The sequence below is a fragment of the Tachypleus tridentatus genome, chromosome 13 (genome assembly GCF_004210375.1).
Source record: "Tachypleus tridentatus isolate NWPU-2018 chromosome 13, ASM421037v1, whole genome shotgun sequence".
In the NCBI taxonomy this organism is placed as follows: Eukaryota; Metazoa; Arthropoda; class Merostomata; order Xiphosura; family Limulidae; genus Tachypleus; species Tachypleus tridentatus.
Genome location: NC_134837.1, coordinates 36,354,123 through 36,498,301, shown reverse-complemented (window position 1 = coordinate 36,498,301; position 144,179 = coordinate 36,354,123). Strand labels below are relative to the sequence as shown.

General features: G+C 33.2%; 6 protein-coding genes across 20 annotated transcripts in view; 3 read left to right on the top strand and 3 right to left on the bottom strand.

Annotated features, from left to right (window-relative positions):
- The window catches only part of LOC143237750 (sarcosine dehydrogenase, mitochondrial-like), a 20,739-nt gene extending 7,731 nt beyond the window's left edge, over positions 1-13,008 (top strand). The window contains exons 1-4 of one of the 5 annotated variants that reach the window (XR_013020233.1): positions 2,724-2,966; positions 4,795-4,989; positions 5,620-5,718; positions 10,379-13,007. Coding sequence is in view for 2 of the 5 variants with exons in the window: in XM_076477310.1 (XP_076333425.1) it covers positions 4,795-4,989; positions 5,620-5,692 (268 nt within the window). In the remaining 3 variants the exon portion in view is untranslated. Of the gene's footprint in view, positions 1-2,723; positions 2,967-4,794; positions 4,990-5,619; positions 5,719-10,378 lie in introns of those variants that run through there. The other 4 variants (XR_013020231.1, XR_013020232.1, XM_076477310.1 and 1 more) reach the window with 4 other exon arrangements.
- Positions 13,009-30,593: 17,585 nt separating this feature from the next.
- LOC143237747 (betaine--homocysteine S-methyltransferase 1-like) lies at positions 30,594-42,482 on the bottom strand. 2 transcript variants are annotated; one of them, XM_076477306.1, is made up of 8 exons: positions 41,339-42,462; positions 37,097-37,229; positions 36,720-36,838; positions 35,194-35,385; positions 34,384-34,531; positions 33,830-34,012; positions 30,997-31,225; positions 30,594-30,848 (listed from the first exon to the last, which is right to left on the bottom strand). In XM_076477306.1, exons 1-8 carry the CDS (start codon positions 41,360-41,362, stop codon positions 30,767-30,769), a joined length of 1,110 nt encoding a protein of 369 aa, XP_076333421.1. In that variant the 5' UTR covers positions 41,363-42,462; the 3' UTR covers positions 30,594-30,766. The 2 variants fall into 2 exon arrangements, with proteins under 2 accessions (XP_076333421.1, XP_076333422.1); XM_076477307.1 differs by lacking the exon at positions 33,830-34,012 and having other exon boundaries at positions 41,339-42,482.
- Positions 42,483-44,229: 1,747 nt separating this feature from the next.
- Positions 44,230-47,287, bottom strand: LOC143237748 (betaine--homocysteine S-methyltransferase 1-like). The gene is made up of 3 exons (XM_076477308.1): positions 47,107-47,287; positions 46,580-46,762; positions 44,230-45,308 (listed from the first exon to the last, which is right to left on the bottom strand). The coding sequence occupies exons 1-3, from the start codon at positions 47,117-47,119 to the stop codon at positions 45,085-45,087; spliced, it is 420 nt and encodes a 139-aa protein (XP_076333423.1). The 5' UTR covers positions 47,120-47,287; the 3' UTR covers positions 44,230-45,084.
- A 14,253-nt stretch (positions 47,288-61,540) lies between these two features.
- Positions 61,541-66,650, bottom strand: LOC143237746 (betaine--homocysteine S-methyltransferase 1-like). Its single transcript, XM_076477305.1, has 8 exons — positions 66,511-66,650; positions 65,145-65,277; positions 64,787-64,905; positions 64,113-64,304; positions 63,361-63,508; positions 62,948-63,130; positions 62,079-62,307; positions 61,541-61,932 (listed from the first exon to the last, which is right to left on the bottom strand). Exons 1-8 carry the CDS (start codon positions 66,532-66,534, stop codon positions 61,758-61,760), a joined length of 1,203 nt encoding a protein of 400 aa, XP_076333420.1. The 5' UTR covers positions 66,535-66,650; the 3' UTR covers positions 61,541-61,757.
- Positions 66,605-110,452, top strand: LOC143237744 (dimethylglycine dehydrogenase, mitochondrial-like). 8 transcript variants are annotated; one of them, XM_076477297.1, is made up of 17 exons: positions 67,841-68,350; positions 75,295-75,464; positions 81,805-81,988; positions 82,641-82,739; positions 85,581-85,745; positions 86,518-86,719; positions 91,668-91,777; positions 93,012-93,150; positions 94,052-94,250; positions 97,346-97,465; positions 98,047-98,201; positions 98,761-98,978; positions 99,774-99,904; positions 101,132-101,349; positions 105,210-105,367; positions 106,960-107,154; positions 109,662-110,452. In XM_076477297.1, exons 2-17 carry the CDS (start codon positions 75,460-75,462, stop codon positions 109,872-109,874), a joined length of 2,511 nt encoding a protein of 836 aa, XP_076333412.1. In that variant the 5' UTR covers positions 67,841-68,350; positions 75,295-75,459; the 3' UTR covers positions 109,875-110,452. The 8 variants fall into 8 exon arrangements, with proteins under 8 accessions (XP_076333414.1, XP_076333411.1, XP_076333412.1 ...); XM_076477300.1 differs by lacking the exon at positions 75,295-75,464 and adding an exon at positions 70,129-70,150 and having other exon boundaries at positions 67,847-68,350; XM_076477299.1 differs by lacking the exons at positions 67,841-68,350; positions 75,295-75,464 and adding an exon at positions 66,605-66,988.
- Positions 110,453-116,506: 6,054 nt separating this feature from the next.
- Positions 116,507-141,443, top strand: Ctr9 (RNA polymerase-associated protein Ctr9). Of its 3 annotated transcripts, XR_013021765.1 has the most exons (3): positions 116,507-120,559; positions 121,124-121,206; positions 126,993-129,728. XR_013021765.1 is itself a non-coding variant. In XM_076482886.1 (2 exons), the coding sequence occupies exon 1, from the start codon at positions 116,699-116,701 to the stop codon at positions 120,518-120,520; it is 3,822 nt and encodes a 1,273-aa protein (XP_076339001.1). In that variant the 5' UTR covers positions 116,507-116,698; the 3' UTR covers positions 120,521-120,559; positions 141,223-141,443. The 3 variants fall into 3 exon arrangements, 2 of the variants coding, with proteins under 2 accessions (XP_076339001.1, XP_076339000.1); XM_076482886.1 differs by lacking the exons at positions 121,124-121,206; positions 126,993-129,728 and adding an exon at positions 141,223-141,443; XM_076482885.1 differs by lacking the exon at positions 121,124-121,206.
- The last annotated feature ends 2,736 nt before the right edge of the window (positions 141,444-144,179 follow it).

Here is a 144,179-nt window from a genome sequence, read left to right as displayed (position 1 = left end):
TATCAGTATCTGACTGTATTATACAAGCAGCTGCTCAATGTATTCCTAAAACCTCGACACGTTTTTTACTATATCTTCTTTTATGGTGAAATCCTGTGTGTCACATGGCAAGGAAGGCTCAAAAACGGGCCTGAGATACTTTCTGTAGATATCTCACACTCTCGAACCGCATCAATTTCCAGCAGGCACGTGCACATGCTCTGTGGGTAAGATGTCAAAGCCAGAACCAATCTTGGATTATGTTGACAACCAGCATATATTCTACCACCAGTTATAAAGTCATACGGGCAAGATTGAAAAGGTCAGTGGGCAGAATAAATCTGTTCCTCTCTCGATCTTGCTTTCTGATAACCATGAAGAAGCTGATACCCGGAGCATCATCAGTACTGTAGGTGAAGGATTTTGCCAGGTATGGAGCACTTCTGCCTCTTTTTCCATCTTCTCAGCCATCAAGACTCGAGCAGAGTATTTACCTCTTTCCTTTCGAACTAATTGTGCCTATGACTATAATCATCCCTTTACACTAGCGGAACACAAATTGGCCCTTCATCAGTCTGGCAGTACATCAATTGGACCTGATGATATACACTATGACAAGCTGCGCCATCTATTTCCTGCTTCTCTTGCTATTCTTCTGATTGTTTTTAACCGAATCTGGCAGAAGAATGTTTTTCCTGATGTCTGGCGCCAGACTATTGTCCCACCTTTCTCTAAGCCTGGGAAAGATCTCAACATTCTTTCGAAATACCGTCCCGTTGCTTTGACGACCTGTTTCTGTAAGGCCCTTGAGAAGATGATTGATATTCGTCTGTTTGGCTCGTCGAATTAAACAACCTTCTCTTGCCCACCCAATGTGGGTTCTGATGACAGCACTCCACTATGGACCACCTGATTCGACTTGATACGTCAACCAGAGAAACCTTTATCAAATGACATCTTGTATCAATATTCTTTGACATCAGGAAGGCTTATGATACAACATTGGAGGTATGACATTTTGTAAGTCCTCCATATATATGGGTTACGTAACCACATCCCCATTTTTATTAAAACATTTTAATGGACAGGAGATTCCAAGCCTGTGTTGGTTCGACACTTTCCCTTTCTTTTCTATAGAAACTTGGAGTCCCTCAAGGCTTTGTTCTGAGTGTCACACTTTTCAGTATAAAAATTAATGCCATCTCTGAACAACTTTTTTCTCTCTCTCTAAAACCGTTCACATGCACTTTTGCCGCCAATAGGGTATTCATCCCAATTCTGAACTTTGTATTGATGAAGTTGTACTGCCTGTGGTCCCTGAGACAAAGTTCATGGGACTTATCTTTGACCGTAAGCTGACCTTTATACCACCATCAAGCAGCTACTGGTCAAATATACAAGAACATTGAACATCCTCCATGTCCTCTCTTCCACCAATTGGGAAGCGTATCGACGTTCTATGCTAAAGATATATCATGAAACTAGAGTATGGATCACTGGTCTATGGCTCTACCGGATCGTCGGCCTTAAAGATGCTAGACCCTATTCATCATCAAGGACTTCAGCTCTTCACTGGGGCTTTCCACACTTCCTTAGTTCAGAGCTTATACCTAGAGTCTCGTGAACCTTCTTTGCACCTCCGCCATTTCCAATTGTCTTTACTATATGCTTCAAAACTTTGTTCTTTACCAAAGCAACTCACTGGGGTTGTGTTTTCCTTCCTCAGTGGGCCATGCTTTTTCAGACTAGATGGTCTGCCAATGATCCTTTTGGCCTTCATATCCTGGCGCAGTTAGATGAATTGGGTTTGTTCTTGGATAATACTGCTGTATCCACTGGTCACCCCATCTCTACATGGCTCTTACAGTCCCCAATTGTGACCTGTCTTTAAGTCATCTGAGAAAAGTAGACACTCCTGATTAGAAATTCTGTCTGGTATTTGCTGAACACCTTTCAAACCATCCTTCTATTCCTATTTATACAGATGGTTCAAATCAGGTTACTGTGTGGGCTTTGCCACGTTTTGTTATGGTTCAATTGTTGCATGTAGAATCCCCTCTATAGCTTCTACTGAATATTCACTACTGAACTGTCTGCCATTTCTCTTGTTCTGTATCACAGAGAAGTTAAGTAGTACTCAAACTGCACTATTTAAACTGATTCGCTTAGTTCTCTACTGGATCTGGAATCGCTTCACGTTGGTTCACACCCTGTTCTCGCCGATATTCAATACCGACTGGCCCATTTCTCTTTAGCATCTAATTCTATTCAGTTTTTCTGAATGTCGGGCCACGTTTGTATTCGCGGGAACGAGCTTGCAGACACGACAGCTAAGTCTATCTGCTCTGGTACTGTCACCACTGTGCCTGTTCCATACATGGACTATGGTCCTGTATTTATGGCTCTGCTACATGCCAAGTGGCAGTCGACTTGGAGTGAGCAACGCAAAAACGAGCTTTTCCAAATAAAACCCTATATTGGACTTTGACCATCTTGCTTCCGTAAGGATCGGAAAGAGGAAGTTGTTCTAGCTAGCTACGCATTTTGTCACAATTTTTTTAACTCGTCGTTTTCTTTTATCTGGAACTGATGCACTAGTGTGTAGTTTGTGTAGCACTCAGATCACTATGAGCTACATTTTTTCTTCTTTTCGTCGTTACGACTCTCAAAACGACTACACCGTTTTAAACATTTTCTGTCCCAAGGTTTGTCCATAACGTTAAATAGTGTTATTGGTGATGGTGACACTGTCTACTTTGGTAATGCTTTTAGTTTTTTAAAGGCAATTAATCTTTTTAATGCCATATAACTTTTTTAATTTATACACTACACCTTTCTAATGTGGCTCCCTTATAAAAATCATAGTTCTTCTAGCTCGATATAAAATTATAAACTGGTCGTGACATTAAATACCTTGAAACTAGGACTGGAAAGGCTAACTTCAGGTGGCTGACGTTGTTTTTTGTACTTAGCTGTTAGTCTTCCGGGTGAGTTATGATTATTACAGTTACGCTATAGAAAACCCTTTACAACTTGAGTAACTGTAGTTTTTTCTCTTAACGTTGTAGACTAGATGTAAACATTGGTTTTATGCTATTTATGATTGTGTTTTTTTGTTTTACCTTAATTTCCTTCTATAAATTTTACTAAATTTACGTTTAACTCTTTGTTGGATGCTTGGCTCAGATAGCCGAGCTGCTTTGTGCCATAAGACGCCAAATTAACCAACCAGTTGTTGGTAAAAGAGTAGCCCCAGAGTTGGCGGTGGGTGTTGATGACCAGCTGCCTTCCCTCTGGTCTTACACTGTTAAATTAAAGGAAGCTTGCGCAGATAACCCTAATGTAGCTTTATGCGAAATTCAAGAAACAAATAAACATAACAATATTAAGGAGTTGTGAAGAAAAATACATGTTAATTATTAATATTAATACTATTGTTTCTTTATCCATAAATATGTTTGAATGGAATGAATAAAATTTAATTTATTATTATTGTTCCTTCATCACTAAATGAAACTCAATGGATACTATAATTGTTTCTTCTTTAATTTTCATAAATGAAAATTTTAACAAATTTACTCAAATATTTAAGAGGTATCTTATCAGAGATAGCCAATCAAATCGGGAAGTAGCCCATTTTCTATATTGAGACTAAGTTTGCAAAGCACAGTATCCTACAATTATTAAGTAATGTACTTTAACCACTTTTCTTTACAGATGTGTGAAGTCAGTTTTTACGTATTTATGTATTATCTTTTTCAACAGGCTGCTTTTCTAAAAGTTGTATCCTTTACTGTGTAAAAGAATTAATACACATTTACAAACTTGCAACATCTACTCAAGGTATTTGTAATAACAAAAATTACACCATGACCTCAATTCCTTTTTTCACAAAAAAAATTAATGATAAAAATTAGTAAACTAACCTCCCAGCAGAATTATTATTTTAATGGTTAATATTAATAGAATTATCTAAACGGATTAAGGAATTTTTTAGACACAACATAGAATAATGACAATTTTTCTTAGACATGTAATATGTCTTTCTATTCTAAAAGCAATGATAATTGAACTCCCAAAATTCTTTATTGTTGTCAGTTATGCTTTTGATATGTTATTCATTGGATATATTTTTATATTTCACAACTTGACAATCTTATAGAGCAACACAGTCAAATGTAACTTTTTCATTGAAGAATACATAAAATAAAAGATATGTAGTACATTCATATTAGATTGCTTTGATTGTTCCTCTTTAGGTCTTTTTTGTGGTTGGAAAAATTTTATCATCTTACAATTCACTATAGTTTGTAAAAATTAAATAATTAAAATAATAAATGCTGATAAAAAAATACAGGAATATACATTACTTTGAAGCCTTTTCAAGAGGAAACAACAATTCCAAAGTGAGTTAAACCTATACAAAAAGCGTTATGTATTAGTGTTTAATAGAATTTTTATTTAGGTTACGTTGTTATAGTAAGGCAATGTTTTATTCCATTGTTATATGTTCAATCCATTAACTTTTTACACAGTAACAAGAAAATTTTATGAATGATTCTGTAGTAGTTTGAATTATTAAAAATGTCTTACTAGCAAGTTGTAGGAGACTAATCCTTTACTTCATTTGCAGAGCACTGTTGTAACAAGCAGTTCTCAGGTTTAAATCTGAGGTGAGGGAAACATATATTGTGAAAAAATAAAAATACCACTCTTCTTGTATTCCTTCTTTTGCTAATTTATTTGTTATATGTATGAAAGTTTATTTACTACCTTCCCTAAAATTAAGGATTGAATCTTTGCTAATCTTTTTAGACCCAGTAAAGCTAATAGAAATCAGACTACTTTGACCAAATCATGGAAGGACAGAGCAGAAACTGTAGTAATTGGTGCAGGAGTAGGAGTGAGCATAGCATATCACTTAGCCAGACTAGGTATGAAAGATGTTGTTCTACTGGAGAAATCAGATTTAACAGCTGGTTCTACATGGCATGCTATAAGTAGAAAATGGTTTGTAAATTTAAGTTTGTAACAGTAACACTTTTATCTGATAACTGTAGTTGAGCGCTTTAAGAAATAAAAAGATAAACAAAACTATTTTACCAATTTAGATCTTCCCTCACTCACAAATCTAAACAAATACATCATTTAAATTAAGTATCACCCTTCACATCCATATTCCTATATAATGAAAGTGTAAAATAATTTAAACTAATTGTGCATTTCACATAATATGTTAAACTTTTACATAAGTTTAAGACTGTAAATGAAAAATAGAAGCCCTTTTACTCTATGATTGAAATTATTGACAGAAAGAATGATCTTTCAAACCACTAATAGTTTTCAAACCTGAAACAAGGTTTTCACCTATTATTCTATATTTTACAATGACATAATGTAATAGTTATTAATTATTGGAATGTCACTCACAACTGTTTTGATCTTGTGAACTTGTAAATCTTTACATCATAGGATATTTTCATAATATATAAAATATAAAAAAACAACAGAATTTACAGTCTACTATAATTGAGGTTCTCAAATGATTGACATTGATTTATAAAGTAAGAGAGGTTGTGCAACTTGTGGTTTATTGTTAGGTTTTTTTAAGAATTGTTTGTTTCACTTTATTTCTTAAAGGCAGGACTTACAACTCTCTATCATGGAGGAATTAATATGGAAAAGATACACTACTACAGTATTGGATTTTTAGCACAGCTTGAACAAGAAACTAAGAAGGTTTGTTGATAATATTTTAATGATGAGATACTTGATAACAAACTTTTTTTTCTCTTGGCATCAAGCCAGTTTCTCTCAGGCGTTAAATTAAAAACAAATATCAAGCTGTTTTTTTATGAAAATAAACTTTTTCTAAATCTTCTAAATATTCTGTATAAAACTCAGATGTTTTCCATAATTGGTTAACAGGTATGGTTATATTGGTTTGTTTTTTTTGTCATATATGGAGACAATATATGTTAAATATGTGACATTAAAGTTGAGCATTGTAAACATGCAATACACATGACCTATTAAATTTACTTATCAAGGCAACACTAAACTTTGTTTTGCTTTAGTTTCTTATACTGATGTTAGTAGTGTTTTTTATTATCTCAAATATTAGTATGTGCAACTAAATAGCTGCTGAACTGAATTATTACCACTTTCTTTAATCATAATATTTAGTAAACATGTACTTTGCTTTAGATTTTTATTTATGTCTGGATTGCTCAACAGAATGACTCTCAGTTGAATTTTAAGTTTGATTTTTTTTTTCAAACAACCCTCAGGCTATGATTCTTTCCTTACTTGAAAAATGAATATAGATTTACCCAGATATTAGATAATATTTCACCATCTTATTCTGTACTGATCTGTAGGGAGACAGTATATAAATCATAGATATTGCTTCTAGGAAGCAAAATAAATCATGACCAGGATACTGCATAGCAAAGTAAAGAACATACATTAAATATATATTTTCATATAATGCACATAATGACTTACAGATCCGATATTGTGGTTGTTTATGTTTTGGGCTGTAATTAAACTACCTCGACATAGGGATTGCTACCATGTTTCCTGATTATTGTTTAATTAATTTAAATAAACATTAATTACAGTCTCTTTAGCAACAAAACTGGAATGTAATATTATGAGAGTATAAGAGTGTTTTTCTCAAATGAATTTTGTTTTAAAGTCATTCCAAGTTAGATTTCTGGTTTTGTATCACAGTTAGTTTTTACTTCACAGTTTTTATGGTTATGATACAGTATTTGATCTTTTCTATGGAGTTCTTTTTTACTGTTTATTTTTCGTTTAACTATAATATGTCTACTGATCAGAAAAAGATGTTTCATTTCTTTTTACATTTGAGTTATGAGCAAGGGCAATATACTTCAAAACAAAGATTTTAGTAGACCCAAAACAATGTGGCACAATAATGATTGACAGTCTTGTTAAACAAGCAACATATTTTTACAGATGTGGATCAGTGTAAGATCTCAGGTGTTTCATATTTGTTCTTTTAACACATGGTCAAAATAACATTTCAAGTAACTGTATTTTGTTCTTCTGATAAGTGATGGTAAACATTTTGTCTTAACAGATGGATGTTTGTAAAAACATGGATAACAGAGTGAAATCTATCATGTAATTTTTATTCAGACTCAAACAAAAATGTATGGTAACAGATTCAACAAAATGACCTTCTCATGCTTGCTATTCATATTTTTCTCAAGTTGCACTTTTCAAGAAGTCAATGAAATAAAACTTTCTGAACCTGCAGAAAGTTCTTAATAGTAAATGCTTAATATAAACATAAAACTTGCACATTTCAAAATATGTCAAAACTGATAGTATTAGCTTTACAGGTTGCACCATCTGTTGACTGACTCTCATATTGGGCAGTATTAAACAATTTTTATCATTGCCTATATTTTGGGCTGTAAGTAATCTGTTGGGCTCTAGGTATGAAAGGCACATCTTATAGAAGAATGAAGTGTGTGCAGGCTGGAAATATGCACCCTGTAATTTACGAGTTACAGCCAATGGATAGACTGAAAGAAAATAACAAAAATTGATAGTTTTGCAGCCCTTTTTCTAGACATCAAGGAAGATTAGCTGATCTTTAGATGCAGTTTTGTAATAATATTTTTCCTTTTTATCTGTCTATTATAAAATGTAGTGTGCTATTTCATTTTTATTGGGAAAAGTAAAACATAATTGAGTGAACCAATCCTCAAACTTCTTTACATTAGTTGCTTCCATATTTCATTTGCACATATAGAGTAGGCCCTTATCCTACCATTACAGGATGTTGGTTTCCTGCAAAGGAGATTTTAAATTTGAGTGAACCAATACACCACATACGCAGTTCACCCCTTTGATTGGATGTACTCGTTCTGTCCTTGTTGGATGTCATTTTCTGCAAGTGAGTAGAAATATCCTGGTATTTGTGCAGATTGTAATCCTAATCCCTGTGTTAGAGGTGAAATAACCATGGTCCTCATCCTTTCCTTGCATGAAGTTGGTTCCACATAGAGAAGGTATGGGATGCTGGGTATTTGCCATGCATGTATGTCCTTGCTACATTACACTCTGTATTTTTTGCCCTTGTGTTTCCTGAATTATATATATAAAAGCAAAGAGTTTTCCTGGTTCAGAAGTGGTGTGGTGCTCTCCATTTTTTCTCATGACCAGAGGTATTGTACAGATGAATTTGGGGATTTTTCTATTTTTCTTTTTCACTGGTCCCTCTTTCATTTCAATATGGGATTCTAGCTGATCTTCTGAAGGTATTCAAGTACCGTAATGGAAGCTATTCCTTTTCCACATTGAAAATGTATTTCCGATAAGTACTTACCTCTTCTCCCACCTCCCATCCTTCCTGGTTCTGCTAAACTTAGAAGTGAGGGTAGGGGCCAAATGAATGGTCATGTTCCTATTGGTTAACAAGTGACACAGGACAATTTGCACAAGAGACTTGTTGGGATCTTCAACAAGGGGAGAGTGTAAGGTGTATGGCATGCATTAGTAAAAACGTTCACAGTTAGAGGGCAGCATTATAAAAGAAGAGCTAATCTTGTGAGAGGAGATAAGTACCTTTCAGAAAAACATTTTCAATGTAAGAAAATTATAACATCCAGAGACAATGTAGATGAAGAAATGTCCAATAACTTATTTAAATCTGTTGACAGTATTAAGCTTTTGAGTGGTGCTAGTTATGAAGAAAATGCTTCTGTTTTACAAAAGAATTTGGATCATTTATTGATGTGGGCACATAAAAAGCAGATTGGTTTTAATTATAATAAATTTAAGATCATGCATGTGGGTTTTTATAATTAGAAGTACAAGTATAATAAGTATAAATACAATAAGTATATAAATGGATAGGAACATCTTTAAGAGTATTGTGAAAGAAAGGATTATTGCTGTAAAAGTTAATCAGTCTCTAAAACCATCCAAGTGTGTCTTTGTGAGTGATCGGGTAAATAGAATTTTACCAAAAGAAATAATGAATACCAATAAAAATATGTAAAAGGAATAGTTTCATTGTTGTCTTCACTGGTTATGTCGTATTTGTGTATTATGTTCAGTCTTGAGCTCCTTATCTTAGGAAGGACATTGAATTCTTGGAAAGGGTGCAGAGAAGGGTTACCAGAATGGTACCAGAGATTGAGGGGTTGTTATATGAGGAATGGTTAAAACTTGTGAAATTGTTTTATTTTGAAAAAAAGAAGAGGTAGAAGAGATGCAATTAAGGTGTTTAAGGTTCTAAAGGGAATTGATAGTGTTGATACACAATTTTTTTTTTCATATTTAATGGCAAAAATAGGAGGACTAGGGGACACAAATATAAATTTTGGCAAAATAGGAGTCATCTTCAGCTAAGACAGTTGCATTTTTCTAACAGGATGGTTGGCTTTAGGAATGGTTTGCCCAAGGATGCTGTGGAATTTAAATTTAAATGAGTTTAAGAAACCGCTTGATAAGTATATGAGTGATAGGGGCTGACTTTAATATTTTTGAAAAATTTATTTATTAATAGGTTTAGTTCAGTTCACAGATTCGGACAACCAAGATAGTCTACTAGATCACTTGCTGTCCTTAAATATTATGTTATTTTTAAATGTTAGAGAAAATTTCTCATTTTGAACTTCAAATTTCCAAAATTATACTTTATCGAAGATAAATTTCTGAGGTTTTTGTGCATTAAAGAGTATATACGACCATATCAACATGAACACATAACATGACAAGTTTATTCATCACATTTATAATTAACACATACCTAGTTACAAAATATTTTTTTCAAAATGTATTGGAAACTGCTTACAACAGAAGTAATTCAATGTAATATTTATTCTTTGATGTGTTACATAAGCTTTATGTAGAGCATGCTATAGCTATGGTCCAGGAACCAGAAGAGCAGTTCTCCTCACCACCTCAATAGATTTGTGTAGAGGAAGAAATTAGAGTGGCAGTAGTCACTTTTTAATAGAGGAATTGTTATTAGGACCAAAACAAAAAGAATTTTAATTTAATATGTCATCAAAATTTGCAATAAAATGTGAATATTGATAAGGGTTAATAGTTACTCAGTAACAATACCCTTAATGTGTAATTAAGCCCCCTAGTGGCACAGTGGTATCTCTGTGGACCCACACCACTAGAAACAAGGTTTTGATACCCTAGGTAAACAGAGCACAGATAGCCCATTGTTCAGCATTGTGCTTAATTTAAATCAATCAATCAATGTGTAATTAAATAATATTTGATGATAATAATATAATTCAAAAATACACATTTGTTATAAGTCTTTCCTCCCACCAAAAATAAAGAAAAAAGATTCTATACCATTATGGTATAATGTAATTGTCATTGATCTTTTATCTAGATTTTTGGGCTCATGAGATAGGAAGAATGGTTGGTGTAGAATTTCTGCTTGTTCCAATTCATCATCAGTATTTAATGACATCAACTATACCTGAAGTAAAGGAACTAAAGGTCTGTTTTGTTTGGTAATCTTACACAATGTGTGCATTTCTACATTGTTTGTAGTATTAGCTTTAGTGTGATTAATAGTTACAGAATTGTATTTTATGAGCAACATCGCAAAGGACTTTATTCCTTTATTACGTACTGCTAATATCGAGACTACAGTTGTAGGACCAACAACATATGCTCCAGAGCTACTGCCTCTTATTGGTCCTTACCATGGATTACCCTACTTCTGGATGGCTGCTGGTTTTGGGTAACTTCAGAAAAGTTATTTAATATTTATATTTATATATAAAATACACAAAACTTTGGTTATTTATGTACTTTTTAAAATAATACAAGGCATATGTGATTTGAATATGAATTTAAAATTTGCATTTATATATGTATTTTTATTCATGAGGTTCAATCTTTTTAATATCCATTAAACAATTAATTTCTGTTATGTATGATTTAAACTCATCAGATAAACAAATATTTCATAGACATTATATACATGTTTCACAAATACATCATTTATTACATTCATGCTTTCACAAGTAAAGGCATCATCAGGTGTAGTTGTCTTGGTTTTCCTCAATTCTGAAAATAGGATTGAAAGAAAAAGAAGAAATAACTAAATTACAAAAATTTATTTTCTTCATGTAAAAAGTGCTGTACAATTAGTTCTGACATCAACATTTGCATCTGTGAGATTTATAAGTTTTATCTCCAGTGAAAAAGATAATGGTGAGAATGTCACTGCTTTATCATCAACTGATGCTGCAGATCATTATGAACACAACATAATACTAGAGGCACCTCACTGGACAACTGCAACAACAGTTTATACTGAAAGAAATCCAACAACTTATTGTGCATTGTGGCATCCTATTAGTAAGGAGCTACATTCTTTTCAGGTTATTAATGATCCTCCATTCTGTAAGAGCCATTACTGTGATTTCAAGAATTTTAAATGCACATATAAAGTGCAGAAAAGGTATTTTTTAGATTCTGCTTTTAAAATTGAATTGCATAGTGATGAATATGTTCATCGTGAATGGTTATTATACTCACCATTATTTGTTTTAATCTACTGCTTTGTGTGTGGGGGTTATTTTCTGATACAAAGTCAACTTTTTCTGCAACAAGTTTTCAAAACTGGATGCATGCAGGCAGTCAAATTTTTGAACATGAAATTGGTTTCAAACATTAAAACTGTATGCTCTTTTACTACAGTTGTCAAAACAAGAATTGGTCAAATGGACTTGGCATTAATAAACTGGTTCAACGAAAAGCAACTTTATTGGCAAAATGTTCTAAAAAGAGTTGTTGCTCTTGTGAAATTCTTTGCAACAAGAGATTTGTCACCAATGGAAGTAATAAAATTGTAGGTTCACAGTATAATGGCAATTATTTGGGAGCATTAGGGTTGCTGATCAAGTATGATTCACTTTTCAAAGAGCTCATTGAAAAACGTGGGAATGCTGGTAAGGGAAAGTCCTCACATCTTTCTGCAAATATTTGTGAAGAATTTATGAACCTCGTTTGTGATAAAGTGTTAGTTGAAATCATTTTGCAAGTAGAAAGAGTGAATTAGCATTAACTTTGTATTGATCCAACTCCATATGTATCCCATGTTGATCATTTAACCTTTACATGTTCCCTAACATGCTTCGAAAAAAATCTGAAAATTAAAATTGTCTTGTGAATGTATTTCAATAGTGTATTGAAGGAAGTTTCATAGTTTTCTTTACACTGGTATCTTATTTGTCGAAATTTAAGCGACAAAGCTAAGCTAGGGTAAATTGTTTTTATATAAGTTTTAACTCCAAGTAAATCACTTATTTACTCTTGATTCATAATGAAATACAATATCAATCTCGGATTTACAAGGTGTATTAAAACGGATGAAGAAAAATGGTTATATAAAGGAACTATATTTGAAAATTATTATAATCATAATATCGTTGGAACACTGTTCATGTGTTAGGCTTGTTCTTTAAAAAATCAATTGGTGAAAGTAATTTATGATCCTGTCCACTTAACAACAAAACGTTAGTATATTTTTTTCCACTCAGGGTTTCAAAAGGTTTGTACATTGTTGTAGTCTTCTAATTATAAATGACATTTAGGCCGTAAGATAAAAAATCACGCTAAATGTACTATAACTAATGAAAAATAAACTTATTTGTACAACTTCCAAAGTGATCGATCAAATAAGAAAACATACGTGTTAGCTAACGGTGATCAAAGTACTTTACTGAAACTGGTGTTCTACCAACAGCAACAAAGAGCAGGCTGATTCGCTCTAAACTTACAGCAAAACACACACTCAGTACATTACTGACTTTTGTATTTATAATGTACTTTTGCCTTTAGATAATCATTGGATTGAATAGATTTACGTGACGTCAAATTTAGAACTTCCATAGATATTCTAGGCCTAATTTAACGTCAAATGTTCTTTAGATAAATCCTAAATTGAAATGTTAAAAATATACCTTTCAATAGTACTAATAGCTTGAAGTTTGTTCAATAAAGGAAATAAACGAAAATGTTCAATTGTATTTTTTCCGACCTTCGAAGTGCAACGGTCGCGCTAACTCGTCTGATCAACCACAATCAAAACATGTAATTGTATAATCACATTTATATTTCACTATTTTAATGTTCCAATCCACAAGTTAAATTTTAGTCTGCACAAATTGTAGTTTATCGGGTTTTTTTTTAGCTACAGCTGAAGTGAAAATTAACAGAACATTTGCTACACTAGGGCTATCTGCGCTAGCTGTCCCGAATTGGTATTATTACTTGGTAAGGGAGATTCAGCCAGAAATGGGAGGATATGAAATAGGGGTGTATACTATTTGCTACCCTGGAGGTTGTGATAAGAGTCGGTGAAGATGTGAGAAGGCAATAGAAGGAGGAAGGGGAGAAGTCGTAAGTGTCGCCGTCTAGTTTGATGTACATTCTAAGCTTATTTTGGAGCACAACTTTTATAGACATTTCTACGTCAACCACTTACGCATTCTAGCTAAATTCTGAATTAAAACATTAGAAATAGAAATATATCTTTCCCCAACATACAGTGAGTTCTTGTGAGAGTATTGTTTTCAGCTGTAATTTTAATGTTATATCATTTTTGATCATTTGTTTATTAGTTTCAGAGAGCCGTGGGTCGTAAACGATAGCGTCAAGATGGGCTTAGAAAATTGTATTTTTTATGTATGTTGGCCCCGCGTGGCCAAGTGGTTAAGACACTCGACTCGTAATCTGAGGGTCGCGGGTTCGAATCCCCGTCACACCAAACATCCTCGTCCTTTCAACCGTGGGGGCGTTATAATGTGACGGTCAATCCCACTATTCGTTGGTAAAAGAGTAACCCAAGAGTTGGCGGTGGGTGGTGGTGACTAGCTGCCTTCCCTCTAGTCTTACACTGCTAAATTAGGGACGGCTAGCGCAGATAGCCCTCGAGTAGCTGTGTGCGAAATTCAAAAGAAACAACAAAATCAGATAAATTAAAGAAGCCACTACCGAAAGTAGAATCTTACAACAGTGCTAAAACCGCATTTTAATTTTGGACAGCGATTAACGATAGCAACAGATTCAAGTCCAATACCTCAAAAATTTACGAAGGAAGTTACGTTAAATGAACTTTTGTTTGTTTGGTTAAACTTAAACACAAAGCTACACAAGGGACTGTCTGTGTTCTGCCCACCACTGGTATCGAAGTCCGGTTTCTAGCAATGTAAGTCCACAGATATACCGCTGTTTTACTGTAGGGGGGCGACTATTACGGACAGGATTAACCGAAAAAACAGGATTTCAACTCGTACATGCAAGCATTGTTATTAGCAGCCGAAATTAAAGAAACTTAAACAACTTTATAAACTATTTTAAATGATCGAGAGTTATTACTGAAGTCATTCATTATAATCAAAGTTAGGCGTTATTCGCTAGCTTCAGTTTTTGAAGTAAAAGTGCGAAGTGCAAGTAAGTTCGCATCAAGTGTAACCACATCTGGGTTCACATTCCTGAACATTTCGTGTTCGTTGCGATAACAGTTGCATTTCCCGTTCATTTGCGCGTAATTCTATATCTACCGGTTTTATTATTATTATAAAAAAAACTAATTTTCGAAACGAAATGGTATGAGTAAACTTTTTGATTTTAGCATATTGTAGTTATTTGTTGGTTGCTGGTTAACCATAAAGCTTCACAATGGGATATCTGTGTTGTGTCCATCACGATAACTTAGAGTTATTATTCGAGAGAGACCTACTGTTGAGTCACTGTTTTTGAAAAGGCGAGTACGTTTACAACGGACGTTAAAATAAGTCGAATAATCTAGCACTATCTGTCTTACGATAGATTTAGGAGTTAATGTTGTAACCGGAGATGGATGGAACATAAAATAATATTATTTCCTGCAGAGTTCTTTCGTGTATTGTAATAATCTACATTTAAAGAATACTGCATCATAAACACTGTATTTGTTACCCAAGATACACAAACCCAGTGTATCAGTTATGCTAATTGTGATCTAAATTGATAGTCCGACATTATACACGGCTAGGTGGTTAGGGCGTTCGACTCGAAATCTGAAGGTCGAGGGTTTAAATCTCCGTCCCACCAAACATGCTCGCCTTTTCATCCGTGAGAGTGTTATAATGTAACGTTCAATTCATTATTCGTGAATAGTACTAGCACAGATAGTCCTCGTGTAGCTTTGCGCAAAGTTGAAAACAAACCATCCAGTTCACACGTGAATTTAACATAATAAAAAAAACCTCAGTTCTTTCGTAGATTGACAAATAAATGATAAATTGATACTAATGACAAGATATGTAGAAATCTAACACACAAAGATCACTATTTTAAGCTCAATTCTGAGCATTCTACATAGGATCACTTCTACTTCTCATGAGCATTCCGTCTTTGTAATATTAAAATCTCACGACAGTTACCCTATATTTCACATTGTTTTTATTAAAATTATTACTATTTTCGTTAATTAACTACTAATTAATAACTGATAAGAAACAAACTCGTAATGTGGAAAAATAAAAAATAAACAAACCACTATTTTGCATAATGCATTTCCACCGGAACTTTGTTCTAAATTTTAATGAATTTACAGAAAATGGTATTTAAGTCATTAGCAAAATATTTTTTAAGTATGAATAAAGGTCCGATTCCTAAATATGAATAGGGGAGAGTTATTCATGTTATAAATTGTAACTATAGAAAGAATAACACTGGGAGAAACCACTCTTTAACGTTCGCTTTATTTAACACAAAAGACAACCTAATGTTTTCATATAAAGAGCCAGAAACTGGTAGTTGTTTAGGGTTGATTTAGTCCCACAGACTTAGATCCATTGGAATTACACTGAGGTGAGAGAAAATGAACGAAATATCAGAAGAATAGAAAAGCTATTTACCTTAAAATAAAATAAAAATTCTTTATTCTATATGTATACACTATTAAAAAACATATGTCATCTGATATTAACATACACGTGTTTTCATAAACTTTTTATATAAATTTGGGATATATATTTTTTAAGTATTACACTTAACATCTCCTGTAACAACTGTGCCAGAATTAGAATTTGAGTTTTTTATTCACTGTCGATTTTGAAAGTCGCTTCAGTATTCTTTGATTCAGCTGTCATTTGTTAATTATCGGGTTTTGAATAAGAAGCAGAATACGGACGTCCAAAAAAAGGGTTGATCTTCTCCCAGTAATTACGACAAGCTCTGGAATAGTAGGGACAGAAATAAAAGTAAAATACAATTCTGTGGTTAAAGATATAAGAAGAAAATGAAAGTCACTTAGAAAACATGCAGTATGTTAAACGGAACAACTGTTCCCTTACGTTATTTATCCATTAATCAAATATATACACATTATATTACCTTGCTCTTACCTAAGGCTAGATATGCAATCGCAGCTTACCACCCCACATGTCGTGTTTCTCCGATGCATTGGGTATTTTTCCCCTTTCTGCAATAGCACGGTTGTGATATGGTTCAAAACCATAACATCCACCAATGCAACGGACTCCAAGATTACAGGCTTCCCTACCAAAACGATGTATGTCCCATCTTGAACAAGCCCTAGGTTACAATGCTATACATAGAATCCAACAACAAATAATTTATTTTTATTTGTGTAATCTATGACTTGTTTACTCGTTCTCGTCAGTAACGAGGTGGTTTTAATTATTTAACTTTATCTCACATTGCATTTTTATTTTGAAGAATAAATTACCATTGAAAACATTGAATTATACGACAAAAAACGTAACAACAAAATGTATTACGAATAATTTTATTTTGGCAAAAGTCAAAAAGAGATACCAAGATTTGAAAATGAAAAATAGTACTGGTGTGATAACCCATTTTACTACCTGGTTATATAGCTGTGTTACATGTAAAACATTCTGTGCAATTTTGACATAAATACTTTATCAAGGAAAAAACATTGAATTTTTGTCTTGCTTTAGTCGGTGTTGTGTTACTGTTGTCTTTAACAGATGGCATCTCCACTGCTCTTCAAGAGTTTGCAGGAATTTTACTAAGTGCTAGAAGGGTCGGTAACTCCAACGACTAATGTTAAGAGAAAACATCATCACAAGATGACGTTGTCACTGGACAAATAAAATAATATTATTGTCTGTTATATGTCTTTGTAATTACTTTGCAGAGTGTGGATGGATCTTCACCTGTGTTTCAGTTTTGCATTTGACGTTTTACTGTTTTTATGGACGTTTTCGGGTTCTTTTTTACAATTATATATAAGGAAAGCAAATTTTCATGGTATAAAATAAAATTATGTTAACAATCATTGAAAAAATAAAGTAAGTATGAAGAAAAGTTATTCCGACTTTTATTTATTTGTTATTTAGTACAAAGTAACTCAATGTGTTATTGTGTTATACTCTCTTCGGATATAGAACGTTATAAGTCCACAAATCCCTGTGGTACTGGGGACGGTGGATGAGTTCTGACTTTTAATAGATAACTAATTAGAGGCCCCCCAGTGGCTCAGCGGCATGTCTGCGGACTTACAACGCTAGAAACCGGGTTTGGATACCCGTGGTAGGCAGAGATTACGGGTCAAAGCCTGTGTCATCGCGTTTGTTGACATGCATTAAAGAATCTTATTGTACTTTGATTTCATGATTTATGTCAATACGCTTGGTATCAAATTGTATATTATAATTCAAATTTTAGTATTATGCATAAGTTAATTGAAAAATAAATTATAAGAGAACACACTAAAATATCGACTTTTGTTTCTTGTGTAGTATGTTGAACGCGGCACTGGTTCAAAGAACTTGTTTGTGATGTCTAATTTCTCAGTCTACAGTGTCATACGAATTAGGAACTCATATTAACAATATTGACAAGCTAACATATAAAATAACTTCATGTCCTTTCTATTTGTTGAAGTACGGATTATGTGCTGAATAGTGACCCCCTCTTTACACTTTTAGAAATAGTCCCATATGTACCCTTACGTCAATATATGACATATCAATAACAAATTGAAAGCTTAGAATGTCTCTCTAGTCATTTTTTAAGCCATTAAAATAAGTGCTTGGAAGATCTCTGTTCTTTCGATCCAAGATTTCAAGCAGGTAGTTCGTGTCTTTGGCCTGCTCGAAATTAGATATTTTCAGACAAAATACAGCGTAGTTTCTAAGCTCATTAATTTATCAGGTAATGACGTGGTATCGATATGGTTATTTATGATTTTTATGGTCATTATAAATATCCATATATAACGAAAGTTTTGGGACGAATAGCAGTTTTTAATATGTAAACCACTTCGCACTCGGACTAGTGACATAAAAGATTCGATATTTTCACAAACAAATCTTTGGTAAAAATGCTTCATTAAAAATCTGATTTTCTGTGTAAAAAATGAAACTTGTAAACTTTAGTAACTTGTTTAATTTAAAAGTAAATGTCAAAAGAACACACTGAAACATCGTCTTTTGTATGTCATATAGTATGTTTGATGCAGCACTGGTTCAAATTAAATGTTTGATGCCAAAATACTATGTCTACTGTGCCATAAGAATTGGGAACTCATATGATTGATATGTGTTACCAATACGTTCTCCCTGAAGTACCTTTTGACACGTTAATTAAATCATTTTTTTAATATTTTGCTTTTGCTACTTTGTGCCATTTTCTGCTATTGTAATAATCCTAATTTTGAGAGATTGTGTTGGGAAAGTATTCATAATAAGCACACTGAAATGGTAGCCATTCCAATATATTCAACATCCCTACTGTTCGACAGTTCATGTCAATGGTCATAAGTCATGAAATACAAACGGGATGAAGCTTCACTGCACAGGATGAAATCAATTTTACATGTTACAAAAGATCACATGGCACTTCTTGGTGTTTCTGTAGATATATGTGATACGTAGACATGGCCTTGCCGTATGCGTCCGTCATTACAAAGTTGCATCAAATTACATTCCGTTTTATCTCTGTAACATATGATTTGCAAGATACGTGGTTGCTTATGCAGTGAAACTCGCATAAAAAAAGACTGTATTATATACAGTTACTTGGAGACCTTGGCAAATGTAAACTCTTGTCACACTTACAACAAAAAATAGAAATGGTTTCTAAAAAGCATCAATATGTCCGATAAAAGTATGCAAGATAACAGAAAGTTGTTTATAGAACCATTATGTTGTATAAAATACGAATGTATCATCTTGCTAAACAACATTCTGTAAAATTTGCAGGTTAAAAAGTGGAAAAAAATCCTTTGTAATTTGAGTTTATTGAACATTGGTAATTCTAAATTGAACGGTGTATTGAAATGTTTGTACAACATTTAAAGTGAATATAGTGTTGTTTTACAAAATTGCAAATACATGTAACAAATTTATAGACTAATTGTTTAATAATTGGTGACACAAAGTGTGAAGGGAACCACATAAATATAAACCTAATTCAGTAGTACATGTAAATTATTAACTTACTCTTTGTGTAACATGTTTATAGGGTTCACGGTAACACTTATGATGTATTGGCAAAGTTTGTTTGTTTGTTTTTGGAATTTCGCACAAAGAGACTGGAGGGCTATGTGTACTAGCCGTCCCTAATTTAGCAGTGTAAGACTAGAGGGAAGACAGCTAGTCATCACCACCCACCTCCAACTCTTGAGCTACTCTTTTACCAACGAATAGGGGGATTGACCGTCACATTATAACGCCCCCATGGCTGGGAGGGCGAGCATGTTTGGCGCGACGCGGATGCGAACCCGCGACCCTCAGATAACGAGTTGCACACCTTAACGCGCTTGGCCATGTCGGGCCGCATTGACAAAGCGTGAACTATAACAGTTGACAGTTTTATGCTGTTTCATTATTAATATATGTATAAGCTTCTACCAAAAGCGCACTCGACTCGTAATCCGAGAGTTTCGTGTTCGAATCCCCGTCACACCAAACATGCTCGCTCTTTCAACCGTAGGAGCGTTATAATGTTACGTTCAATCCCACTATTCTTTAGTAAGATAGTAACCCAAGAGTTGGCAATGAGTGGCGGTGACTAGTTGCTTTCTCTCTAGTTTTACACTGCTAAATTAGGGACGGCTAGCGCAGATAGCCCTCGAGTAGCTTTGCGCGAAATTCAAAATGAACAATCTACCAAAAGCTATCACTTTATTACAAACGATAAAATAAAATCGATTTAGACCATTTCAATATTTACAGTTACTGTTTTCTGTAATCCTACAATACCAGTTTTAAATAAATATATTTCTACTTTATTCAACTATTTTTTTTCTTTTCAGAGTCACTATGGAAATTAAAAATTATAATGAAGATGAATTAGAATATCCATAGCAGAGTTACAAAAACTGATAATCAAAACTAAAGGAATGAAATAATTACAAAGTACTTATCCACCACTTAGGCCCTCGATAGAGTCAGCAGATAGTTTGATGTGGCTTTGTTATAAGAATACACACGCATACACCCCTTGGATACTCTTGCCATTAACACAGTTACATTCGATAATTTAGAGACCAGCCGTATAACTGACGCTTGGCGTCTTCTGTCAATATCTGATTCACTATATATGTCAGTGGAATTTGTAAAGAATAATACAAGATAAATATTTACCCCCCAGTGGCTCAGCGGTGTGTCTGCGGACTTACACGCGAAAATCCGGCTTTCGATACCCGTGGTGGGCAGAGGACATATAGCCCATTATGTAGCTTTGTGCTTAATTCAAAACAACAATATAAACATTTAGAAACTTTAAATTTGATATTTTTTTATTTGTTTCATTTCCTCGAATGAAGTTTTGAACACTAATATTATATATTATTTCCTGACTGTTCTGACTGCAAACTGGTCAAAAATTACTTCGCAATTCATATGTTGTAGCTCCTCATTTTCTATGTTCAGAAGTAAAACAGAAGATAAGCAATTTTGCGATATTATGTTCTGTAAATAGATTCTTTTAAAACCAGAAAATTATTTTCCACCTGTAGCATTGGTAACAGGAAACATTACAAACTTTGAGCACAGTTTAATTGTTTGGAAACGTCTAATGCAATTCATTCGACAGTAAATTATACTTGTCACTCCGACATTTCCTTCTCCTTAAACTTTTTTTATGAAAAACTTATGTTTTTTTTAAAATAACTCCGTGTCCATATCACTGTTATTTATGTAATTTATTTGTTTTTCAAAAAAATACTGGTTTTTAACTTAAAAATCATCACTAAATTCTCACGTTTGCTAAATTTCTTTCCGTAAAATGTTTGTACAGGTTATTCGCAGTTGTTGATGCTATTTAACTGAACGTCGCTTCTCAGCGAGAAATCTACTACACGGCAGGAAAATAAATAAATAAATATACATACATATATGTATATATATTTAATACTATCACCATTTATTATTTGTGCTTTTCATATACCGTACAGACGACGACTATGATTGTATATTTGAACATGTTTTTCATACACTGTATAAACAATGACTAAGTGTAAAGAACGATCTGAACAATATGAAATCTTAGTTAAGAGTCGATTATTGTTTTTGAGTCTGTGAAAGTAGAAGATTTACCACTGGGTTAGAAAGTTTATTTATAGTTTTTGTTGTAGCTTCAGTTTTGTTCACATAATATTTGTTTCAACGAAACAGAAGAAACAAGAGAAAGCATCTTACGTTATCAACTAACTGTTTAGCTTCGCTTGTTTGTGAACGTTAAACTTACATAAACTGAGATCATGATAGATAAACAAACTGTACTTTGCAATTGTTTTGGCTGGATAACCCAGAAGAACCCGCCGAACAATGGAAACTGTTCTGATAATATACTTGAAATATTCTTAACGGCGAAAAGGATTGTAATGAAAGATTTTTTTTACCCTAGCCAAGTACCTGTGACGGTATTGAACGGCGTGGAAATATTAACATTTTAGAAGTGATGCAACCTGTGGTCGCAAACTGAAATATGATACCCTTCCCGCACAGAACGATGGTATTCACGTGTGTTGTATGGGCTTGCCAGTTTTTTGAAATACAATTCCAGGAGATAAATGTCTGAATATGCACACACACACACATGCATATATTTACATTTTTATATTCGATATCAGTAATTACAAATTGGAGGCATGTAAAGGCTGATTATATGCAAGGGATAGGTTGATAAATATATATGTATTTAAATAAAACGACTTCCAAAATTATAGCAAACTTTTGTTTGTATATGAAAATATATTTGTGTTAAGAAAATTGTGTGTATCAATTTTGTTGGCAAATGTCATATATTTCATAAATATTAATATTCAATTAACTTCTAAATTCAAGTGAAAATTTCAGATCATTTGAAATAGTATTGCGTAACTGACGTAGCATAATAAATAGGAGACTCGTCCGAGATAAATAATTATAGTAACAGAGTTACTTAAATGTTGAACGTTAAAAGTACAAAATGCCGTCCTTTTTTAGGATATTTAATTTTTAATTGCTCGAAGATTGCTCTTAAGTTCGGTATATGAAAAGTACACAGTACAAATTGTTTCAATGAATAACAAGTCTTTTTTTTTAGAAGTGAACGAGTTAATATACTGATAGAAACTACTTTTAGACATAATCTAAATCACATAATTTGTTGTGAAAGTACATACATTGGTCTTCGTTTAATAAATGAAAAATAAAAAAGAATAAAATAAGTCATAAAAAATATGAACATTCTAAATTTAATTTGGGGGGCCTCTAATCGGGTGTTCTTGAAGCGCGCTTTCTCTTCTAGTGATAAATCACTTCAGGATGGACTTGTTCAAAGGCGGAGCTTAAACCGTACGTTATGGGTTTACCTTGGACTTTCAGCGTAAGTGCTGATTACAATAAAAAGAAATGTCATTAAAAAAATTTAAACATGATACAAGATAGAAAGTCAAATTCACTGATGTAGTTGAAAAAAACTAAAACCTAAAAAGCATGTTGCGGGTGTGTTTCAACAGTATTTTGAAGGACGTTTCCTGTTCGTCGTTTCACATATATCTTATTTGTCTATTTCCCTTTTATGGAACGTATCGAAATATAAGCAACGAAGCTTACTTGGTTATATATTTATGTTATTTAAAAGTCGGAATAAGTATATTAATAAATGCATGACACTTTCATAATTAAAATAAAAAATGCAATGTCAACCTAATATATACAAGCATCATTAATAATCTCTGAGAAGAAAAATAGACATACGAATGGAACATACTTGAAGACGGTTGTAGATAAAATCCAATAATAGTGTTATTTGGTTGAACTGGTTCGTTTATATTATTGAGTGAAAATAATATCAAGTCCTTTCCTCTTAACAATAACTAATCAGGGGTTCGATTCTCCTCAGTGGGCTCAGCAGATGGCCCGATGTGGTTTTGGTATAAGAAAACACGCACACACACACTTAACGATAACTAATTAGTTTATTTCTATGACGTTTCCAGACGTATGTACATTGTTGAAATTGTAGTACTACATTTACAAATTACGTTCAAATAGAAATACCAGGCTAACTGCACCATAACTCCCGTAAAATTAATTTTAGTTGTACAATTTCATAGATGATAGACTAAGTTACATATCATACATAGTAACTGACATTGACCTAAATGTTTCACTAAACCATCCTTTCATGAACAGAACATTCACTGTTAATAAATTGAAAGTAAAATACTTTCACTCAAACCTTCATTGATTAGTGTATGTATAACCGACTCTATCTTTCGACAATCGACCACTTTAGTAAATTTTCGTGACGTCTAATTTATTATTTTGTAGATATTTTACGTTTGTTTCAATATCATGCACTTACTATGTAACGAATAAATTTAAACGTTAAAAATATGTCAGCTGTTAAAAAAGCAGTAAATCTATGGACTAAAAACTAAAACCCAGGGGTCAATTCCACGCAGTGGATACAGCCCTTAGCCCAGCGTAGCTCTCTGCTGAAAACAAACGTTAAAAATATAGCTTAAAACGATACTAATATCGTAAAACTTATGCAATAAAAGAAACACATGAAAAAATTAAAGATTATTTTACCAATCTTTAAATTTCAATGATCACTAACATATACTCTCAACTACAACCAGCACAGTTTTTTTCTTTTTCTGTTTTAAAAATAATGGTGTTTATGAGCTACAATTGTTTAAACTATATTTCATGCACTATTGCTTCCAGATTTGATGTCTTATTACCAATTTACTTCAAATAATCTTTTTTATATATATATTCAACACAGGATCCTTCCTCAACTAGACACGAAGGGGTGTTTTGGGGATAACAAGGCACCAAACAAGACACACTGATTAGTGTTTCTTGAAGTTATTTCTTATCTCTTGCAAAATCCTGAATCTGCTGTATCCAAACAAGCAATCCACCTGATTGAAACGTATTTTAGCTGAAAGTTATTTCAGTTAAAACGTTACAGTACTTCGGAATGGCTTCATAACCTTATCAGCAAACGTCACACACTCTTACTATGTATATGATTTTCAATCTCAAATCAAATTATGCGATCTGTTGTCTGTTTAAGACAGTACAATTTGCTCTTTATCTTCTGATCTAACAGAAGGCTACCGCAGCTATCAACATTGTACGTGTCAGCATAAAACATATTCGAAACCATAGCATTTATAGGATTGACAGATACATTTGCCCCAACAAGTATTGGCAAAAGCTCTGTTATGATCGCATCCATAACGGTTTCACAGGATGAACGTCGAACACCTCGAAACCTTGCACAGTGAATAGTTGTCATTGCTGATGACATGCCAAAGAGTAACAAAGTTACAGTCGCTCTTAGAGGCGCTCGAAGTTATTCTTTAAATACTTCTTGGGTTCTAGCCTGAAAAAAACACAGTTGCAATGAGGGGCGAAGAAGTCGACTCACATAGCGGGCCCATCGGTTACACAAGAAGAAGTGTAGTAATTAAACATGCGGTTTCTGTTGATTATATGACCATTCATAATTTGATCAATTGCTGTCCCTATTCGAAACTATAAACTGCAAACGTCATCATATGCTACATCCTCTGTATGTTCTATCAAAATCAGATAAATCACGGATTTTTTATCTCCTATTCCTGGCACCGAGACGCCTCTAGCGGAGAGAAAGTTCATGCGTTGAATTTATGTTTTGAAAAAAGAAAATTTAAGTAATTCATCGATGAACACCTTGTATAGGTACTATCATGTTATGAGGGAGTGTATTGCAGCTTAGATACTTCACTTTCCTTTATAAAGAAAATACTAAGAATGAGAAAGACAATCTCATCATCAGGAAATCTACAACATGCATAAAAAATTGTTGACCTGAAGATGACTTAAGAAGGTCGAAACGTTGTTCTGTACTTTATGTTAATTAAAGATTTAATACCTCAACCAGCCGTTTTAGGAATATATTAATAAAAGTTTCTTTTTAATAGTCTTTGATTGTTTGAAACAATTATTAAAAATGACCACAAACAATGTTGATTAAAGAAGCACTTGAAAATAAAAACTTCATTAACTGGACTTATTATGAATTTTACAAAGTTTAAAAACTACACAGTCATTGGTGTTACGAATTTGTAATATGTTGAGGTTAAAGTAATATGTTTTTTATCTTCTGATCAAGACGAATCTACTGTCAGTATGTATAGGACTACCCACGAAGACTAGAATCTCAAAATATTTGGCAGAATATGTATCACATCCTTTGAAAACAGTAACCATTTTGATAATTCTTAGGTATTCAGTTTTTTGTTTAGGAATCAGTTTTAATAAAATGTTATAGATATTTAGCACAGTAAGTAAGGTTTTGGTGAATCTTATAGTATTTTTAGTGAGACAGTCAAGAGTCCAGTAACAGACAAAGAACTTGGCTATACAGCTAAAAAACTGAGTAATTGGGTCTGAGTTCAAAATAAGAACAAAAAAAATAGTTTGATTGCGTAACCAAAATCTTATGCTGTTAAGCCTGAATCCTGTACAATTTGAGAAAGTTAAATAATTTGATGAAATCAAAATACAGACTGTTCATCTTTGTTTTAATTAAACCAGCCTAACATTACGGTATAAAAATAAGCAAATGACGATTCTTAAATTCTAAACTGAATTAGATAGGTTTATGCTCATAATCCAAAATCTTTTGATTTAAAACGCTAAAATCTTGGGTTCGATTCCCCGGTATAGCCCAATGTAGCTTTACTATAAGAAAACAAACATAATCCAAAATTCATTGTCTAAAGACTCACAGGCAGTGTTGTAAGTGATTTTCACTTATCATTGATTGAAATTGAATAATGTTTGAAAATATATAACGTATTTTGAGTTTATTTTTCGTATAACAAGTGAAATTCCTATGTTTATTTGTTTAAAAACATCATATAAATGGCTTACCTGAGTGAGAAGTAAAGATCTAGGGGCCCGGCATGGCCAGGTGGTTAAGGCACTCGACTCGTAATCCGACGGTCGCGGTGGGTGGTGATGACTAGCTGCCTTCCCTCTAGTCTTACACTGCTAAATTTGGGACGGTTAGCGCATATAGCCCTCGTGTAGCTTTGTTCGAAATTCAAAACAAACAAACCAAACTACATATTATGTAATTGGCAGAGTTTTAAAGCGATTTTCTCTTGTAAATTCACCTTTATTTTTTGAAGAGTTTAATAACTCTACAGTTCACTTGATTTTATATTTATTCACATAACAATATAGCTCTTCGCATAGAATAAAATGTATTCATTTACGGAAAATTTAGGTAAAATGTTAAAAAAAAAAAGAATCTTGCCGCATATTTCTCCTATACTTGGTTATAATATACATTCAAACAATTGTAGATTATAAAATAGTTACGTACTATCCAAGTTTTACAAATTCATTCTATAAACTACATTAATTACTGAGCTGATTTGACAGTCCTAAATATAACACAAATTAATTAATATGTTCGTGTGTGTCTATAGCAAAGCCTCATATCTGCTGAGCCCACCGTGGGGAATCGAACCCCTGATTTTAGCGTTGTAAATCCGTAGGTTTACCGCTGTACTGCGGGGAGCAATTACAACGCTCCTGATTTACTCTCTTTATGGACTTATTACAGATACTCTTATCTTAAACACTTTTCTGATCTCATACAAACATTGCATCATGTATAGATTACCCAAAACATTCATGTTGATGTCTGTACTCTCTACACCAAAGATGTTGTCGAAATTACTCATACCCACAATCGAGATTGATATAACTGAAACTTCAGTAAGAAAAATAGTTTTAGTTTTATCTAAATCTACTTTTATAGTTAATACGTTTAGAAATATGTTTCTTTTCGTGTTTAATTCGGAAAAACGAGTTTTAAAACCTACCAAATGACCAACCTGGTCTCTTATTGAAGGATATAGTAAAGCTATTACCACATCTCTTTTGAAAGTTTTTTATAGTTACAATACGTAGACATCTTCGCGGTTTTAAACCAAAGTTTTCTGTGAACAACTTGAAACAGTCTGTGCAATTCATAACTGAAGTTGACCTTGATAATAAACATACTTTCATTGAAATCTAGTTACAAAATTCTATAGATCAGTATTTAAAGTTCTATTTTTGTAATTTCATGTATTTTAGAAAGTGTTATATATTCTGTTCTCATAACCTTTCATTGGGATATTAAACATTTAGAATAATTACATTTCTCATTGATTTTGTCCATCCAGTTCTGGTTAGAGTCGTGGGTTAAGCTTCCCATCTAATCATACATGGTCGGTCTTTCTGCCGTGGGAACGTTATAATGTGACAGTCAATCTCTCTATTCGTTGGGAAAAGAGTAGCCCAAGAGTTGGCAGTGAACAGTGGTGACTAGATACCTTGCCTCTAGTACAGTGGACCCCCTCTAAAGCAGCCACCTTCGGGACTGAGACAAACTGGCCTGATTAGAGGGGTTCCACTGTACATCATTAGGGATTATGTAAAAAAACAAACGGACTGTGATTGAATTACCGCTTCCTAGGGGTGACCGAATCTGATGGGTGGTCGCTTAGAGGCGTTCCACTGTATTTCACTCTTAGTTCAGGTAGCTCTCATGTAGCTTTGCGCGAAATTCAAAACAAACCAAATCATCCAGTTCATACCTGAACTGAACAAAATAATAAACCTCAGTTCTTTGATAGATTGGCAACTAAAAGACAAATTGATACCGATAACAAGATATGTAGAAATCTAACACACTTAGATCACTATCTTAAGTTCAATTCTGAGCATCCTACATAAAATCACTTTTACTTCTCATGAGCTTTTCGACTTTGTGATCTTAAAATCTCTCGACAATCACCCTATATTTCACTTTTTTTTTTAACTACTTCCCAGTTTTATTTTATTTTATACTTTCAGTACACAGGCTAACAACAATATTAGGTTATACTTTTGTTGGTAAACAACATGATATGTAAGCTATCATTGGAATCCAGTGTTACCAGAACACATTGGCTTTTCTGTATACTATAAGCTGTTAATCTAAAAGATATTTTACCAATAAGTATTCTCTGAATTCACCAAAAATTCATTTTATCTGATGAGCTCAGAAAGGAATCTACCAATGTTTGACTAATTAGATTTAAATTTCTTTTCCGCTTTGTTGGTCAAGCTTGATTTTACAATATTTATTTCAATTAGCTATGAAATATGAGGTTATAGCAGTGGTTCCTAAACTGTGCGCCGCCGGATATTTAAAACTTTCAAGAGAAACACAGCGATATTAACACCTGTCGGACACCGCACGAACTACTACCTTAAGATAGTTCACAGTTTTAATATCAGATCGCCCTACATTCCTTTCTATAACGTTCTCGAAAGTTTGAGGTATGTTTTTGTTTTCTTGTATTTTCGGCTACGCCAGTAACTTCTCAAACTTTCTCGTTTCTTAAATTTTGTATATAAATAATTGTCGACTGTTCGGGTCCATCAGTGATTGAAATAAGTGAAGGGTGTTGTAATCAAGTTTCAGTGAAGTTCAGTAAATTATTTTGTTGATTTTTAGTCCTTGAGCATTAAAATGGAAAAAAGTTTTGAACAATAACAAGAAGTGTGGGAGTAAAGAAAAGGACGGCGAGCCACAGACCAGTGGCAAAGTTGTGAAGGAACAGAAATATTGGAAATATGACGATAGTTATCTAGATTATGGTTTTACTTCGGTAGATGTCAATCATGAAGAGTGTCCACAGTGTGTATTATGTCTAAAAGTTTTGGCTCCAGAGTGCATGATTCCAAGTAAACTAAAACACCACTTAGAAACCAGTCAGCCTGACATGGCTGGTAAATCTCGTGATTATTTCAACAGAAAATTCAAAGAATTGAACGAGCAAAAAAGATACATTTTTGAAACAACGTTTGGTTTGGTTTTTGGAATTTCGCACAAAGCTACTCGAGGGCTATCTGTGCTAGCCGTCCCTAATTTAGCAGTGTAAGACTAGAGGAAAGGCAGCTAGTCATCACCACCCACCGCCAACTCTTGAGCTACTCTTTTACCAACGAAAAGTGGGATTGACTGTCACATTATAACGCTCCCACGGCTGGGAGGGCGAGCATGTTTGGCGCGACTGGGCGCGAACCCGCGATCCTCAGATTACGAAGCGCACGCCTTAACGCGCTAGGCCATGCCAGGCCCTTTTTGAAACAAGCATCAATGCCAAGCAATGCTTTGCTAGCATTCCACAAGGTGGCGTATAGAGTCGCGAAATGTTAAACGTTTTACACCATCGCAGAAGAAATGATTTTACCGGTTGCAGTGGATATGGTGAACATTATGGTTGGTTAATCTGTAGGAAGACTGCTTTTAAAGGTGTCTTTATCCCACAATACTGTCAGTCGTAGACAATACATGACTGGAGACCTCAACGAACAAGTAATTGAAAATAAATAAATAGAAGGGATTCGGGTTACAGCTAGATGAGGCGACGGATAGTAACTAGGATGTTCATTTGATTTTCCATGCACGGTTTGTGGATGGTGACAAAATTGTGTGACCTTCTCTTTTGTAAAAGTAGGACTGCAGGTACAAAAGCTCAAGACTTGTTAGAGATCCTTGACCCTTCTCCCGTGGGAACGTACTGCCCCGTGTGCTCGAATTACGACAGGAACTCCACTCTTATCTCGAAGAAAAGAACACGAATGTGCTAAAAACTTCTTGGATACTGATTAATTTTTGTCAAAATTAGCATACCTGTGTGATATCTATGAAAAACGCATTAGTAATTGTGGTAATTTAAAATTGAAATAAAAATGTGGTTTTTACTTTGAATTTAAATGCATTATTCTTCAACGGCTACTAAGTTGTTAGGACATAAATACTTATTAAGTATTAAGTTGTTTGGACCTAACTACTGAATAAATGGAATTGTTAGGTTTTTCTTTTTCCTCAGGAGCGCCGCGAAAAAATTCCAAGACATCAAGAGCGCCGTGAATCGAGTAAGTATGGGATACGCTGGGTTAGGGTATACTATGGGTAAGGTGGTAGTACTTGCCCCGTCATTTCTGACAGATTATACGCTAGTCATATATTAACATACAGTTGTTTCTATATAAAATAAATATAAATCATTTTTAGCAGTAGTATTTTATACATTGTTGAATGTTCTTACAGTTGGGTTTGTTTTACAAATTTTGACACTGAATATGCACGTAACAGTTGTACTAAATGTAATATTTAAATTCTTTAGTCGTCGTATCCTTCAAGTTGCTTCAATATTCTTTGATTGAGCTGTGATTCGTTAATTGTCGGGTTTTGAATAAGAAGCAGAATACGGACGTCCAGAAGAAGGGTTGATCTTCTCCCAGTAACTACGACAAGCTCTGGAATAGTAGGAACAGAATTACAAGTAAAATATAATTTTGTGGTTAAAGGTATAAGAAGAAAAAGGAAGTCACTTGGAAAACCTGCAGTTAGTTAAACGGAAAAACTGTTTCCTTACGTTATGTATCCCTTGATCAAATATATTACCTTGCTCTAACCCAAGGTTTGGTATGCATCCGCAGCCCTCCACCCCACATGTCGTGTTTCTCCGATGCTTTGGGTTTCTTTCCCCTTTCTTCTGCAAGCTCTTCTGCAATAGCACGGATATGATATGGTTCAAAACCACAACATCCACCAATGTAACGGACTCCAAGGTCATAGGCTTCCCTAGCAAAACGGTGTATGTCCCATCTTGAACAAGTCCTAGGTTCCATTGCTAAATATGGAATCCAAGAGCAAATAACTTGTGTCATTTGTAAAAGGTACTCATTTCAGTCAGTGACAAACTGATTTTAATAATTAAACCTCATGTTATATTGCATTTACCTTTTGTAAAATAATTTACAATTACTAAACAAATTGTATTATACGACAGTAAATTAATAATGTATTGCATTATGAATATTTTTCAACTGACAGAGGTTAAACAGGCATAGCTAGATAGTAGAATGAAAAATAGTAATGATGTTACATGCATACATATCCTATTTTCATATCTGCTTCTAGATATATAGGGGTTTGTCTTCTTTTAAAATATTTATTTGCAGTTTTGGCATAAACACAGTTTCTCAGAAAGCCATTATTTTTCTCGCTTTTGTTGGTGTTGTGTTAATGTTCTACTTAACAGATATCATGCACTATGTTCTCCAGGACCAAAATGTATCTTACAACCTTAAGAGCAACTGATGATCATTCAAGCTTATATGACGGGCCATCCCAGGTGTGTCGTTGTATGAAAAACATTTTCACCTTGCATCCAGTAAGAGAGAAACTTGTGAGTGAAATCAAATTGATCACACCACAATGTTTAAGAAGACTTACACCTATTCCTGAAATATTTCAGAGAGATTACCGCTTATATGAGGTGGACTTACGAACACATTGTTTGATGTTACTTCTTGAGATTAGATGATCTTGCTCTCAATTCTGATGACCATCTGGGCAAGTAGCAAAAGGACGATTGGAAATTGTGTTGCTGAGTTGATCCAGAGGAAAATCATGCTAAATTGTGCTGATTCCAAGTCTATTAAAAAACTGCCTAATAAATTTGTAGAACAGAACTTGGAAGTGAGAGATATTTATGATTTCAAAATCTGTATCTGTCATGACAAGATTTTATGTATTTCCTCAGAACTGGCCGTTGAAGAGATATAAACCTAGAACAACAGATGTAGTACCAATATTGCCAATGAATAGTGCTACCCAGCTGACTCCAGCATGTTGGTCTAAACCCAAATAAAAGACTCTAAACCATTTCTCCACAAGTTCCAGCACATTGATAAACTTCACTGGTTTCTACTGATTACGTACGGCTATTAATGTTTTCCACAGAAGATTTATATATGAGACACACACCTCAGCAAATGCTCATGCCTCTGCTTGAGTATCCTACAGGACTGGATGAGCAAAGTAACTGCTTTGCTAATGGACTTGTTAGGAAACAGAATAGGAATAACCAGTATATGATTCTGAACAGGAAGGAAGACAGATCCAGGGTAACTTTTCAGCCTACAGCTTACGAGATGAAAGCCAACATACAAAATGAGCATTTTGTCTAACAGTGAGGTATGAAAGGTCATCCTTAATGGTCTCTGGATCAGTAAGTCCATAATGACTAGAAATGAGTGTTGGATGCTGTGGAAAGTATTTCAAAAAATGATTGATCCCAAGTGAAGCTTGGTTTGTTTATTTTTTTGAATTTCGCGCAAAGCTACTCGAGGGCTATCTGCGCTAACCGTCCCTAATTTAGCAGTGTAAGACTAGAGAGAAGGCAGCTAGTCATCACCACCCACCGCCAACTCTTGGGCTACTCTTTTACCAACGAATAGTGGGATTGACCGTCACATAATAACGCCCCATAGCTGAAAAGGCGAGCATGTTTGGTGTGACGGGGATTCGAACCCGCGACCCTCGAATTACTAGTCAGGTACCTTAATCATCTGGCCATTCTGGGTCCCCAAATAAAATACTATACACTATTTATCCACAAATTCCAGCGCATTGATAAACCACACTGTTTTTACAGATTGTGCAAGGCTATTCAGGTTGTCCGTTACAGGAAGATTTATCGATGAGATATACACCTCAGCAAATTTTGAGGTTTTTGTTTTGGTATCATTGAGGACTGGATGAGCAAAGTAACTTTTTTGCTAGTGGACTGGTTAGGAGTAGCTTATATGATTGTGAACAGGAAGGAAGGCAGACCTTGGGTAACTTGTTTCAGCCTACAGCTTAGCAGATGAAAGGCAACACAGAAAATAACCATTTCGTCCAACAACGAGGTATCAAAAACCATCTATAATGGTCTCTTGATCAGGAGATCCATAATGATCAGCAATGAGTTTTGGATGCTGTAGATGATTTATCATCCAGCTGAATGCTAATGGGGTTATAGTCGTGGTGAGCTAATTCGAAGTATCCATTTCTAGCAGAAATTCCAGGGTTGAGTTCATTACACCATGGTCGAAAGCAATGGTTGTCAATACATCTCAGGTCATTGGCTTGATGATTCATTATATAATTCATTGGTTAACATAACTCTGTCATACTGGGTGAAGCATAATATTTTGAAGAGGACACAAAGGTGAGAGTTTGAGTTCCTGGTAGACACAAGAGTGGTCAGAACCCTAATGGATCTTATGATCTCTGAAGTACTCCAAATGATGCCACTGCTGCAGATAGTGGTTATAACTTAATTTCACGAATTGTAATAAAATAATAGAATAAATAGTTCAGAGAAGACATATATGAAATTACAATTCATGTATGACGAAACAACCACTGGGACCAATTCCTAGAAAAATACAACAAATCGAATTACCAAATGGAAACTCTGGAAGATCACTATAGCCTCCTCTTCCTGCATCAGGCACATGAAATACTGAAGGTTGACACATAAGGTGAGCTTTGAGTCCTTCAACATCCAGAGCTTTCTTCATAAGTCTCATAGCTTCCAAAGATTCAACGGGGCCAAAACGGCAATTCACACCTACTACATCAGCACCTTCACGAGATAAAAATCATGTTGAGAAATCAATGATACATTTCTGATTTTGTTGGAATTAAAACTTATTATTCTATGATATTAAATATATTAGAACGTGTACCTTTCTTATCAAAAGAGCATGGCTATGTTTGATAAGAGTAACAACTTCAGGCTGTTAAAAATACGTTATTACATCATACTAAACAAAATCAGCCTCAACAAGATTTACAAAGCGTTTAACCTCTTCAAATCACAACTAAATACTTCAACCATTCTTTAATATTATAAAACTTTGGAATAAGTATGGTAAACTTAACAAGTAAATAGGGGAAAAAATTAATGTTAAATCCAACGTTACAAGAGTAAGTAAACGTATAACAGACAAGTACCTGCTTTAACCATCTTTACTGCACACTCTCCACATGATATGTGGTTTACGTCACCCTCGGGACCAATACACATGTTGGCTGCCACAGGTAACTTTGTCTCTTTGCAGACTTCAATAGCCCATATTATCTCTTCAACATGTTGAAAATACTGTGAGAAAAATTTTTATGAAATTTAAAAGTAGATTTACAACTGTAACTAACCTAGTCTTAAATTAATAATTTGTTTGTTTGTTTTTTAATTTCGCGCAAAGGTACTCAAGAGCTATCTGCGCTAGCCGTCCCTAATCTAGCCGAGTAAGACTAGAGGGAAGGCAGCTAGTCATCACCACCCACCGCCAACACTTGAGCTACTCTTTTACCAACGAATAGTGGGATTAACCGTCACATTATAACACCCCCCACGGCTGAAAGGACGGGTATGTTTGATGCGACCGGGATTCGAACCCGCGACCCTCGGATTTCGAGTCGAATGCCTGAACACGCTTGGCCATGCCGGGCCTTTCACTTAATAAACTGCCTTTATTTGGTTCATGTGGAATCAGTCTATAAACATATCAACTAACAGGACAAATCTTTTCTGCACTTGGGTTCAAGAGTGCCGTCTGAAGAAATAAAATACAGTAGATATAATGAAATATAAAACTACACTTACATGTTATTTAGTATTTATCTACAATTTATAAATTAGTTGTAGCAACTTATTAGACCTAATAGCAGATAGTAAATAAAACACATATTTAATAATATTCTTCCTATTTACAAAACAGTTCAGTAAGAAATACAGTGGTGAATAACTGTACAATATTATACCTCACAAATGAGAAAATCCACCTCGTTTTCGACGAAGACGTCGACCTGTTTTCTGAAGACTTCTTGCACTTTCTCTTTGTTTGTACCTGGTTGGTAATTTGGATGTTGTGAAAATCCACCAGCAACAAAACAGTCACCTTCTCCTGCTACCTCTCGAGCTAGTTTACACGCTTCATTGTTTATTTCATGCCCCTAAAAAGTCGTACCAGAAGAAAGTTATTTATCGTTTTTCATCTCCTGTAGTTTTCCCCATATAGCTGAGTTAGAGCTTTTGTTATTTACTTTTAATAAACACTTACAGTAAATTATGTCAATGTAAAGATAACCCTAAGCAATTTTAGTACACATATTTATTATTCACTGCTAACAACTTTTGTCAGGACTAGTTGTCACACGTACAGGAAGTTTTTATTGAGGGTCATTGCTTGAAACTTAAGTGGAAAACTATAATTAAAATGTAGGCGACCACACCCTTCTAAAACAGGGAAAAAGAACAACTAACCATTCAAGGATAATTAGAACTCTACTCTTGTAAAATAAAGGAAATATAAAGTATGTAGATATAGATATAATATTTATAAATAAATATATAAAATATAGAAAATTTCTCTCTTAAGTGAACGAGAACAAAACAAGTTAACATCCATAGATACTTAGGAGTGTAAAGCTGGTAAAGTAAACTAAGTAATAAGCTTGAAAGCACCAGATACATAAGTCATCATCCATACTTGCTGTAAGTTTTGTCACCAAATACGTAAGTCATCATCCATACTTGCTGCAAGTTTTGTCACCAGATACGTAAGTCATCATCCATACTTGCTGTAAGATTTGTCACCAAATACGTATGTCATCATCCATACTTGCTGTAAGTTTTGTCACCAGATACGTAAGTCATCATCCATACTTGCTGTAAGATTTGTCACCAAATACGTATGTCATCATCCATACTTGCTGTAAGTTTTGTCACCAAATACGTAACTCATCATCCATACTTGCTGTAAGTTTTGTCACCAAATACATAAGTCATCATCCATACTTGCTGTAAGTTTTGTCACCAAATACGTAAGTCATCATCCATACTTGCTGTAATTTTTATCACCAAATACATAAGTCATCATCCATACTTGGTGTAAGTTTTGTCACCAAATACATAAGTCATCATCCATACTTGCTGCAAGTTTTGTCACCAGATACGTAAGTCATCATCCATACTTGCTGTAAGATTTGTCACCAAATACGTATGTCATCATCCATACTTGCTGTAAGTTTTGTCACCAAATACGTAAGTCATCATCCATACTTGCTGTAAGTTTTGTCACCAAATACATAAGTCATCATCCATACTTGCTGTAAGTTTTGTCACCAAATACGTAAGTCATCATCCATACTTGCTGTAATTTTTATCACCAAATACGTAAGTCATCATCCATACTTGCTGTAAGTTTTGTCACCAAATACGTAAGTCAAGATCCAAATTTGCTATAAATTTTATCACCAAATACAAAAGTCATGACCCACACACTTACTGTAAATGTTTTTCCAGCTTCATTTCTCCTATTTGCTAGTTTATCATCATTGGCATAAAATGTAAAAGTTTGCATTACATCTGAACCAGCTCTGAGAAATTCTCTATGAAGTTGACGTACTAAAGAAATAAAAACACAACTAAAGGACAAAAACTTATAAGCAAAAACAAGCAAAGCAAAATCTTTAATAGTCACTATAATGCAAATAAAGTGTGGATAACTAAACATTTATTGACTACGAATGCAATTAATCGTCATTTTTGAAAAAAAAGGTGAGCAAACTCTGACAAAAATCGGTAAAATTAATTTTTCATAAGATTTAAAGTTTAAAAGATTAAATTGTTACTTTATATATATATACCCTAACATTTTCTTACCAGCATCTGGATTCTCGACACAAGCTTCCGGTGTCCAAGTTCCTGCTTTCACATAACCTCGTTTCTCCAAAGCAAAAACAAATCCTCCATCACCTATGACCACTCCCTCATCCAAACATTGCAGTAGTCCCTTCTTTATTAACAGAAAAAAGCGAGTTTTTTTACTAAGTTGAAATTCGGTTTAAAATCTTTTAAAAAAACAAGATTTTAGTTTGTGATAAAAGCAAACAATCTATTAATTAGATCAGAACTAAAAATTAACTAATGAATTTCATATGCCACTGTAACTTGAAACATGCTATAATAAAACAAATGTATAGAGATTAAAATTTACAGATTCATAGGTTTTTGTACCCCTGACAGATGGCCAAAAGTATGTGGGCACCCCTTGTAATTAGTGGGTTCGGCTATTTCTGCCACGCCCATTGCTAACAGATGCATAAAATCAAGAATACAGCCATGCAATCTCCATGTACAAACATTCGCAGTAAAATAGGTCATACTGAAGAGCTCAGTGACTTTCAATGTGGCAATGTATGGGATGCCACCTCTCTAACAAGTCAGTTCGTTAAATTTCTGCCCTGCTAGAGCTCGGTCAACTGTGAGTGCTGTTATTGTGAAGTGGAAACGTTTAGGTGCAACAATAGCTCAGCCACAATCGGTAGGCCACACAAGATCACAGAACGGGACTGCCGAGTATTGAAACTCGTAAAAATCATCTGTACACAGTTGCAACACTCATTACCGAATTTCAAACTGCTTCTGGAAGCAACGTCAGCACAATAACTGTTCGTCGGGAGGTTCATGAAATGGGTTTTCATGGCCGAGAGCAGCACACAAGCCTAAGATTACCATGCTCAATGCCAAGCGTCGGCTGAAGTGGTGTAAAGCACACCGCCATTGCACTCTGGAGCAGTGGAAACGCATTCTCTGGAGTGATGAATCACACTTCACTATTTGGAAATCTGACGGACGAATCTGGGTTTGGCAGATGCCTGGAGAACGCTACCTGCCTGAATGCATAGTACCAACTGTAAGTTTTGTGGAGGAGGAATGATAGTCGGGGCTGTTTTTCATGATTTGGGCTAGGCTTCTTAGTTCTAGTGAAAGAAAATCTTACCGCTACAGCATACATATCTAGAGAATTGTGTGCTTCAAACTTTGTGGCAACCATTTGAGGAAGATCCTTTTTGTTTCAGCATGACAATGCCCCAAGCACAAAGTGAGGTCTATAAAACATGGTTTGCCGAGGTTGGTGTGGAAGAACTTGACTGGTCTCTACAGAGCCCTGACCTCAACCCCATCTAACACCTTTGGGATGAATTGGAACGCCGACTGCAGCCAGGCCTTCTCGGCCGGCCTCACTTAAGCTCGTGTGGCTGAATAGGAGCGAATCTCCGCAGCCATGTTTCAAAATCTAGTGAAAAGCCTTACAAGAAGAGTGGAGGCTGTTATAGCAGCAAAGGTGGGACCTACTCTGTATTAATGCCCAAGGTTTGGAATGAGATGTTCAATAAGCACATGTGGGTGTGATGGTCGGCTGTCCACCTACTTTTGGCTATGTAGTGTGTTATCTTTAACTAATTCTCATAACAATCACTAATTAATTGATGGCGAGAAGCCTACAGTTATTATTGTTTTTAAATAACTTTCTCATATAATACCTACAATGGTACAGCGGAATGTCTCGGGACTTATTCGCTATAAATTGTGTTTTAATACCCGTGTGGGCAAAGCACAGATGGCCCATTATGTAGCTTTGTAATTAACTTTAAAGAAACAAAAAACAGTTTTCTTATAATATTAAAACTGGAAATTTTAGTATTTAAAAGAATTATGTTTATTAGTCCTCCAGTACATCAGTGGCATATCTAAGGGCTTACATAGTATTAAATGGGGTTTAATATTGGACACAAATATATTGTTTAAATGTCTGAAATCAAATGGCTCATTAGAAGGATCAAACAGTGCAAAATTAAACAAGGTAACTTAATGTTAAGTTCCAACAACTGTTGCGTAGTTTGAAATTAAGCACAAAGCTACACAATGGGCTGTATGTGCTCTGCCCACCCAGGATATCTAAACATTTATTTCAGCGTTTTAGGTCCGCAAACATATCGCTGTGCCACAGGGCAGAAACAACTGTTGTAAAGGTTTCAGGACTTGTCTGAAATTCTTCAGCTAAAATGAAAAAATAATTGTTTAGATTTTTTTTTAAATGATAATAGGGTAATTTATAAATAATTCCGAGTTAAAGGAAAAATTCAAAAACATGAACAGTCAGCTATGAGACAAAGTGAAAAATTAAACACTAAACATTGAGTTATAAACTCTAGCTATTCTTTAACAATATTTAAATTCACGAAAAATAAATCTTAGCAATATTCAAATACTGCAAAAATCAAAATACAACCTCTCTTAACCTCTTGGCCCGGCATGGCCAAGCGTGTTAAGGCATGCGACTCGTAATCTGAGGGTGTCGGGTTCGCATCCCGGTCGCGCCAAACATGCTCACCCTTTCAGCTGTGGGGGCGTTATAATGTGACGGTCAATCCCACTATTCGTTGGTAAAAGAGTAGCCCAAGAGTGGCGGTGGGTGGTGATGACTAGCTGCCTTCCCTTTAGTCCTACACTGTTAAATTAGCGACGGCCAGCGCAAAGAGTCCTCGTGTAACTTTGCGCGAAATTTAAAAAAAAACGAACAAAAAATCTATTTTACACTTTGAAAAATAATTCCTTCAAGCAGTAACTAACTGCTCTGTGAAAAGTATTTAAGGTTATTACACACACACATATATTTCTACAGGGTCCCTGAAAGTGTTCGATTTCAAGAACAAACGAAACCCAAATTAATAGTAACAAATATTTTCTTTTTTTTTTGCCTTGAAAATTCATGTGTCACATTGTGTTTTAGGTTACAGAGTGTATAATTCTAACCATAATTGCATGGCCGAGCGCGTAAGGCGTGCGACTCGTAATCCGAAGGTCGCGGGTTCGCGCCCGTGTCGCGCTAAACATGCTCGCCCTCCCAGCCGTGGGGTGTATAATGTGACGGTCAATCCCACTATTCGTTGGTAAAAGAGTAGCCCACGAGTTGGCAGTGGGTGGTGATGACTAGCTGCTTTCTCTTTAGTCTTACACTGCAAAATTAGGGACGGCTAGCACAAATAGCCCTCGAGTAGCTTTGTGCGAAATTCCAACAACAACAAACAACTAACCATAATTAATGGCATACGTATATTTCACTGACGTCACGACAGTACAAATTACAGCGTTAAACATCTCTATCGTCATGTAATTTATTAGCCTATTAGTGACTAACTGACACAAAACTACGGTGCGAGGAGTTAAGACAGGTGATTCCTTCAGGTGGCTTTCTGTTACCTTTCAAAAATTAATATCTTATTTCCTGTGCCGTATACTTCAAGATTTCGATATTCGTGTGGTATTTTCCAAAGTATTTGAGATGCTGATAATTTTATCCAGTTCTTAAATATTGAAAGCAATACTTTAAAAAAAAATTAGGGCCACTTTGTCACTCACTCTAGCAGTACCTAAAAATAACAATTACAATGTATGAAGAGGAAATCTTAGCAAAATTCAAATACTGCAAAAAGTTTCAAAATTCACCTAAATTAAGACTTTTCTAAACCTATTTTCCACTGTAAGACCATTTCCTCTTGTAAACAGTAATTCCATCAAGCAAAAACTGACTTCTCACTTAATTCTGGAATTATTAACCAAAGAGAAGAAAGTATATAATAATATGTTACTCAAACTGTATCTCTTGTACTTAGTACTTGTGCGTCAAAATTTCGTTATTATTATGAATTTTTCCAATGTATTTGCAAATCTACTAAATTTCTCAATTTGTTAAATATTGAAAGCAAAAATTAAAATATTATATATACCTACACTAATGTAACTGAAATATTCACTGAACTGATATATTAGCGCTACAATGAAAACTTTAAAAGTGTAATAAAATGTGTTTCTCTATTATAGGTTGCAACTGTGACAACTTTTAAAATCTAGCACCTAATGCTGAAATATGCTGAATACGAAATACTAAATGTATAATTAAGTATGTATACTTCTATTCAAATAATAAGTTATGACAACAATTATTTCTTATAAAATGAATAAAAAATCAAGGGCCTACGTGTGCTAAACTAAACTATAGTTTTTCTTCGAACGCTTGCAATGAACATACAATAATTATATAATATAATAGTTACTTACTCTCTTATTTTGAGCTGATCCCATAACTCAAATGTTTCAAGATATTTCCTCGTGTATTCCAGTTGTTGAAATTTAATTTTTACACTTCTTCTGCAAAGTATGGACAGAAAGTTCGTGTTAGATGGTATTTAAATTACTACCGCATGGAGTAGTATCTCATGTGATTAAACAGAGAGGATTGATTGTTGACCCTTTGTTGAGTGATGTCGCTAAATGTATACCCAATCACGCATCCAATTTAGACATCGTGCGGGGCTCGCTTTGAGGTCCCAGAAGGTATTGGATTCTAGATTGAATTATTTGCATTCTCCTGCGCTTTTTGAGAATAATTTCCTAATTTTGGTTCGTTTTTTGGTACAATTTAAAAAGTGGAAGCCCTCCCAACATTCTAAGCCACTGTGTACCTAATTTTAAAATGCCAAAATTTGATATAACATGGCTTTGTAAAACAAAAATCAAAAGTAGGCCTTGTGTCGTTTCATTGGTAAGTCACGTCCACCCTGTTCATAAGTTAATATGAATTAACTTTGAACGTATTACAGTTGCAGCGATTGTAATTTAATATTATTTAACTAAGACTAACTATGACTTTTGGGTTTCTGAAACATTTTATTTTAAGTTCGGAGTTTTTATTTAGTACAATACTGTAGTTGTCAACTCAATTGATTTCCCATATTACAAATTTCATAAAATCTTCTAAGGAGACCATCTGAGCTATTTAAAAAAGAGTATTTTAAATATTTAAGTAGACAAGTGGTATGAAACGAAAGCCTCTTGATTGTGCTTTGATCTGTTATATCAAAATGTTCGTCTAACAAGTAATGTTTTTCCCACTGTATGTGCATTTTCTGACTGCCTATAAGGGCTGTATTATCATAAGAAATCAGAAGAATTCTGTTATAAGTTGTTAAACATTTCTTTAGACTGTTGAAAATTGGTTTACGTGTTTACTCCAATAAAACTTATGTTTGTCTGTTATACTTTAGTTTGCATTTGTCATAACGTAATAGTTTTAATTGCTAGAATTTGTCGCTTGTTTATTTTTTGGAATTAAGTACAAAGCTGTTCAATGGGTTATCTATGCTCCGCACATCACGGGTATCGAAACCCGAATTCTAGCGATGTGAGTTCTCAGACATACCTTTGTGTCACTGGGAGGCGAAGTTTGTCGTGAACAAATTTTGTTATAACAAACATAACAAGGGTTCACAAATCTCCATCATGGTCGCATCCACAACGGTTTTACAAGATGAACACCTTGAATCGTTACTCAGTGAACAGTGGTCATTGCTGATGACATGCCAAAGAGTAGCAAAGTTCCAGTCATTGTCAGAAACACTGGTTTTATTTATTAGAGACGTCTTGGATCCTAGTCTAAAAAAACAATTGCTATAAGGAGCGAAGAAGTCGACTTACCTAGCGGGCCCATTGGTTACAGAACAAAAAGTGTAATAATTAAACGTGGGGTTTCTGCTGATTATATGACTATTCATAATTTGATCAATTGCTGTCCCTATTGGAAACTATAAACTGCAAACGTCATCATATGCTACATTCTCTGTATGTTCCATCAAAATCAGATAAATCACGGATTTTTTTACAACCTATTCTTACCATCGAGATGCCTCTGGTTGAGAGAATGTTCATGCGTTGAATTTATGTTTTGAAAAATGAAACTGTTAGTAAGGTACAATGAAGACTGAAGCTCTAAACACTTCAGTAATTTAACAATGAACTCCTCGTATATGTGCTGTCATGTTATGAGGGAGTGTATTGCAGCTCAGAGACCTAACTTTTCTTTATAGAGAAGATACTGAGAATGCAAAAGGTAATTTGACGAGCAACATAAAGAAACGTACAATCAACACAAACCGTTATTTATTAGTGAGACTAATAATAATATGTTACTTTTTAATTGTCTTTGATTGCTTGAAATAAACATAAAAATATCCACTAACAAACAAAATTGATTTTAAAAAAATGTGGTTAATGATATGTAAAATGTGTACATTTATGAGATTAAAACTTCATTAATTAACTGTATAATGAATTTTACAAACTTTAAAATATACGCAGTCATTGGTGTTACAAGTTTGTGATATATCTACAAACAAGTATCAGACAGGTCTGATAATAACTGTATGGATGACAAGTATCTGTAGAACTGTATTTAATTACTTGAGTGAAATAAGGTAATTGGTCTAAGGTTATGACGTAAATAGAATATTTCTTTCTAATTAAAGCACAGCGTGCATACTTGTTGCACAGATAGAAATTTGTGTTTTCTGTCGTACTCGTTAAATTTCTTTGCACAAGTGTATTGCACAAGTTTCGTTACGTAACTCTGTTTTTCTAGGCTTTACCAGTGTTGTTGACATCATGTTACTCGAACCTTCGCTATTTTTCTTGTTACTTTAATTAAGTTGTGATCTGTTATAACCTTGCCTAGGCTATAGAACTTTCGACGCCTCAATGAAGAAGCTTTATATATATATACATTTTTCAACACGTTAAAGAGTTGATAAGGAACAATCGTATGTTATCTATCACAACCGATTGTAAAGCAGCTGTTAGAGATAGTAGAGATTTCGCTTTTCTTCAATTAGTTGAGACTGAAAATCAGCTTAGAATAGCAAACAATATCACAAGAAATATCAGAAGACTTACAACCTGCACACAAAATCATATAAACAAACAGATAACTGTTAACAACATAGAAATGAGTTGGGATCTATTAATAGTGTTTACAAAGTTAGTTTCACTCTAATAGTCTTTCATTTCGTTTACTTTAATAAAACAAGTGTAATGAAATTAAACATTAACAAATAGCCTCCAAACTTCTTTTTTGTAGTTAAATAAAAAAGCACATAATCATACACTTGTGAATCATATTCGTTTATGAGAATAAAATTTTATTAGCAAAACGTAATGAATTTTAATATTTACATAATTCAGTATGTATTGCGAACATTTCAGACCTGTGATTGCCCTCCAGTGGTATAACGGTGTGTCTGCAGACATACATCGCTAACAACCGGGTTTCGATTTCGGTGGTGAGTAGAGCACATATAACCCATATTTTCAAAACAAAGAAGATCTGTGATTTTTTTACCCCAGCCCATGTGAGAGTAGTGGACGATGAACTTTCGATTAATTCACTTGGAACTGGTTAGTTTTATAAGGAGATTAGTGGTTACATGTATAATGTATATATTATACAATACATAGATATAAATATATGCATAAAACACTGACAACACGGTAATTGTTCAGAATAATTTTGTAAAAAACTATGTGGAGACTATGCATTAGTACCGTTTGGTGAACTTTTACGTATTGAGTTTTTTAATCAATTTTGATAAAGAGTTAGATATATAGCACAGTACGTGAAGATTTTGGGAATCTTGTAATCTCTTTAATGAGCCAATCAAGTGTCTCGCAACGGGTAAACACCTAGCTATGTAGTATATCAACTGGGTAATTGGGTTTGAGTCCAAAATTAGTGTAGCCTAATTTTTATGCAGTTTTGAATCCCGTAATGTTTGGGAAAATCAAATAATTTGTATAAGAGGTTAACAAAGCAGTTTCCAAATCAATTTACAAGCGATTCGTCGTTGTTTTAATTATACCAGCGTAGCATTGTGATATAAAACAACAAAAGCAAATGATTCTTAATGAATGTGACGTAACTAAACTGAATTACATAGGTTTAGGCTCATAATTTAAAATTCACTAGTTTACAAACTTCACTTGTTTGTTTTCAACTGCATTCGCAGCCCTCCACCCCACATTTCGTGTTTCTCAGATGCTTTGGGTTTCTTTCCCCTTTCTTCTGCAAGCTCTTCTGCAATAGCACGGATGTGATATGGTTCAAAACCACAACATCCACCAATGTAACAGACTCCAAGATCATAGGCTTCCCTAGCAAAACGGTGTATGTCCCATCTTGAACAAGTTCTAGGTTCCAATGCTGCATAGAGAATCCAACAACAAATATTTTTTTTTTATTTGTATCAGCTATGACTTGTTTACTTATTGTAGTCGGTAACGAGTTGGTTTTAATAATTAAATCTAATCTTATATTGCAGTTACCTTTTGTAAACTAATTTACAATTCAAAAAATTGTATTATACGACAATAAATTAATAAAAAGCTGATTACGGATAATTCTACGTTAACAAGAGTTTTACAGAAATATCAAAATTTGTCAATAAGGTACAGCATTGTATGATGTGCAGGCGTATCATATCTTGTACCTGCTTTCTGATTACATAGAAATTTTAAAATTTTCCTTTACCATGTTCGTAAGTCGTTTTAAGAAAACAGTCATTATCCATAAAACCATTGGATTTTGATTTGCTCTAGTCGATTTTGTGATAATGTTCTATTTAACAAATGACATCCATTCTGTTATTTAGTATGGTTGTAGTCACTTTACTTAAAAGCTATAATGGTCGACAGTATGTGAAAGAAGCCTTAGACCAATAGTAATATGTTTCCAATTTTTTCATATTATGTCATATTAATGAAGATTTGTAACAAAATTCTTGAACTGCCATATGGTCAGTTGTCATGTAAGCAAACTTTCAAGGGAGTGTGAAATGTAACAAAATATTTCAATCCCTACAGCTTTATTTAGTGGATGTCCCTATTATTCTACAATATTCTATATTATTCTATAAGCAACTGTTATAATATGACGGTCAATCTGACTATTCGTTTGTAAAAGAGTAGCCCAAGTGGTAAGTGATGATAATTAGCTGTGTTTTCTCTAGTCTTACATTGCTAAATGAAGGATTGCTAGCAAAAAAAGCCTTCTTATAACTTTGCGCGAAATTCAAAAATAAACAAACTAAAATTTTGTCCAATCTCATATCTCTTAGGATTCCTAATTAGAGATAAAGGTGTACTTATGTAATTTTGTAATAATTTCATATTGTTTATCTTAGGGAAAATCAATTTGCGTTATCCTACTGTTTTCACTATGGGGAATCGAACCCCGGATTCTTGTTACTGTACAGGTGGGGAACAGTGCGATAAATATTTGAACAACAATTGCTTTGCCGGGTTTTGAAATAAATTCTTTATCACAAGAAATACTAAACTACAAAAAATAAAGTTGGTGGTTAAAAACATTATTCATAAAATATTCTAAAATATGCATACTCTTTAGGATCCATAATTTTAGAACTTCTATAAGTTATAAATTTTTGTAAGAAAAATACATAAAAATCAAATTACCAAACGGGAATTCCGGAAGATGAATGAAGCCCAGTTTTCCTGCTTCAGGAGTAAAAAATGCTATAGGTTGACACATAAGGTGAGCTTTGAGTCCTTCAGCATCCAGCTCTTTCTTCATAATTCTCACAGCTTCCAAAGATACAAAGAAGTCAAAACGGCAATTCACACCTACTACATCAGCACCTTCATGAGATAAAAAGGAAGACACTAAGATTCCAGTTCTATAGAGAAATGAATCCATTATCCTATTACATTGAAGGAATTGTAATGTGTACCGTTATTATGAAAAGTGCTTGGCCACGTTTGATAACAATAATAACCAATAAACAAAATCAATGAAAATGATCTTGAGAAGATTTACAAAGTTCTAATTTCCTTGGTCATAGGTACAACAGTTCACCAATAGTTTAAATATTTAATAAGCATTACCATGCTTAGTATTATGCAGAGTCAACTAAACAGAGGGGAAATAAGGCATTAACGTGTTAAGTTTAAAAGAACAGACGGAAGATAAAATTGACGAGTACCTGCTTTAACCATCTTTACTGCACACTATCCACATGATATGTGGTTTACGTCACCCTCGGGACCAATACACATGTTAGCTACCACAGGTAACTTTGTCTCTTTGCAGACTTCAATAGCCCATATTATCTCCTCAATATTTTCAAAATACTGCGAGAAAGAGATTTTCTGACTAATTCTTATAAAGATAAAAGATTAAAACTGAAACTGCCAGTTCTTCGCGTAAAACTTTGGGTTTGTTTGAATCATTAAACACATTAAAATAATAATGAAATACGACAAATATCATCCGTAGAAGTAAAATATAGTAACATTTCTTTATTGTTAAAATAGATAAAGTGATTATACTTTCTTACCAGCTTCTGGGTTCTCGACACATGCTTCCGGTGTCCAAGGTCCTGCTTTCACATAACCTCGTTTCTCCAAAGCAATCAGAAATACTCCATCACCAATGACCACCCCTCGTCCAAACGTTGGAGTAAACCCTTCTTATTGACATAAGAAAAAATCTTTTTTCAATAAATAATATTAATTTCTAATGAAAGCGAGCTAATCATTTAGAGTTAAATATAACCTCGGTAATTTAATATACTAATATATAATGGTTAAACTTCACAAGATTATCAGTTTATACTCTTTGTAATTAGTAACTGCTGAAAACTTTAATAAGGTGTGCGAATTTTACATTGTAATGTTATTATGTTTTGTTTTTCCGTTTTTTTAACTGTTTCCATAAATTCTGGAATTATTAATACACGTGTAAACTATCAAATATTACAAACCTCGGAAAGGTGGCTAAGTATAGTACCATTAAGAAATAAGATGGGTATGATTTTTGTTAAATGAGGAAACTTCATATTATCGGGAAATAAATGGATAATTGTTGAGGATATACCATTTCCGAAGTATGTCCAGTAACTAGTTCGACTACGAGAAGAATTAATATCATTCGAGAAATCACATAACGCAAGACTCGTCGTAGTTTTGACAATAACAGAGATGCCAATTATTTCAACAAATGGCTGAGCATAATGATTGTAGACAGAGCCCGTACAGATATCGTACAACCACCACTGGAGTCATCCAGGTCTGTGGATCCATCTGTGGCTAAACTATAAACACTGTTAGTAAGTATGCTTGAAATCATTTTGTCATCTTCACAACCCAACATTTGTACAATAGCTGTAGATTTAGTTCTAGCACAGCCATATTTTTTTCGCTATATCAGAGTCTGGGAACATTTTTCTGAATAAATGTCCTCAATGATCGGCTACAGCTAGGGGTAAATTATGAGCAATGACGAATTGCGTGAACATCACTTCTGCATTTATGGTTTCATATTCTGAATTCTTACTCATAAATGTCGTTATCTCCATCGTTTTTGTCTTCGTTTGTTTGTTTTGAATCTCGCACAAAGCTACTCGAGGGCTATCTGTGCTAGCCGTCTCTAATTTAGCAGTGTAAGACTAGAGGGAAGGCAGCTAGTCATCACCACCTACCGCCAACTCTTGCGCTACTCTTTTACCAACGAAGAGTGGGATTGACCGTCACATTATAACGCCCCACAACTGAAAGGGCGAGCATGTTTAGTGCGACCGGGATTCGAACCCGCGACCCTCGGATTACTAGTCGAACGCCTTAATACACTTGGCCATGCCGGGCCTTTTGTCTTCGCCTCAGCCTTTTGTTGGTGAGATGCCGACTTTGTATGTCTGGAACAATCCCGCCATGTTCCCGCCACAGAAAAATCGAAGTGACAAACTGTACAAAACGCAGGACTGTCACTGACTTTTGATGCAAAGACCGGATATTTTACAGTATACTCTTTCCTAAATTTTTGATTCACAGTTTTAGTCCTTTTAGGTTTGCCAGAAACAAGACAATCTGGTGAACGAGGCCTCTTTTTGTTTCCATTTTGTGAACGATCGCATTGCCGCTTAGAAAACGAGAAATACCCATCTACGCGAGCGCTGATTGGCTGACAAGCACTGATGACGTAACTATGAATTCCCCTACGTACCCCCTATTGAGAAGCACCACGCTCAAACTATTGGTATACGTCGCAGATACAAATATTTTTTTATTATTTCAAGCACAAACATGATTATCGCAAGTAGCCACTTGGACTATGACTTTTATTTATTATCAAAATTTATTTGTATCTCACTACAAATTTTCTTTTCACTCCTTTCAAGATCTAGAGGAAGAATTTATCACTTTATTGTATGAGCCTATATCATATATAATAAGTTGAATTTGAAACAAGTCGTAATATTTGTCTGTATGAGTGTATAGGCATAATGTACACACCAAAATCGTAATGATTGCTCTCAAATCATAATGGTTGGCATCTCTGCAGCAATAGAGTGGTACCTCGGTTCTCGAACGACACCCTTTTCGAACAATTTGGTTTTCGGATATATTGCTTGAGAAAAAAATGTCTCGGTTGTGGAACATAAACTCGGTTCAAGCTGTCGTGGCCCGAACCCCCGAAATAACCCGACTGACGACCCTTCGACCATTTCCGGCCCACGCAAAGCTTGCCCAAAACATTTTATCCACACCTATCACTCAGTTCACACCCCCGCTAAAATCTGCTGTGAACGTTCTCGTTTTTTCTTTTTTGTTGTTGTTTTTCTAAATATTTTGATTAAATAAGCCACCATGGGGTCAAACAAGAATAATGAAAGCTGCAAACCAAAAAGAAAATTTGTTAAGAGCCACAACTGAGGTGAAAAAAGTTCTAATAGCGAAGTATGAGAGTGGTGTTCGCGTGTCTGGCCTTGCTATACAGTTTGGTATGGCGAAGTCTACAGTCTGCACCATACTGAAAAATAAAGAGGTCATCAAAGGAGCTGATGTTGCAAAAGGAGTGACAGTGCTTACGAAACAAAAGTCACAAACAATGGAAGAGGTAAGAAAACTGTTGTTCATTTGGGTGAAAGAAAAACAGTTAGCTGGTGACAGCATTTCTGAGACCATCATTTGTGAGAAAGCAAAGTAGTTGCGTGCTGACCTTCTGAAAAAACACCCTTGGAACGAGTGCTGATACAAGTGATGCCTTTAAGGCTAGTAGGGGTGGTTTGAAAAATTTAGGAAGAGAAGTGACATACATAGTGTGGTGAGACATGGGGAAGGTGCCAGGCAGAAACAAACCTCATTAGACAAGTTTTTAGTGAGAAATAGATGCAGTGAGTGTCAAGCAGGTTGTAGCGGTGCAAAGAGACAGTAAATAGGAAGAACCCCAGAAGGAGAGTTATCTGACGTTTTAATGGAAAGTGACTCCAATTCCAAACAATAATAACCCTCTTACTCTCCACGTTCCTCACTACCTTTCACTTACGCCTTCAGTTCTCCTCAGCACAGGTGCAGTTAAATTTTCATTTATTGTTTTTTTTATTGTATTTATAGTTTTTGTGGTTGACTTTATGCATGTAAGTATTATTATACAGGTATAAATAAGCAATATGTTTACTCAAAATGCTTCATAATAATAATAATAATAATAAATTTATTAAGCAATAAATTAGACACAAAAAAATCAAATATCAATATAAAACCATCATCAAAGAGTTAACTCGTCCTGTGATGGTTAAACACATAATAAAGTAAAATCAAAACTTACAAAATCAATATAAAGTTCCCAGAATATTATCATCAGTATTTAAGATCCATTGTTTTAAGTATTTCTTTTGATTAACACGATTAATAGAAGATCTTATACTATAAGGAATAAAATTATGAATACGAGGTGCCAAATAAAGATATTGATGAAGTGTAACTGTTTTACGTGGTGTGGGTACATTAATTGGAAAAAAAGATTGAAATCGTGTAAAATATGAAGTGACTTTAAAAGGCCTATTAAAAGAAACATGCAATGTAGATAAAGCTAAAAATATAAATAAAGTTTATCATATGAAAGAGGGAGTTAAATTTACTGAAATCGGTATCAAGCCTATGAGTAAAAATAAGAGAGAAAACACTTTTTGCAACTTGTGAATAGGAATTAAAAAGTCATATATGTGCCACCCCAAATTGAAATACAATATTGTAAGAAAGATTGAAAGAGAGCATAATATACACTTAACAAAATATGATAAGGAGCACAATGACTAAGTTCAAAAAATTAGCATAGAACTATATTTTAATTTATTAACTAAAGAATTAATATGAAATTGCCAATTTAATTTTCGATCTAAAATAATTCCTAAATATTTAACAGAGGAAACTTGAGTCAATTTGGGACATTTACAATTAGGGTAAGTATAACAATCACTAGAATGATAAAAAATAGAAGGAAAAGCTGGAATGACACCGTAAAGGTTAAACTGAAGAAGAAAAGATTTAGATATATTTAAGGATAAGTCATTACAGAAAAGCCAATTTTTAATTTTATTAAGATCACTAGAAATAATGGCTTCATTAATTAGATTTGGCTTACTATAAACAACAGCGCGTAATTTTTTGATGTCTGTAACGGATTAATTTAATTTACAGCATTTCTTATGGGAAAAATTGATTCGGTTTTCGAACAGCCTTCTGGGACGGATTAAGTTCGAGAACCAATGTACCACTGTAATTCGGAAGATGTGATTCCGTTCCTCATGACAAACGAAGGAACAGCTATTTTACGTTTGGTAAATAGTTTTCAAGGATTAATTAAAAATTACAAGACGTTAGTCAGACGATACCAGATTGAGATAGATGATTTATCACTTGAGTTGAAAGGCATTAAGGATAGCGTTTCGATTTTAGGTCGAACTCGACAAAACGAGGTTTAATAGACGCAGGTGGAAATGTTTTAATTTTTTTGTTCGGAACCACAACCACTGACGATTTACGTGAATTGAACAAAAAAATAGAACATCAGAGACAGGTATCTAAAGAAATAATTCATTTAATAAGTCAACAGGCGACTATAACGAACTCATTAAATCAAACACTTGAATCACATGAACAGAAAATTAGAAAAGTGTCTAAACCACTAGTAAATATTACTAACACTTTGATACATACTAGAATAAGACAGACTGACTTGTAGTTATACAATATTTGTAGAAATAAAGCATAGGATACCTGAACTGTGTAAAAAGAGAATAATTGTCCTGAAACCATCTTATTTCAACAAAACAAATACCCCTAGAACTTGTTTCATGTAAAAGACGAACTTACCTTATCGGTGGTATGCCCCAAATCTAAGGTAAACCAGTTCAATAATCGAATTTAGGTAATGAAATTTTAAAAAATAGTAGATATCTTAGATTGGCGAGAAATTATTCTGCTCATAGCCAAGGAATTACATAACCCTCTAATTTTAGAATTAACATTAAAATTACGTTAAATATAAGAGCGCCTGATTGACAAGAGCTGTTGACTATAAAACAGTCACAGTTAATTCAGAATATGACTGTAGATTCAGATATTAAAGGACTATCAAATATCTTAGACGAAATCCGAAACTTTCCCCGTTGAAAGCAGTGTTAAATGTCAAGGAATTTCAACAGAATGTAGACCACTTGAGAGCTACAGCAGAATAAAATATGTTACATAAATGGAAGCTGACAAATTCGGTGATGACGGCATTAAGCTTGGTGGTGATAGTAAGTATAGTATAATACACAGTGCGTGAAAGATTGGCTTGAATAACATCTTGGAGGTTAGATGAGCTGTGTAAATTAAAAAAGAAAAATAAACCAAGGCCGAACAATACTAGAGTGTTGTCTTGCTCAGAGGCCACTGGAGCGATTACATTAACCGATGATAACCCATATAATTAGGATATAAACTGATTTATTAATAGCTTGGTATCAAAATGAAATTAGTCTAACAAATCGACAAGGCTAGCTAATCATAAAATAAACACATAAATCAAAATTATCAAAAAACTGATATGATTTAAAGAAAAATCGGAAGAGTGAGGCATCGCTAGATATTTAGATGCTTCGTATAATTATTTTAATAAACAGAAAATAATGAAGTATAAAAAGTATGTTGTTAAAACAATGATATTTATAGAACAACGACAGCTCAAGGACAAACTTGTCGCGAATGATCAATCGATATATAGTTTAAGAAGAAGTGACACTATCAAGAACAACAGAAGGGTTATTTAAGACAGAGATTCATAGAAAGCCCCTGAAAAACACCCGCTATTAGTTTAGATTGGAACAAATACACACTATCAAGGTTAAAAGAAGTTACTCAAGCTATAAACTAAAGATGAGAAACTGTCCGTTGTATGTCTCAGTTGAAATGACTTGATGCTTTCGAGGTTAAAAGGAGTTAAGCAAACTTAGACGTTGAAACTAAGAATCTTGAATAGTGGGATGACGTGACAGTATGGAGTATGGTGATTGATTAATAAATATAACTCACGAGTATTGGATTAAGAAATTCTGACCGTGTGACGACATGTTAGTATAAGTTATTATTACGAAACGAGCTTAAGAAATCACAAACACTAAGTCAGCTGACACCATGGTATTATGAATAGAATGATAATCCTCCCCTTCAGCTTGTATAAAATGTCCCAGAAAAGACGCCAGAATATTCAAATTCTAATAATCAATTTGTGATATCGAGAAAACCCGCTTGTAGAGAAAAATATATATGTAAAAACGGCTCGTTTGGGTTCAGAATTTGTTTTTACGTTTCGGCCTTCTTCGGTCAACGTTGGGTTTGTGTGTTTGTGTGTTTTGAATTTCAGGCAATGCTACTCGATGGCTATCTGCACTAACCGTCCCTAATTTAGCAATGTATGACTAGAGGGAAGGCAACTAGTCATCACCACTCACCGCCAACTCTTGGGCTACGCTTTTAGCAACTGTCACATTATAACGCCCTCACGGCTGAAAATGCGAGTATGTTTGGTGCGGCGAGGGTGCGAACCCGCGACCCCCATATTACGAGTCGCACGCCTTAACCCACCTAGCTTTGACGGGCCATATATAAATGTTAAGTGCAACGACTTTTTACCCATCTTCAATCCAGCAGCACGATTAACCACGATCAAGCTACCTGTTCTTACAATAATGGACATAACTGTATATATACATAACAGCGTTTTTGGACAACAAATAAAACAGACTGTAAAACGTAGTGAGATATTTCTTTGAATTACTTTTGTTGTAAGCAGTCTTCTATTAATATTCAACAAAGAATTGCCTTTGAACATAAAAGCACTATATTTCGTAACTAGGTATTTGTTCATTATAAATGTGACAAATAGAATTATCATGTTATGCGTTCCTGTTCATATGAACGTTTATATCCTTAAAAGTACAATAACCTTACACACAAATTTATTTTTGACGAAGTACAATTTTGTAAACTTGAAGTTCAAAATGGGAAGTTTTTTAATGTTTGTTTTTAATAATATAATACTTAGGACATCAACGAACCTACTGGACTATCTTGGCTGTCCCAACCTGTAAACTAAAATTTATTTATTAATAGTTTTAGTTAATTAAAGCTTGTCAAGCTTTTTCTTAACACAACTTAAATTTATCCTCTCTACAAAATCCAAAGGCAACCCATTTCAAAGGCCAGAAATAAAACAGCTGAAGATGACTCCTATTTTGGCACAATTTATATTTATGTCCCCAAGTCCTACTATTTTCTCCATTAAATATGAAAAAATTGTGTATCAACATTATTAATTCTCTTTATAATCTTAAACACCTAAATTAGATCCCTTCTAATTCTTCTGTTTTTCAAAATAAAACAATTTCACAAATTTTAACCGCTCCTCGTATGACAACCTCTCAATCCCAGGCACCATTCTGGTAACCCTTCTCTGAACCCTTTCCAACAATTCAATGTCCTTCCTAAGGTGAGGAGCCCAAGACTGAACAAAATACACTAAATGTATGACCTAACCAATGACCTATACAATGAAATTATAACCTCTACAGACTTGGATTGAATATTTCTTTATCTATTCAATTTATCTAACCACACGAAAGTTACAATTCACTAGTTCAAGTTAAATCAAAACAAAACTGCAACTGACTGTTAAACTTTACTTTTTGTTTTAAAGTAACTAACGATATTAACAATGTTAGCCAGTTTTCTTAATTACATGAAACGTTTTACTTTTCTTTTATACCTTCCTTCACTATATTATATTTCATGCTTGCCTATAACTTAACTTTAAAAACCTATGTAAGAATTCTGTGCCTAATACTGTTTATTTGTTGTTGGTTTTTATGGCTCTTCTTAAACTTGAAAGAGTATTGTATATATTTATATTGCTTTGTTATTTTGTATTCCCCATATTTAATTAACGTAATAAACCTTCCTGAGTCAGAAATCGGCATGAAATTACTGGTGTAAGGGCAATAAATTACTGTTGAATGATAAAACAAACAAACATCTGTGTTCAAAGGTAACTGTACGATTTTTATTTCAAAATCAACATTGTAACATATAGCCATTTATTTTTAAACAATGTTTAATGTAGGTGGACGTTTATTGAGCACGGGAAATGTTTAATAAAAAGGTGATGCGTAATCTTTAAAAAGCGACACAATTCAACATGATTAAAGTGCCTCATCTAACATGATCAACGTATATTTCATTCTAAAAGTAGTTTTTAACAAAAAAAAAATTTCAACGTGAAGGACAAAATAACAAAACTGCAGAATGCAAAAGTGGAACACTCTTTCACCTGTATCTAGTGTTAAAATTTGTATAATGACACCACAACTACGTTTGGAAGAATTCGTTTCTGAACACTTCATTGAGCGATTCACTCGCAAGAGTGCTATCATGTCACATGTAATGTAATACAGCTATTCCAGATACTCGTTCCATATTTTCATCGTATAGCAGAGACTGAAAATGAACTTAAAATGAAAGACAAACTCGTTAGCAATATAAGGAAAAATATAAGACACACACACAAAATATATTAAAGTTAACTGTTCATGAGTAAATATTGTACATTGGTTCTGTTTAATATTCGCTTTAATGAAACAAGTTTAAAAAATAAGCTTTAATGAAAGTATCTAAATGTGTTATTTGGAGTTCATTCAATTAAAAAAAAACGTGATTATAGATTTGTGAATTATATGCATTTAAGAGATTAAAAGCTTACTAGCTAGACAGACGTATAATGAATTTTCATATCTACAAATAATCTTTGATACCTTACGATCTGTACAGGTACAATTTTTGGAGAAATATATGTATGCGTATGACAATATACCATTTGTTAATAAATGTATGTGCAAAGTCAGACACATTTACAGGACATTGTCCTGCAGTCGCAAGCTCAGATTTATATATATATATATATATTCACACATATGGAATATACTTATATTCATGAACATAAGCGCGGTCCCACCACATTTATGAAGCATTAATCTACGGTCACGATAATGGGAAAAGGAATGGATATTGACTGAAAATATTTTGCATAAAAGGCAGTTTGGGGCATCTAATGCCAAGTGAAGTGGTCTCTATAGGTCCCTTAGGGTTTTGCCAAACAGATAGATAAATAGAAGCTTACCTCAGAAATAAGAGAGAAGAACCATTGATGGAAAAGCTTTATCAACTTTCTGGCTATTTCCTTAGAATATAAGATAGCATATACCAAGATGACCATGTTCACCTGAGACCCAGAAACAAGGTGTGTCTGGTGGACACTATTCTCCAACACGAACTCTTCAGCAAATGAGAAGGTGGATCCTTGTGCATAAAGTAGATGACTAGTTAGGTAGCAGAGAACTTCTCTGAAGTACCATTGCTGCTGACCTCCACCGACGTTTGTTGTATCATTGTTCATGCTGATAGTGATCACGGAAGAGATGGATTAAATGAGGGCAGCACAAACACCCCACACTATCTGAAAAAGAAGGCTAGTGTTTAAGGCAATCATGATCTGTAGAGTTTGATGATCATGTGACCCCAGTGTGAGGAACTGTCGGTTTCTATATCCTGTTTACTTAAATGGACCCTCATTATACCACCATGGAATGATCTGCACCGAGATTACATTATATAAGTTGGGGATAAAGCATAACATTATTTCAATGTTTAAAACGGCAGCCGAAGAGGATATAAATAATTTATTGGTGAATTTGAAGTAATTCAATGCATGACATTGATGGTCTCCCGATGATACAATGTCTGATTCTGAGATTGGATAGTCTGTCTCTTTAGGCTGTAGTGTATCTGAAAGAGGCACAGATTGGAGACTGGAGCACAGCATAGCCAAGCTGTACTGGTTATTTGATTCGAGAGGGAAGTAGAATCAATAATCAATAAAGTTTTGGTCCTACTTTGTGATAATGGATGACCAGCTTCCCACTGGAATAATAATCAGGGTGACAAGTAAAGTGGTGGCAATTGATGTTACCTCTGGTACTAGTGTTTCCCCTGTCATACTGAGTCTAGAAAACAATATTCTGCTACCAGTGTATCTGAAACTGATTTTTGAGGATTGCAGCATCCATTTCATTTCGACACCACAGATAAATGACTTGCTGGATAAGTGTGCTGATGTATTTGTTGGACTGGAGATCTAACTGGGGAGAGTTATAATCAGTTACAGTTATATAGAAATAGACAATGTCAATAAGATACCTGCTACACAGGCTTCACTAAAGCACTGTTGGCGAAGCCAATCCTGAAATAAAATAGTTATTAATGAATGGGATCATACAACCTTTCAAGAGTGGTAACTTAAAGAAATGAGGAACGTGATAATAAATTTTGGGCTGATATGTACCAGGTGAATGCCATAACGGGTATTGATGTCTTTCTGTTACCATGAGTAGATGAATGTCTAGTCATATTGAAAGTGTCTAATGGCTTAGCACTCCATAGCCGGCCCTTTGATGATCGCAAGTCAAACTAGATAACAAAATAGAACCAAAATTACTTGTAGCACAATGGGCTATTTAATTGATTTGTAAGTTATGCCTTATGTACCATGTAATGCTCCTGCCAATTTCAAGAGACTAACAATTATTATGTTTGAAGGCTGTAATGTGGAAATATTCTGGTATTTATGTATTATATCTTGTTATTTTGTCAAATATTCAAGTCTACTGTTTGTCCATAATTAAACCAGTGTGTAGGAATGACACGATTAAAGTTATAATTCAGAAAGTGTGTGTTGTTGTGTACATAAGCTCAATTTCTTGGTCAAATCATAGATATAGAAAGTGTATTTGTTGACTCTGCAATGATCAAAGTGATTTAAGATTGCCTCCTAGCCTATGACATGACGAAGAATTTGAAGTTCTTTGGGTACACATCGTATTATTGATATTTTATGGTCAATTTATCTTGGATTATTTCACCAGTATTTACTCTCACAAAATCTTATGTGCATTTCAAAAAACATCAAAACTGCTCCTGTTCTTAAACCATGCTTTGATGGATATTATATTCTCAGCAGCGTTGTTAGTTCTTGTTTGACACGAATGCCATTGATTGTGGAATCATAGCAGACATGTAGAAGTTTCAGGATGGGGCTGAACAGGGCAGAGTGTATATAGGCTACACACTCATTCTGCAGAATTAAAGGAAAAGTGTATGTAGTTGTACTTAGGAAAGAATACATACGTGCTACACACTCACTCTGGAGAGGAAAGTGTGTGTAGTTATGGTATTCATCAAGCTTTATGAAGTCTACTTGCATGGTTGAAATCTCACATTCAAGATGGAGCATGCATGGCTGAAGAGGATTATGAACTTTAAAAAAACTGGAAGGATATTTGCATGTTGGACTACAGTGTTACACAAGTACGACATGGTAATAGCACGTTATTCGTAAGCGCAACACAGACTGTTTAACTCACCACATAGTAAGACCATGTTTGTTTTATTGAATGTCCTGTTACAGGACACCAAGCTAAGATAAAAACCATTTTAGCTGCCATAATACAGAGCCATATATTAACAGTTTTACTAGACACTCCATGTCAAATTTCACCTATCCACCTACCCTCAAGAACTTTGAAAAGATGAACTAATAGATCCAGAACTAACATGGACGTTCTTTGCTATAAAACAAGAGAACGTGAAGACAGCTGACATTGGAGTGTAGAGTGTTGAATCAGGTAGTATAAGACACTTATACAAACAAGTATAGGTGCACAATAGCGCATTATACCAATATTATTGACCACAGAGACATGGGAAGCCACTTCTGACTGAAAAGAACTGGCAACACGTACTTTCCCAGCTACTGAGTGAAGTTTACTTCATGCAAATTTTCATCGATTATCAGAGCGAGGAAAGTTGTTTGGCTGTTGTTGTCGTTTCTGCATAGCTACACAATAAACTATCTGTGCTCTGCCCACCACGAGTATCAAAATCCGGATTCTAGCGTTGTTAGTACGCGAGTTGTTTGGATTCGAATCCAACAGTTGAAAGGACTTTCGATCTCCAATCTGTGAAATAGAACTGTCTATATAAACAATTTCATATTCATGTGTGTGTGTAACTAAGCGATTTTCTACTGTAAAAGAGTAGTGTAGTTTCGTAAAAGTCACATTCCCTTAGAGTAGTGACAGCTGTTATGATCAAGAGGCGCAGATGTTATAAGGAAATATTATTGTGCACTTAATAACGTGTGACTGATCTGTGTATTATAGATACTAATTTTGAAGGTCTTGTGATCTCACGGGCAGAAAGCTCGTTCTGTGACGAATTTCAATTGAACATACTTTTTTTTGCATTGAGGTTGCTTATATTTGCTTTTTTTTTTACTAGTGACGTAGTATTCAAATTTAGAGGTTATTCTGATACAGTAGATGTTTTTTTATTGTGGACTATTGTGTTGAGACAAAGTTGAATTCAGAGTGGAGTCATGCACATGACAGTGAACATTGTTTTTGGCAGTGAGAATTTTGTCTGAATAGCCTGGATTGGCCAAGTTCCAACAGAAATAATTTATTTTAGAAACTGTGTCATGACTATTGATGGGTAATTTACAAAAGTAACCCATATAGGGTAGTGTAACGGCAAGCAAGTCTGAGGTTATTTATTGAAAACTACTAGTGCACAAATGTGTGGAGATGGAAACATACATACACATGTTAGTATATGTTAATGTCTGTACATTGTAAGAAACTCATGCATATTATACTTTATGTAAATTCAGTGAATAAATTGCCGAGAACAATTATAAGGCACCTCTTGAATGAGAATATGACTGGGGTACTGATTGAGTTATGAAGTTGGTTGTGGTCACTGGCTTGCCAGACATTAATTGAATAAACAACTGAAATGATGGTTTAATTAATCAGTTTTTATATGAAATGTCCAGCAGGTAATACTTTCTTTAACGAGGTGAAATTAACGAGCATTTGAACGCCTCGATTATAGAAAAACACAATTCGTTTACTGCAAAAATTTTGTCAATCAAAATGAAGTTTTGATTGAAATTCTGAGGAAGCGAGATGAAATTATCTATGGAAGGTGAACTTCATAAACGCCATCATTAAGGTTTGAATGTTTGGTATTAAGCACAAAGCTGCACAATAGCTTATCTGTACTCTGCCCACCACAGGTATCAAAACCCCCGTTTCCAGCGCCGCGAGTCAGTCAACAAATCGCTCTGCCACTGGGAGACCTATCATTAATAAAAATAAACCATTAACTTGTGTTATGCATTTTTGCTGGAACTTGGACGTAAATTTTAATATATAAATATTTTGAGATCACCTCTTTTATCTTGTCCATCCCAACTGACGAGCTTTGTCATTGAACAAGTGGATTGTTCAGGCAGTGACGTAAGATTTGAAAAATCTTATTGCTAATATAATGTTCACAATTCTTTCATGCTGAATTTTAAACTTGCAAATCAAGAGAAAAAGTCTATTGTTTTATAGTGTTGGCCGATTTGCTACATTTAAGCTAAACATTACGGATTAAAAGTTTCGTTGTTTCAGCATTGGTGTGTGTGCGTGCGCGTCCGTTGCGTTTACTGTCGGAGATGGAACTGCTAATCTTAGAGTTGTAAATCCGTAGATTAGCATTGACTCTCCATTACTTACAGTAAACTTATGAAATAATTATAAGTACTTGAAACATTTGTTCCCTTAATGATTGCAGTCTTACATTTATTTATATTCTTAGTTATATACAGTTATATGTACTTCTAACTAATACATGAATTTTTGTATGTTAGAAACAATGACGTATATCTGTGCAAGTACTTAATTGACATAATTTTAACGTAACTTACCACTGTTATATGCTTTGTACTTAAATACAGTAAACTGTTCCATTTTACAAAATGTTCTTCGTTGCTGCGTTTAAAAAAAGATTTACATCAAATTTAAATCACCTGACGAAATCTTTATAAATCGAATTTGAAAGCTTGCATTCAATAAATATGTTGGCAAGTAATTCCTGAAACTCTTCTTAATTTGTATAGTAGTTTTGTGATAATCAAACAAAGCACACATGAACCTGTTAAGACAAAAAATATATTTATTTGAAGTAATTAAAAAACAAATATATATATATATATATATATATAAAAATTGGGAAAAAAAGACGTCAAAATATATTTAAAATAAACTTAATTAAGCATTTCTTGGTATACATTTTTCATACCTTTTAGAGTATGCATTTAGATTGGAAACTTTTAAAGTTTAATATATTGCAACAATTATAACAAAATTCAAACTTATGACTTTATATACGAGAAGACCTCTTGAAGTTCTTCAATCGTTGTCCCTTCTGAATGTTGTTTCAATTCTTTTGATCCAGCTGTAATACCCCAGTTATCGGGTTTTGAACAAGAAGCAGAAAACGGGCGTCCAGAAGAAGGGTTAATCTTTTCCCAGTATGTACGACGAGCTCTGAAAAACAAAATGGGAGAAATAGTAACCACAGCATTATTTCCCAATTAAAGATAAGAAAAAAAAAAACTTCCTTAAAAATTCACAAATGGTTAAATAGAACAAGTTTCTTTTCATATTATCCATCTGTACACTAAAGACATTACCTCGCTCTAACCCAAGGTTTGGTATGCATTCTCAGCCCTTCACCCCACATGTCATGTTTCTCCGATGCTTTGGGTTTCTTCCCCCTTTCTTCTGCAAGCTCTTCTGCAATAGCACGGATGTGATATGGTTCAAAACCACAACATCCACCAATGTAACGGACTCCAAGATTATAAGCTTCCCTAGCAAAACGATGCATGTCCCATCTTGAACAAATCCTGGGTTCCAATGCTAAATATAAAAGCCAACAGTACATAACTTATTTTTTGAAATTTATCTACTCTTGCTTTTCTGAACTATGTAAATTTAATTATGAAACTTTCTCACATAGTCTTCCTCTTGGATAATAATTTACCATTTTAAAAGACATTTTACGACAATAACTTTAGATACTGCATCACAATACTTTCTATAAACAAGAGCTTTGATTTGAAAATACGAAGTATAGTTGTAGATCATGAAGCTCCATGTCTTGGAATTAGGAATATCCGAATCATTGTCTATCAATATGAATTTATGGCAAAAAGTCTTAATAACTAAACCAATGCAACAGTATTTTAACTAATGATATTACCGCAATCATCTGCCATGTTGCAAGATATCCTATTAGAGTTTGTTTTAATACAATGTATTACATTTGAAGAAGCTACAAATTATTTGCATTCTATAAGAGAAATATAATAAGAAAAAAGTTTCAAAAGTTCCTGCTTTTAGTAAGTAAATAATTAAAATTGCACTTTAAAATATGTGTTTCATTGTCTTACTTTTGGTATTAATATTGCAAATTTTCATACTCAGAACATACTCAGTATATTTTAAGAATATAGAATTTCTAGAAGATATGTTTCGAGTTCAGGTACAATTAAATTACCAAAGGGAAACTCTGGAAGGTCAATAAAGCCCTGTTTTCCTGCATCAGGAGTAAGAAATGCTATAGGCTGACACATAAGGTGGGCCTCGAGTCCTTCAACATCCAGAGCTTTCTTCATAAGTTTCATAGCTTCCAAGGATACAAATGGATCAAAGTGGCAATTTACTCCTATTACATCAGCACCTTCGTGATAAAAACAAGAGATTAGAAGCACATTTACATTGTAGTGAAACAAAAAACACAAAACATTGTGGTGAAAAGTACAAGGACATGTTTGATAACTATCCAAAGATTAATCAAAGTACATTATTTAACAAAACCTATAATGCTTAGGATTGTATAGAGCCAACTTCAGAAATGGGTTGAACATTATTTTACAAGAGAAGACAAAAAAGAAAAAAATTGACGAGTACCTGCTTTAACCATCTTTATTGCACACTCTCCACACGATGTATGATGGAGGTCACCTTCAGGACCAATACACATGTTTGCTGCCACAGGTAACCTTGTCTCCTTGCAGACTTCAATAGCCCACACTATCTCTTCAACATGTTCAAAATACTGTAAATGAGAGACTTGTGTTTTTTGTTTTGTTTTTTACAAGAAAGAAGTTTAGAACTGAAATTAATCAAAGCCCTTAATTTGTGTAAATGAATTTGTTTAAATTATATGGAACCAGTTTGTAAACACATTAAAATAGCAGTCGTGAAGGAAAATTTTATCACATTCATCTGACCACAAAAGTACATTTTCTAGAAACAAACCAAAGATCAAGTAGCATTTATTTTTGTGCATATTTATCTAAACTTTAAAAAAAAACTATTGTAACAATGTATTAATCCTTTGGAAACAGCATAGATAGAAGAAATTTAGTCATATTTATACCTTAAATGAGATTTTATCAAAATGTTGTGTATGTATACAACAATGTATCTAATAATATCCAATACGAAATACTAAGTTGGGTTTTTTATTTCAGTTTCCTTATTCTCTGTATGCTTAAGAAGTTTAAAAGTTTATCCGAATTTCAAAATCGTTACAATAATCCCAAAAAATAATGCAATGAAAATTTACAAGAAATGTTCGTTTCTGAATAACTCAACAGCTCAAGTTTTCTTATTAACGAAGTAATTCAGCACTAGAGAAATTCATAAGTGTACTATACCTCACAGATAAGAAAATCGACTCCATTTTCAGTGAACACTGCGACCTGTTTTCGAAATTCTTCCTGTACCTTCTCTTTATTCCTGCCTGATAGATAGGTTGGAGTTTGAGAAAGTCCACCAGCAACAAGGCAGTCACCTTCTTCTGCCACTTCTCGAGCAAGTTTGCATGCTGCATTATTTATGTCACGCCCCTGAATAGAAATACCAGAAGAATAGAGCTTTAAATTTTTTTTCATAACCAATATTTAATTCGAAACTTTTACCCTTTATTTTTTTTACTTACCCCATATCGCAAATTATGGGGATGCAAAATTGTTACTCACCAAAAATAACCCTAGTATACATCTTCTATCTTATTCATTGCTAACAACTTTTGTCAGGACAAGATGTGATATACACAGGAAAACATTCCCTAGGAAAGGCAGAGGTGAGAAGATACTAAAAAGTCTTTAGTGAGTTTCGTTCCTTTTTGGCCACACCCCACATGAACCTGTCCTTTAGAAACTTAAACCTAAAGAAGGAAAAAAGAAAATCATTCACTGGAGAAATCAAGTATACTGTTTGTTTGGAAGTTCTTGCACCTTCTCACTCTAACATAATTAGAACTGCGAAGCTGGCAAAGTAAGTGAACATTGTGAAAGCAAAAAATGTAAAAATCATGATCCACACTTACTGTGAATTTTGTTCCAGCTTCGTTTCCCCTGTTTGCTAGTTTATCATCACTGGCATAAAATGTAAAGGCTTGCATTACATCTGAACCAGCTCTTAGAAATTCTTTATGAAGTTGACGCACTACGAAACGTAAAATAAATATGAAATGTAAAAAAAGAATAAGAATTAGTATTTTAATGACAAGTATCCATAACGTTATAAATGTTCAAGATGCTAATGGTTGAGAATAAGGCATCGTTGTTTTAATTTTTAATTTATAGGGTTTTAAAATATTAACGTTAAAATTCTGAAAAAAAAATATACAATTCAAAAAAGTTAATGTTATTGGTATTATTATGAATATCCCCAAATTTCCTTACCAGCTTCTGGATTCTCGACACATGCTTCCGGTGTCCAAGGTCCTGCTTTCACATAACCTCGTTTCTCCAAAGCAAACACAAATCCTCCATCACCAATGACCACTCCCTCTTCCAAACGTTGCAGTAATCCCTTCTTTATTAGAAAAAAAGAAGAAACTTGATTCAGTTGAAATTCAATAACTTTAATACAAAAGCTTTTTTGTTAAAGTTAAAGATATTAATTTCTGATCAAAGAAAGTTCCTTATTAATTACATCAGAATTATCAGTCATGTCAGTAATTTGATATTCCAATAATCTGGAAGATAAATCAAAAAGTTATATAATAGCTAAAATTCACCGACTTACAAGTGTTGCCTCTAAACAGTTTTGTTTGGCAATAGATAAGTTTCTAAGCCACTGGAGAGATTTAAACAGTTTGGTAGGGATGGGGGTCTTGAGTGAAAGTGTTTTGAGGCTAATTTTTCTAATCGGTTAGTTTACATTTCTCGTAATCATGACAGTTGGTTTCAGCACCGTTAAATTTCAAGTATTATTACCCGTATGTTTTATTAGGTTAATCCACAAATAATTCCGATTTTAAAATAAAATTTAAAAATTAGGAATAAGCAGCGGAGATAATTAGATAATTGGAACGGTAAAACAAAAAATTATAAATTCAGACTGTTTACCATTGTTAATATTTACATGCGGAACTTTGATCGAGGTTAAAACTTTACAAACCACGCCCCTGTATACCTATTTCCCCCCTATAAGCGTACATCTCCTTATGATAAACAGTTATTTTGTTGAGTGTTATCTAACAATAACAGATCACTTTTTCCTGCTATTATTAATACCAATTCGTGAATGAAAGAAAGAAACTGTATAATACGTTAACCACACTATTTCTCCAATAGTGCAGTTCTGTTTAAACTTAGATATTACAAGAAAATTATAATATATTTTCTCCAAACGATTTGCAAACTTATAAATATTTCCTCTTCTTGAAACTTGGAAGCAGTACGTTTAACTATTTTTTCTCCTAGAATATGTTCGCGCACACTGTACTGTTAGTGAAAATACATGCAATGAAGTATATATTAGCACTACAATAAAAACTGCAAACGAAGAACTGAATTCATTTATTACAGGCTGCTATTCTGTTAGTTATAACTTATAATTGTGAAATACACATAAAACAGATGAAGTGAACATTTGAATACATGTCATTTTATAACAGTTCTTAGTTTCGACAGTAAATATCCTCAATTGTTAATAGCTTCATTAAAGTTCAAAGCTCTGCAATCTGCTAAACGCGTTGTTTCTCTCCAAATTAATTCTTATTGGTTATAAATAAGTTCTCAATAAACATTGGTGGTTACTTACTTTGTTATCTTGAACAGGTCCCATTATATAAACTTTCGGCGTCTATTCTTTTCTTTCTGTTTGTCTATTGGTTGTTGATATTTCACGAGAGCTCCAACTTTGACGAGAGCGATATGGTGATGCTACACGTTATTTATACCAGAGGAGGCAGTGATTGTCGTGTGATTAACTATTCCCATTTTCAAGAATAGGTAAGGAATAATATTAGATAACCGTTCTTAGATGGGTAAAAGAAGTTGAGATACCCTAAATTTCATCGTTGTTTTACTTAGATTACTGATGTCAAATACAGTTTATCTGTACAATCATCTCCCATAACAGATACTAATTTCGGAATTATTTTTACGTATACCTCTTTACCTTAACAAAATGGACTCGACCAAAGGCGGAGCATCAGCAACACGACTGTGTTTACTGTGGAGCTTGCAATGTAGGGGCTAATCACAGTCAAAGGAACTTTCAAGTTAAACATAATACAGTGAGTAGTAAATCATGTTCACTTATATATTTTGAAAAATCTATAAAAAAAATTAAAAATTATGTTACGATTGTGTTTTAGTCGTGTTTTGAAGGACTGTTCCAGCTCATTGTTACATCGATATCTCATATGGCCACTTTCTTTCCACGGAACATATCGATATATAAGTAAAGACGCTCAACTTGGGTATGTTTTCTTTATTTTAGTTGTAAATTAGTTTGTTTGATTTTTGAATTTCGCGAAACGTTACTCGAGGACTATCTGCGCTAGCCGTCCCTAATTTTGCAATGTAAGATTAGAGGGAAGGCAGCTTGTCGTTACCACCCACTGCTAATTCTTAGGCTACTCTTTTACCAACGAATAGTTAGATTCATTGTTACATTATAGCGTCCCAACGGCTGAAAGAGCGAGCATGTTTGGTTTGACGGAGATTCAAACGGCGACCCTCGGATGACGAGTCGAACGCCTTAACCCACCTGGCTATGCCAGGTCCAGTAAGTTAGAGTAGAGCGCTTAATAAATTTGTGTAAGCTTTCTGTTTGAATAAAGGAAATGGAGTATTAATCTCAAATTTATGAAATGTATTAAAACAGTAATAACACACATGCAAGTATAAAATATGAAAATAATTGCTACATAAAATTTTATAATATTAATAGTCTAAACTTGTACATGCAAAGAAACTATATTAAGTGGAATAAAATTATATTTTAAATTTTAAAATTACGGGTAGAAAATAAATTAAACAAAGTAGAAAAACTGGTGTTCATGAAAACCACAATATAAAGTTATTTTATAACAAGGAGGCTGTAGTAGATTTGAAAAAAAAAAAAAACACAAAACGTTGATAGCATTAGAGAACTGAAAAGGTACGTTAGCTTATAAAACTTAGGCCATGTACAAGCAGCTGTGTTTTTGGTTAATCAAACCATAAACTTATAACAATTATTATCAAACACTTTTGTTTTAGCTTCCTTCTTTGTTTATCAAAGTTTGCCCAGAAGTTTCTTTTAGCTAGATAAATAATGATGTTAATAAGGAGAGTCTTTATTTATAATGCCAGGTGGTTAAGGCACTCGACTCGTAATCTGATGGTCGCGGATTCGAATCTCCGTCGCACCAAACATGTTCGCTCTTTTAGCTGTGGGGGCGTTATAATGGTTCGGTCAATCCCACTATTCGTTGGTAAAAGAGTAGCACAAAAGCTGGCGGTGGGTGGTGATGATTAGCTGCCTTACCTCCAGTTTTACATTGCTAAATTAGGTACGGTTAACGTAGATAGTCCTAGTGTAGCTTTGCGCAAGTTCGACAAACAGCAACAATTCTCGTTATTCATCGTTGAAAGTTTCTGCAGAGTTGACGGTGAGTAGGTTTTACTAGTTGTTTTCCCCGTAGTCATTAGCTTGAATTGCGGAATTGCATTACCAATGACGTGATAGTTCACATTAGGGCTATTTGATGTCTATTTTCATGAGCATTCAGAGATAGTTTCTTCCGCATTACAACTGAAAATATCGCGAACAGCTAGGTTAGGTTATCAGATTAAACAATGCATTCTACGTTTTATAAGTAGAGACGTATGTTTAATTTATCATATTGAGTTCCATGTTGATTTTTAGTTTATTTCTAAGTATATAGATTGCTGTAATAGGAAGTAAAAAATCAGAAAGTGTGCATCTTTTAATACATTAAAAAGTTGATAAGGAACAATCGTATGTTTTGCTATCACAACCGATTGTGATGCAGGCTTTTAGAAACAGAAATTTCAATTAGTTGAAATTGAAAATCATGTTAGAATAGCAAACAATATCACAAGAAATATCAGAAGACTTACAACCTGCACACAAAATCATATAAAAAATAGATAACTGTTAACAGCATAGAAATAAGTTGGGATTTGTTAATAGTGTTTACAATATTAATTTCACTTTAATAGTCTTTAATTTTGTTTACTTTAATAAAACAAGTGTAATGAAATTAAACATTAACAAATAGCTTCCAAATTTCTTTTTTGGAGTTAATTTAGAAAGCACGTGATCATAAACTCGTGAATCATATTCGTTTATGAAAATAAAAGTCTTTTAGCAAGACATAATTAATTTTAATGTTTACATAATTCAGTATGTATTGCGAACATTTCAGATCTGTGATTGCCTCCCAGTGGCATAACGGTGTGTATGCGGACTACATCGCTAGAAACAGGGTTTCGATGTCCATGTTGGGCAGAGCACAGATAGCCCATCATATAGTTTTGTGCATAATTTCAAAACAAACAAGATATGCGATTTTTGTCCCCAGCCATGTGAGGGTGGTGGTCGATGAACTTTCTGTTAATCCAGTTGGAACTGGTTAGTCTTATAAGGAGATCAGTGGTTACGCAATATTCTATACTAGGAATCATTTTCGAACTAATGTAAGCTAAGGCATATCAGAATAATAGAAACATAGAATACTTTTCAAGGCATATCTGTACGTAAATAAGAAGAGAAGAGATAATTGGTAATTTACTGTTTATAATATATCCATATTATATAATGTAATAGAAATTGTCAGTGTGACCACTGTAATTTTGTGTTAGAGGAAACTACTTTATAATGTTAATTGGGCTGCATGCAACATTTGTGAAATTATAATAATTCAATTCCTGTTCGGTCGGAATTAAGTGATCTGACAAATCTTTAATAACTATGCAAATTACGCATTAAGAAATGTTATTGTAACATTATATTTATTTGGATGTTTGCCAACTGCAGTCACGAGACTTCGGTTACAAAGCAAGAGACAGCGAGAGACTTGAATAAGTTAAAAATCCAGTTCCAACCAGATAAACCCAAGGCCACAACAAGTTGAAAAATTTTGTAATGAAGGTTCTTGTCGAACAGGCTTAACGACAAACACAAGAACTGAGAGAAGAATGTTTGAATATGACCTTTGTTTAGCCTGAGATTAATAACTTCAGAAATATAAAACTTAAAAAGTGTAAAGGTAAATTTGATGTATTTTCAACATATCTTAAAATGTCCATCTAGTAAAGTGCTACTTACAATTCGTTGTTCATGTGTACATTTAAATTTAAAGATTTAACGACATATTTTTACCTTTTTATGGTAAAATTGATTGAAATGTGTGTTTTCTTATAGCAAAACCACATCAGGATACTTGGTGAGTCCATCGAAGGGAATCGAACCCCTGATTTTAGTGTTGTAAATCCATAGATTTACCGCTGTATCAGCGGGGACTTGCTTCTTCTTTGTGAGCATTTGGGTATGTTAATTTTCGAATACCCAGGAGGATCAGATGCACGAGACCTCTTCCTCCATCCCTAACTTTGATGTCGTCTAACTGGGTATAACTTTGGGCCAGAGTATTACACCGTTTCAGGCTCGTTTCAGGGCAATGTGAAAGTGTAGTCTTGAAAAGTTTTTTCTTATTCACTTGTATATTCATAATCTTTTTTTTCATATATATGAAATACTACTACTAATAATAATAAAAATAAATAAATAACACATATAAAAAAGAAAAATAAATAAATAGAAATAAAGTACAATAAAATAAAACTAGTTTCGAGCGTCTAGTGCGTGGTGGTCAGCTTGTTTTATATTTCTTAAATATATATTTATAGGAGAGAGGTATTTAGGACTATGTTCATCATGTACGTAGTATCTGTCGAGATCACACAATAAATCATTTTTATGCCAATCTTATTAAAATAATTGAGTGCATTATGCAAGAGTCTTACAGATATTGTTTCTATGTTTCTATACCTGTGCATGAATGTGGATGAAGTACTATGTAGTACTTTATAGGCTGAAGTTAAAACTGAATTTTGTACTTTTTGTAGTTTCTGCAACTGTTTTTGTTTTATGTTTATCCAGGCAGGAGATGTGTATTTTGTTATAGGTCTGATGTATGTTTTGTAGATTTTTATTATATTATCAGGTGATGTTCCTTGATTTTTACCTGAAAGACTTCTTGCATAATTTGCTCTTTCCCAGATTTTTATCTTGATATTGTTTGTATGCTTTTTCCACGTTAATTTGGTATCATAAGTTAATCCTAGAAATTTTGCAGAAGTAGCAGTCAGTAAAAGTGATTTATTCATGTATAACTTGGGTGGATCTTTTTTCAGTTTATTTAATATGCTGAATAATATTACTTGGGTTTTCGGAATATTAATTTTTATTCTATATTTTTGGCAGTATTCTATATTATTTAGGACTGGTTGGAGATTTGTTGCTCGTCATTGGTTTGGTTTGTTTTAAATTTCGCGCTAAGCTACACGAGGGCTATCTGCGCGGGACGTCATTGAAATACCACTGAATAAATAAATACACAAAATAGTTCAACCTCAACTTCCAGTATCTATTGTTATATTAGAACTATATCTAATTTTGATATCATGTGTATCGCCCAACCTTTGCTGTTTGTGTAATATTTATACGCTATTTTGTACGTTATGAGTACTAAATAACACGTATTGTGTAAACAATAGTTAATGTTTCTGGAAACAGAATCGAAACGTTTGACGTATCTTGAACATATTTGAAGACAGCTTGTGTTGCTAGTTATATCTAAACACAGAAAGGTCTTAATCTTAATATCCACTTTTCGATGTTAACGACTCACGTGCCTTTAGATGAAGATACCTCAGAGATTTTTGTATAGCAGGTCAATATGATCAATCATATCTCCTTATTAATTTCCGTAAAAGTTATTCTTCTATCCATACTAACAATCGGACCAAACATCTCGAATAGTTGAGCTAATGTACAATAATTTTTGAAATAATGCGTTCATCTGTGTACCACAGAACGGCTAGTATGAATATTATTGTACTCTGCTTTAATAGTAAAAGTGCTAATACCTATACCGGCTGTTCTGAAATACATTTTTATTTCAAGTGAGTCTCTCGTCATCAAGAATGCGTTATTCTACTCGTCACAAACGTAACGTTCTTCGTGGGTTTCCTTCATTATCAATTTGCATCATGGGTTTATACAATGTCCTTCTATTTTTCTAAAGTTGTGCATTAAATATGGGACAAATTGTAACACATTGGGTCACAAAAGCTATTTTATATAAAAAAGACCTTTGAAGGTAGTTTTCTTTGTTTTCTCAGAAAAAAACAGTATAATTTCAAGAAAAGATTGTACATAAGAATAAACGCAAATGAACTTGGCAAGGGTTTAGTTTAGGGAGAAAGAAGTCTCAAGAATTCTCTCCCCAACAGGGGTGATCAGGAATGTTGTGGTTCCTCTTCGTCCCCTCACGTGAAAGATTATTTACTTGTGCTAGGACAGGCGCCGGAAGTTTTACCTGTCCTGTGCCCGAATCTGAAAAAGAAATACATATAAATATAAACACGAATTTACTTTATTTGTGATTATGTATTTTGTTGAGTGATTTGTGATTGTTGAAATATGTTATATGGTGAAATGTATTTTGTAGGTGCACTGGCTAATTTACATAATGATGCGGTTTGCTGGTTTCTATGTTCTACTTTTAAATAATATTTGTGTGATATTTCTGTGAGCCTGTTTCTAAGAGTTGGTACGTTACTGATTTTGTGTACATAATTTAGCGGTGTTTGTGATGGTAGTCCGTTTGCTGTTCTTAATATTTTATTTTGTTGTATTTGGATATTCTGTAGTGTGTTGTTAGACATATTATATGACTTGACATCCATATTCTATTAACGGAAGGATGTAAGCCTCGTATATTTGGATGGTGGTCTCTAGTGAGCAGTTTGAATGTTTGCTAGATATGTTCATTAAATGTAAAATGCGTTTTTTGATGGATAAGTGTATATTGTTAACATGTTTTTTCCATGTTAATCTTGAGTCAAAACTGATGCCAAGGAATGTGATGTGCTTACTCATGTTGATAGGCGTATCACCGAGTGAGATGTTTACTTTTCCTGAGTTTTTCTGTGTCTTTTTAATTTCCTATAAAAAGTGATTGCTTGCGTTTTTGTTGGATTTAAAACCACTCTCCACTTGTTGCTCCAGCTCCAGACATTATTTAGTGTTTCTTGCATGCGAGACGTGACCATTACTGGGTTTCTAGAGATACTCCAGATAGCAATGTTGCTGCGTATTGTGAATTGTATGCGTACGTTAAACTGCGAAAACGTTTTTCACTAACAAAAATAATCTACAGGAGTGGCGAGAGGACGGATTTTTGAACATAAGAGTTGGTTGATTTACGCAATTTGTAATTGTATTCCTGAGATAAGTTGACGGTATTGAAGGTTTGTCGTTTATTTTAACTATTACGTTTAGATGTGTAATTTAGGATATTCAAACGAACGATCAGAGATAAGAGGTTTCTGTTGCGGATTATTTTGTTTAGTTTCTATGGAATGACAATTAATTATATGCTACTAAAAGTAGTTCATGTCTCAAAAAGCAAAAGTTGGCAAATAGACAAATTATAGAAAATAGTCGTGATTTAAATATACATTTTCATTCTGGAATTGGTACTTAGAAGTTAATTAACTTAATTAAAGCCTCACTCTAAAACGTTCAGTTTGTTTACACACTTCACAATAATTACCCACAAATCCATAAATAACACGACTCTAATTAAACAGATTTTTTATTCTCATCCTTTGGACCCGGCATGGCCAAGCGTGTTAAGGCTTTCGACTCATAATTTGAAGATCACGAGTTCAAATCCCGATCGCACCAAATATGCTCGCCCTTTCAGTCGTGGGGGCGTTATAATGGTGCGATCAATCCCACTATTCGTTGGTAAAAGAGTAGCCCAAGAGTTGGCGGTGAGTGGTGATGACTAGCTGCCTTCCCTCTAGTCTTACACTGCTAAATTAGGGACGGCTAGCGCAGATAGCCCTCGAGTATCTTTGCACGAAATTCAAAACAAATTGTCATTCTGTAAATCAACCGATTTTACACATTTTATCTCTGAAAAAGTAGTAGAGAGAAAGTTTGAGGTTCATCAGTTTGTGTATTTCTACTGCTGGGCCTAACGTCGTGTTTAGGGCTGTGGTTCGCGTCTTGTTACCCAAAAAAATGATAATAGCGCTGCGTAATATGGGCCAGTGAGTGCGTTATAAGAACGACAGTAAAAAACAACATTAAGTTTCACACTAATAGTCCAGTAGTTGGCGGTGGGTGGTGTTAACTAGATAGCTGTCTTTTTTATACTCTATCATCTCGAAATTAGGATTGACTAGCGCAGCTAGCCCTCGTATAGGTTTGCTTGAACTTAAATAAACCGTAATCATTTATACTTCTAGCATTCTTTGATCGCATGTTGAAGCGCTTGAATATAATTACACGTATTCCAGTTGTACAGCGCTAGGAACTCTACACACTGCTGAATTTTCAAGGTGGTTGTTTGTATGAAACAACGTTTACCTGGTTTAGTGGCTATTTTTTGTACATATGCATGAATGCAGCTTTTAATAAAAAGATATTTATAAAATATTTATAAAATATTATAATATAAATATAAAATAATTTATATTTTAAAATCTTTTTAAAAAGAACTGACATTGTACCGTAATCATGAGGAGATAGTTTGATAACTAAATGGAATACACACTAAAAGCAGGGCAGGCTGTTCCTTACGTTGGTTAGTTTCGAAACAGGTAAGGAAGCAGCCAGCTTTGGCTAAATTCTGAAGGGATTATAGCATTCTTGAAGTTTTCTTTTAAAGTGTTACTGAGTCACACCGATATACAGCATCAATGCATTAATATATCATGCTGTTATTATTCGATGATCTAGTGAAAAGACGGAGCTAGGTAAAGCTTTCACGTAACATGCATGTAACTAATTCTTCCAATTAGAACTCTTATGCTTTATGAATTTTGCTCAACAATTGGTCAAGCTAATATTTAAAAATGCATCCAAGCCATTCATAGTATCCACATGCACAGCTAATAATTTGGAAATAGATCCAGGCTAATCATAGCACCCACTGAAATATAAAACTAGTAACAGTAAAAACTGATTGACGCTAAAAAACAGACAGATTGCCAGTTCTCAAACTTATTGATAATCAGTATAGAATTGTTCTGTAATATTTGGTATTTTTTATTTAGTAACAGTATGATCTCTATTATAGGAGTTATCATTTTTGTGAATTTTACAAGTTTGAGTTGTTTTATATATTATCGTTATTGTTTGTCTTGTTCTTTATGATAGATGTGAAGATTAAATATTATATAATAAAACTAAATTTGTAGTGCTCGAACTGAATGATTTTCCAAGATTTCTCAGTCGTGTATAGAGTAAATAAATGAAGAATAAAAAATCGAATTATTTTCTGATGTTTAGTTCAGCGACATGTGGAAACATACAAAACTTTACTAGCACAGAAAATTTTGTCCAGACATTTTGTTAGGAATGTAATATTTCGAGATGGACTTCTAATATATATTCAGAATGTTTTGTCAGTACGAATGAAAGGTATTGCCTAGAAATGCGATACTGCTGGCTACCATGAGGTAAGTAAAGCGTACGTTCACGTGTCCTTCTTAATGATGTTCGTGTATACCACTCTAAATATTAAAGCTCCTACGTAAAAAAATATCACTTTATTTATACTGTATATAACTATGCACGTAAAAATGCGATCTCTTCTGCGTAATAAAATTGTCATGATATATTATATCGGTTTATTTATCGATATATAACATATTACTGGAAAGCTATCATACATACCTTTGAGTACTTATTGGAAATCTCCCATTATTAAGTAACCTGGGAGAAGTTACTGCTACAATGTTTAATAGTTATGATTAAGAAGATGGCACAAATGATCACATCCAAAAGTTGCAATATTAAAAGTCGGAAAAGGTGCAATTTCACATGTTTATAATGTTTGCCTTACAAGAAAATGTACCCAATGGCACAGCAGTATGCCTGCGGATTTACAACGCTAGAAATCAAATAGCCAATACTGTAAATTTGTGCTTAAATTCAAGCAATAAACCTCATAAATGAAATTAGCATACACATTATTACAGTGAAAGATATTTATAAACTCGTTTTATAATGCATTTCTTTCGTATTTAGGAGTGGATTGGACCACCAGCTATTTGATGCATTATTGTTGAACTAGTACACAACACATGAAAAATTACTAGAAAGCTATGAGTGATACTGACAGGACTGATCCTTTAATATATCAATCCGTTCCTGTTTGTATTCCTTATATTGCATAACAAAAACTAAAATCAATCTAAATTTTATGTAGATGAACTTCGTAAAAAATAACGAAATAAACATAGATACCATTGTTATTCTGATCAAATGAGCGAAAAACAAAATATTTATTAACAAACAAAACAAAAGCTCCCCAGCGGTACGTCTGCGGACTTACAACGCTAAAAACCGGGTTTCGATATCCGTAGTGGGCAGAGCACAAATAGCTCATTGTGTAGCTTTGTGCTTAACTCAAAACAACAACACAAAGCAAAAATTTTAGTTAGTAAAAATAAGCAATTATTCAGAATTTAAAGGTTTATTCTTAATATAAATACATAAAAAAACTCACACGCAATACCAAATACACCTTTATATCTCAAATACAAAACATACATGTATTTCATATACCTTTGAAATTTATAGTTAGCGAGTGACCATCTGTCGACTGTCATTTCTTTACGAGAGCGTTCCCCAGTGGAGTTCTGGTTCGGATTTACAAAGTTTAAAATTAATGGTTCGCATATCCTTGGTGGACACAGCAGATAGCTCGATGTGGCTTTACTATAAGAAAACACACTTCACGAGAGATAACATTCTAGATAGTGGCGTATTTAGGTAGGGGCTAGAGGGGGCTCAGCCCCAGGGCCCATTGATAATTTTATTCCATGTAAAACTACGTGGGATGTAGGGCCCACACCAGTTAGTATTCTCTCGGCCCACACAATTTTAAATCCATCACTGGTTCTGGACCACTTTCATTTCAGAATATCAGAGATCCACATAAATGTCCCGCAAACTAGATTCAAAGAGATCTCCAAGGAAACTATTCAGTATAAACCAATTTTACCATATATTAAAACTCGAAGTTGCAAAACGTACATAACCCCAGCCAATGTTTGTACTATATTTATATTTATCATAATACTTGAAACAGCTCATTTTAATTCTATTTATTTTCTTTTATCTGACTTTCTTTTATGCTCAAAAACAAAAGTTTGGTTTTTGTAAAACCATGTTTCTGGATATTCTTGGATCTATTATTTCTACCATTAGTGCATGAAAATAAAAGTAAACAGTTTAGGGAGTATCTTATAACATGGTATTTTTAGATCTTATACGCTACAATATTTGATAGTTTTTATTATCAGGATTCGAGTACCACATATATTCAAATTGTCTAACATTAGACTTCTAATTGCATTCTTTTGATCTTGTATATCATTTGAAAACTAAATTTATAGCAAGTATAAATATAAAAATATATTTCATCTTGTACAAAATGACTTGTGGTTAAAAAACATTACGTAAGTGTATCTTGATAGTATGAGTATAGAATATGCAAGTGACAAAAAGCTGGCACAAAATGGCACGGAAAATAATTTACAATAAATGCATACACTTTTTATAAAAGAAGTTTTAAGTCCTAGGCATATGACGTCAAAAAGCGACCTTCAAATACGTTGAAGGTTTGCTTCGTCGAACTCGATTTTTTTTTCATAAGTTTGTTTTTGAATGCTTATTTGATTGTTGGAATAGTAATTTTATTGGAATTATTTGAATACTCCGTGATGATGAGAAAACCCACTTGTAGAAAAAATTATATATCTAGAAACGGCTGGTGTTAGTGCTTTCTCTGCCCATACCAGCTGTTTGTAAATATATTTGAATACTCGTTCAAACCTTTACTTTTTATTCCATTTGTATTCTATCAACGCGCTATTCTGTGAACGTATCTCTGTAAAATCGTTATATAGCTTCAAACTAAATATATTTTACGTAAACACTTCGTGCTTTTACATCTATATACTTTATTTATCATATAAATGAAATTTATTATTTACTCGGGCATGTTGCATAGAACGATATTGCCGTATTTTACACACTTACAGACAACATTGAGTCTTATATTCGATCTAGAACTGAATATTTTACCGACGATCGAAGTCCAGGCGGAGCAAATTAATTCTGAGGTGATATTTTTGCAGCTCGCCTAAGCTCGCTTGGCTTGATTGGCCTCGCACCGCAAAGAAGTTCACTTCATATCGATGAAGATATTTAACGCCATCGTAGATATACTAAGGTCCGAAGTAATTCACTAAAGTTGAATGGTTTGTGATGTTCGAAACCTATAACTTTTCTGGTACAATTCGGTAGTTTCCTGGTTAATAAACGTTAAACACAATTGTAACTTCCTGGACCCATAGCATATTGACTTGTAGCTGTCCAATAGTATTCTATTACTTTCGTCTTTCGGCTGGCCGCTTTTTATAGGAATCATGCGAGACTCTAGAACCTTTTACAAAGCTCACTTTCAACAATAGTGTCAATCACTAGCATTACATATGTATATATACACACATAGTACATTGTTGATCCTTACTGAAGAATTCTCTACAAGTTTCAAGAACAGGCAGGACTTGCGTAACACATAAACAAGAATATACGCCACATGCAAAAAAAGAAAAGTATACAGAAACAAGTATAGACACTAAAATAAATGTGCAAATGTTACTCTGTTGCAATCTGTAGCAGTGGTATAGGAAAATTACATTATGTGTGTTTTGTCTGGTGTGCTTAGATCAACATTGTACAAAGTACGTCTTATGAGATAGACACATGATGTTGTCTTCCCCATCTTGTATACATTGAAAAAATAAGAAACTGTTAACATTTTATTTTTCTCATCTTTCCATTTTGGGTTTCTCTTTTGTCCCATTGTTTGGCTCTGTTAAATGAGGTTGCTGATTGTTTGGTTCATAGTCAAAGTTGTGAGCTGATAACTTCACAGTGTTTTTCTTTTCTTGTTTTTTTTTGTTTTTAATCCTCGAGAGCCTGCAGATGTATTCGTGTTCGACATTGCTGTGTCAATGTTTCAAAAACAATATCACTGCCAACTCTGGGGCTACTCTTTTACCAACGAATAGTGAGATTGACCGTCACATTATAAGGCCCCCACGGCTAAAAAGGCGAGCATGTTTGGTACGGCGGGGATTCAAACCTTCGACCTTCAGATTACGAGTCGAACGCCTTAACCCACCTGGCCAAAGTGAAATGAAAATGTAATAAAATAAATATGTATTTAATACACAATGCTCAATAAATTTATCAGAAATAAAAATGTAGTAAAAACCACAGGAATAAGGATGTTAAGTTATAATAATATTGGCTCGGCATGGCCAGGTGGTTAAGGCACGCGACTTGTAATCCGTGGGTCAAGGGTTCAAATCCCTGTCACATCAAATATACTTACCTTTTCATCCGTGAGGGCATTATAAGATGACGGTCAATCCCACTATTCGTTGATAAAAGAGTACCCCAAGAGTTTGTGGTGGGTGGTGATGACTAGCTGCCTTCCCTGTAGTCTTAAACTGCTAAATTTGTAAAGAAAAATACTTTTTAATTATTAATAATAATACTCTTTTTCACATGAAAGGTGTTGTCGTTTTCATTTAAAAATCATAGATTGTTGTTGTTTTGAGTTAAGCACAAAGCTACAGAATGGGCTATCTGTGCTTTGCCCACCACGGGTATCGAAACCCGGATTTTAGCGTCGTAAGTCCGCAGACATACCACTGAGCCACTGGGGGACAAAAATCATAGATATTTGAACAAAAGTTTCTTCCCATAAAATTTAATAAACGTATGATATTATTGTTTCTTTATCCACAAATGTGTTTGAATGGAATGAATAAAATTTAATAAATAAATATTATTATTGTTTTTTCAACCACAAAAGAAATTGAATGGATGCTACAATTCTTTCTTTTTTAATTTTCATTAATGAAAAATTTAATTTTTTTTTTTTTTTCAAATGTTTAGATGATATCATATCATAGATAGCCAATCAAATGAGGAAGGAACCCAATTTTAAGACAATAGCTTGCACGGCACAATATCCCACAATTCTTAACTAATGTATTTAAAGTATTTGTGTACACACATGTTCTAAGCAAGTTTGTACGTAGTTATGTATTATCTTTTTCAATAGGCATCTCTTCTAGAAGTTCCATACAAAAGGTTGTCGTGTGTATCAATCATTATGTAAAAGAATTAATACACATTTAGAACCTTGCAACATTTAGTCAAGGTATATGTAATAGCAAAAATTACACCATGACCTCAATTCATTATTTCGCAGAAAATGAATGATAAAAATTAGGAAACTAAAACTCCCAGCTGAAGTATTATTTTAATAGTTAATATTAATAGAATGTACTGAACTGATTAAGGAATTTTGAAGAGACAAATTAAAATGATGACAATTTTAATTAGACGTGTATCATGTTTTTCTCCTCTAAAAGCATTCATAATTGAACTACCAAATTTTTTTTTATTGTTGTCAGTTATACTTTTGATGTGTTATTCGTTGGATATATTTTTATATTTCACAACTTGATAATCTTAAAGAGCAACACAGTCAAATATAACTTTTTCATTGAAGAAAAAGATACATCATACATTCATATTAGATTGCTTTGACGTCTTCATTTTTAGGCCTTTTCTGTGGTAAGAAAATTTTTTAAAATCCATGAAATTCATTACAATTTGTAAAAATCAAATAATTAAACAAAATAATAAATAGTGATAAAAAGATACAGGAATTTAGAATTTATACTACTTTGAGATATGAAGCCTTTTTCAAGAGCAAACAATTGCAAAGTAAATTAAAGCTATACAAAAAAGGTGTTTAATAGAATTTTTATTTAGATTATGTTGGATTATGCTATGATAAGGCAATGTGTTATTTCATTGATTTGTGCTCAATAAATTTTATAATGGTTGAATTCTCATTAAATTACACTTAACTTGAAAGCTAGGAAATGGTTCATCTGTTGAAAGTAGTGATTTTGAAACCCAAAGTTCTGCCATTTTCATATCTTGTCTTGGTAATCTTGTAAACTATACCTAATATTTACAGAAAATACAGAAAAATATACTTCATTTTATGTTTAGCATTCTAGTGAGAACTCTGAAACTGTCTCATCACATTTAAAGAGATGTGCTTTATGTCTTTGTTATATAATTTAGAGGTTAATTCTCTACAAACAACAAGCATTTAAATGTTCCGTATGAACGACAAAAAGTATTTTGTTTCTTATATTCTGTCCACCACAACAATGAAATATGTGATTTAAAATATTCACTTCAAGTGAATAGACCTTTGTAAGAACAGCTAGGCTAACTTCCATTTTATTCTTATTTATTTACACTTGATAGTCATCAAAATGATACAAGGTTGATTTGTTTTGAAAAAGAATCCATCTGTTCTGGCTTTATTTACATGAGTCAACATTTTATGCAATGAAAAGTTAGTTTGCACTTGAGAGTTATATTGATTACAATGAGTATTTTCACAATAACAAGAAAATTTTATGAATGCTTCTGTAGTAGGTTGAATTATTAAAAATGTCTTACTAGCAAGTTCTAGGAGACTAATCCTTTACTTCATTTGTAGAGCACTTTTATAACAAGCAGTTCTCAGGTTTAAATCTGAGATGAGGGAAAAATATATTGTGAAAAAATAAAAATACCACTCTTCTTGTATTCCTTCTTATGCTAATTTATTTGTTATATGTATGAAAAGTTATTTACTACCTTCCCTAAAATTAAGGATTGAATCTTTGCTAATTTTTTTAGACCCAGTAAAGCTAATAGAAATCAGACTACTTTGACCAAATCATGGAAGGACAGAGCAGAAACTGTAGTAATTGGTGGAGGGGTTGTTGGAGTGAGCATAGCATATCACTTAGCCAGACTAGGTATGAAAGATGTTATTCTACTGGAGAAATCAGATTTAACAGCTGGTTCTACATGGCATGCTGTAAGTAGAAAATGGTTTGTAAATTTAAGTTTGTAACAGTAACACTTTTCTCTGATAACTGTAGTTGAGTGCTTTAAGAAATAACAAAAAGATAAAACTCTTTTACCAATTTAGATCTTCCCTCACTCACAAATCTGAGCAAATACATCATCCAAATTAAGTATCACCCTTCACATCCATATTCCTATATAATGAAAATGTAAAATAATTTAAACTAATTGTGCATTTCACATAATATGTTAAGCTTTTACATAAGTTTAAGACTGTAAATGAAAAATAAAGTCCTTTTACTCCATGATTGAAATTATTGATGGAAAAAATGATCTTTCAAACCCCTAATAGTTTTCAAACCTGAAACAAGGTTTTCACCTATTATTCTATATGCCAGAGAATTTTACAATGAAATAATGTAATAGTTATTAATTATTAGAATGTCACTCACAACTGTTTTGATCTTGTGAACTTGTAAATCTTTACATCATAGGATACTTTTATAATATATAAAATATAAAAAAAACAACAGAATTTACAGTCTACTATAATTGAGGTTCTCAAATGATTGACATTGATTTATAAAGTAAGAGAGGTTGTGCAACTTGTGGTTTATTGTAAGGTTTTTCAAGAATTGTTTGTTTTACTTTATTTTTTAAAGGCAGGACTTACAACTCTCTATCATGGAGGAATTAATATGAAAAAGATACACTACTACAGCATTGGATTTTTAGCACAGCTTGAACAAGAAACTAAGAAGGTTTGTAATTTCTTGATAATATTTTAATTACAATATACTTGGTAACAAACTTTTTTTTCTCTTGGCATCAAGCCAGTTTCTCTCAGGCGTTAAATTAAAAACAAACATCAAGCTGTTTTTTTATGAAAATAAACTTTTGCTAAATCTTCTAAATATTCTGTATAAAACTCAGATGTTTTCCATAATTGGTTAACAGGTATGGTTATATTGGTTTGTTTTTTTTGTCATATATGGAGACAATAAATGTTATATATGTGACATTAAAGTTGAGCATTGTAAACATGCAATACACATGACCTATTAAATTTACTTATCAAGGCAACACTAAACTTTGTTTTGCTCTAGTTTCTTATACTGATGTTAGTAGTTTTTCTATTATCTCAAATATTAGTATGTGTAACTAGATAGCTCCTGAACTGAATTATTACCACTTTCTTTAATCGTAATTTTTAGTAAACATGTACTTTGCTTTAGATTTTTATTTATGTTTGGATTGCTCAACAGAATAACTCTCGGTTGAATTTGAAGTTTGATTTTTTTTCAAACAACACTTAGGCTATGATTTTCTCCTAACTTGAAAAATGAATATAGCTTTATCCAGATATTAGATAATATTTCACCAACTTATTCTGTACCGATCTGCAGGAAGCCAGTATATAAATCATAGATATTGCTTCTGGGAAGCAAAATAGATCATGACCAAGATACTGCATAGCAGAGTAAAGAACATAAATTAGATTGTCTATTTTCATATAATGCACATAATGACTTACAGATCTGATATTGTGGTTGTTAATGTTTTGTGCTGTAACTAAACTACCTCTACATCGGGATTGCTACCGTGCTTTCTGATTGATGTTTAATTAATTTAAATAAACATTAATTACAGTCTGTCTTTAGCAACAAAACTGGAATGTAATATCATGAGAGTATAAGAGTGTTTTTCTCAAATGAATTTTGTTTTAAAGTCATTCCAAGTTAGATTTTTGGTTTTGTATCACAGTTAGTTTTTACTTCACAGTTTTTATGGTTATTTTACAGTATTTGGTCTTTTCTGTGGAGTTATTTTTCATTGTTTATTTTACGTTTAACTATCATATGTCTAGTTATCATCAAAAAAGATGTTTCATCTCATTTTGTACTTGAGTTATGAGCAAGAGCAATATACTTCAAAACAAAGATTTTAGTAGACCCAAAACAATGTTGCACAATAATGATTGACAGTCTTGTTAAACAAGCAACATATTTTTACAAACATGGATCAGTGTAAGAAATCAAGTGTTTCATATTTGTTCTTTTAACACATGGTCAAGATAACATTTCAAGTAACTGTATTTTGTTCTTCTAATAAGTGATGGTAAACATTACGTCTTAATAGATGGATGTTTGTAAAAATATGGATAACAGAGTGAAATCTATCATGTGATTTTTATTCAGACTCAAACAGAAATGTATGGTAACAGATTCAACAAAATGACCTTCTCGTACTTGGGCCCGGCATGGCCAAGCATGTTAAGGCGTGCAACTCGTAATCTGAGGGTCACGGGTTCGCATCTCCGTCGTGCCAAACATGCTCGCCCTTTCAGCCATGGGGGCATTATTATGTTACAATTAATCCCACTATTCGTTGCTAAAAGAGTAGTCCAAGAGTTCGAAGTGGGTGGTGATGACTAGCTGCCTTCCCTCTAGTCTTACACTGCTAAATTAGGGACAGCTAGCACAGATAGCCCTCGAGGAGCTTTGTGCGAAATTCAAAAACAAACAAAAACAATTCTTGTGCTTGCTATTCATATTTTTTCAAGTTGCACTTTTCAAGAAGTCAATGAAATAAAACTCTCTACACCTGCAGAAAGTTCTTAATAGTAAATGCTTAATATAAACATAAAACTTGCATATTTCAAAATATATCAAAACTGATAGATTAGCTTTACAGGTTGCACCATCTGTTGACTGACTCTCAAATTGGGCAGTATTAAACAATTTTTATCACTACATATATTTTGGGCTTTAAGTAATTTGTTGGGCTCTAGGTTTGAAAGGCACATCTTACAGAAGAATGAAGTGTGTGTAGGCTGGAAATATTCACCCTGTAATTTACGAGCTACAGCCGATGGATAGACTGAAAGAAAATAACAAAAATTGACAGTTTTGCAGCCCTTTTTCTAGACATCAAGGAAGATTAGCTGATCTTTAGATGCAGTTTTGTAATAATTGATTAGTTCTGAGTTTTTTTCAATTTCCTAGCATGAACACTTAGTGTATTAAATGTAAAGGCTTCTAATTTCAATTGAACTCATCTCTACATAATGATCATTACTGCACATCCTAGTGCCAATAACAGCTTAATACACAAATATGAGCTGTCTTTGCTTCAATAACCGAACATATTAAGCGAGTATGGTGTTTATGTATTAACTGCAAGATGAAATAAGTGATTTTTTATGTATAGTTTTTATTTGACACTTTTTGTCCTTTTTATCTGTCTATCTTAAAATGTAGCGTGCTATTGCATTTTTAATAGAAAAAATAAAACATAATTATGTGCTTAAAGTTAGCTCAGCTATATCCATTAAAGAAACTGATTAATCGCATGATAAAAGTGGAATATGCTGTTGTATCTGCAAGTAGAAAGATAAAGAACTATGTAATTGAATTGTGATTTTGGAAGTTTGTTTTTCATAAAACATAACTACTTTCAGGTAAAATTAATAAGATTTTTAGATACCACAGTAATCAGGTTGTTAGTAACATTATTTTTAAAAAATATCTTAACACTTAATTGTGTTTGCTTGTCAGTTTAAGCCATTTGAACCTTTAACATATTAAACTAATTTTTGTCAGGATCTCAGTTTCCACCGACCTGGAAGTATAAGATTAGCCACCACACCTTTACGCATGGATGAATTACGACATCAGATGCAGAGACAAGGATGGCATGAAGCTCCACAAAAACTTATAGGGCCAGATGAAATATTTGAAATGTTTCCTTTGTTAAATATGAATGGTGTAAGTATTTTATGACAAGAAAAAATTACCATATAGCTTTTATTTTAGATTTGTGCATATTTTTAAATCTTAATATATTTCCTCAGTTTGTTTAAACACATTTATTAAAATTGTTTAACTATTTAAACAGTTATTTGTAAACTAGGCAAATACAGTAATTGTGCTTTACATTCAGGTATGTGGGATAATGTCTACCAAAATCAAAATCATATGCACAAACTAATTTTCTTAAGAGTGTTAAATCTGAGAGGTTTGATAACATATAATGTTTTTTTCTTAACTCAGCAGGATTTCCTATTTTGGAGTGTGTTCTCTGTTTCTGGCCTACATTAAGATTTTTAAAGATATCACAGTTTTGAGTTTCTCTTCCTATTTTCAGGTGCCTGTTTAGGGATACAGACTGTAAACTGTGCCATAACCATGGAGAATGTTGATGAAATTAAACTTGGAATCATAGAAGAAACATTAGAAAATGAGTCATTGGTTTTTGCATTTACTAAGGTGCCGTATAAAAAACCTGGTGTCAGTATCTTGAAGTATACAGTTCAGTTATTTTGTTATGTGTTGTTTGACTGAGATAGAATGGAGGATGGCTAAATCTTCTCATTTTTTAAAAGCTGATGGAAGATTGCAGAATAAAGTATTATACAGTAGGTATTTAAGAGAAATGTTCTGAGCAAGTTGGTAGATTTTAATTTTTCAACTCAAGAATCTGGATAGTTTTTGTGATGATGGCATGATTAGTTATATGTATATGTGTATTCTTTTTTAGATTCTTGGAGGGATCTTCAACCCTGCTGATGGCCACGTAGATCCTTATTCTTTTACAATGGCCATGGCAGGAGCTGCCCAGAAACATGGAGCTAATATCATACAAGGGGTACCAGTCACAGGACTAAAATTTAACAGTGGCAGATGGGACATTGAAACACCAAAAGGCATCATAAATACTAAATATGTAGTAAATGCGGCAGGTGTGTAAACTTAACATAAAATAGTTTTACAGAATCAAATCCACATATGTGTTGCTAAGTGGTAATCAGCCTTTGAAGTCTATCATGTTATATTCATTTTACTTAAAGTTGTTTAACATTTATAGCAAACACCTTAAAAATTGTTGACTGGCATGTTTTATCAAAATTGCCCTTGGTAGTGCTTTAGCAACCTAATAAGAAGTTAGAATGGGTGTTTCTGAATTCACATTCTGAAGAGTTTAGAAACAAAGATTCCAATACAGTGCTTACCTCAACTCATAAGATTAGCTATTTTCATTTGGTACTTCCCTCTAACTGTGAATTTGTTTACTAATGCATGCCACAAGCCTTTTCCTTTCCCTGTTGAAATTGGAAGATTCCATTATGTCTCTCTTCCAAATCATCATACATCACTTGTATTACAATAAGAGCATGACATAATGCATGTAGCTCCCACTGCACTCCTCTACTTAACCCTCAGTTCTTGTTTGGTAGGTATAGAGTGTAGACGTCTGTCTTTAGTTCCAGTTTGGGCTTGAAATGGTTTCTGTCCTTTACACTTTACTTTGTTTAATTTCACTTTAATTTTTTAAATCATTTCTTTATCCATGTTTTCTCACCAAATCGTTCACTTGTTTGACAGAATTCAAGCATGCATTCTGAAGTTGACATTATTTACTTTTAGTTTGTCTTTTTTGTCTGTAACCACATTTCAGGCCATAGGTACTGGTGATTCGTTGGGGGATTTATTGGCCTTTGTTTTCCATCTGTGCCCTTTGTATCTAGCATAGTTAATGAAGATCTCAACAGCTTCCCCTCATCCAAGCATAAGACATACCTTTCTTCAACCCTGCCTGTTGATTTTGTTTGGCCTTTGTTGGTTTCTGAGGAATGTATTTTTCAGATATGTGATTTTTTTTGTCAATTACTCTTTAAAGTTTAATTTTATGACCTTCATCCTTTCCTTTTTCATTGGAAATGAAAAGAAAAGAAAACAATTCACTTTTCACATCTTTAATTTCTTGCTTTGATTATTGCAGTTCCTTTCATTTGTCATTCTTCTGTTTGAGGTTAATCTTCAAGTTACAGAAGGATTTCCTAGAGATGTCTTTTTTATCTTTACTTTCCTGTTTGCCCACCTGTTTACTTCGGTTGTGACCCTACAACTGTATGTTTTTTTATTCATAAGACGTTTTGGGTTGTTATGCCTTATTTCATAGACCCTATCTACGGGCTCCATGTATGACCCTGTTGTTGCAATGTTGCACCTTTATCATTGTGCTTGGTGTATAAGGTCTGTCCAGTCTAATGATTTTCCATCTTTACTTTTCTGGTATCACATTTGTTCCAATCTGCACCACATGTGCTACCACTTTTTGTCTACTAGACTTTCCCTTCTATGTTCTTGCTTTTCCTTTTCCAGCAGTATCGGAGTTCATTGTTTTTCCCAATGATGTAAGGCACACCAATATCAGTTCTATAGGCTGCCCCATGGGTCTTGGTCCAGTGGGATCACATCTGCTAACCTTGTTCATCAGTGCAGTTCTTCTACACCTCAATCAGGTCTTGGGCTTTTGTCATATGGTTTCTTTATCCCTTTCTTCCTCCTCCCAGGTCCAACTTGCCTATTTTGTTCTTTCTTTTCAGGACCTCTGGTCATACCAGCATCTTTCTTTGTCACTTGCTTCATCCTCACCTAACAGGCTTTCAGATGGGATGGTGCACTGATTTTGTACCTTTCTCTCTCTTGGCAGACCTTGGCATTTTCAGTCTTGGTTGGTTGGTGTAGCTCTCCACTCTACAACTTTGTGACCTGGGATTGTGCTTTCTTTTTTCCTAGGATGATTTGCTTTTTCTTGCTGTCCCAAGTGAGTTTCTGTCTATCAGATCTATTAGCTCCTTATCAATGGTACTCAGATTGGTTGGTTTTTCAGCCACATGAAACTATTCCATTCATTCTTCTCAGTCCCTCATTCTTTAAGGGTTCTTAGTCACCCTTACAAATTGGGCACAACCTTTACCTTTTCACTTTATTCTCTGGTATGGGTCTTTTGGCATACTCTTTCTGCTCACTTCCTTTCTCCTTCAGTGGTTCTATGACTTTTTAGGACAGAGTCTTTGATGTCTCCTCTCTTATCATTTGTTTGAGTTTATCTTAGGTTCCTTTAACCCAATCACTATGACCTACTTGAAAGTAGGTATGTAACTCTCATGAAAGTTCTTCATAAAAATGAAACAAGTTAATGAAATAGTTTAATTTTGTCTTAAACAATCTTAATGTAATGTAGTTTTAGAAAAATAAAACATTTAATTTAGATTTTTTCTGCTATTTATAACAAAACATTCATTATTTAATGTAGTTATTTGCACTAAAACTTTCAGTGATGATGAGAAAACCCACTTGTAGAGAAAAATATATATCTTAAAACAGCTGGTTTGTGTTGAGCAAATTTCTATGTGGAGGAGTGAACAGTGTTTCGACCTTCTTCTGTCATCGTCAGGTTCACAAACCAATCCATCTATGTTCTCACATGAGTAGAAGTATCCTGGTATTTGTGTAGATCTTAATCCCAATTCCTGTGTTAGAGGTGAAATAACCATGGTCCTCATCTTTCCCTTGCATGATGTTGGTACCCCATAGAGGAGGTATTGGATGCTGGGTATTTGCCATGCATATATGCCTTAGCCAAATTACATTCTGCATTTTTTGCTCATTTGTGTTTTCTGAATTATATATATATATATATGAAGGCAAAGAGTCTACCTCGTTCAGAAAAGGTGTGATGCTCACCATTTTTTCTCATGATCAGAGGTATTGTAGAGATGATTACAGGGATATCCCTAATTTTCCTTTGCACTGGTCTCTTTTCCATTTCAGTGTGGGATTCTAGCCAATCTTCTGAAAATATTCAAGTACCATAATGGAACCTAGTCTTTTCCTACATTAAAAATGTATTTCTGATAAGTACTTACCTCTTCTCCTACCTCCCATCCTCCCTCATTCTGCTAAACTTAGAAGTAAGGATAGGGGCCAAATGAATGGTCATGTTCCTATTGGTTAACCAGTGACATGGGACGATTTGCACAAGAGACATGTTGGGATCTTCAACAAGGGGAAAGGTGTATTGTGTATGGCATACATTAGTAAAAACGTTCACAGTTAGAGGGCAGCATTAAAAAGGAAAAGCTAATCTTGTGAGAGGAGATAAGTACCTCCCAGAAAAACATTTTCAGTTTAAGAAAATTACAACATCCAAAGACAACGTAGATAAAGGAATGGCCAATAAATTGTTTTGAGTGGTGGTAGTTATGAAGAAAATGCTTCTGTTTTACAAAAGAATTTGGATCATTTATTGATGTGGGCACATAAAAAGCAGACGGGTTTTAATTATAATAAATTTAAGATTATGCATGTGGGTTTTTATAATTAGAAGTACAAGTATAATAAGTATAAGTACAATAAGTATATAAGTGAATAGGAATATTTTTAAGAGTATTATGAAAGAAAGGATTATTGCTGTAAAAGTTAATCAGTCTCTAAACCCATCAAAGAAGTGTGTCTTTGTGAGTGATATGGTAAATAGAATTTTACCTACAGAAATAATGAATACCAATAAACGTATATAAAAGATATAGTTTAATTGATGTGGTCACTGGTTATGCCATATTTATGTATTATATTCAGTCTTGAGCTCCTTACCTTAGAAAGGACATTGAATTCTTGGAAATGGTTCAGAGAAGGGTTACCAGAATGGTACCTGAGATAATGGTATAAGGGATCTAATTAAGGTGTTTAAGATTGTAAAGGGAATTAATAGTGTTGATACACAATTTGTTCATATTTAATGGCAAAAAAAGTAGGACGAGGGGACATAAATATAAATTTTGGCAAAATAGGAGTCATCTCCAGCAAAGACAGTTGTAGTTTTCTAACAGGATGGTTGGCTTTTGGAATGGTTTGCCCTAGGATGCTGTGGAGAGAATTAATTTAAAGGAGTTTAAGAAACTGCTTGATAAGTATATGAGTGATAGGGGCTGACTTTAATATTTTTGAAAAATTTATTTATTAATAGGTTTAGTTCAGTTCACAGATTGGGACAACTAAGATAGTCCAGTAGATCACTTGTTGTCCCTAAATATTATGTTATTTTTAAATGTTAGAGAAAATTTCTCATTTTGAACTTCAAATTTACAAAAGTATACTTTATCAAAGATAAATTTGTAAGGTTATTGTGCATTAAAGAGTATAAACGTCCATATCAACATGAACACATAACATGACAAGTTTATTCATCACATTTATAATTGACACCTACCTAGTTACAAAATATTTTTTCAAAATGTATTGGAGACTACTTACAGCATAAGTAATTCAATGTAATACCACACAACATTACAGAGTTTGTTGTATTTATTCTTTCATATGTTGCAGAAGCTTTATGTAGGGCATACTGTAGCTATGGTCCGGGAACCAGAAGAGCACTTCTCCTACCCCCAATAGATTTGTGTAAAGGAAGAAATTAGAGTGGCAGTAGTCACTTTTTAATAGAGGAATTGTTATTAGGACCAAAACAACAAGGCTTTTAATTTATTATGTCATCAGAATTTGCAAGAAAATGTGTGTATTGATAAGGGTTAATAGTTACTCAGTAACAATACCCTTAATGTGTAATTAAGCCCCCTAGTGGCACAGTGGTATCTCTGTGGACCCACACCACTAGAAACAAGGTTTTGATACCCTAGATAAACAGAGCACAGATAGCCCATTGTTCAGCATTGTGCTTAATTTAAATCAATCAATCAATGTGTAATTAAATAATATTTGATGATAATATTATAATTAAAAAATACACATTTGTTAAAAGTCTTTTCCCCCACTATAAATAGAGAAAAAAGATTCTAAACCATAATAATGGTATAATGTAATTGTCATTGATCTTTTATCTAGGTTTTTGGGCTCATGAAATAGGAAGAATGGTTGGTGTAGAATTTCCGCTTGTTCCAATTCATCATCAGTATTTAATTACATCAACTATACCTGAAGTAAAGGAACTAAAGGTCTGTTCTCTTTGGTAATCTTACACAATGTGTGCATCTGTACATTGATTTTAGTATTAGCTTTAGTATGATTAATATTTAATAGTTACAGAATCGTATTTTATGAGCAACGTCTCAAAGTGAGATCAAATTTATATGACGGGAACTAAATAATGATGCAAGATACAAATTTATGCATAATATAATACTTAATCATTATGTGGTAAAATATGTATGTATAACACATGTTATACTGTAATACAATACTATAATGCTATAATAATAATAATACCATAATACAATTTAAGTATAATATGGTATGGAGAAATAAAGTTTATCAAAATACATGAAAGTATGTTTGTTATATACATTAAGAGTTAATATGTCTTGAATGAAAACTTATACTGCCTTTTAGTATGTGTTTCTCTTGCACTTTGAACACATCAACTTAATGGATAATACCATAAATCCTGTTACTTAACTTATAATTTTTTCTGTAAATGTCTTGTGTGTGAGTTTGTGTACTGTAGCATGGTGTGGGTTTATAGGATCATACTAATTGACATACAAGGCTTATCAGTGTTGTTGTTGCATCCTAGTGTACCCACACTAGGACATCGTTTTATGTCTAGGGAAAGTTCCATGTCACACCCATCACATATAGATTAATAGCATTGCAGTTCTGTCCGTAATATAAATTGATGTTATAATTAGATGAAAGCTCTCTGAACTTGCATGCATTGCTGCTTTACAGTAACATACATCAGGTAATGATTTTCTGAATTTTAATTTAATTAGTAAACTCTGTACCTGTATTAAATAATGGATTTAATAATTAGCTGTTCTGTTGGTGGGGTGGTTATGTAAGAAAGATTATGGTAAATCTTTACTTCTGAATTTAACATTACACAACTTTGGCTTATATAAATAGAAATTAGATATAAGAACAAAATAATAGTCAATTTATAGCAAATATATTAATGTTTTCTGAATTTCTAGTTTTCTTCCAAATAACATTCCTAGAGTGAAAAAGATAAATATGAAATATTATGCCCATTAATTTTAAGGTGACATAAAAATTCTATAATTGAAAACTTATGTTTGCTGTTATATTTAAAACTTAACATATTTTCTAAATAATGTTTTACTGAAGAGTGGCTTTGATATCATGACACTGTGTGCTAATTACTACTAAGACATTATTCTGGCTGGATACATTGTTTCATTTTCTTGCCAAACATTTGTCTATTTTCAGAAAGAACCACCTGTGTTGCGTCACTTGGAAGGTTCATTCTATTTAAGAAAGGAAAGAGATGGGCTTTTGATTGGTCCTTATGAACATCAAACGAAGATGAGACTCTGTGATGACTGGGTGACGAATGGAGTACCACATGGTATTTTAATAAAAATATTTGACATATTCAGAGGATAACAATAGGCACATAAAGCTAGTATAAATTGGAAACATCTTTTTAGGGTAAAGTATTGCTTTCCATCTTTCAGAAAAGAAAAAAATATGTACATATTTGTTACACCTTTCTTTTTATAGGCAGAATTATTTGTTCAAATTCCCTTTTTCTTGTGTGCAAAAAACCACATTATTTCTCACATATGTAGAGAATAGTGAACAGTATAACTATGAGTCAGTAATTTGAGAGTTAATTGATATTTTTCTTTTCAATTCAATTTTTAAAAACAGTTTATTATTGAATCATTACAACGTTTAAAGTATTCAAGTGAATATTTTCATCTATTTTAAGTTTATTTTTCTTATAGAAAATTGAAGTAGATTAATTAATAGGAGGTATTTCTAACTCATTAATGGGAAATGATTTAAAGACTATTTATGTTTTCTTAAAAATATCTTATAAATCACTGGTATTTTCTGTACAACAAAAGAAAATGTAAGTGTTTAATAGATTATGTAATACATCATTTATGACGAAATGTTAATTTTACAAGTTATGACTACTAGAGAAAGTATGTAACTTTGTGCTCATAATCAAAAAACATAAGCCTTATAAGGAGAGTTGTCTTTAGCAAGATAATCAGAAATCATCCATTGATATATTTTAGTTATAGTAAGTGTTAAATGTAGTAACATAAAATGAGATAAGAGATTTAGTAACCTTTTATTTGTTGCATTCTAATCCTAAAAATTAAAAGATAAAAATAGAAAATAGAAAAACAGAGCACACCTGTTTTTTTTAAAAAAGTAATTTTGCTGTTAAAATAATTATTTTATTTGCTGGTTTGAGTATGCAACTATCCAATATAGCTCATATTTATGTTTAGGATTTGGAAGAGAACTGTTTGAACCAGATCTTGATCGCTTATCAGATCATTTAGAAGTTGCTATGGACCTTATTCCTTTATTACGTACTGCTAATATCCAGACTACAGTGGCAGGACCAATAACATATACTCCAGACCTACTGCCTCTTATTGGTCCTTACCATGGATTACCCAACTTCTGGATGGCTGCTGGTTTTGGGTAACTTCAGAAAAGTTATTTAATATTTATATTTATATATAAAATACACAAAACTTTGGTTATTTATGTACTTTTTAAAATAATACAAGGCATATGTGATTTGAATATGAATTTAAAATTTGCATTTATATATGTATTTTTATTCATGAGGTTCAATCTTTTTTATATCCATTAAACAATTAATTTCTGTTATGTATGATTTAAACTCATTGGATAAACAAATATTTCATAGACATTATATACATGTTTCACAAATACATCATTCATTACATTCGTGCTTTCACTAGTAAAGGCATCATCAGGTGCAGTTGTCTTGGTTTTCCTCAATTCTGAAAATAGAATTGAAAGAAAAAGAAGAAATATCTAAATCACCAAAATTTATTTTCTTCATGTACAAAGTGCTGTACAGTTAATCCTGCCATCAACATTTGCATCTGCGAGATTTATAAGTTTTATCTCCAGTGAAAAAGATAATGGTGAGAATGTCACTGCTTTATCATCAACTGATGCTGCAGAACATTATGAACACAACATAATACTAGAGGCACCACAGTGGACAACTGCAACAACAGTTTATACTGAAAGAAATCCAACAACTTATTGTGCATTGTGGCATCCTATTAGTAAAGAGCTACATTCTTGTAGCTCATTACTGTGATTTCAAGAATTACAAATGCATATGTAAAGCCCAGAAAAGGTATTTTTTTAGATTCTGCTTTTAAAAGTTAAATTGCATAGTGGTGAATGTGTTCATCATGAATGGTTATTATACTCACCATCAATTGTTTTAATCTACTGCTTTGTGTGTGGGGGTTATTTTCTGATACAAATTCAACTTTTTCTGCAACAAGTTTTGAAAATTGGATGCATGCAGGCAGTCAAATTTCTGAACATGAATTTGGCTTCAATCATCAAAATTGTATGCTCTTTTACTACAGTTGTCAAAACAAGAATTGGTCAAATGGACTTGGCATTAATAAACTGGTTCAATGAAAAGCAACTTTATTGGCAAAATGTTCTAAAAAGAGTTGTTGCTCTTGTGAAATTCTTTGCAACAAGAGATTTGGCATCTGTGGAAGTAATAAAACTGTAGGTTCAAAGTACAACGGCAATTGTGTGGGAACATTAGGGTTGCTGATCAAGTTTGATTAATTTTTCAAAGAGCTCATTGAAAAACGTGGGAATGCTGGTGAGGGGATGTCCTCACACCTTTCTGCAAATATTTGTGAAGAATTTATGAACATCATTTGTGATAAAGTGTCAGTTGAAATAATTTTGGAAGTAAAAAGAGTGAATTAGCATTCACTATGTATTGATCCAACTCCATATGTATCCCATGTCAATCATTTAACCTTTACAGTTTAATATGTTAAAGATCAAATTTCAGTTGAGTGATTTCTGCAACTTATCCCACTTCTTGATCATGGACCAGAATATTTAGCTGATTTTATATTAAGCTACTTGCAAGAAAAAGATGTTTCATTATCTGACTGTCATGGTCAGTATTCAGATAATGCTCCAAATATAGGTGGACAGTATTTTGGTTTGCAGGTAAGAATCAAAGAAATTAGTAAATAATTGTTTCCTGTACTGGACATTCCTTAAACCTTGTTGGAGACAGGTTTGCAGGTTTTGTCATATTTTGATTTTGTGCTATGATTATATACATTTTTTTTTACTGTATCAACTCATCATTGGTAAATGGTGGTTTCTTTTATTGACCATGCTCATAAGACTGTAAAAGAACTGTCTGGAACTCAGTAGATTGCACATGCTGTTTGTGATTACAGCTTTAAATTAAAGCTCTTTTGGGATCAAACAACGTAATTCTTTAATCAATAATACTTATGAAACAAGAGAGACAATACATGTTGCTAAAAATGTCAGTAATGAACGAGTTTGAGGTACTTTTCTTAACAGTTTTATAGAAAAATATTCTTACCTATGTTAATGAAATAAGTAAATTTCTACAAAAAGAGGATTTAAACTTGTTTCTGTCTGCATTATTCAAGCATATATGTTCAGAAATTAAGAAGCCAATTTGAAGAATATGAGTGTAAAGCAAAAACCAGATGTTCTAATAACAATTAAAGTAGCATTAGTAAATGCCCAAAAATAAAAGAAGGCGTTGTCACATAGGTTCTTTTGATGAAACTGCTGGTGATACTGTTTTTCAAGGTAATCTTAAATTCAAGGCTGAAACGTACTTACCAGTCAGTAACTCAAGCCATTGATTTCTAATTTAGAAGAATAAATTGAGGTATATAGAGAAATCAGTAATCATTTTGGATTATTCCAGGAACATAATGATATGGATTCTGCTGAAATAACTGAGAATTGTGAAAGACTTGCTTTAGTTTATAACAAAGATTTGGAAGAAGAATAAATTATATCTGAGTATCAGTAGTAACAAGCAGTACATGCCAAAGGAAGAAGAAAAATAATTTTCTAGTATTCATGAAACATTAAAGCATGGAAAACTGGAAGCAACCTTTTCAAACTTTGAAATTTCTTTACGAATATTCCTATCAATTACAATCACAAACTTAAAAGGCAAAAGATCTTTTTTGAAGATGAAACTTATTAATAGTGAACTCTGTGGTTGCATGATTCAACCAAGATTGAATACTTTCCCTTGATGTTAATTAAATCAGACATTCTTTGTGAACTTGATTTTGATGATATTATTTGTGACTTTGTGAATAAAAGAACGAGAATGAGACACACATAGAATTGTAGATAAAGAAGATGTTTATTTTTGTACTATGTGGTAGCTACTATATTCAAAAATTCAATAAAATCATACTGTATTGTTTGCATTTGTATTTTTTAAGTGTAATTTTTTTTATGAAACCCCAGTTCACACTTAGCCCTGTGTCTATACACTTTCCATTTGATTCCCTATTCAGTTTTTTTTGTTGAAATATATTTGAAATAAGCAGAAATTTAGATCAAATGTATTTTAGAAAAGTGTTTAAAAATTAGTGAAACTTTCATTAAAATGTCATAAACCAATTTATTCAGAAGGATATTATAAAAAATTATTTAGGATTTCATGACTTATCAGGTACATAATACAACTTTATTTTTCATAGATATGGTATAATACATGCTGGTGGAGCTGGTCGTTATATAGCAGACTGGATGCTGGGTGGAGAACCTCCATATGATTTGATAGAAACAGATTCTAATCGTTTTGGGAAATGGATTACACGGTATGAAAAATACTATGCTGTTTTGTAGATTATTCCAATCTTGGATACAGAAATAATTACAAAAGAATTATTCATTTTCTGTTGCACTGATTGTGAACATACTTTACATGTATACAATGTTCTTTTTGATTCGTCGTGACATGGCCAGGTGGATAAGGCACTCGACTCGTAATACGAGGGTCGCTAGTTCGAATCCATGTTACGACAAATCTTCTCGCCCTATCAGCCGTGGGGGCTTTATAATGTGATGGTCAATCCCAGTATTCACTGGTAAAAGAGTAGCCCAAGAGTTGATGGATTTATAACACTAAAATGAGGGGTTTGATTCCCCTCGGAAGACTCAGCAGATAGCTCAAAATCTAACATGATCTTCATTCTTCGCTTTTGAATCTTTTTTTTGCCATTGTAATGATATATAAGGCACAGTTTAGTCTAATTAATCTTAATTAAATTAATATGATAGCTTGTATTCTTTTTCTCTTGCATAATTGCTATATTTTTAATTTTAAATGGCTGGTCATGTGATTGTAGTAATCACAGATATGTATTTATTGAACTAATTTAAAGCTTTTGTTCTGCAGTGATTATGTCTTTGCCAAAGCCCGAGAATCTTATGGAATGAACAATGCTATTCCATATTCCAAGGAAGAACGTTGGGCTGGTCGACCTACAGTGAGAACAACAACAATGTATGAAAAACAGTTAGAGCGAGGTGCTGAAATGGGTTTTCATGCAGGTCAGAGTAACATTAATTATTTAAAAACTTCATTTTAATCACATACCTGTATATTTTTCTAAAATTAAAATAATGAAGTACAAAGTTAATCGTTTTTTATAATGTGTCTATAGTGTTATATATTAGTGATGTCGAGAAACCCACTTGTTGAGAAATTTATATGCAAAAACGGCTCGTTTGGGTTAAGAAAATATTTTACATAGAAGAGCTCTTCTATGTTCTCAAAAACGAGCCGTTTTTGCATATAAAGTGTTATATATTATTTGACCAAATTATGCCAAAATATAAAGTTTAAATAGTTTACTTGGGTTTAGACAGTAAGTGAAATGGAATATATATATTCTTTAAGTTATTTAAGAATTCATTAATTTTGAAATGTATAATGAGAATTAATTTTTTTGCTGTTTTTTTTTAACCATAAAACATATACTTCCTTCTCATGTAAAATTATAGTTGTTATAGCAAACTTTTAGTTAATATGATTTCAGTAGTATTACACTGTATAAAGTTTGTTTTAAGAGCAATTAGATTGCACTTGTAAGTATGAAAAAATTTTCAGGGTGGGAACAACCAGCTTGGTTTGCCTTACCTGGAGATGAAAATGGTTACAAACCTAGTTTTCGGCGAACAAATTGGTTTGAGCCAGTTCGAAGAGAGTGTGAGATGGTTATGAATCAAGCTGGTATTGTAGATGTGTCTCCATTTGGAAAGTTTGAAATAAAAGGAAAAGATGCTTTGAAGTTTCTTGATCAACTAGTAGCTAATAATCTTCCAAAGGTATGGAAAAAAGTTATACATTAAATACTAAATTTTATGTTATTTTTCACCTGATTTATATATATATTGATAATCTGTTCAAATCATATTGTTATGCAAGTGTTGTTGTTTTTTAAAAGCTAAAAAGTTTATTTACTTTAACAAACTTGGTAGGCAGTTGGTTTATAGTGATTTCTTTTAATGGACAGAACTGAATAACATTTGAAAAGATTTGCACTCGATTATATATGATCTGTAACTTTTGCTGTGGAGACTGTTTATGGTCCAGTTGAATGAATGGAGAAAGAACTGAAAGAAAATTCAATCTTAAGAACTGTTTGACAAATCAGATATCAGTATTTTAAGGATTTTTCTTATAAATAGTAGTGATTTTAAATAACCTCTTCACAAGTTTGCATACAAATAAACAACAAGATTACATAATGATATCATCTACAACCATGAATAGAGCTAATCTGTAAAACATGCATAACATAGTAAAAGACAAATTCTAGTATACCAAACGTTTAACCCAGATTTGCTATTAAACCATTAAAAGTTTACACTATGAAACAGTCGAATTTGTTTGTATATATATGTATAGGTGCACATCAAAATACTTCATGAATCTGTGTATGTAGAAGTAAAGAATATTAGTTTTAAATTGGATATAAATGGTTGGTAAGATACTGGGTACATTTCACTTTTTTGGTAATGATAGGTAGTAGAATAAAAAGTATTAGAGAAAAGGGTGCTCTTTGGTAAAAAGTTAAATTTTTCTCCATAATGCAATTACAGCCTTATTAACTGTTATAGGTTGGAACAACAAATATATCTCACATGCTGAGCCCTTCTGGGAAAGTTTATTCTGAGCTCACCATAACTACTCTGTCTCCTGAACATTACTTTGTGATCACAGGTTCTGGATCAGAATTTCATGATCTTAGGTAGGTAAACAGGGTAAAAATTCACAAATATTTTGGTTATATTTTTACTTACAGTATGTAATGTTTTAGTTATTTTAATTTTATGCTTTTCCAGATTGATTAATCAGTGACTGCTTTATAAAAAAATGCTTTTATTCTCTATTTTTTTTCAACCTGATGATAATGATGTGTCTAAACTTAGTTAAAACAATTACAATTTTTTAAAAAATGTGAAACCAGATATTAGATGATAAATTACACCAATATTAAATATACTAGTACTGATGTGCATATGTGTTGTGAAAAGTAAAGAAAACAAATAAGTGAATAGTCAGTTACTGTGTGCATTAGTTAAATAAATAGAATTTAGTGGTGAGCACATAATTTTCCAAACTGGAACATACACTCACTTTACATTAGACTGAAATAGGTTTTCACAAATGTACTTCAAATATATCATATTAGCTTTCAGTTCAATAACCAACTTTGGTGATACTTATTCTAATTAAAAAACATAACTTGAAACCTACTGTTCAGTTTATTAACTATCTCTTTGATTTGTTTAACAAGTAATAGTGGTCACTCTTAACCTAACTTAGCAAATGATTTCACCATTAACTTACTCTACTAACATGACTTATGTTATAAGTATTCCTATATTCAATTATGTTTGCTGTTCAGTGAAATACAGTAAATTTTATGTTGACTGGAATGACTTTTCAGTGTTGAAATGCAAAAGTTCTTATACTAGTTTTATGAAAAAAGGAACACTAATGATTTTATGGAGTGTTAGATTTCTTCCTCCCTCCCAAAAATTATTCAGAACAAAATAAAAATTAAAACAATTTTAATTGTTATATGATAACATATTAGGTGTATTCTTGTGGATGTGATTAAGGTATTTTGAAATTTTCATATAGTAGAATATATGTTTCATACATTAGATATCATTTTCAACTCTTCAACTAGGTTTAGGAAAATAATTTTCATTCAAAAAAATGTTTTGTGCATTTTTTAAATGCAGAGAGAAATATTTTGTATGATTATGGTGAATGTTACCCACAACAACATACGTGAATGTAATTAACAAATATAAGACTATGAGAACTAAGTAGAAAATTATTCTATTTTCTCTTTGATAGTATAGACTTTATAAAACTTACAGAATACTTGCAAATAGAGAAAGTTATTTCATGAATCTCAGAGGCAAAAAAATGTAACTTAGAATTCATGTTTATGGTTATGAAGATGGATGGAAGAACATGCTAGGATTTGGGGATATGATGTAACTCTCACGAATGTTACTGATGATATGGCTGCAGTAAGTATTGCTGGACCTTTATCTCGAAATGTTTTGGCTAAACTTACTAAAGAAGACCTCAGTGATGAAGCTTTCCCTTTCCTTCATGTTCGTCATTTTGATGTGGCTGGAATACCTGTGAGGGGACTTAGAATTTCCTATACAGGTATGCTAGACTATTGAATAAACATGTTAATCAATGAAACTTTTATTCATTAAATTTGAAAAATATTTTCTTGTTTTTTTCAACAGAGTTTTATTAAAGTTTAAAAATTGATAAAACATTGTTTCTAGCTTTCTAATACATATTTTACCTCCCTTTCATTGATTTCTGAACATAAGAGTAATAGTCTTAAAATAATATCTCAGTTAAGTAAAGTACTGTAATTAGATTTAAATGAATACACATGATTTGCTACAGAAAGTACAATGTCTATTTGTTCTATGCACTTAATGTTACGATTTATTTTAGAGAAACGGGCTGCATTTCTGTAAAGCTAATTAAATGTACTCATGACTTTTTAAACATACTTTATGATATAAAATTATGGCTCACCCTGTATTTGTAACTAAGATTTTCACAGCACCTCGGTACATCTTACTTCAAATTGTTGTTTTATTTCTTAACATCCAAAGTCATAAATTGTATATCTGGTGATGACTAATTTTATGTAAACACATAAGTGCAGTGCTATTTTTGCTGTACCATTACTGTCCTATCATCTATTTACTGAATAAAATATATGTATTAAAACTATAAATTTAAATACATACTACAGGTGTATGTATTTTCTTCATCCAGGACAAAAGTAAGTATTTCAACATCAACCATACCATAATAGTTATATACAATTTTTGACTAATGTATATATATTTATTTATAAAAATGTGTATGTTATCAGTGTGATTTCCTGAAATGTTCTAATATTTTTTAACTTCAGAATAACATGTACTTGTGTTTCTAATCTGTAATGTATTTTTATGAGAAAGTTGAATTAAGACTAAAATACTTTTGTTGTACCCTACACTTCTTATAATAATCCATATATAACTACATTTAATAAGAGTGTTTTGATTTTTCTTTATGTATTTCTATTTAACCAAATTTAATCTTCTTAAGCACTAAATCAGAAATGGGAAACATTAAAATGAAATGTTTACTGAAAAAAACAACCTTAATGATACAACTACTCTTAAAATGTATGTACATTGTTGTAAATAATTATGGAAGTGATAAGGAAAAGGCACATACTACAGTAAGTGAACCACTCTAAGAATACAGTCATGTGTTCATAGAATTCTTTTTTGATTGGTTGTTATCCAATTAGTCGAAGTATCACACCAGTATAAAACATATAAAAACACAGCCAGTCATACTGTAACAAGTAACTCAACAGGCACTAGCTTGTGAAAGTGAGTTTTCCCCTGGGTTCTCCTGTTTTTCCCACGTCAAATATGTGGCATTGGATTTATAAACCGAAATACCTCTTAGTTTTATAGTTTATGTAGCCAGTAGTACTGTCATCATAGATGTAACAACTTCTGTGGAACATTTCCTTATTCTGGTATATTCATGTAATATTTTCTTAATTTCTATACAGTTTCTGCATGTAATTAGTCCTGAACATCCATTAATCCTTTTATGTAGATAAATGTTACTTACATACTGCAACCTTTGTTCTGAAGTGTGAAGTTTATGTGATTTCTGTATAGACTTCGAAGAAGGTAACCTGAAAATAGATGATATAGAAATCTGTGAAAACTAACTAGGATAGCTTAACATTGTATGCAAACTATTAGTTAAAGCATGTGACCCAAGGATTTGTGGGATGTCTTATTATAGTTAGGCCTAAATATAAAGTGTAGTGTTTCTATAGTTTAGTCTCTTGTTCTTCTTAATCTTGGCTAATTTCTCCTTTATTAATTGTTTTGAGATTCAAGTATCCAGAAATTCCCTCCTAAAAACAAAAATTAAGTCAATTTAATTGCAAAGGTATTATTGGTTAGATTGAAATTGAATTGGTTTTAACCTCCTTTATTTATAAAGAAAACTTTCTTATTCATGGACATAACACATATGCAAGTAATCTATATATGTTAAATATTTACTTCTAATACTGGTATGTCTTTGTATATAATCACGGTTATCTGACATGGTGGTTATGGTACTTGACTTATTATATGCAGGTTATGGGTTTTAACTTTGACACCAAACATTTTCACACTTTTAACCATGTGAGCATTCTAATGTGATGGTCAATCCCACTTTTCAATGAAAAAAAAAAGGAATTGGGTGTAAGTGATGTTCACTAGTTGTCTTCCCTCTTTCTGTCACTTCTAAATTAGGGACAGATAGCCTTTGAGTATGTTTGTGTGATATTCAACAAACAAACAATCATAATTATATTGATTTTTGTTTTCCTGTCTTTTTAGAAACATTTTTGAACTAATAAATTAGATGTAATAAATTATTTCAGTAATAAGATACCTAACCTAATAATTTGACATCATCCAATTTTGGGGTTTCTACAAAACAAGTTAGTGGACCATTATTGGTAGGATAACCTTAGTTTTTTAAAATGTAGGTGATTATATATTTGCTTTTTATTTATTTTAAAAAAGGTATGTTAATTTTCTGAACATTCTATTTACTAAAAAGTAATATAATATTTCATCTTTTCTATCAAAATTGTATCATTTTTATCTGATGTGTATGAAAGTATATAAAAGTATCAGGTATAGGGTTATGCTATTAAAGCAAGCTGTATCTATCTATCTTTATATTTTCTTTCAAACATATTAACAGGCCCAGCATGACCAGGTGATTAAGGCACTTAACTCGTAATCTGAGGGTCGTGGGTTCAAATCCCCATCACACCAAACATGTTGCCCCTTTCAGCCGTGGGAGCATTATAATGTGACGGTCAATCTGGCTATTCATTGGTAAAGGGTAGCCCAAGAGTTGACAGTGGGTGGAGATGACTAGCTGCCTTCCCTCTAGTCTTACACTGCAAAATTAGGGACAGATAGCTCTTGTGTAGCTTTGTGCAAAATTCAAAACAAATCAAACCAAAAGTAGTAACTGCATGTTATATACATATACAATAGAAATTCAAAACAAACCAAAACAAAAGTAGTAACTGCATATTATATACATATACAGTAGAAAATTGATTTTATGCACTTTGCAGAAAGCAGGTATGTGAAATTTAATTGTACATAAGGTTGAGCAGTTCACTCTGAGAAAAAGCAGTAACAATAATGAATATTAATGGTTACAGTTATAACTCATGAAAAACAGATACCTAACAGTGAAAATAAAACATTAAAACTTATGACTAATTTAGTATGTGTTTTCTGGTTAAGAAGTTAGCACATGGGCTTACCCACAGAAGTTATAATGTTTTCAAAGGAGAGCCAAAAACTCAAGCACTTTAGAATAATTGACTATTCATCTTCAGGAAAGCACTCTAGTTTTGGGTCTCATTTAAAACATTAGTATTTATTTTGCCATGTTAATATTAAATCTTTAGATATATAAAAGAATTCCATCTGTAACACGTGTCTTAGAATTTTTGGTGACTGTATTGATAAACCCCACCAGGTATGTGCCACAGATATTGATCAATATTGCATCACATTGGAAATGGACTCTATTTTTTAGTACCAGTAAAACAATAAACCACTAGTGTCTGGTCAATTAATTAACATTTGTTGTTTGAATCTGTTAATGATGTAAATGTGTTGTCTTTATAATAATCTCCCTTATTTCTCATTTTTCTGGTAGTTTATTTTCTTAAAATAATTCAACTTATCTTGGACACATTTAAAATAATTATAATCTCTGTATTATCAAGCCAAACTATCATTATGAACTTAAATATCTTAACCCAGTATTACATTCAATGTAAAATTAACCATTTTTTAATTATTATCTCTTTTTAACGTCATTAATGACAAGCATGTTTAAATATTTCTGTGACTATATATGTGGTAATTAGAGATCAAAATTTCATTCATCATTAGGAGAGTTAGGATGGGAGTTGTATCACAGTAGGAAGGATTCTTTGCCATTGTATGAAGCTATGATTGATGCAGGAAAAGACTTTGGAGTTGGAGATTTTGGAACATATGCTATGAATTCTCTTCGTTTAGAAAAAGGGTTTCGGATGTGGGGAGCTGAAGTAGGTTCACTTGTTCTTTCATTCTTCTAAAAGTTTCAGTACAATAAAATCGAACCAGTTTGTTAAGTGTTTAAAATATGCATACCTAATTATAATAGAAATATAGTTTCTTCTTTTAGTAAAGATAAGATTTTTGTTATAGTTAACAAGTTTTCTTTCTTCACCCCACATTCTTATTATATGTTAATTGTTGTAAGTTTCTGAGATATACTACATGGCCAAAAGTAGGTGGACAGCCGACCATCACATTTATATGTGCTTGTTGAACATCTCATTCCAAAACCATGGGCATTAATATGGAGATGGTTCCCCCTTTACTGTCACAACAGTCTTCAATCTTCTGGGAAGGCTTTTCACTATATTTTGGAACATGGCTACAGGGATTTGCCCCTATTCAGCCACAGGAGCATTAGTAAGGTCAGGCGAGAAGGCTTGGCTTGCAGTCGGCATTCCAATTCATCCCAAAGGTGTTTGATGGGGTTGAGGTCAGGGCTGTGTGCAGGCCAGTTAAGTTCTTTCACACAAACCCTAGCAAACCATGTCTTTATGGACCTCATTTTGTACATTGGGCAATGTCATGCTGAAACAAAAAAAGGGCCTTCCCCAAACTGTTGCCACAAATTTAGAAGCACACAATTCTCTAGAATGTCATTGTATGTTGTAGCATTAAGATTTCTCTTCACTTGAACTAAAGAGTCTAGCCCAAATCATGAAAACAGCCCCAGATCATTATTTCTCCTCCACAAAACTTTACAGTTAGCACTATGCATTCAGGCAGGTAACATTCTCCTGACATTCGCCAAACCCAGATTTGTCCATCAGACTACCAGATAGTGAAGCATAATTCATCACTCCAGAAAATGCGTTTTCACTGCTCCAGGGTCCAATGGTGGTGTGCTTTACACCACTTCAACTGATGCTTGGCATTGCACATGGTGAGCTTAGTCTTGTGGCTGCTCAGCCACAGAAACACATTACATGAAGTTTCCAACGAACAGTTCTTGTGCTGATGTTGCTTCCAGAAGCAGTTTGGAACTCGGTAGTGAGTGTTGCAATTGTGGACAGATTATTTTTAGGAGCTTCAACACTTGGTAGTCCCATTCTGTAAGCTTGTGTGGCCTACTGCATTGTGGGTGAGCTGTTGTTGCTCCTGCACGTTTCCACTTCACAATAATAGCACTTAGAGTTAACCTGAGCAGCTCTAGCAGGGCAGACATTTGAAGAACTGACTTGTCGGAAAGGTGGCATCCTATGACAGTGCCACGTTGAAAGTCACTGAGCTCTTCAGTATGACATATTCTACTGCCAGTGTTTGTCAATTGAGAATGAATGGCTGTGTTCCTGATTTTGTGCACCTGTTAGCATTGGGTGTGGCTGAAATAGCTGAACACACTAATTAGAAGGGGAGTCCACATACTTTTGGCCATGTAGTGTACATGTGTGTGCAGAAACCAATCACTTAACTAATCACAGAATTTTCTAAGCTCTTATCTAAAAAATATTTTTGTACTGATAAAAAGTGTGAAACAAGGAAAACTTGAATAAAACACTGCAAACGAAAAAAAAAACTAATCACAGGTTGTTTTTTTTAGATGAACATGGATTCAAACCCATATGAGGCTGGTCTTGATTTCTTCATTAAACCAAATAAAGCAACTGATTTTATTGGTAAAGCAGCTATCCAAGAGATAAAAAGGAAGGGACTGAGAAGGAAGCTGGCATATCTAACAGTAGATGTAGAGGATGTTGATCCTGAAGGAAATGAAAGTGTTTGGAGCAGTGGAAGGGTACAAACATGTTATATTTATAATAATTTCCTTTTTATCTGATTGTTTTGATGGTTGAGTTTCTTAAAATAATTTACTTTTAAATCACAAACATTTTGCATACTCAACAATCTAGTAACCAGATAAGATGTGGTTGATAATGTGAGTTGACGTTCCTTCATTTTTTTTTATTAATCATTATTATGTTGTGTACTTTTTCCTCTGATGTTTACTTATGCATGACTTCAGGTCACACCCTGTACAAATTGGTTGTAACATTATTCTCACAGGAAGACAAAATAATTTGCACTTGGTAGCACTGTGGTCTGTATAACAGTAACTATGGTGAGATGATTAGGTATTTTGTCAATAGCCAATGATCATCCCAAATTAAATTGTGGCTTCATCATTTGGTAATAAATGAAGCTATAAAAATCAAGTTCACTGAAAATTAATATAATGAATGCTTGAGAAAATTTGAGTTTTGGTGTGGATATTGCTTGAAACGTATTTAGAGTTTCTTGTGTTATGAGTTCTAATTAATCAGAAAGTGTGAACTTGGTGTTTTATTAAGTAGATTTTGTGATAATTTGTAAAGTTCGTTTTTTTTTAGTGATTGTTTTCCCCCAGTGTTTTGTTTCAAGGATGTAATGTTGAATTAGAAATGTCAGTTTCAGTTGTGTATCATTTGTAAAAGCAAGCCCAACCTTTTCAAATATCACTTCACATCAGATCTGTCACCTGACTCCAGATTCACATTTTGATAATTATTGGACATGATCCTACAGGCTGGAATGTGAATAAGCCTGTAATCTTCATCACACATTATCTCCACCATTTGGTGTTTACACCTCTTTCAAAATTTTTCCTTTCTCCAGCCCACACCATATTCAACAGATGAGTTTCTCTTTTATTTCCTTATCCACTTGTAATAGTAGTCCCATGTATGTCTTGAACCAATCTGGTAGCTGTTGTTGCCCCACAAAGTATACTTACTTCTCCAAATTAGCATCAAGTTAGGGGTAGCACAAAGTGTTAAGCCCATCTGTTCTGGTTCTAATGTGTCTGCTTTTGAGATGAGGTATCCTGAAAGACTTCTAATTTGGTATATTTATATATCAATGTCTCTTCCAGACCATGCATTTCATAGAAAATGCTAGCAACAGTGAGTGCCTGCTCACTTCACTGGCTCATGCATTCTTGCTTTTCAAAGTGGGATTTATTTCAGAATAACCCATTGAATTTTATCCAGTAAATAACCCTTGTGGTGGTTAAGTTTGATCAAATCTGGGCACTTCTTCAGTGTGAATCCATCTGGCCTTTGAGAGAGTCCCATACTATGTATTGCTCCTAGCCACTGGGATGGTCAACTTGATGAGTTCCTCACTGCTTGTACAATTTCTCCAGAGAGAGAGAGTCTGAGTGAGTAGCATAATGTGGGGGAAGTAGAAAAGGGATGTTCATGTAATTGTAGTGAAGGTTGTACTGCATTGTATATCAATTTCTCAGTGGTTTTTATCAGTTTGATGAGGCAAAGTGCTCTCCTTGGAAGGCAGGAAGGACTTTTGTCTCTATTTCTGTATATATGGTGAACAAGCTGTACAACAGAACTTGTAACAAACCATACAGTCTTTTGGTACTAATCCACACTGCACCTCATGCCCATTTTACCTGTCATGTGCAAATGCTCAGTTGATTGTGTATTTTTCTGCCCATTCTCATGATACATTGACTCATGTTGCCTTCCTCCTTTTCTGCTTCCTTTTGTGCAAAGATTATTCCCTGTCTGAGAAGGTGTTCTCTCATGAGTTTTCCCTCTAGTAAAGCATACTATGTGGTGTCATGCTCCATGGACATTCTTTTCCTGACACCTTCTCTGAAGAGAGCTTATCTATGTTTCATCTATGTAGAGAGATAAATGGATTACTTTGGAAGTTAACATTTTAATTACCCGAAAATGTATTTATGATAGATATTTACCTGCATGCACAACTTATGATCCTTTCTCTCCATTATTGATGCACATTATTCATGTCTTGTATAAGAATGAAGTTGTTGATTTTGAGTGCAAGTGTTTTTATGGATCTATTCCCCATGCAGAATGTGTCACTCTCCTATTGGTGTAAGATGATTACTTCATGTACTAGTGCAGTTCTTATCAAAATACATGGATTGGGTTTAAGGCTAGTGGAGTGTGTAAAATCTCAAAAGCAGATGGGCGAGGTATAGCTATTGCATGCAGAGAGGTAAGTATGTATTGAAATACATTTTCGGGTAAAAAGTATTTTAACATTCATATACACCTTTTGTACAATAGTTTGACAAATAACTGAATCAGTCTCAACTTCTGAAAGAATGTTTACTGAGTAAGACCTCAGAAATCATTTGTTTATATTTTTCAGTTACATACTTTTCTCTTACCTACCACATCATCTGTATTTGACTATATTTATAAATCACATAATCTTGTTCAAGTTATAGTTTAATGAAGTTTTGTTCAGATACTATTCTTGGCATTTTTGTTCTAGGTTGTAGGATACACTACTTCAGGAGCTTATGGATGCACTGTGGGAAGAAGTATAGCATTTGCTTATTTACCATTGTTCCTAACATATCCTGGCCTGACCGTTCGGGTAGAGCTTCAGGGAAAACTTCAGAATGCCACTGTCCTAAAAGGACCTCCTGTTGATGTTGAATCAATACGTAGGCGCAAAGAAGCGAAAGCTACAGCTTCTTCATAAAGATGTCCAATTGGAACATGTTTGATGCCATTTCCAGTAGACTTACTACTGGTGATTAAAAATTATTAAAACTGAAATCAGTTAAGAATAGAATTTTATTTTTGGTATGTATATATAGTTTTTGTTGTTATTTTTCAACAGTCTGTTGTTAAATAAAATAAACTATAAACTTGTAACTTATACACATTACAACTTGTACCAAAATTTTTGTATACTGCATCTTTAACAAAATATGAGCAAACTATCAAGAGTTATTTTTTGAGAATTTGTTTATAAAATGTGTGTATATATATATATATCATATATGAAATCAAATAATCTCTATATATAAATTTGGTATTTGAAAATGTTAAAGAAAAAATATTTTGGTGCTGGAAGTTTCTTACATGTGAAACAAGTTTTCTACCAAACTCTTCTTGAGGTTCTTTCTCACATCTCAGTTTTTAAACAGCACCTTGAATTTCTGCATGTAGGAAATGGGCTTTTCATTTCACACTTGGTGTATATAAATAAATAAATATATATATATATACACATTTAGATATGTGTTTGGTTGTTAATAAATGATTTTGTGTTTTGTTTGTTGTGGATGTGGAATAACTCCCAACATTTATAATTGTTCCCTTAACAGTTATTTTTTAAAACTTGGCTAATTGAGTATTGAATTAATTTACATAAACTTCATTATTTAAAAAAAAAGATTTAAATATAACTTAATGTAAAACATGGGGAAGACCAGAAGAACATATACTTGTTTCAAAGCATATGTTGTACACACATTTACAGTCAAAGAACTGATGCAATTTAGAAACTAAACTGAAAACCTTCATTAGAATTGTAGCATTATTATCACACAATTAAAAAACACATGCTAGTTTCCTATAGTCTACAATGTGTGTAAAATCTCCAAAAATATATTTTTGTTTAAAGCACAGCTTATATATATAGTACTTATATTACAAATTAGGTTAACCATGCATGCTGCTCCAGTGATTAAGTTTTGCTTGTTGAATAGATAAGTAAACTAGGGGAGCACCTAACATAGTTAAACGGTTAGAGTGCTTGCCTTGCAATCCGAGAATTGCGGGTTTGTATCCCCATCCCACCATGCTTGTCTTTTTAGGCATATGGTTACTTTAATGTGATGGTCAATCCCACTATTTGTTGGTAAAAGTGTTGTCTTTTTATTCCTTAGCAACTTTCCTCTTCCCATGATTTTTCCCCAGTTATCCTGACCAGTTTGGTTCAACATTTGATACTGTTGGCCTCTTCCTTCTCATTTTCCTTCCAATTTTGATTTCTTCACATTTCCTTGCATCAGTTCCATAACCTTACATCTCATCTTTGTTGGTCATTGGAGGAGATTCTCTGATTGTGCACGTGGACATTCATCTTCTACTATGTATACCATTGCTGTTTCTACTTTCTCAAGGTATTGGCTATAGCTATTCTACAGACTTTGATGCAGCTGTAACACAAGAGTAATACTTTATTTTCTTTCAGGGGACTCTGCATCATTTTCCTTTCAAATCTTGCTGTGTGGTGAGTGGTATTTGACCAGGTATTCTGTCTGTATGTAGAATGAGTTCCACTTAGATGGCTTATAACCATTTGCAGACATCTTGTGGTTAAATCTGCACTGTAAGCTGTGGTAATTTTATACTTTTTCCATGTCTATGTACATTCACTCATGAGAAGAGGTGTTTCACTAAAGTGTAAATTCTTTGTAATAACTGTGTCATGAAATGCCCGTTCTAGACCATACCACTTGTGGACAGCATGGGTAAGGCAGAAGAAGGCACTGACCATGCTTATAATTAATATATCAGTGTGGTATTCCTTTAAATCTAGGGTTTTGTGTCATCCATTGCACTGTCTTGAGTCCTGCAGTTACTCTGGACTCTCCAGTGCACTTCAAACTACCAGAATGGATAAACAGAGAAGCATCCTGCTTGATGAGTTCCACAAGCTGTGGCTATAAACACTCAATTCAGAGTAGGATGGTGGTGCTCTGCCAGTGTAGATGGAGTTACAAGATTTTCTGGATGAGGAATTTACATATTCCATTGTCATCAGTCTAAAATATTTTCATACAGTATATTTGTATAGTATACACTAAACAACGAAAATACAAGTTTGATGTGGAGAAAAAATTATTCACAACTTAGAGGGAGAGAAAATAAATTTTACAAAAATTGAGAGTACAATTTAATAATGAATAAAATATCACAGACTAAAAATATTTCAAAATTCATATTACTTCTTATCATTACTTTCTTAAGCGAACAGAGTATTTTTGTTAGAAAACAAATTGAGAATGTTGCAAAAGAATTTTAACCACAATTGGTTTTTCAAATGTTTCCAAATTTGCAATTTATTTATTAGACGCTTAGCATATAGAATTCCATCAATTTTTACCTTCAGATTTTGCCCTCAAATGACAGGATTCGTGGATATTGAATAAGATTTGTCAAGTCATTTATAGGCTGCTATATTTGCTGTAGGTTTTAGTAGATTTCAAGAACTATTTCAGAATTTCGTTAATTTCGATAATAATGTTACAAAATAAAAGCAATATTTATGTAGATGCAACAGAATAAAAAAACAGCAAATCTTTGTGATTATACTTAGAAACGAAAGTGAAATATGTAGCAAGTCCACATATGAGTGAGTGTGATGTGTTTGGGTAGAACTGGTTTCTCCTAAGAATGACAAGATAGGTTCGCTGAATAACAATAATTTTTTTAAGATAATAACCATGTAATAATTCGTCTCTGATTTTGCGATAAATAAAGAGTAAAAGACTGAATACAAATGTACAATCACAATAAAAATAATAAGATAATATTCTAGAATAGTGTTTTTCAAACTGAAGTTCCAAGGGCCCTTGAATCAAATTCGAAATTTAATACAAATGTTTTAAGAACATTATTTATAAAAAAAATAATTAAATATATATCAAAGAGGCCCTAGTCGCGGGTTCAAATTTCCGTCACACCAAACATGCTCCCCCTTCAGCCGTGGGGGCGTTATAATGTGACGGTCAATCCCACTATTCTTGGGTAAAAGAGTTGTCCAAGAGTTGGCGGTGGTTTGTGATGACTAGCTGCCTTACCTCTAATCTTACACTGCTAAATTAGAGACGGTTAGCGCAGATAGCTCTCGTGTTGCTTTGCGCGAAATTCAAATCAAACAAATATGTCAATGAAAAAACATTTTATTATGAAATACAGTTTTAGACGTACACAGATTTTTTCTAAGCAAAAACATCGAAAAGTTTAGAAGTTCCCGTAAAATGTAAATTGAAAGGGGACCACAGGTTATTAAACTTTGTGAATCGTTGTTCTATATTATATAAATTTCACTTTATTTAAATTCTTAAAGTTAAACATACCCAGAGTGACTAGTGCTATTCATGTGAGCGCTGTTTATATGAAACAGTAGAAAAATAAGTGTTTATCTTCACATACTACAGGTCCCTCGCTTGTACAGCGGTAATCCTGCGGATTTACAACGCTCAAATCAGGGGTTCGATTTCCCTCGGTGGGTCGACATATAGCCCGATGTGGCTTTGCGATAAGAAAACACACACACATACTACAGATGACCTTACAGTTAGCTATCTTTACGAATGTGAAAACACGATAGTACTATGCGTGAACGACATGGAACAATTGGTAGCTACAGCAAAATCAGCTTGTTTGGACAATGTGGTACATGCAAACTGCACAAGTAACATTTTCTAAATTAATAGAAAGAGCTAGTAAACATGTTACGATTATATACTACATATTAACATAAAAGTATTTTTGTGTACAATTGCCTTAAAATATTATATATGCTTCAATCATTTGTCTCTAAATGCACTGCCGAAAGTCTGATGTTGTATGACACTTTTAACATGTATAAATATTCCCTGGAGGTAGAACCAATTAGAAACGGCCCAGCAATCTGAAAAGGGTGGTATATATAAGATAACAGCAGAGTTTTAAAAGTAAATTTGCATTTTATGGATTAATATATGACAGTGACTGTAGTTTGTTACTCAATTTATAAAAACAAGGACAGAATTTAGAAGCTGTTTTAGTCTCTTCTCCCAGAATCTAAAGCTAGAGATTGATGAATATCGGTTTCATCAGTCACAACTCAAGAAGAATTAACCACACAGTTTATAATGAATTGTCAGAAGATCACAATAGTTTTTGGAAGGATCAGGACACGTGAGAGAGCATTTTTGGCCTTATGATGTAAGGTTATAAAAAATAAATCCGTGAAAGTGCAAATCGATATTTACGTATGCTTTGTATACTTTATAAGGTTAATTTATAGGGAATTAATGAAAATCCTGTAGCAGATGTAGTAGATCAAGCATATATTAAAATATAAAAAAAAACCTCAGTCAGGAAACAATAGTTGGAATGAATGAAGTAGAACCATAGCAATCTGTTTGTAGTTAACAGAGATGTGCAAGAAAGGTGTGTTTGTCACTGACATTATACAATAAGAGTAAAATATGCAAAGGTTTGATAACAGAGAGAAAGACTATGAAAAACTCAGAATAAATGTTAAACAACTAAGACATTAGTAATCTCCCAACCTTAAAACCTTTCCAGAATATGGGTCAAAAGTAGACGGTAAAGAAATGGAAATGATAAAAGCGTTTACTTGGGGACAGTGACGGATTTAAGGTTGTGTGGGCCTAGGGGCTAATCATTGTTTTGGGCTCTACATCCCGTGTAATTTTACATAGAAAAGATAATCAATGGGTCCCCATTAAGACCATGGGCTATCTAGGTCCTACCTAAATACGTCACTGCTTGAGGACGAATATAATTAATGTTGAATAGCGTGGAAAATTAATAAAGCAGAGGACAATGACGGTGAGAAAAGCGCTTCTTAGTTTTAAAGAATTGCTCAGAAAAATATCAAACCAGAAGAAAAAACTTTAAAAAATGTTGCATGTGGTTAGTTTTACTGCAGGAGTAGAAATTTAAGCCTTGCTTACTGAAACAAAATGAGTTTGAAGCATTTTAAGTGTGGTTTTATAGACGAATACTGAAGATCGATAGTAAATAAAAAATAAAAACGAACGAGGAAGTAAAGAAGCAAAACCAACCGCTGGATATACGTGTAAATCAGAAGATATTTAACTTATGGCACGTAATTAGATCTGTGCTAAAATTGTAATATATTATGATGGATAAAATAGAAGGAAGAAAGGTGAGAGAAAGTTATGGATTCATCTGGTGACTATGAGAAACTTACGTAATCACGCGTGTTTTCTTATAGCAAAACCACATCGGGTTACCTGCTGTCTCCAAAGAAGGAAATCGAGCCCCTGAGTTTAGCAGATCCAAAGACTTACCGCTGTCTTTTACTAATGATTTTTTTTTAAATGTTGTCAGAAACTTTTTAGAGTATATATATATTATATCCAACAAGTCATATATATCTATGGCTTGTTGGATATAAATGCAAACAATAAATGAACAGCACGCACTTCATTTGTTTTAAAAATGTTTACTTAAAAGAAGTTAAAGTACATATAAAAAATTCATATAAAACATATATAAAATATAATACGAAATTATCGTTGTATCTTAAACATTGCAAACTTCTCTTCTTCGTATTAAGGCCCCACATAGCCAGGTGATTAAGGCATTCGACTCGTAATCGGAGGGTCGCAACTTCGAATCCATAAATACCCGCTTTTTTCCCTCTAGTCTTACACTGCTAAATTAGGGACGGCTAGCGTAGATAGCCCTCGAGTAGCTTTGCGCGAAATTAAAAAAAACAAACAAACTTATTTGTCAAATGTCACGCAAAGCTGTTCGAGGGTTATCTGCATTAGCTCTACCAGTGTGATGAACTATGAAGAAGGCCGCTGGTCAAACCCATCGACTGTCATCTTTTGGGTTGCTCTATAACAACGAATAATAAAATTGATTGCTGTATTATAATATGCTCACCTTTATGAATAAATACATTTATAACAAAATTTTATTTATTTTAATGCAAAGTAAAACTAGTTTTTAAATGTATGATTACATTCGCAAATGGGGTTAAAAATAGCTAACCCTAGTATTAACGATTTAACTAACCACTATAAGCTGCTTTGCCATCCCCATCATTTTTTCATTTATCTTGTTATTCACATTAAACAATAAAAATTCACCAAACTGATTTTACCAGAAATAAAAGTAAGAAAAATATTCGAACTTTATGAAACCGTGTTTAACCACTCGCAGTTTGTCAGTCATTTAACTGCATTAAAAAGTGCTTCATTTAAAGGACGCTTAACACTGCAATTTATGCTGCTGTAAAACTTCAGTAAAATATGCTTACGGCACGAATCATGAGATGAATTAATCACTCCGTAGGTTTTCACACAGTATGAGAAATGCGCTACAAATGTAAGAAAAAAAATATTTTTTACACTTAATTTGGTTTTATTTTATCTTAAAACAAAACATTTTAAAGACCTTGTGGAACTATATCTAGTGATTAGTCATTATTATATTTTTAATATAAATTACTTTCTATTTCATTTTATTATTATATACTTTCTTTAATTTATGTCTTATACATATATATATATATATATATATGCATGGCTATATAATTCACCAGAGTGCAGCGAAGTTCTCACTTTTTAAGATGGCTGTGGTACGAAGTGAAAAGTGTTTGTGAGGCGTTATCTCGGTTTACGTATACAAGGTTCAGCGTAAGTGATAAAATACTTCATATCGCGATATTTTAATATTCATATTTTTTACTGAAACTTGAATCTACAGGTTTGCAGTAGAAATCAGCTCAAATTTACAATGGCAGGATCAGTCGAAATTCCACTTCGTGATACAGACGAGGTAATCGAGCTTGATTTGGATCAACTCCCTGAAGGAGATGAAGTTTTGGGAATTTTACGACAGGAACAAGCCCAACTTCACTTGTGGGTTACACTGGCTTTGGAATATTATCGCCAAGGAAAAGTTGAAGATTTTATAAAATTGCTTGATATTTCCAGATCTGATGCTAATTTGGATTATAGGGATTTTGAACATGACCAGATGAAGGCATTAGACACTTTAGCAGCTTTTTACGTTCAGCAGGCAAACAAAGAGAAAAACAAGGATAAGAAAAGAGAGTTATTTACTAAAGCTACTCTTTTATATACTACTGCTGACAAAATTATAATGTATGATCAAAATCACCTTTTGGGTCGAGCTTACTTTTGTATGTTGGAAGGAGATAAAATGGATCAGGCTGATGCACAGTTTAATTTTGTTCTCAATCAGTCCCCAAACAACATCCCCTCTTTACTTGGTAAAGCTTGTATAGCTTTCAACAAAAAAGATTTCAGAGGAGCCCTAGCTTTTTATAAAAAAGCACTTCGCACTAGCCCAAAATGTCCTGCAGCAGTTAGATTAGGAATGGGTCATTGCTTCTATAAACTTGGAAAACATGAAAAGGCAAAACTCGCTTTTGAACGAGCTTTGCAACTGGATCCACAGTGTGTTGGTGCTTTAGTGGGTTTAGCAGTTCTTGAGTTGAATTTAAAATCTTCAGAATCAATTCGTAATGGTGTACAGATGCTTTCCAAAGCTTATAGAATTGATTCCACAAATCCAATGGTTCTCAATCATTTAGCCAACCATTTTTTTTTTAAGAAAGATTATGGAAAGGTGCAGCATCTAGCTCTTCATGCTTTCCATAACACTGAAAATGAAGCAATGCGTGCTGAGAGCTGTTATCAACTAGCTCGAGCATTTCACATACAGCAAGATTATGACCAAGCTTTCCAATATTATTACCAAGCTACTCAGTTTGCATCAACATCATTTGTGTTACCACATTTTGGCTTAGGTCAGATGTATATTTATAGAGGAGATACTGAAAATGCAGCCCAATGTTTTGAAAAAGTATTGAAAGCTCAGCCAGGAAATTATGAAACTATAAAAATATTGGGGTCACTGTATGCTCATTCTAATAGTCAGTCTAAAAGAGATCAAGCAAAATCTCATCTAAAAAAAGTAACTGAGCAATTTCCAGATGATGTAGAAGCATGGATTGAACTTGCTCAAATTCTTGAACAATTAGATATTCAAGGAGCACTGTCTGCTTATGGCACAGCTACACGAATTTTGAATGAAAAAGTTCAGGCTGATGTTCCACCAGAAATACTAAATAATGTAGGAGCACTTCATTTTCGTTTAGGTAATTTGCAGGAGGCTAAAAAATATTATGAGGCATCACTAGAACGTTCCCGTAACGAAGCACAACATGATGAACATTATTATAGTGCAATATCTGTCACGACTAATTACAATCTTGCTCGTTTATTTGAAGCTTTAAGTCAGTTTCATAAAGCTGAAAGACTATACAAAAATATTTTAAGAGAGCATCCTAATTACGTTGACTGCTATCTTCGATTAGGATGTATGGCAAGAGATAGGGGGCAAATATATGAAGCTTCTGATTGGTTTAAAGAAGCTTTGCAAGTTAATCAAGACCATCCAGATGCATGGTCACTAATTGGTAACCTTCATCTTGCAAAACAAGAGTGGGGCCCTGGCCAAAAAAAATTTGAGCGTATTTTAAAACAGGATGCAACAGCGAATGATACATATTCTCTTGTTGCTTTAGGAAATGTTTGGCTGCAGACACTGCACCAACCTACAAGAGATAAAGAAAAAGAAAAAAGACACCAGGATCGAGCAATTGCCATTTATAAACAAGTACTTCGCATAGATCCCAAAAATATATGGGCAGCCAATGGCATAGGAGCAGTTCTTGCACATAAGGGATACATTACTGAAGCAAGGGATGTATTTGCACAGGTTCGTGAAGCTACTGCTGATTTTTGTGATGTTTGGCTGAATATATCTCATGTTTATGTTGAACAACGTCAATATGTTGCAGCTATTCAGATGTATGAAAATTGTTTGAAAAAATTTTTCAAGTATCACAATGGAGAAATTTTGATGTATTTGGGAAGAGCTTACTTTAGATGTGGAAAGCTACGAGAATGTAAACAAGTACTTTTGAGAGCTAGGCGTGTTGCCCCACAGGATACTGTTCTGTTATATAATATTGCCTTGGTCTTGCAGCGTCTTGCAACGCATGTTTTAAAAGATGAAAAAAGTAATCTTAAAACTGTTTTGAATGCTGTTCATGAACTTGGACTTGCTCACAGATATTTTCAGTACCTTAGTGTTCACGGTGATCGTATGAAATATGATCTTGCTCAAGCTAATGCTGAAGCTAGACAGTGTCAGGATCTCTTGAGCCAAGCTCAGTATCATGTAGCAAGAGCTCGTCGGTTGGATGAAGAAGAGCAAGAACTTCGCCGTAAACAGGAAGAAGAAAGAGAAATTTTAAGACAGAAAATTTTAGAGGAGAAACGTATTGCTGATGAGGAAAAACAACGTCAAGAACAGGAGTTAATCCAAAAAAGACAAGAGTTTGTTGAGAAGAGCAAGAATAAGCTGGTATTTGATGAAATTTCAGAAGAAAAGACACATAAAAGAGGCCGTGGAAGAAAAACACAAGATGATTATATTTATGATGGCTCCAGTAGTGGTGAAGGGGGTGAGCCTAAAAAGAAAAGAAAACGGCCTCTTAGTGGTTCTGAAGGAGTTGAAGGTGCTGATGGAGAAAAGAAAAGGAAGAAAAAGATCCATCGTAAAAGGAGAGGAAAACCACAAGATGATAGCGAAGATGAAGAAATGTCTCAGAAAGAACGTAAACGTAAGAAACCTTCAAAACGTCAAGAAAGCAAAAAGTCCAAGAAGGTGCTGGATGATGGCTTGACAGCAAAACAACGAAGTAGAATTGTTTCAAAAGCAACAATTTCATCAAGTGATGACTCCGACAGTGATGACAAAAATAAAAATAAAGAACAAGAAGGTAGTGCCAGTAATGAAGATGCAAGAAATGCTAGTAAAAAAGATGTATTATCCAATAGTGAAAGTGGTTCTGATAGTGATGTTAAAAAACCTAAAAACAAAATAGCTTCTGATTCTGATAATGGTTCTGAAAAGGAAAAAAAGCACAAGAGACGAAAAGTGGTTTCTTCTGAGTCCGATGAAGAGAAATCGGAAAGGTCGAACAAATCTAATGATGAGAGGGACAGGAAATCTTCTGAGAATGAATCTGATAATGAAAGATCAGAAAAAGATTACAGTGTTTCAGATAAACACCATTCAGATGATGATGGTGCTTCTGTTAGAAGAGACACTGATGACGAAGGTGCTTCTGATAAGCATGGCTCAGCTGATGAAGATAGTGGTTCAGTTAAATCAGCAAAAGAGCAAAATGATTCAGATAATTCTGATGAGGAACAACATGTCCAAGAGCAATCTGATAAAGAAGAAAATGACTCTGAACATTCTGAGAAAGAAGACAATGCCTCTGACCATTCTGAAAAAGACGACAATGCCTCTGCATCTGAAGAATCTGGAAAAGAAAATGTATCAGAGCATTCAGATGAAGAGGAGAATGCTACAGACAGGTCTGAGAAACATAATTCAGATGATGAATCAAGAAAGGGGGATGATGTCGAATCTGGCAGTGAAGGAAGGTCACCACAAAACAGCCCTGTTGGATCTGAAGAGAATGCCCAAAATAACTCCAGTGATAGTGACTGATTGGTTGATATTGAAATTTTAGCTGTGTGAAAGTGACAGGTAATTGTAAGATGTTTTTTGATCCTGTAATTTTTTAGGGAATTCTAAAATACAAGTATATCCTTTGGCACCTTGTAATCCTTAGTTATGATATTTTGCTGATCCCAAACTTTATACTAAGCAGTTGTTTAATATTTTATTGCATACTGGTTGAATTAAGTGAAAATTTAAATGTAATTTTTTTGTTAAGTGAATTCATGGCTATAAGTAAATCCCATTCTAAAGAATGATAAAACCCTGACTATAGCTGGATGATTATCTACAAGCAGTAGTAACCTTAATTAGTGTTACTTAAACTAATAATTTAATCAAAATTACAGTGAAATAAGTTAACTGAAATTATTTACCATTTTTGAGCATACCAACAGTTGATTAAAATTATGATTAAATTAATTTTCACAAAAATAACTAACTAATCAAATTGATTTTTTGCTTATTTTTTTATTATTCTAATTAGTTAAGTAATTGAAATATTGTTATTTGTTAATCATGAAGTTACATGATCATTTGTCTGTGCTCTGCCCAATTGTAGCCTTACTGTTATTTTCTTTTTTTAGCTTCTAGTTTGTTTTGGTGATTACATTGAGTAGAGGGGAAGACAGCTGGTTTGTAGCACATGCTACTGACTGTTTTTTCTTTGCCTTGTGGTAACTGCTAACTTGTATATTATTTGTTGTTGTTAGATCTCTAACTAGAGGGAAGGTAACTGTCTATCAGAAACTACTGCCAACTTTATATTTTGTTTGCTTGTGTATACTATGGTTTTAAAACCAGTGTATTAATTGAATAACTGAATGTAACCAGTTAATGGGGCTGCCAGTTAATCAAATAGCAAATGCTACTAATTACTCAGCTCTAACTTTAGCAGATGTTCCTGTCTTCTACAGGGAACATAAGTTTGGGAAAGATTCTATCCTATAGCATGTATGGGGTATTAGTTTTAAAATGGAAGGCCAGTTTGAATAATCATCTACTTGAACTAGATTTATTTAATCTATAAAGAGATGTTTGAACATATCACTTTGATCTTAATGATAACAATGCCTAGTTTGGAAGACAGAACTCAAATGTTTTCGGCACTTTTAATGCTGAAAAGAAATATTCATTTAATATTTTTAAAGAATCTTGAAATAATAGATATTATATTTGTTACTTGCAGTTAGAATTCTAATAATATCAGGTGTTCATATATGACTGTATTAGACATAAGTGTGTTAGTAATGAGGTCCTACTAAATATCAAGAAAGTGAAGTATGTGGAGAAGCTGTGAAGCTGTAATTCATAAATATATGAAATAAAGCAATGAATTTGTTATTCAAATTATGTTTTTTTAAAGTTAGAAATGCATTTGAATTACAAATGAATTCAACATAAAGTATTATTTATGCACTGAGACCCATTATTGTAAACAAATGAAATCTGTAAAGAAATATTGTAGGTTTCAAAAAGTTTAATTTGTAAGCTATAGTAAGGAAATACAGTGGTACCTCAGTTCTTGAACTTAATCCGTTCCAGAAGGCTTTTCAAAAACCGAATCAATTTTTCCCATAAGAAATACTGTAAATTAAATTAATCTGTTACAGACCTCCAAAAATTATGCAGTATGAAGCATTTAGGTAAAATATTGCTTATTTATACCTGTATAATAATACTTACATGCATAAAGTCAACCACAAAAACTATAAACACAATTAAAAAAAAAAAACAATAAATGAAAATTTAACTGCTCTTTACCTGTGCTGAGGAGAGCTGATGGCACAAGTGAAACGTGGTGAGGAACATGGAGAGTAGGAGGGTTATTATTGTTTGGAAGTCCAGTCACCTTCCATTAAAATGTCAGGTAACTCTCCTTCTGGGGTTTTTTCTCTTTTGTCTCTTTGCACCGCTACAACTTGCTTGAGACTTGCTGGACCTATTTCTCACTAAAAACTTTATTTTTCTTAAAAACCCTCAGGTTCTCAGAATTGTACACAAGCAAAGGCTTAAGTTTTAAGTCCCCATTTGCATTACTACATAACCGTAGAGTTAGCCTGTCCTTCATTGGATTGTGTCCTAGCAGTGACTTCTCCTCCTTGGTGATGTAAGTCCTCTTTGGAATTTTCTTCCAAAAGAAGCCTGCCTCATCACAGTTGAACACTTGTTGGGGAATAAAGCCCTCAGCTTCTACATAGTCCTTAAATTCCCTAACACATTTATCAGCAGTGTCTTTGTTAGAACTGGCACCCTCGCCACACTATGTATGCCAGTTCTCTTCCTAAATTTTTCAAACCACCTCCTACTAGCTGTAAAGGCATCACTTGTATCAGCACTCATTCCAGAGGTGTTTTTTCAGGAGGTCAGCATGCAACTGCTTTGCTTTCTCACAAATGATGGTCTCGGAAATGCTATCACCAGCTAACTGTTTTTCGTTTATTCAAATCAACAACAGTTTTTCTACCTCTTCCATTGTTTGTGATTTTTGTTTTGTAAGCACTGTCACTCCTTTTGCAACATCAGCTCCTTTGATGACCTCTTTATTTTTCAGTATGGTGCAGACTGTAGACTTTGCCAGACCAAACTGTGTAGCAAGGTCAGACACGCGAACACCACTCTCATACTTTGCTATGAGATCTTTTTTCACCTCTATTGTGGCTCTAACAACTTTTCTTTTTAGTTTGCTGCTTTCATTATCCTTCTTTAACCCCATGGTGGCTTATTTAATCAGAATATTTAGAAGAAAAAGGAGAAAAAAAAAAAAGCAGATTTTAGCGGGGATGTGGACTGAGCAACAGGTGCTGTTAAAATGTTTTGGACAAGCTTGGCGTAGGCCGAAAATGGTCAAAGGGTCGTTTGGGTCATCAGTTGGGTTATTTCAGGGGTTCGGGCCACAACAGCTTGGTTCTGGAATTGAGTTTATATGTGACAACCGAGACATTTTTTTTCTCAAACAATATGTTTAAAAACCGAGTTGTTTGAGAAGGGGAGTCATTCGAGAACCAAGGTACTATTGTATTGAAATTTCTGTGTGTATTATATATACTTCACAATAATGTTAAGCCTAATGGTATTTTTATGGTTTGTTTACCTAAGCCTTGCAGAGGGTACAGCCAGTTAAAGTTTGTCATAGATTCTCTTTTCAGTTTCACCTTTGACATTAACATTACCAAAAGTTACCCTCATTTAGCTATATCCTTTATGTCTAAAACAAGTTTTAGAAACTTTTTAATATCAGTTTTAGGTTTGTTATATTTTGTACACTATATAATTAGTAGAATCATAACATGAAGATATTGATTATGTGAAATGTTTTTCACAGTATGTTATTTTGCAAATTGTTAACAACTTTAGCCAAAATATCAAGTTCATTAATTGTTAGATTGTCTTTTATGGTACACGATATTGGATACTTAGCTCTATTGATACTTTTTTATTGGTATATCTGATCCATGTTGATAAGTTAACATGCAGCTTGACATCCTGTTAGAAAAACAAATCTATCATAATTAGACTTTAGTCTGTCTTTTTCTAAATCTTAAGTATGTGTCCTCTTGTTTATCTTCAGAATATAGCACAGAGAAATAGGGGGACTATGTTGTTGATTTCCAAAATAATCTTGTAAAATAAGGTTGGCCCCTAGTGAAACAGCACAAAGTCTTTGAATTTACAACTCAAAAACTAGATCTTACCCATCCTATCACTTATAATGTTTTTCCATCTTCTAAATCATTCTAGTAGCCCTCTTCTAAAATTTTTGCAATAAGTCAACATTCTTTCTTAGAAAACCAGTTGCTTTACTAATACCTTTTCCTTGTGTTTTTAAGATAATTTTATATTAACGTACATTATTTTACACTTTCTGCAAAATACGGCTAAATTCTCACATCTCTGTAGGTCATAACATATCAGCCCTAGGAAAATATTCTCCTCTGTAGATCTAAACATTTTAACTTAAGAAAAGCACCTATTTTATTAAATCATGATATCTTAATTTTAGAAAAGCATCCCTAAGTGAGAAGAAACTCAAATTAAACTAACAGATTGGTCCTTTGAATTCTCTTCAACCAAAATATCAGAAGTAATTTATATACAACTCCTCACCACTGTATACCTATCTGTGATTTAAGATAATTCAGAGTATAAAAATATAATATAAAAATCTGAGAACTTGTGTGAAGAACTTGCCTATATCAGGCTCCTAACTTAAACTTGTTTGTATTAATTTCAGCAATTGAGCACTGATATCAATCTTTTTTTGTTTCACCACTCCTATAGACCACTTGAAGTAATACTGTCTAAATTCTGTTGATTTGTAACACCTGGATCACATTTCATCTTATTTTTCTATTCTTCAGAGAAAACAAGACCAAGACTTTAAACATCCTGATATTTTAAACATCAAAGAACCAAATACCATTCTAGAGGCCTATCTTTACCTTCTTCACCAATTATTGATATTCTTTCTGTATTAAGAGGACCTAAAGTACATCTGCTACAACAAATGAAGCTTAACTGGAATTTTGTATAAGTTATGGTACCTTCCTGCTTTTAAATTAAGAATTTTATTTGTTTACAGCTTAAACACTGAAAGAAATGGGAAAATATTTTTGCTGTTTACATTATTGTTTATCACAGAAGTTAAAATTATTTGCTCTTTTAATTGTATTTAAACTCACATTATAAAATTACCTTATTCTTCTTTTGTACATTATCATCAATGTATCTCAGACAAAAAGTAAATCCTTGTCAAATCTTCATACACTAAGTACACATTTTAAGACTTTCTAGTTCTTGTTATTGACTTGTTTTTTTTTCACATTCTGGGGCACTCATTAAACTAGGCACATTTTTCTGTTTGGATTTTTCTAGCATTTCAGTGTCATGTTACATAATAAAATCCAGTTTTAATGTACAGTATATCATTTCATAAATGTATGCATGAAGGACTGTATCAAAGGGTATGTTTTGATCTTTGATTTGTAAAACATTAAAATAGTATCAAGCTGAATAATTTACTAGTGACTGACACCATAGATACTGGTTTATATTTGATTGAAAATCATATTTTGTAGATAATCTGTACAAATGAAATGGAAGATTCATGCATATTTTAAAAATATATAGAATGATAATCATATTTTTATAACTTATATAAATCGAAGTACATACTGTTTATGTACTTGCTTTTGATACTGCTAGTAATACTCGTACATTATTTTACTGCAGTCAATTAAAGGAATTACAGGTGACTTTGGGAAAGCAAAGTATTATTAACAGTCAGTGTTCCAAACAGTTAGCAGTCACAATTACAGTATATTGTTGATCAATTAAACATAACAGCAAAACAGGACAGAGTAACAGTTTGGAAGTAAATTGGTGTTTTCAACTATAACAAAAAATTCCTTTTTACACAACATGTAATAATAAACAATGTATTGGAAATTGTAATAGTATACTCAAAGTAAAAGAAGGAGTGGCAGTGTTTGTATGGAAAGGTATCTTATTAAATTAAAGTTGCTTACAGTAGGTACCTAAACTTATTAGTTATCATTTCAACATCAGTGTTTAGTCTTCTGTAGGATGTTAGCTTATAATTTTTTCACATTTATTCCATCATTGTAAGAGTACTATTATGAATAAAACATACACTGAATATCTACTATATGTTTTATTCAACAGACCCCTTATTGTAGGTTCCTCCCAGTGTTATGACATGCTGCTCTCGTGCATGCAACAGCACTATATAATATAGAGGTGCTATGTATGAATGATTAGAGGATTTTAATGCAGCAACAACAATTATACAAATCAAAGACTTATCTTCTTCACCTTTTGAAAGTTTAAAAGTATTTTAAAGTTTCCAGCTTGCAAGCAAACATTTGAATACAACTATAGTGGAAGTGTTCTGTTAGAGTTTTCATGATGGAAATTTTAACATTTTTATTTGTGCTGTTTCTGGTTTAATATTTCATTCTCTGACACTCACAAATGTCATTTTGTGGATTTATGTTTCAAATTTAATTTAGTCTTGAAAATAATATGTTCTTTATTGGATGATAAAGCAACTAAATCTGTATGAAAATTATCAAACACTAGCAGTGTATAAATGAATTTTTTAAATTATACATAAATTATCAAATTAGTTGTTTGAGGCTAAATTATCAATGTTAATAAGCAAATGCAACTGTGGTTGACAACATAGCAGAAAATTCCTTAAAGTTGTAATTTTCACAAACATGCAGGAGTAAAAAATATTGAGTATCTACCATTTTGAAAATTCATCTGTCATTGGTAGTGGTACATGTACCACTGATTGATTTACTGTTCCTTAGTGTTAACATCTAGTGTCATTAACTTAAGTCATATTTAAACAGTTATTTTCAAAACACATTTTAGTTGAAATTTTAAGTATCTACAGTTACTGTGACAATAAATCTATTTTCAATTACTTTTACAGGCTGAAAAATAAGAAACTGGACTTAACCTCCAGGAAGAGGACTGTGTTTCTAAATGTTGCATCATTTATCTCAAATGTACAAACTTAAGACATTTTTTACAGTTTGTGTCATCTTTAATATATGATTACTTGGATTTTTGATGTACAGTCCCATTAAGCTCTTTGGGAAGTAGATATGTATCTATGAAACAGTAATGACTAATTGGTAATAATTGTATATTCTGGTTCCTTTTCTGAATATGTAATGACAAATGTTGCAAGAGAAAAGGGACATTGGTATGAATGTTTATTCTTGGAACCTAATTTGTCTTTTTAAAATCTTGTACTTGTGTTCTCTTGTCCTGTTATTTTCACAACATAGCAAAATGAAATGAGAGGCTTTTATCTTAGTGATCCCCTGAATAATGTTTTAAACGTCAATTAAATCATCTTGTACTCATCTTTTCTCTAGAGAAAATAAAATCTTAACCTGTCTCTGTAAACCCTCCCATTGTCCTCACTGCCTTTCTCTAAATTTTTTCCAGTAAGTCAGTATTCTTAGATAAGGAAACCAACACTGTATGCAGTATTCCAAATGAAGCCTGATTTGTATAAAGAAGGAATAATATTTTTAAAATTGTGATGAACATGTAGATAAATATACTAAAATTCTTTTGGGCCTTATTGCTGGTAACAAAGCACTGTTTTGATGGCTTGAGCGACTTTATCGACTACTGTGCTAAAATAACTTTTTTCATTCTTGCTGTTGATTGGGTTCCCATCTATTATAAAACTGTGAAAGTAATAATTTAAAACATGAGAATTAGTATATTATATATATCCTATTCCAATTTGGTAGTTGTGATACACTAAACATGACAAGTATGTAATGGTATTTCAATTTCTTAAGAATCCATGTCACAAAACTGTTTTCTTAAATTATTAAGCTTGAAGTTTACAAATTTAAAAATAGGTTTATTTTGGAAGCATTTTATTTTATTCTTTGTCCTAAAAGAATTTTTAAACTTTAAAAATTAAATTAAAATTTGATTTGAAAGATAAATTATTTGAATGAATCTTGTAAATTTTAATACTGATAGTTCTTTCTGTTTAAGCAGTATTCAAAAGTTGATCTTCTGTGTGTTTGACTGATAGTTTAATGTTGAATCTTATTCAATTGAAATGATTTATGATGCTTCTGTAGTTTCTTTGTTTCAACTGAAAGTAAATAATGAGCATTTTGACATTAAATAAGGGAAGTTGTATAGCTGTCATCAAAGATGTTTTAAAATTAAGTTCTGTTAAAGAAATTTACCTTTATTTAGATATCTTTTCAGTGTTTTATAAAAAAAAATATAATACAGCTTATTGTTTGCTTAAAAATAAATTATAGATTGTAGAGAAAATGTTTATATGTTGTGCTATGTTTAAGGAAAGCATTGCTAGGTTAAGTAATACTTACCGAGTACAAATTAATGAGTGGCTTTGAATTTTAATAATGAAAATAAAAAACTGTTCTTTGTTGCATTATTACCTTTTGTTGAAGCTTATTTGAGGAAAACAACTCTATATATGTTTCATAAAAAAAATTACTTGTTTTAATAAGTAAAAATATATATGGATAAGGAAATAGTAATTTCATTAATTGTAAATTTGTTGCTTAGTTTTTTTTTCTTGTCTTCCTAATTGCTTTTTTTTTTTAATTTGGCAGGAAAAGTCAGTATTTAATATTTAAAATAGAAAAGCTGAGTAAAACTGATATTAAGGGGAAGTACATAGTAATAGAAATATATTGCTAGAAGTTGTCACAAATGCTAATGTTTAATTTAAATTTTAATGATGTAAAACCAATACAGATTGAGGAAATGTAATTGTGTTTGTAATATTAACACTGTAATACAGTAAACAAAATTGTGAAACTGATGGATGTATCAGGTGCTTTGCTTCTTAATTTATCCATAATTTTTTTTTCAAGTTCCTTGATAATTTTCTATCTTTGTGTTAATGTTAAAGTAGCTTATTCTGTACTTTGTATGATATAATTTGAGAACATGGATTATAGTAATATTAATATTAGAAATCAATAATTGCATGTCATTATAGTTCAGGAATGCCATACTCACTGTTCTTAGAATTTTGCACATAATTCATTAAGTGTCCTGTAAACAGTTAACATTCTGTATTGAATCTGTAAGTGAATTCTTCCTTGTAGATGTTAGATAAGGTTTGCTACAAAAGAAATAAAAGAACACTTGTATATTTGTATGGAAATGTTGAGACATCTTGGAGCTTGTTTATACATTCTTATATAAACAGGTTCCAAGATATCTCAACATTTCCATATAAAAGAAATAAAAGAACACTTGTATATTTGTATGGAAATGTTGAGACATCTTGGAGCCTGTTTATACATTATTTTCATAATACAACTGTACATATAAACAACTGAAAATAAAGCATATGTTCTGCAATTTGAATATTTAAAATTTGTATCCTTAGTAAGTTTGCTTGTGTAATCGGTATTTGTGTTGCTTGTATTATGCACTGACAAATAAATCTAGGTTTGTGCATTAATGTTTTTTATTCTACAAAAGTAATGATTATACCATAGCCTTTGTCTGATTGAAAATGCATTTTTTTTCTTTCTTGACTATTATATTTTATATATATTTACACTGATAAATATTTCAAAATGTATCTGCAATATGTTATCAGGTTTTAGTTTTATTTAGCAACACAAGTCTTCATTCTTACAAATTTTGTGTACTGTGGCTTATTAACTTGTACATATGTGAAATTTGTAACATATTTGCAATTAGAAAAATTCCTAGTAATTATCTATTTCAACATTTACTTATGAATGTAAAATAAGCAGTATATTGAAACTTTGCTGAAACATTAAGTATAAAGAGTATCCAAAAGATAAGTTACACATTGATTAGCTATTATCAAGACTCCTCTTTACACATGTTTTCATATGCAGAATGGACTGTTTAGATGATGACATAGCATAATGGGAGGTGTTGATAACATTTAGGTTTAAAAAACAACAACAAGTCCTCTCTTAGTGTTGCTCCATTGTGATATGCTGACATTTTATCTATTTTTTGATCAATTATTCATACAGAAAAACCTCATATGATGATTTTCATTAAATTTGTCGCCTTCTGGCTAGAGATTCATTTTATGGATGTTGTCAGTAACGTTTTGTTTTATTGAGAAGAATTTGTTCTCAAGATTCTCTGGTCTGATAAGAATGAAATATAGCTTTTCCTCATAAATTGACCACCATAAAAATGGGGACTTAATACAGAGCACCCTGTACTTATAGTTAAATGTGGAGGTGGTTTGATCATGATATGGGAGTATTTCTAATGATGCAGTAAGTGCAAGAGAGCCAACAACAAGCAATAAACAATGCCAATAACTTTTGGAAACTAATGTAACTCAAGGGTTCTGGTCACCAATTTGTTGGGAGTGTAGTGGATAACGTATACCAAATTGTTCAGTGGTTATCCCATATTTCTCAGAGATGGATGGGCCCTGATATGTGGCTCTCAGAGTATGTATATATACGTAAGTGTGGGAAATGGAATTCCTGGTTTATACATAAACAGCTGTAACATTAGTAGATCTTATAGTGTATACAGGATGCTTGAAGTGCAACTATATCTGACCTAGACTTTATTCCGCAAATGGAAGTAAACTATGCACGTATGGAGCTATATCTTGGTTATTACGTCTTAGAGGCATTTCTCACAGATTGAAGATAGTTGTGTATGGTAACCTTGGTTATTGCATCAGCACTCATGGGATTGATTTACTGCAGAGCTTATCTTAGTTCTACTTTGCAGCTAGTCAGCAACTGTTCTTTATGAGAGTTAGATTATGTTAGCTAGACCATATACAGGAAGAATGGACTGCACGAGTGTATGTGGGAAAGGAAGTCGTAATTTATCCTTGTGCACTGATGTAAAGTCGTACAAGAAATAAGCTGTTTTATGTTCAGAAAGCAAGCATGAACTTTAACAGTTGTCTGTTTAAGGAGAGAGGAAATTCCAGCTGTTCTACAGTTATGTATGACCAGTTAACTATTTTCATGCTGGAATAGTCATTGACATGGTGAGTGAAGCACACAAATAGCTGAAGCTAGTGGCAACATTAGGGTTTTATCCATTACATCCCAAGTACAGTACTACCAACACAATTAAGTTTGTTACTTAAGAATTGTACCACAATTCTAATGGCAGAAACTCTACAAAAGACTAATTGACTGAACTTGTTGATGTATTTGTGGAACGAGATGGTTGATTGGTTTGAGCAAGTGTCATACTGATAAAGGTGATGTCCATCCAATTAACTCTCCTGAAAAGTTGTGAATATAGCTAGTTCTGGGGTATATTAGATGTTAACGAATGAGACTGTACGATATTTGGAGATTTCTCGGTCATCTTTAGTAGTAAAAGTAGGAAGGTACACTCAAGCCATGTATTGATTTTAGATGAGTGAATGTAATATTTTATATTATCTTTCCTAGGCCCGGCATGGCCAAGCTTGTTAAGGCGTTCGGCTCGTAATCCGAGGGTCGCGGGTTCGAATCCCTATCGCACCAAACATGCTCGCCCTTTCAGTCGTGGGAGCGTTATAATGTGACGGTCAATCCCACTATTCGTTGGTAAAAGAGTAGCCCAAGAGTTGGCGGTGGGTGGTGATGACAAGCTGCCTTCCCTCTAGTTTTACACTTAAATTAGGGACGGCTAGCGCAGATAGCCCTCGAGTAGCTTTGCGCGAAATTAAAAAACAAATATATTATCTTTCCACTACCATAAAGAACTGAATGTCTTGATGCATTGAAAAGGGCTTGATGGTTTAGTACATTGTGCCTGATATTAAGATACTGAAAAATCAAGCTTTCAGCATAAGAGATGGGTTATTTCAGTTTATCTTCAGGTTACGTAGCCCGTGTAATGTGCCTGCCAATTCTCAGAGGCTAGTGGAGCTTTAGCTGAAAGGATTTCAATGTGAGAAATGTCTGATCTATGTTAATGATGTCTTAGTATTTTGTTACACATTCGACTCTGTGACTGAAAATTTGAAAATGACATTCCAGTAGATAGACTGGAACCAGAAGAATGGGCATGGACGTGGAATTTACTGTTGATATTGTAAGTAGAGGAGGAATCTCCATAGATTATACTAATACAACTGCAGTGCAAAGTTAGTCTCATCCTGTAACCAAGAGAAAGTCTTCACAGCGCTTGCATTGTATTACAACTGGTTTATGGCCAAATTCTAGATCACCACACCATTATAAGTTCTCATAAAAATATGTATTTCACATGAAATGATCGTTAGGAAGCACTAACATTCCTGAAACCTTACATTAAGCATTTCACCTGAAATACATTTCAACTTTATGAAAATTGACAATGGCAAGGTGTGTGTGCATTTTCTCATAGCTAAACTACATTGGCCTATCTGCTGAGCCCATCGAGGGGAATTGAACCCCTGACTTTAGCATTGTAAATCCATAGATTTACCGCTGTATCAGCGGGGGGCCAATAACGTGGTAATATACAAGTTAACCTGAAGAAGGCTTTGGTGGAAGACCCAGTGCGGTAATGTAACTTAATTGTTGGCTCCCAATGCTAGGGCCCAGCATGGACAGATGGTTAAGGCACTTGAGTCGTAATCTGACGGTCACTGGTTCGAATACCTGTCACGCCACACATGCTCACCCTTTCAGCCGTGGGGGCGTTATAATGTAACGTTGGTAAAAGAGTAGACCAAGAGTTGGCGGTGGGTAGTGATAACTAGCTGCCTTCCTTCTTGTCTTACACTACTAAATTAGGGACGACTAGCTCAGATAGCCCTCTAGTCGCTTTGCGCGAAATTCAAAACAAAACAAACCCAATGCTAGTGGTAGTGGAATCGGTGCAGGACGAAGTGGAACGTTTTGGTGTGTATGCTAGTTATACACTCATGTTTTGAAACAGATACTGTACAATAAAGAAGCAAATGCTCAGAGTTGTGAGCTTCTTGAAACACCATCGTGTCAGTGGTTGTTTGGTAAAAAATCCACTATTTGAGTAGATAATACACCATTGAAATAGTTAATGAGATTTAAAACCCCACATGAGATAACAACACTCTAGAAATATTATTTACCTATAATTGTCAATACAATATCATCCGGGATGCAACACAGAATTGTTAATAAGTATTAGATAAGTTCACTAGATAACAGTATATTTTCTCAAAATATCAATTGTAAAGTAGTAATAAATCTTACTAATTGAGCCAATATAAAACGAACAGCCATTGTTAGATATCGAAAACAATGCGTGTATAGTTGTTACTTGCAAAAGGATGATGACCACTACTAGATCACAGAACTGATGCTGAAGAAAAAGTTCTAAACTATACTATATGTTACAGACCAGATTGACGAAATGCAACGTTCTTTAGCACTCACGAAACCTCCCATTTACTCAGGATGACTTGCGATTGTCAGTGATTGGTTATTTTCATTACAACATACGCCAAGCCCTAACCTCTCTATACATATATCGCCTCAACAACCATTGAAAAATACTGGTATTTACATTCTTACGTAACTCATATTAAGCAATGTTCTTCCCAGTTCGTAACAGATATTATTCATTTCCAAAAACAACAAAGATGAAATGATAGAGGATCTACTTTAGAGCTTTTCAATCATATGCTCTACGAAATCTGCTCGTATTCAGATTAAAAAGGAATTCAAAATACATATTACAGTATTTCAAGTAGATAAAAACAGATGATGTACACCACACATTTTCAGCAGCTATCTAGATAATATTTCATAAGATTAGGATAGCTTCAGAGAATTAATTTATTTTTAATTTCATGTAATAAACTAACAGTGCAAAATAATCATCGTAAGTATAATATAACTTTTAAAAGTGTATCTAATTTTGAACATGATCATCCATAAAATTTAAGGAAAATAAATGTAAGTCGTTATTAATAAACTATATCTATCTAGGAAGTTTTAAATGACATTTTAAACTCCTATCGTGTATCTTGTTATCAAGTATCAGTTCTAAACGTTGCCCAAAACCTCTTAGATATATGCAGTTTGTTAACAACGCCTTTCAATTATTGTGTCTAAACCTTCTCTCAAACAAGAAGCTATTACTTAGAAACACATTAAACGCTAATCATTTGCACTTGAGATCCACATAATCAAAATAAAACGTGTGAATAAACATACACTGCTGGCCAAAATCTTAAGGCCAATGAACATAACGAAAAAATATGCATTTTTCGTTGTTAGACTCAACCACTTATTTGAGTGGAGCTTCGAAAGATGAAAATAAGAAAAGGGAAAATAAAAATAAAAAACTTTTTAGCATTTAATATGGAAAATGTGAACACTATGAAATTAGTTTAAATACTAGCTGGTCAAAAGTTTAAGACCATACCAAAAAAGAAGTCCTAAACAGGGTAGGAAATGCCCAACAAGAGGTCTCAGTAGTGAGTTGCACGACCGTCATTGCGAATAACTTCAAACATTCGCTTTGGCATGGTCGATATAAGCGTTTGCAGAAGGCTGGCTGGAATGTCATTCCAAGTGGTGAAGATGGCTTCACGAAGATCATGCACAATTTGGAATTGATGTCCATTTCTATAAACTTCCCTTGCCATCCATCTCCAAACATTTTCAATGGAGTTCAGTTTGGGCGAAGACGCTGGATGATCCAAAGGAATCACGTTATTCGCCATGAAAAACGTCCTTTGTACTGCGAGCATTGTGGATTGTAGCGTTGTCCTGCTGAAAGATCCAGTCATTTCCACACAAACGAGGGCCTTCCATCAATAAGGATGCTCTCTCCAACATGCCAATGCAGCCAGCTGCTGTTTGACGCCTCTGTATAACCTGAAGCTCCATTGTTCCATGGAAGGAGAAAGCACCCCAGATTAGGATAGAACCTCCTCCACTGTGTCGTGTAGAAAATGTCTCCGGTGGGATATCCTTATCGTGCCAGTAACGTTGGAAGCCATCTGTTCTCATCAGAGAACAAAACCTTCATACACTTTTCTACATCCCATTTTTGGTGCTTCTCAGCAAAGTTTAACCGAGCTGCTTCGTGGTGTGGAAGGAGGCGTGACCTTTGAAAACGTTTACGGTTTTTTAAAGCCTTTTTCTCGTAGATGCCGTCTTATTGTTCTTGAGCTGCATTCTGCGACCGTAAGGACCTTAATCTGGTTCGATAATCGCCTGGTGTCTTGCCGGACAACCCATTGAATTCTCCTGTTCAACGCCGGGGAAATTTTCTTGGGCCGACCACTTGAAATTCTTGTTCCGTATCCCTCAGGGTCTTTTAAGAAATTTCCAACAGCAGTTTTACTGCGCCCATCTCACCAGCGATGGCACGTTGAGAGAGATCTTGCTTTTGCAGCTCGACAATTCTGCCACGTTCAAACTCTGTCCAATGTAACACAGATGTCAGTGGGAGATGTTGACAACGCTAATGCTTGAACACAAATGACTAAATTTCGTTACGTGTTTACCGATTAACACTTCGTTTCAGTATGGTCTTAAACTTTTAACCAGCTAGTATTTAGGCTAATTTCGTAGTGTTCACACTTTCCCTATTAAATGCTAAAAAAGTTCTTTATTTTTATTTTCTCTTTTCTTATTTTCATCTTTCGAAGCTCTTCTCAGATAAGTGGCTGAGTCTAACAACGCAAAATGCATATTTTTTCGTTATGTTTATTGGCCTTAAGATTTTGGCCAGCAATGTATATATAATTATTTTATAAGTATCCTCCCAGTTGCAGAGCGGTATATCTCTGAAATTGTACAGCTAGAAACCGGATTTCGATAACCGTTGTGGGCAAACACAGACAACCCATTGTGTTGCTTTGTGCTTAACTTCAAACAAACAATGTTGTAAATATATTTTATTTTATTTTTTAATTTAGATGTTTACGAGAGGGAGCACAGTATGTTAAAATCAAGGAAGTTTTTAAAAATAGTTCAAGAATACCTGGAATATCGGTGAATTTTAATAATCGAAGGACTATAAAATATCTAGAAATAATGCTACATTATAAAGTTGAGAATCAATGAAGCTTTGGAATAATTTTCAGTTCGTTCAGGAATTAAAATAGTAGATAAGTATTCGGAACAGTGTTAGTTATAACGTGCATACAATTGATTGGTTAATTAACCGTGAAATTTTACAAAAGGTTTATCTGTATGTTTATCATAGTACAATGAGCAAGTAAATTTCTGTTGAAAGCGAAAGCGTTATTTGTGAACTTAGGCCTACCACTATGCACAAGTGATAGTATCTAGTTACAAACTTTAATGAAAGAAATAAACTAATTTGTTATCATTATGCAGACTGGATTTCACATTATTTTCCCTAAATAATAAATTTGAAAAAAACAACAAAAACTGTTCAATAATAATATATTTGCAACAGTTGTAAGTATTTGTGCATTTACAGAAACGCACATCTTATATAGAAGCATTTCACTTATCTATACTATTTATTAGTAATATTTTATGAACTCAAACAGTTCAGAACGAAGAATACTGAATGATTACTTAGAAAGGTTCAGTTAATTAGGTAAAAACATCAAATGTAAATCTACATTAATTATGAAAGAAATACTTTATTATTATTATTAAACATATACCGTAAGCACTAACATCAGAAATAAGAAAATATTTGTAATACATGATACAAGAAAATGTGGAGTTTTAGAAGTCATAGGTTATGTACTTATTATATATAAGAAAGCTAAAATAGTTATTTAATATCAATTTTACGAGCTACAAAAAAAAACTGTGCACTACAGTGGTCTTTTTAGCTTGATTACTTGTGTGTTTCAGAGATTTTCGCGCCAAGCTACACAGGGTCTGTCTACGAACAGACATTTCTCAGTTAGAGCTGATAAACTAGACGTAAGTCAGCTACTACATTCTGACTGAAGGGTAGAATTTGATCAAATTTTTATAAGTTTGTTTTTTGGAATTTCGCACAAAGCAACTCGAGGGCTATCTGTGCTAGCCGTCCCTACTTTAGCAGTGTAAGACTAGAGGGAAGGCAGCTAGTCATCACCACTCACCGCCAACTCTTGGACTACTCTTTTACCAACGAATAGTGGGATTGACCGTCACATTATAACGCCCCCACGGCTGGGAGGGCGAGCATGTTTTGGCGCGACTCGGGCGCGAACCCGCGACCCTCAGATTACGAAGCGCACGCCTTAACGCGCTAGGCCATGCCAGGCCTCAAATTTTTATAATGTAACCACAGCTCCAAAATGCAAAGTGCATTTTTATGATAAAGTGTCGCAAACTATGAATTATTTTATTCACAGTACAAATGTAATACGTAGGCATACTATATTTTTCTTTTCCCTTTGTTTTGTAAAGTGAATTTTAAATTTTAAATGTATGTAATTTTGACACGGAACATTTGTCAAGAAAGAAGTTAAATTTCTTTCACCCTGCCACCAGGGGCAGAACTCACAACACTAGAAACTGGGTTTTGACACACAGATAGCCTATTGTGTAGCTTTGTGCTTAACTTCAAAACAAACAAAAACACTCCCCCAATTTCTTCTTTTCGTGTCTTTGAATAAATAATAATAAATATTCAAACTTTGTTTTATATTCAGTCTCTTTGTTTTATAATTCATTTAAAGTCGGAGACTTTAGTTTAACCCTGCATAACATTTTATATCGAATTTCTTGTTATTCTGCCGAACTTACCCAATTATTCCGAAGAAAAATCCAAGAACCTGACAATAACAAACAAGTCAAGCCTAAACCTTCTTTTATAACTTTTGTTCATGTTATTAAACACCTTTTCAGAGATAGTATTTTGTATTCTTCTTCTTCTATTCAGCCAATACAATGATCGTATTTGAAGAGCTTTTTCCACAGTTAATATTTATTGTGAAAAAGTAACTTTATTTTATGTTTAAAATATCTGTTACGATGTAAATAAATATCGGGTGCAAAAAGGTGCTCTTGACAATTAACATAATTTTAATAATCGAAATATAGATATTAGAGCCAGTTTTAACATCTTATAACATGGGTATCGAGGCACGTTTGTACAATGCTTAGATTATAATTTCACAAACTTTCATAAAACTAATACTTGTTAAATAAAATAATAAAAAAGTATTTTATTTCTACACTGAAAGAGAATAGAAAAAATAATTAAGTAAAGAAAATATCAAACTATTAAATGAAGCATTAACTGTAACAACTGTGTTGTTTTAAGCGGAAAAGCTAATTTTGATTTCAAGTTTAATGAAGGTCAGATGCACATCAGGTTAAACAGTTAGACAATGACCAGCCCAAAGGTTTGTGTTGTTAAGCGTAAAATTACATAATGGGCTGTGCTCATCACGAGTGTCAAAACCCAGTTTATAGAGAAATTATCCCTCAGATTTACTGCTGAACCACTGCGGGGGATAGGGAAACGATTAAAATAAAGAGGTTGGGGACATAAACACGATATACAGAGACATTTTATGGTTCCAAATTGAACTTAAAAACAAGTGTATTAGATAACGACCGTCTCAACTTTACTTAATTGTTTATAGGAATTTAATAACTTATCAATAACATGTTTGTCTGTGCTCTGCCCAATTGTAGCCTTATTGTTATTTTCTATTTCTACTTCTAGTTTGTTTTGGTGATTACATTGAGTAGAGGGGAAGACAGCTGGTTTGTAGCACATGCTACTGACTGTTTTTTCTTTGCCTTGTGGTAACTGCTAACTTGTATATTATTTGTTGTTGTTAGATCTCTAACTAGAGGGAAGGTAACTGTCTATCAGAAACTACTGCCAACTCTATATTTTGTTTGCTTGTGTATACTATGGTTTTAAAACCAGTGTATTAATTGAATAACTGAATGTAACCAGTTAATGGGGCTGCCAGTTTATCAAATAGCAAATGCTACTAATTACTCAGCTCTAACTTTAGCAGATGTTCCTGTCTTCTACAGGGAACATAAGTTTGGGAAAGATTCTATCCTATAGCATGTATGGGGTATTAGTTTTAAAATGGAAGGCCAGTTTGAATAATCATCTACTTGAACTAGATTTATTTAATCTATAAAGAGATGTTTGAACATATCACTTTGATCTTAATGATAACAATGCCTAGTTTGGAAGACAGAACTCAAATGTTTTCAGCACTTTTAATGCTGAAAAGAAATATTCATTTAATATTTTAAAGAATCTTGAAATAATAGATATTATATTTGTTACTTGCAGTTAGAATTCTAATAATATCAGGTGTTCATATATGACTGTATTAGACATAAGTGTGTTAGTAATGAGGTCCTACTAAATATCAAGAAAGTGAAGTATGTGGAGAAGCTGTGAAGCTGTAATTCATAAATATATGAAATAAAGCAATGAATTTGTTATTCAAATTATGTTTTTTTAAAGTTAGAAATGCATTTGAATTACAAATGAATTCAACATAAAGTATTATTTATGCACTGAGACCCATTATTGTAAACAAATGAAATCTGTAAAGAAATATTGTAGGTTTCAAAAAGTTTAATTTGTAAGCTATAGTAAGGAAATACAGTGGTACCTCAGTTCTTGAACTTAATCCGTTCCAGAAGGCTTTTCAAAAACCGAATCAATTTTTCCCATAAGAAATACTGTAAATTAAATTAATCTGTTACAGACCTCCAAAATTATGCAGTATGAAGCATTTAGGTAAAATATTGCTTATTTATACCTGTATAATAATACTTACATGCATAAAGTCAACCACAAAACTATAAACACAATTAAAAAAAAAACAATAAATGAAAATTTAACTGCACTTTACCTGTGCTGAGGAGAGCTGATGGCACAAGTGAAACGTGGTGAGGAACATGGAGAGTAGGAGGGTTATTATTGTTTGGAAGTCCAGTCACCTTCCATTAAAATGTCAGGTAACTCTCCTTCTGGGGTTTTTTCTCTTTTGTCTCTTTGCACCGCTACAACTTGCTTGAGACTTGCTGGACCTATTTCTCACTAAAAACTTTATTTTTCTTAAAAACCCTCAGGTTCTCAGAATTGTACACAAGCAAAGGCTTAAGTTTTAAGTCCCCATTTGCATTACTACATAACCGTAGAGTTAGCCTGTCCTTCATTGGATTGTGTCCTAGCAGTGACTTCTCCTCCTTGGTGATGTAAGTCCTCTTTGGAATTTTCTCCCAAAAGAGGCCTGCCTCATCACAGTTGAACACTTGTTGGGGAATAAAGCCCTCAGCTTCTACATAGTCCTTAAATTCCCTAACACATTTATCAGCAGTGTCTTTGTTAGAACTGGCACCCTCGCCACACTGTGTATGCCAGTTCTCTTCCTAAATTTTTCAAACCACCTCCTACTAGCTGTAAAGGCATCACTTGTATCAGCACTCATTCCAGAGGTGTTTTTCAGGAGGTCAGCATGCAACTGCTTTGCTTTCTCACAAATGATGGTCTCGGAAATGCTATCACCAGCTAACTGTTTTTCGTTTATTCAAATCAACAACAGTTTTTCTACCTCTTCCATTGTTTGTGATTTTTGTTTTGTAAGCACTGTCACTCCTTTTGCAACATCAGCTCCTTTGATGACCTCTTTATTTTTCAGTATGGTGCAGACTGTAGACTTTGCCAGACCAAACTGTGTAGCAAGGTCAGACACGCGAACACCATTCTCATACTTTGCTATGAGATCTTTTTTCACCTCTATTGTGGCTCTAACAACTTTTCTTTTTAGTTTGCTGCTTTCATTATCCTTCTTTAACCCCATGGTGGCTTATTTAATCAGAATATTTAGAAGAAAAAGGAGAAAAAAAAAAGCAGATTTTAGCAGGGATGTGGACTGAGCAACAGGTGCTGTTAAAATGTTTTGAACAAGCTTGGCGTAGGTCGAAAATGGTCAAAGGGTCGTTTGGGTCATCAGTTGGGTTATTTCAGGGGTTCGGGCCACAACAGCTTGGTTCGGGAATTGAGTTTATATGTGACAACCGAGACATTTTTTTTCTCAAACAATATGTTTAAAAACCGAATTGTTTGAGGAGGGAGTCATTCGAGAACCAAGGTACTATTGTATTGAAATTTCTGTGTGTATTATATATACTTCACAATAATGTTAAGCCTAATGGTATTTCTATGGTTTGTTTACCTAAGCCTTGCAGAGGGTACAGCCAGTTAAAGTCTGTCATAGATTCTCTTTTCAGTTTCACCTTTGGTGAAGAAGAAAAGAAGTATTTAACCGTATATATAGAAATGTTGAATTGTTGTTAAAATATAAAAGCTGAATTTAAGGAAAGTTATTTTAAAGACAATGTATTTTGAAACAAAAAAGTAAAAACAACTGCCAAGAAACTGTTATGTAAATTATAATATTTCTCTTACTTGTAAATGTGCTTTGAGTAATAAATTTATTTATTTTAAAGAATATTACTGTGATGGTGTTCAGTAAGACTGTGTTAATATTACCATCCTAACAATTTCCTGATGCCTTAAGTTCTAGTGTAACACTACAAAAATTTCAAGGCTGAATGTTTTAAGTTGGATGACCATGATTGTTGTTATACTGATTTCACAAGCTAGAGTAGAAATATAGAAAAATGTTTAATTTAAAAATGCTACGATCTCCACAAACCAGGAACACCATTTTGGATGTCTTGAGGAGGGGACTTTGAGGTTCAGGAGCATTAAGCTCCTAGATAATCCAAACTATTTTAAAAGTTAAAATGTGATAAGCCATGTAATATAAAAGTATTTACTGAGAATACTTTTTGTATGAATTTGTACCATTCAAACAGTTCAGGTACACAATATTTAATACTACCATACGGTTAATAAAGCATCTACCTTATTAGGTCATAATACCTTAACCTAAGTACAGTCTGTTTTAATGTACAGTATATTATTTTATAAATGTATGCATGAAAGCCTGTATTAAAAGGTATGTTTTGACCTTTCAAGGTTTGTAAAACATTGCAATGGTTCCAAGTTAAATAAATTACAAATGACTACCACCACAGCTACCAGTTTATATTTGATTGAAAATCATATCTTTAGATAATCTGTAGAGATGAAATAGAAGATTCATGCATACTTTAAAAATATATAGAGTGATAATCATATTTTTATAATTTATATATAAATAAAAGTACATACTATTCATGTACTTGCTTTTGATACTGCTAATGATACTCATACATATACATTATTCTACTGCAGTCAATTAAAAGAATTACAGGTGACTTAAATACATAATCATAGAGAAAATGTCTCCATATGCTACTTAAATGGCACTCCTGCCACAAGACATTAACATTACCAAAAGTTACCCTCATTTAGCTATATCCTTTATGTCTAAAACAAGTTTTAGAAACTTTTTAATATCAGTTTTAGGTTTGTTATATTTTGTACACTATATAATTAGTAGAATCATACCATGAAGATATTGATTATGTGAAATGTTTTTCACAGTATGTTATTTTGCAAATTGTTAACAACTTTAGCCAAAATATCAAGTTCATTATTTGTTAGATTGTCTTTTATGGTACACGATATTGGATACTTAGCTCTATTGATACTTTTTTATTGGTATATCTGATCCATGTTGATAAGTTAACATGCAGCTTGACATCCTGTTAGAAAAACAAATCTATCATAATTAGACTTTAGTCTGTCTTTTTCTAAATCTTAAGTATGTGTCCTCTTGTTTATCTTCAGAATATAGCACAGAGAAATAGGGGGACTATGTTGTTGATTTCCAAAATAATCTTGTAAAATAAGGTTGGCCCCTAGTGAAACAGCACTAAGTCTTTGAATTTACAACTCAAAAAACAAGATCTTACCCATCCTATCACTTATAATGTTTTTCCATCTTCTAAATCATTCTAGTAGCCCTCTTCTAAAATTTTTGCAATAAGTCAACATTCTTTCTTAGAAAACCAGTTGCTTTACTAATACCTTTTCCTTGTGTTTTTAAGATAATTTTATATTAACGTACATTATTTTACACTTTCTGCAAAATACGGCTAAATTCTCACATCTCTGTAGGTCATAACATATCAGCCCTAGGAAAATATTCTCCTCTGTAGATCTAAACATTTTAACTTAAGAAAAGCACCTATTTTATTAAATCATGATATCTTAATTTTAGAAAAGCATCCCTAAGTGAGAAGAAACTCAAATTAAACTAACAGATTGGTCCTTTGAATTCTCTTCAACCAAAATATCAGAAGTAATTTATATACAACTCCTCACCACTGTATACCTATCTGTGATTTAAGATAATTCAGAGTATAAAAATATAATATAAAAATCTGAGAACTTGTGTGAAGAACTTGCCTATATCAGGCTCCTAACTTAAACTTGTTTGTATTAATTTCAGCAATTGAGCACTGATATCAATCTTTTTTTGTTTCACCACTCCTATAGACCACTTGAAGTAATACTGTCTAAATTCTGTTGATTTGTAACACCTGGATCACATTTCATCTTATTTTTCTATTCTTCAGAGAAAACAAGACCAAGACTTTAAACATCCTGATATTTTAAACATCAAAGAACCAAATACCATTCTAGAGGCCTATCTTTACCTTCTTCACCAATTATTGATATTCTTTCTGTATTAAGAGGACCTAAAGTACATCTGCTACAACAAATGAAGCTTAACTGGAATATTGTATAAGTTATGGTACCTTCCTGCTTTTAAATTAAGAATTTTATTTGTTTACAGCTTAAACACTGAAAGAAATGGGAAAATATTTTTGCTGTTTACATTATTGTTTATCACAGAAGTTAAAATTATTTGCTCTTTTAATTGTATTTAAACTCACATTATAAAATTACCTTATTCTTCTTTTGTACATTATCATCAATGTATCTCAGACAAAAAGTAAATCCTTGTCAAATCTTCATACACTAAGTACACATTTTAAGACTTTCTAGTTCTTGTTATTGACTTGTTTTTTTTTCACATTCTGGGGCACTCATTAAACTAGGCACATTTTTTCTGTTTGGATTTTTCTAGCATTTCAGTGTCATGTTACATAATAAAATCCAGTTTTAATGTACAGTATATCATTTCATAAATGTATGCATGAAGGACTGTATCAAAGGGTATGTTTTGATCTTTGATTTGTAAAACATTAAAATAGTATCAAGCTGAATA

Excerpts from the sequence above, each read along its gene's own strand:
- LOC143237747 (XM_076477306.1), bottom strand. The coding sequence starts at position 41,362 with ATGGGATCAGCTCAAAATAAGAGA. Across the intron at positions 35,386-36,719 it reads AAGCTGGAAAAACATTTACA|GGGCATGAAATAAACAATGA; the intron begins GTAAGTGTGTGG and ends ACGACTTTTTAG. Across the intron at positions 34,532-35,193 it reads TGGATTTTCTCATTTGTGAG|TATTTTCAACATGTTGAAGA; the intron begins GTATAATATTGT and ends TTTTTCTCACAG.
- LOC143237748 (XM_076477308.1), bottom strand. Across the intron at positions 45,309-46,579 it reads TCTTCCGGAATTCCCGTTTG|CATTGGAACCTAGAACTTGT; the intron begins GTAATTTGATTT and ends TTCTCTATGCAG.
- LOC143237746 (XM_076477305.1), bottom strand. The coding sequence starts at position 66,534 with ATGGGACCTGTTCAAGATAACAAA. Across the intron at positions 62,308-62,947 it reads CCTTCCAGAGTTTCCCTTTG|CATTGGAACCCAGGATTTGT; the intron begins GTAATTTAATTG and ends TTTTATATTTAG. Across the intron at positions 61,933-62,078 it reads AAACCTTGGGTTAGAGCGAG|AGCTCGTCGTACATACTGGG; the intron begins GTAATGTCTTTA and ends TTTGTTTTTCAG.
- LOC143237744 (XM_076477296.1), top strand. The coding sequence starts at position 67,050 with ATGTTACGATTGTGTTTTAGTCGTGTTTTGAAGGACTGTTCCAGCTCA. Across the intron at positions 98,979-99,773 it reads TAGCTAATAATCTTCCAAAG|GTTGGAACAACAAATATATC; the intron begins GTATGGAAAAAA and ends TAACTGTTATAG. Across the intron at positions 101,350-105,209 it reads ACTTAGAATTTCCTATACAG|GAGAGTTAGGATGGGAGTTG; the intron begins GTATGCTAGACT and ends ATTCATCATTAG.
- Ctr9 (XM_076482886.1), top strand. The coding sequence starts at position 116,699 with ATGGCAGGATCAGTCGAAATTCCACTTCGTGATACAGACGAGGTAATC.